The sequence below is a fragment of the Pan troglodytes genome, chromosome 4 (assembly GCF_028858775.2).
Source record: "Pan troglodytes isolate AG18354 chromosome 4, NHGRI_mPanTro3-v2.0_pri, whole genome shotgun sequence".
NCBI lineage: Eukaryota > Metazoa > Chordata > Mammalia > Primates > Hominidae > Pan > Pan troglodytes.
The window spans coordinates 88790919-88935097 of NC_072402.2; the positions used below are offsets into that span (position 1 = coordinate 88790919).

The window sequence follows — 144179 nt, forward strand, 5'->3', positions numbered from 1 at the left end:
GTAATAAAGAAATTTTTAAAAATACAATAGAAATTTATACAAATACAAATATAGTATAACTATTTACATTGAATTTATAATATATTAGGTAATATAAGTAATCTAGAGGTCATTTAAAACATTTAGAAAAGTATGGGTAGGTTATATGCAAACTCCATGCCATTTTATATATGAAGCTTGAACATTTACGATTTTTGTATTTCCGCAGGCTCCTGAAACCCATACTCCACTAATACCAAGGAACAACTATATATATATATATATACGTGTGTGTGTGTGTATACACACATATACACATATATGTATATACACACATATACACATATATACACACACACACACGTATGTATATTTTTTTCCTTTAGCTACCGTGTACACAATTGATTTCTTAAAGGTGAAAGTGGAAGCTGGACAGCCAATTGGAAATCCATTGCAGAAATTCAAGTTAAAATAGATGGCCAGAGATGGTGGATAATATGTATGACTATAATAATCTGAGAAGTGATATTGGTGATGAGCTCTATATGGAAATATATTAAACAGGCTATGATATTATTTTGTATACACAGAATGATAAATACTGAACAGCTGGAATGCCTTCAAAGTGTAATTATTCCAGTAATTTCACTGGAGTTATAGATGAAAAAAATAGGTAATAATTTTTTTTAGTCTAAAAATGTAGATACATAATTAGTCTAAATAAGTAGATACATAATTTCCAAGGGGAGTACCATATATGACAGTCAGGAAATATAACCCCATCTGCACACACACCAAAAGTGGCATGAAGGTATATGTTTTTGCTCACATCCTTGGGAATATTTTATTAGTGTGGGGCAAGAATGGCAAGGGAACAGGGCAGGCTTGGAAAGTTTGCTTCCTCTATGTCTCAGTGTGTTTTGTGTTGCTATGGCAGAATATGATAGAATAATTTATAAAGAAAAAAAACATGTTTGGCTCATAGGTCTAGAGGCTGGGAAGTCCTAGAACATGAAGCCAGCAACTGGTGAGAACCTTCCTGTTCAATCTAAGTCATCCCATGGAATAAGGTGGATGGGCAAGAAACTGTAAGAACAAGAGAGTAAGAGGGGACTGAATTTAATTTTATAACAATCCACTCCTGTGATAACTAACCCACTTCCACAATAACAACATTAATGCATTCATGAGAGCAGAGCCCACATGACCTCTAATTAAGTCATGCCCCTCAATCCTGTTGCATTGGGGATTAGGTTTCCAACACAGGAACTTTGATGGACTCATTTAAAGCTTGGCATTCCACCAAGGCCTACTAGGCATTAAGCGGTTAAACCAGGGCTCTGAGCTTTATAAAGCTATCAATATTGGCAGCACATGTGAGGTGCTGAAACATGGAGTAGACTTTAAAATCAGAGTTAGCAATTAAGGCAGAAAGTCAGCATGTATATAAAAAGTTTGTGAAGTTTGTTGAAACTGAAGAGATGGTTTTTCAGATGGGGTGGTGGGTATATGCAGGCACCTGGAGAAAGACAGATACTCTAAAGTTTGTGGTAGAAAAATGCTCTGGTTAGAAAAACAAAAATTTTCATTTCTTTTTAGGATTATCCACTAACCTTTTGTGATAGGCTGAAAAATGCCTTCCCCTTGCCAACGATAGACATGTCCCTTATCCCTGAAAACTGTATTTTGCCCCATATGGCAAAGGACATTTGTGGGTATAATTAAGGAACACACAATGGGAAGGTTATTCTGGATAATTCAGGTGAGCCATGACAATGTCGAAGTTTACATAAGCCCTCTGATTGTAGAACACAGTGATAGCTTAAAAAAAAAATCTCTCTACACTTCTATTTTCTGGAAAAATGGCTACTGCAAAGAATCCCTCTTCTCTATGTGACTTAGGTAAAACTCACAGATCACTCCCTTGTTTACATATAACAACATCAGACACACACTTTCCTAATTGTCCTTTTTTACCCCATAAATGATTGGTTGAACTGTTTTGCCCACACTGATCAATCAGAAGAAAATCATTCTTAACCAGACCTTAGTTAAAATTATCTCTTTCCCAAGGACCCTGAACGTTGACCACCCTCAGCAAACACAACCCTCCTTAAGGGCCTGTCTCAGGAAATACTCTGGCCTCAGGGTTACACATTCTCTGATCTACCACCTAAGCACACTGCTCTTTTATTCCACTTCCTCACACCCTCTAGCTTTGTTTACTTTTTTCATTAAAAAAAAAATTATTTTGCCTGACTCCTGAGACACTTGTTTTATTCTTAGTGTATTTCTCCCTATTGCAATAATATTTTTAAATAGCATACTGGTTTCCTTTTACCTGACTCCAAACTTGTTTATAGTTGGACAGCCCAATGTAACCACAAGATTGCTTACAGGAGGGAAGCAGTAAAGTTGGAGTGAGAGAGAAGATGTGATGACAGAAACACAGGTTGGAGTGAGGCCAGCACAAGGCGCCATGACCATGAAATGCAGGCAACTTCTGGAGTCTGGAAACGGCCAGGGAATGGGTTCTCCCCTACAGCCTCTAGAAGGAAGCGGGCCAGTAGATGCCTTGACTTCAGCCCTGAGAAACTGATTTTTCAATTTCTGACCTACAGAACCTCTAAGACAATAAATATATGTTGTTTGAAGCCACTGAATTTGTGGTAATTCATTACGGCAACAACGGGAAATTAATTCACTCCTCCTGTAAGTTTGGCCAAAATATTTTGAAATTTCTCTGTGTGTAAAATGACCGCATTTGAATGGGTTAATTTCTACGGATATTTTTAAGTCTAATCTTCTGTGATAGTATTGTGATCAAGACCAAGCAGCACCGTTTTACAAGTTTGAATGTAGACATTGGAAATCATGGATCAAGGCCTGGCATGGTGGCTCACACCTATAATCCCAGCACTTTGGGAGGCTGAGGTGAGTGGATCACTTGAGGTCAGGTGTTCACGACCAGTGTGAGTGACCAACATGGAAAAACCCCATCTCTACTAAAAATACGAAAATTAGCCAGACATGGTGGTGTGCACCTGTAGTCCCAGCTACTTGGCAGGCTGAGGCCTTAGAACTGCTTGAGCCCAGGAGATGGAAATTGCAATGAGCTGAGATCATGCCACTGCACACCAGACTGGGTGATAAGGGAGACTCTATCTCAAAAAGAAATACATATATATATGTGTGTGTATATATATATATATAGTACGTCAACAGGAAGATGGTTTGGTCTAAGTAGAAAGGTGGTATAATAATGCTAAGAAGAATGAGGGCATTTCAAATTTTTGGTGTCATGTGCTTACGATTAAATCAGAAAAAGACTAGGCAGCTATGATAGAATAGAAACATGGGATTATAAGGATTCAGAAACAAAACTCAATTACCAAATAAATTAAAAACTCACATAACCAGACGAAGAGCTCAGCCACCAAGATAGTGGTTGAGAGGTAATGTTAGCAGCAGCAAATCCAACGGGTCTTCAGCAAACTTGATTCTTTCCCTTGCAACCCTTGATTTGGGGTTTTTATACTTTGGCTTGCTTCCGGGGTTTGCATCTCTCCTCTCTTGATTCTTCCTTTGGGGTGGGCTGTCTGCACGCTCAGTGGCCCGGTAGCACTTGGGAGGGGCGCACGTGCAGTGTGTTTACTGAAGTTGTGCATGTCCTCATTTGAGGCATTTTTCCTTGACTAGTCAAGCGTTCCTAGAGGAAGGTCGTAGACCTATTAAACTCCACCATTTTGCCTCTAGTGCTCATGCTTAAGCCCATTCACCTAACTCCTGAGATCTTATCTGGAAGCTACTGATCACGTTTCAGGTGTTTTCTACCTGCTGGAAGAGTGCCTTTCCCTGGCTGGCTGCAACCCATTATTATTTTAGAGAGACAGTTTAACAACTACCTGACCATCATCTGATGGTCACCTGACATTCCCGGTTGGTGGGAGCATGGCGGGAGCGCCTCTTCTGCCCTGCTCATGTCTGCCTAACTACTTACTCTAACAGTAAAAATGGGAGCAACAGCCAGGATGACTTCATGGAGACTCCATTCCCATTCCTCCCAGGTTCAGAATTAGGTAGATCACAGAGTTATCAGTGGGCTATTTCTGAGGTCCAGCCCAAGCCTGGAAATGTAAGCCTCAGAAGTGGAACTCATGTAGTTCAGGAGGAAAAGTAATTTTAGAGCCATGTCAGGAAAACGCAGAGCTGTGACAATGTGTCAGTGTCACAAAAGCATAACCTTTTGTGTGAACTTCAGATAAAGCAGCAGTAATTACCGCAAATTACCATTAAAGTATTTCAAAAAAGTAAGCCAATTAGTGATATTTTAAAGCTTCTCACAAGTTCTAGGACTTGGAAAATTATATATTCTTATGAATAAGATGCCTCTTAGAATATTGATATTTTTAATTATATACAAATTTATGTGTGAGTGTGTGTGTGTGCGTGTATTTTAAAGAGGCATGAGCTTCTTACAAAGTGATAAGGTTGTGTTAGCTGGCTCAGGCCAGCACAACAAAATACAAGAGACTGGATGTGTTAAACAATAGAAGTGTGTTTTCTCTGAGTCCTGGAGATTAGAAGTCCAAGATAAGGGTGCCAGCCCAGTTGGGTTGTGGTGAGGAGTCTCTTCCTGGCTGCAGACTTTTCACCATGTCCTCACCAGTAGAAAGAGAACTCTGGAATCTCTTTCTCTTCTGCAAAGGTAATCAGTTCGATCTTACCAGACATCCATTCTTAAGACTTCATTTAACCTTAATCACGTCTTTAAAGGCTCTATCTCCAATACACTCACATGAGAGGTTAAGGCTTCAATAAGTGAGTTGTGGGAGAACAGGATTCCATCCATACCAAACATAGTGTGAACATATCACACATATTTAATTTAGGATTTTATAGCATTAAATAAATCCTGTTTATTTTGGTAAAAACAAGGTAAAATATGTAATATAAACAAAATTACCTATATTCTTACTCCCCAGGAGCAAATAATGTGGTAGCATGTTTTGTTACTGTTATATTTATATTGATGCTAACTTTACAGAATAAAAAAAATAAAAATTAACATTAGAGTACATATTATTTCTCTATCATGATAAGCTTTACCAAAACATTATTTTAAAGAATTTAAAATATATTAAAGAATATATGGGCAAAAAAAATGGGTGGGTATAAACATACATGCCAGCACCTTTTTCATCTTCCAGGAATCTCTCTTATCACTTGTTTCTTCACAAGAAGAGGAAATAATAATCCAATACATCAGGTTCTCTCCACTAACTACTCTGATATTCTGTCTTTATATCAGATCCTTTTAGTACAACCAGGATCACTGGTTTTCACAAATGGGTTCCAGGTACAGCAAGACACAGATGCCCTCAGTAAGCGTGTGTTCTCCTGGGTGGGCTGTGGGCACTGAGAGCTTCTTGTTCATAACGTCCTATTTACTCCAGAATGTTGTACAGTATTATAATTTTCTATGACTGTGGTGAACATATTTGTGAGCAAACCCTATTCAGTGTTTCATATACTTTATTAAAATAAATTCCCAGAAGTAAATGACTGGATAAGGAGATAAAGGCTTCCAAGCAAATGTTATGTATTACAAGACAGCTTGTTATAAAAGTTGCATCAATTTACACCTACTATAATGGAGTGAATTGTATTCCCACAAATTCCTGTGTTGAAGCTAAAACCCAGGAATTTGGGGACAATAAAATTCCCAAATTTCTGTATTTGGTGATAGGCCCTTTATGTAGGTAATCAGGGTTAAATGAGGTCATAAGAGTGTGGTTTTAGTTCAATAGAACTGATGTCTTTATAAGAAGAACAAACACCCCAGTTCTTTCTGTGCCTCTCTTCCATGAGGAGAGGAAAGAGTTGTGAAAGCATAGCAAAAGGTTGCTGACTGCCCGCCAGGAAGATAGTCTGCATCAGTACCTATATCTTCTAGCATCTTGATCTTGGATTTTCAGTCTCCATAACTAGGAGAAAATAAATGTCTGTTGTTTAAGCCACCCAATCTGTGTTATTAGGGCAGCCCAAGCAGACTAATACAACAACCAACAAAATATGGTTTCCATTATCCCACATATCAACCTAACCTTGATTCAAATATTGAGAAAAAGAGATACACACACACACACACACACACAGAGAGAGAGAGAGAGAGAGAGAGAGAGAGAGAGAGTGATCAACAGAAACAGAGGGAGAAAGAGAAACAAAGTTAAATAAACTTAACTATAATATCTTTGGTACTATATAAATTCATAAAAGATATTTCATAAAAAATGACTTTAAATCAATTCATTTAAATTATCAATTAGCATTAATTTTACCTGTGTGGTATTTAAACTTAGAGAAACTGGAACACTCTGACCTGTTTAATGCATATTGCAATTGCCAAAGAAGGTAGTATTTGAAGGACAAACATACCTTTATAGATTTATTCTGGAGTTAATTATTAAGCGAGTAAAGAGGAAACTTTGAAGAAACAACTTTTGTCAATAAACAGGTTTGTGAACATATTTTAGAAAAAGTGAATTGGTTTTGAGGGAGACAAAAAGCATTCTCAAAAGCTACCAGTAGATGGTGGAACAGGAGTAACCAAAATTGAGAAAACACCCATGTGTATTTTATATTCTCAATAATTACCTTTTGCTTTCTTTGTTCTGATGAGGGTTTTTTTTTCTATTTTAATAAAATGTGACTTTAGGCCACTCCAAGTGCAGTGGTGTTTACAGCTAATTGATCATAATCAGTTACAGATTTATTTGTTCCTTCTCCACTTCCACTGCTTCACTCGACAAACCTATGTGTATATATATATATATATATATGCACACACACATATATATATATGTGTGGTGGGTGTGTTATTTTGATATTAGTCTATGCATGTATAAAGTACACTTTAATGTTCTATACAGTGCTTTTAAGTTGTAAGTTTTTCAAACAGAAAAGCATAAAAGATATCACACTTTATTTTTCCCCTTTTTATCATGTAGTCACACATTTCAGGCAAAGTTTGCTTGTCTGTATGTCTTAATACTTCATATATTATATTTCCATAGTATATGTGTGTCTTTTTATTTTTCAATAGAGAACACCCACTTTTATAAATCTAAGTTATAAAAACAACATAGAAAAACAAAGGAGAATGATTATAATTTAATCCATATTGGCCTATGTTAAAATACTGTCTTTATTGTATAAATGTCTTTTTTTTTTTTTTTTTTTGAAGCAGAGTCTCACACTCTCGCCCAGGCTGGAGTGCAGTGGCACGATCTGGGCTCACTGCAAGCTCCGCCAACCGGGTTCACGCCATTCTCCTGCCTCAGCCTCCTCCGGAGCAGCTGGGACCACAGGCGCCCGCCACCACGCCCGGCTAATTTTTTGTATTTTTAGTAGAGACGGGGTTTCACCGTGTTAGCCAGGATGGTCTTGATCTCCTGACCTTGTGATCTGCCCGCCTCGGCCTCCCAAAGTGCTGGGATTACAGGCGTGAGCCACCGCGCCTGGCCCATATAAACGACTTTCTATGGTTGGATTAATCAATATGTTTGCTTTCCCTGTAGTATTAATAATATATGTTCAAGTATTTATATTGAATATATACACAAAGTAATCAATTGTGATGTTCAACAATTATTTCCAGTTCTCGTCTAGCAGTCTTATGTCGTATCCCCAGTCTCTATTCTTTTCTGATGTAAAGTGTGGCCCAAGACCTGTTTTTGACATATTGTTTTTTTATTGAGTAGTTTTCTGAACCTGTATGAAATTCACCTATTTTTTTCCCTGCAAAATGTCAGCTTCATTGATTAAATACATTAACATTTGTTAAGAAAATAAGACAGTACCTGGTACCTATAAAGTACCTGATAAAAATGTTTTTAATGCTCATTAGTTACCCATGGAGTTGGCCTGACTAAACCTGAATCAGGCTTCTCTTCTCAAAGGCTCCTAAACTTTGGCTTACCCTAATATTAAGCAAGCACTAAGCATTAATATCTTCCTTCACAGCTCATTCCAATCATCTACTGACCACAGAAAGAAGCACTTCTTATTGAAGCACCTTGATTTTCCACTTGATAGCTTTGCTGGCTTATCATGCTCTCCACAAAGTTCCTGCTAGTTCTACTTACCCGGGCTATAGTAAAAAAGCCTTTTCCCTGTTTAGTTTTGAGACACTTGCAATCCTGAGGTTGTCCAGTTATTCCTATTACAACAGCTTTTTAAAATAAAGTCTTTCCTTATCTATGTCTGGATTTGTTTTTATTTGACTATTCTTATGATTGTCTGCTATTGTTATTAGATCTAAAAATTGTTTTATATTATTTCATCTTTTATTACCTGATACATTGTTATGGAAGCTCAGACTGACTAAGACATCTATCATGAATATGTCAGGAGAAATTTGATAATTTTGTTTTTATTGATCTGTAAACATTTCCTACTTCTTCCTTAATCAAATGGTATAGCAATGTAGGAATTTCTTAACTCCTATTCTCTTGAGTAACGTTGTCATTTTATTCATGTTGGTTGTTTAAAACTATGAATTTTATGTCTTTTTTTCTAATGGTTATCACTAAATGTCACAGAAATATGAATATATCATAATGAATATGTGGAACTAATTAATCATAAGACAAGAATCTTAGCATTCTTTTATTTCTTGTGTTCCAAACACCTTCTACAATTCACCATCTGATATCTTATTATCTGGTATTTTACATTCTGGTTACTTAAAAACATCATTAAAAATTTACAATATATTTGAATAAATCATATCCTTTTTTCCTTATTACACATCCTAGATATTTTCTCTTATTTTGAGAAGTTTCAAGTAAAGTTTCAGAGCGAGCTTGTTCATAGCAAATTTTTTTAGTATTCCAAGTCTAAAAAAGTATACTCAAGATATCATATGTAAATTACAATTTAGTCAATAATATTTACATGGTTTCAAAGTTATTTACCTATTGAACTAGCAAAAATGTTACTTAATTATCTTCTTAAATTCAGTGTTGCTCCTTAAAATTGTTACGCCAATCACATTATCTTTCTTTCATTTGTAATAAAAGCTCTTTGAGCTAAGGTCTTTCTGTAAGTAAAATGATGACAGGTAGCAACAACGCACACATTCTAAAGTACGTTTTTAAACCATCTGTGCAGAAGGTATTAAGAGATTATAAGACTGGAATTCCTGATCTCTCCAATCTATCTTATAAAAAGTTTATAGAAACCAACTAGGAGAAGACCTTCCTGGGGCAAAGTATTAGATTCCTTGCAATTAGTGATTAGAAGTAGTATGTTTCCCGGCTGGGTGCGGTGGCTCATGACTGTAATCCCTGAAATCTGGGAGGCTGAGGCAGGGGGATCACCTGAGGTCAGGAGTTCAAGATCCGCCTGACCAACACGGAGAAACCCTGTCTCTACTAAAAGTACAAAATTAGCCAGGCGTGGTGGTGCAGGCCTGTTACCCCAGCTACTCAGAAGGCTGAGGCAGGAGAATCGCTTGAACCTGGGAGGTGGAGGTTGTGATGAGCCAAGTTCGTGCCATTGCACTACAGCCTGGACAACAAAAGTGAAACCATGTCTCAAAAAAAAAAAAAAATTATGTTTCCCTTTCATCAACAAAGTGAAAGAGGCTTCACAGAAACCAACTACTGCTTGAGTCCTGTTTCTGGAGTTTGACTAGTACTCAGAATGATACCAAGCTGTATCTGGATTGATCTGAGATGACAAACCAGAGAGAAAGAAAGAGTGAGTTGTGTTGCTACTATGGACTACAAGATGATAGTGTACATCTTCCATGGGACAGGTGTAGAAGTAACCTGGTTTGGATTCCATCTCAAAAAGGACTTAAGTGAAGAGAAGATGGAATGATCTGACAGAGGGTTTGGTCAATGGAAATTCAGGAACTGGTGATGGTTGTTACTAAAAAGACATAAACACAAAACACTCCTCAAAGGAGTATGTGTCTGTTTAAATGTACATCAAATTCCAGAAGAAAACAACAACGGCAACAACAACAACAAACTCTAACAGCATCAGCCTAATAAAATAGTCTTTTTTTTTGTCATTCCCCTCATGTGAGGCAACATCACTGGAGAGATGAGGAACCACCATATATTACATGGAAGAAGCTGACAAACAAGAAATCAAACAAACAAGAACACCGTGCCACCTCTATTCTACTTTGAAAATTTTATAAGACTGGAGCAATACAACGTTAGAGAGAAGAGATCTAATTATACAGACTTGAGGTTTTTAAAAATTACTTTCTAACCTCACGTATTAATTGCTATTTGTGAGGCTAAATATGACCTATCAGATTGCATTGTGACAAAGTAGGAACTAATCCACAGAGGATGTAAAAAAAAGTGTGGTTGAAGAAAGATAAAAATCACTTTACCAGTGAACAACAGGGTCCCAAATATTCAATACAGTGATACAGTAATTATTAAGACATTATTACTTGGGGAGCTTGTTAAATATCAGTGTTGTTCACAGTATTGATACATATTTTTAGAAATGTTGAAAGTCATAGTATTTACTTAAAACTTTAGAGAGATAAATGAATAATTATTTGAGTTTAATAAATGCCTAAAATCACCTTATAGATTTGCTGCTAATAATTGACTAATAAAAATATATGAGGTCATAACAGAATTGATAACCTCATATATTCAGAAAGTAAGAATCTCTGAAAATTTTTTTCTATATAAAAGCAATAAGAACCCTAACAAAATTTTCAGCACCAACTTTTTCAAACTCTAGAAATAAATCTAAGTCTTGCAGCAATACAGAGAGAACGTATGCAAGAAAACTGGCTGAAACTCAGCAAGAATGGAAAACTATGTGGTGTTTTAACGTCTCCTCCATCCCCATCTCTGCAGTACCAATAAAAACCAGCAGCCTACAATCCCAGTGAAAACCCACAGTGGCAGCCACCAAAGAGAAAAACAGGAGCTCCTTCAAAGAATGTTTCCAGAGCACTGTCATTGACTTGGCTGGTGGTTTCCCAGAAGACACTAATGGTAAGTCTGTCTTTAAACAAACTGACTTGAAGCTCACCAGTATGAAAGACTTTTCCTCTAGGTTATTTGTCAAAAACAATTACAGAAAATTGTTTAGCATTATGGCTGTCTGAAGAAGTGAATAACAATTTGGGCAAACACTAGGCTAAGAGAAAACTGCAAAGCAAAATCTGGAGTATGAATGTTCATAGAGGATTTTATACATTCCTAAGTATTCCTGGGAATCCAGTAGGCCACAGACATGCTGTGTTCATTTCCTATGGCTTAAATTACAAATCACCAAAAACTTGTAAAAGCACAACATAGCTTAAACCAACAGAAATGTATTCTCTCACATTTCTGAAAGCAAAGAATTCAGAATTAATTATACTAAGCTTAAATCAAAGAGTTTGTAGGGCCATGCTTCCTCTAGAAAATGCAGAGGAGAACCCTAGCATCTGGAAACCTAGCTTCTGGAAGCTTCTAGAATTCCTGGGCTGTGGCTACATCATTCCAATCTCTGCATCTGTCTTCACATCACTTTCTTCTAATATGGGTATATAAACTTCCTCTGCCTTTTTCTTATAAGAACACCTCTGATTGGATCTATGGCCCACCCACATAATCCAGAATAATCATCCCATGGTAAACTCCTTAAGTTAATCACATCTGTATACACCTCTTTCCTTATAAGATGACATTTACAGGTTCCAGCAATGTCAGTGGCCACACACAAAATATGGAGACTTCACATAATTAGTTAAGGAGAGTCACTAAGAAATACCATTTGACCCAGCAATCCCATTACTGGGTATATACCCAAAGGAATATAAATAGTTCTATTATAAAGACATGCACATGCATATATTCATTGCAGCACTATTCACAAAAGCAAAGACATGAAATCAACCTAAATGTTCATTGGTGATAGACTGGATAAAGAAAATATGGTATATGTACACCATGTAATACTATGCAGCCATAAAAAGAATGAGATTATGCCCTTTGCCTGAACATGGATGGAGCTGGAGATCATTATTCTTAGCAAACTAATGCAAGAACAGAAAAAGAAATACCACATGTTCTCATTTATACATGGGAGCTAAATGATGAGAACACATGGATACAAAGAGAACAACACACACCTGGCCTATTAAAGGGTGGAGGGTGGGAGGAGGGAGGGATTAGGAAAAATACCTAATTTGATGCTAGGTTTAATACTTGGGTGATGAAATAATCTGTACAACAAACCCCCATGACACAAGTTTTCCATTGAAACAAACCTGCATATGTACCCCTTAACTTAGATGTTAAAAAAAGAAAAAATATTACAAAAAAACCAACACATACAAACAGCAACAAATCCTAGACAGAGGAGAGAATCTGATACTGAGAGTTGCCACATTGTACTATCCTAAATGTCAGGCTTTCAACAAAAGTACATGTGACATACAGAAAAAAACAAAGTATGATGCATACATAGGTAACAATGCAATCAATAGAAATGTTCCAGAGAAAAACCTGAAAAATAATACATCAGATATTTTAAGTGTGTTCAATGAAGGTGTGGTGGCTCATACCTGTAATTCCGGTACTTCCACAAGACTGAGACTGGCAGGTTGCTTGAGCCCAGGAGTTCAAGATCAGCTTGGGCAACATGGTGAAACCACATCTCTCCAAAAATATGCAAAACGTAGCAGGGTGTGGTGGTATGTGTCTGTAGTCCCAGCTACTCAGGAGGCTGAGGTGGGAGGATCACCTGAACCTGGGGAGATCAAGGCTGCAGTGAACCATGATTGTGTCACTGCACTCCAGCCTGACAGTGTAAGACCCTATCTAGGAAAAGGAAAGAAAGAAAGAAGGAAAGAAAGAAAGAAAGAAAGAAAGAAAGAAAGAAAGAAAGAAAGAAAGAAAGAAAGAAAGAAAGAAAGAAAGAATAAAAGAAAAAGAAGAAATACATCACATCTAAAGAACTAAAAGAAAATTTGAAAAGAGTGTCTCAGTGTATTTGTTTGCTAGGGCTACCGTAACACAATACCACAGAGTGAGTGTCTTAAAAAAGAGAAATGTCTTTTCTCATGATTCTGGAGGCTAGAAGCCTAAGACCAATGTGTGGGCAAATTTAAATTTGTCTAAGGCCTCTCTCCTTGGTTCCTTCTCCACCTTCTCACTATATTGTCACACAATCTTTCCTCGACCTGTGTACCTCCTTTGTGTGTGCAAATCCACTCTTTCTTATAAAATCATCAGACAGATTTGATTAGGGACCTAAAAAATCATGTGGGTAGCCAGAAATGACTGAGAAGTACTTTATTCTATCTAGCTTACCAAGAGGTTCTCAGTTCAAGGAGTGGTTGTCATGCCTTGACCCTGATGGCTTCATTTTAACTTATTTACCTCCATTAAAGGCCTTATTTCCAAATATAGTCACATACTGGGGGGTTAGGATTTCAAATTAGAATTTTGGTGGGAAAAAAATCACCTCATAATACTCACTAGATAGAATATATCGAAGTATAGAGACATTGTTTTTTGAAAATCCAAAGAAAAATGTTGGAGTTAAAGTTCCAAATAATAATAATAAATAAAAAATTGACGCAGGGATTGATCAGTAGCAGCAAATGTGATTGGTTGGAGAAACAATCAGTGAACTTGAAGACAGTGCAATTGAGATTATCCAGTCTGAGGAACAGAAAGCAAAAATAATGAAGAAAAACAAACAGAGCCTCAGATACTCGTGGAGCACTATCAAGAGTACCAACATACACATAATGAGTGTCCCAGGAGGAGAGAAGAAACAGAGAGAGGCAGGAAAAAATATGAAGAAATAATAATTTAAAACATCTCAAATTTGAATAAAATACATAAATCTACCCATCTAAAAAGTTCAACAAATTCCAAGTAAAATAAAGTCAAAGAGAATAAAAATGAGACACATCATATTGAAACAATTCCGAGCCACAAAGCAAAAACGGAAACTTAAAATGAGCAAGTGAGAAGTAAATCATTACTAGGAAAGAGCCTCAGTAAAATATCAGCTATTTTTTCATCAGAAACCACAAACACCACGACACAGTAGGTTAACATATTCAAAATCCTGATAGAATAATATTAACTTCAAATTCCATATTTAGCAACACTACCTTTAAAATAATAAAGGAAAAACTAACAAATTCTCAGATAACAAAACTGAGAGAATTTGTCATTAGCACTGGCCTTATTAAGAAATACCAATAAAACAAAAGGATACTTGACAGTTGAATTGTATGAAAGAATGAAGTACGCTGGTAAAGATAACCACACCAGTAAATATAAAAGGGAGATAAATGTATTTTTTTAATTTGTTTTTCCTATCTGATTAAAAATTAAACCAACAAAGCCAAAATTATGAATTAACATTGATAGGCACATAATGTATAAACATGAAATTAATATACCAATAATACCATAAAGGAGGGCAAAAGGAATTAAGATATATAGGAGCAAAAGATTTGTATCCTATTAAAATTAAGTTGCTCTTCATATGGACTCGTTTATTATAGACTGAGATGTTAATTGCATTCCCCAGGGCAACCACAAAAGAAAAAAAAACTTAAAAATATAATAAAAGCAGGGACAAATTGAAATTTTATGTACAAAAATTATATATTTAACCCCAAATAAGGTAATAATAATAAAAAAAGAAACAGAACACAAAACACTAAGAAAACAAGAAGTAAAATGGCAAATATAATCCTGTATGTCTATAATAACATTGAATATGAAAGAATTAAAAACCTAGCCAAAAGGCAGAGATTGTTAGACTAGATCAACAAACATGACCTAATTATTTACTGCCTACAGAATTAAAAAAAAAGAGGATGTAAACCAAAGGAAGTGATAAACGTAAGATCATAAATAAATAAAATTGAGAATAAAAAAATAAAGAAAAATTAATGAAACTAAAAGTTGGTTCTTTGGAGAGAGTAACAAAATTGACAAACTTTTAGTTAAGCAGATTATAAAAAAGAAAGAAGACTCAAATTATTAAAATCAAGAATGAAGGAAGGGGCATAACTGCTAATTACAGACATCAAAAAGGATTATAAGGGAATACTATGAATGATTATATGCTAATACATCAGATAATGGACAAATTCCTAGAAAAACACAAACTACGGAAACTGACTCAAGAAGAAATAGAAAATCTGCATAGAAGTATAATAAAGAGATTAAAGAATTAATGAAAATTTTCTACAAAGTTCAGATCAAAATGGATTCACTGGTGAATACCACTCCACCTTTAAAGAATTAACTGCAACTCCTCGGAAATACTAAACATATATAAGATGAGGGAATACTTACCAGTTTATTTTATGAGGACAAACTCAGGTTTGGATTTTATTTTCCTGCTTTAAATGGTGTTGATTTTTTCCTTGCAAACAAAACTTGTTTAAAGTTTTATTTTATTTTATTTTATTTTTAATTTACAGATAAAATAATTATATATATTTACAGGGTACAGTGTGATGTTTTGATTCATGCCTACATTGTGGAGTGATGAAATTAGGCTAATTAATATATCTATCTCCTCAAATACTAATCATTTTCTTGTCATGAGAATACTTAAATCACCTCTTTTAGCTATTGTGAAATATACAATATATTATTATTAACTATAGTCACTGTGCTGTGCAATAGATCAACAGAACTTGTTCCACCTATCTAACTGAAACTTTGTACCCTTTCACCAATTGACATTTAATTTACTTTGTATATTATTGAATTTTCTTATTATTGTTTTTATGGTTATATAGGTAATCTAGCAGTTTTTTGTGGGTTTTATTTAGCACTACTCCTGAAGTATGTAGTCTTTGGGGGCTCAATACTTAATACTACAGGTGTTCATTAAATTTTGTCCTCTCTGGTTATTCAAAATCTCGGAATTCTATAAAAAGTCCAATTTTATTCTTCCTAAAGCTCCCTATGAGTCATTCTTCCATTGGCATTATGGAACTTTAAACATACTCAGCTTAATATTTAGCCAAATATTCTACAGGATTTGTATGCAGATTTCTGGGATCTTTATCTGTTTAAATCTCTCAGTTCTGTTACTCTGCCCCTCAAATTCCACCTGCCATAGAATTCCAAATATCTGATCTCTACCACCTCAATTCAGTGAGATTTTCTTTTCTGGGACAGTGTCTGGGAAGTGTCTCTGATTGGAAACCTGGGCAAACATAGGGCTTATGTGACTTACTTTTCTTTGACAAATAAAAACAAATCCAGACTTAATAAAAGATAATGAGGCTTTTTTACTGGAAGAATTGGGGTATTGCCAGACAATTACAAAAAAAGTGTCCTTTGACATAAGCCCTTGAAAGATAGGTCTGAGACTTTCAATTCCTTCAGTTCTTGAAAGATACTGGGGTAGCTTAGGGAGGGCTATGTTGGGGGACTATATCTTTTTCAACAATTATGCTTTGCAATACATCCACAGCTCAGAGAGGCTCAGGAAAGTCAGTTAGTATGTCTGAACGTGAGGACGGTTAAGAGTTTTGGGAGCTGGGAGAGGGGTAAGCAATTTGGGTTGATCTATCAAAGTTGTTAGAGAACAACAGTGATTGGGGAGGAGTCCAGGACTTCAAGGGTTAGTCCTTTGGGGTGAACACCAAATATTTACATGCCAATAAGAAAGTTAATATCTGTCTAATAGACTAGTAGACGACAAACACGTTGGGCATTATAGGGTGAAGGAGATACAGAAAGTGGTTGAGAAAGGGGAAAGTTATATGGTAAGTTTTCCCATCCCACCAGTGAGATCGTTGATATATTCTCAGGGATTATGGTGAGATCATATAAGGTCTTAAAGTAGCACAAATGGCTTTAGTGTCTGTCAAAAAGGTGCAGGGGTGCTCATTGACTGAGATTATGATTTCATCCAGTTAGTTTAAGGGTTTTTGAGGGGCACATAGGACCATATCCTTCAGAGATATCACTGAGACTTTTGAGTTTGATAAATTCTCTTTCTTTTTGCATAGGCATTAGCCCCAATGTTTCTTTCCCTTACAATACCTAAGATTGACCCAGTATGTAGGACATTGTAGGGAAGTTAAGGTAATGTGAAGAACTTGGAATGGATTTGAAGGACCTGAGAGGAAAAGAGAGAGAAAAGAGAAAGGCTGGGAATGCCTTTGAGGTTGGAGTAAGTGAGAAATAAATATGAGTAGTAAGTACACATAAGTCTACTTAAGTAATACGCAAGTAGAGATAAGCAGGAGAAACAAATTCAAGAGGCTTATGGTACAGCAGACTATACCGTACTTTTGAAAAATGCAAAAAAGTAGATGTTGAATGCTCTCACCACAAAAATAACTGTGTTAGGTAATGCATTTGTTCATTAGCTAGATTTAACCATTTTACTCTCTATATATACATACACACAAACATATATTTATATATATCTCAGAACATATATATATATCAGAGCATAACATTATATGATAAATACATATAATATTATTTGTGAAATTAGAAAATAACAAAATACATATTTGAGGGAGACAGAATATTATTGAGAGATTAAATAGGCTCAGATTAAGTAGATCAAGATTGCTGAATGTCCTAATTAAACTTACACTGAGAAAGTCACCTTTTGGTTTACACATTCCATAACAAATAAGCAGACTATTGATTAATAAGCAGACCATTGATTATAGAGGAGAGCACAAGAACCTCAAAAAGGCCACTTCAGTTCTACATTATTCTTAGAAATACGTGTCATTGGAGATATTTAACAGAGGTAGTGCAATAATTACAGAGTATATAGTCAGTGGGAGAAGAGAATAAAGGGTACCCGTACAGTGAGCTATGCACAGGATTTGATTATTAAACAGAGATAAGACTTCGAAGAACTAGGAAAGATTCCCTCTCAGTTCATTTCCTTGCACAATCCTATGTCCAATAAGCCAGAGAAACAGTCCCATGAAAATCCAGCCTGGAAATTTGAAGAAAACCAGAAGAGGCTGCACAGAAAGGCCAAAGAGAAGTCTCTTTGCCTAAAGGAGTTAAAGTAAATTCTTACTGTGTTTCAAGAGACAAGACATCTGTAGGCTGGATTGAGTGTTGAACTCACCAAAAATTCACTGTATCAATTAAGATAAAAGGAGTTCAAAGGATTTGCAAGTTTCCATTACCTGGTCAAGAATGACAAGGTTTCATAGTTGAGACTCAATGTTGATCCTAATTGCAGCACCAGGAAATTGTCAACTAAAAACTTACTTGGAATTAATATAAAAATTACTGAAAATATTTTGCAATAAAAATTCTATAAACAAAAGATTTGCAAACTTCTTAAGGAACAAGTGAGAAAAGGCTTTTCTTTTATAGGGAGAATAGAACAAGGCTAAGAGGAATCAATATTAGGGATTAGGACCTAGAAGGTTTCCCTGAGGTCTGTGAATTATTGTTGAGGCAGCTCTGCATTCCTTTTCCGCTCAGCACTGAGGACAGTAGTGGGTTCTGGGCCTTTTGGGTTGTTTTGTATAGAATGTAAGTTAATGTGAGGTAAATATAATGTATGATGGTTAATTAGTGCATTGCAGAGGTATTAAATCAGGCTTTTTCAGAGAAACTGAACCAATGGGCTGTGTGTGTGTGTGTGTGCGTGTATGTATGTGTGTGAGTAGATTTATTTTGAAGAATCAGGTGATTATGGAGGCTGGAAAGTTCTAAATCTGCAGAGTGGGCTGGCAGGCTGGAGACCCAGAAAACTTCATGTTGCAGTTCAAGCCCCAAGATCATCTGTTGGCAGAGTTATGTTCAGATCTTGTATTGTGGGATAATGCTGACTTACAGTCTAAAAAGTGATCTTATTTACTCAAAATACACTAATTTAAATTTAAATTTCAGCCCAAAACATCCTCAAATAAACATCTAGAAAGTATTTGACCACATATCTGGGCACTGTGGTCCAGCTGAGTTGACACACAAAATTAAACATTACAATGAATATGAAGACTTTCTGCCTTTCTTCCCTAATGCAGTGCAACTCAAATAGTAATGTGTGTAGGATCACGTGGGATATTTTGTATATAGTTGGGATCCCAGAAACCTGTAGTTAGTAGTGCAATTCATAAACCTCTTATAATGGACATGAATTAATGATTTTAGCAGTCTCAAGCGGGTAAGAGATTCAGATACAGGTGATCATGCACCTTTCTTTGGGAAGCACTATTAGTGATTTTCTTCTGACATTTAGTGTTTAATTAATGTTTTATGAAATTGTGGAAATTTCAAGCACCTGCAATTGTTCATCATGGTCATGTTTAATGGTCTGAAAATAACATGTCATGTCTATAATATGCTTTGAATCCATTCATTTCTTTTAACTTTTTAAATTACTAATTTACTAGGCTTATTATGTTTGCATTTTTTTACTGCTGTGAGTAATAAGACTTGTAAAAATGTAAACTCTAAATATCATCCCCTGTAGATATTCTTTTAGTTGCTTTATTTATTTGTTTGTTTATTTATTTATTTGAGATGGAGTCTCGCTGTGTCGCCCAGTCTGGAGTGCAGTGGCCCGATCTCGGCTCACTGCAACCTCTGCCTCCTGGTTTCAAGAGATTCTCCTGCCTCAGCCTCCAGCATAGCTGGGATTACAGGCACATGCCACCACGCCCAGTTAATTTTTGTATTTTTAGTAGAGACGGGGTTTCACCATGTTGGTCAGGCTGGTCTCGAACTCTTGACCCCGTGATCCACCCTCCTCGGCCTCCCAAAGTACTGGGATTACAGGCATGAGCCATCACGCCCAGCCACTAGTTGCCTTATTTATTTAATGTTCACTTATTATCAATGAATTAGCTTAATGATGATATCAAAACACTAGCAATCTGCTCCCTGGAATATGTATAGGTTTTACAAAGTGTATAAATTCAATTGTCTACTCAATTTATTTATTTTTCTTTATTTTCAACTTTTAAGTTCAGGTGTACAAGTGCAGGACGTGCGGGTTTGCTACATAGGTAAATGTATGTCACAGTGGTTTACTGCACAGATCATCCCATCACCCAAGTATTAAGCCCAGCACCAATTAGCTATTCTTCCTGATGTTCTCCCTCCCCCAGTCTCCTGCAGTTACCCAGTGTGTTTTTCCCCTCCCCTCATATATCCACGTGTTCTCATCAGTCAGCTCCCACTTATAAGTGTGTCTACTCAATTTCAATTTAAAATTAGAAACAAAAATACAATGCCTACATATGAGATACACATATTAATTTAACAAAATACCTAGCAGTTTGGATTTTCATACAATTAAAGGATAGTAATCTTTACCAACCCATGGATATTAGAAAATAAACTTTGTGACTCTTATCTTCCGGCAAAGGTTAGTTTTAGGATTTAGACCAAATTTGCATTCTCCACACTGTGGGATGTAAAGTGGAATGACAGTGTCACCACCTTCAGCTTAGTAACTTCCTCGCCAACGCTTTCCACAATTCCAAGCAACTTCATGTCCCAAGATCACTGGAAAACAACCCTTAGGATCAGCTCCACTCAGGGTATAGGTGTCGGTGTGGCAAACCACAGTGGCAATGATTGTGATTCGAACTTTATTAGCCTTTGGGGGTGCCACCTCTATCTCCCCTATGGAGAGAGGCTTTCCAGTCTGCCAGGCAACTGCAGGCTTGTACTTGATAACCTGGTTCACCACGTCCACGGATTCTGGTCAATGTGGGGGTCCCAATTCATTTCTAATAGAGCTTATTTGATTTTTCTCTTTTTCTTGGTAAATCTCACTAATAGTCTATAAATTTTGCTTATCTTTTCAAAGAACCAGCTTTTTGTTTCATTTATCTTTTACACTTTTTTGTTTCAATTTAATTTAATTCTGTTCTGATTTTTGTTATTTCTATTCTTCTGCCTGCTTTGGCTTTAGTGTGTTCTTATTTCTTCAGTTCCTTGAGGTGTGAATTTAGGCTGTCTGTTTGCACTCTTTTAGATGTTTTGATGTAGGCATTTAACTCTATGAACTTTCCTCTTACCACCACTTTTGCTGTATCCCAGAGGTTTAATATGTTTTGTCACTATTTTCATTCATTTCAAAAGTTTTTAAAATTTCCATCTTGATTTCATTGTTAACCCAAGAATCATTCAAAAGCAGATTATTTAATTTTCATGTATTTGCATAGTTTTGAGGCTTCCTTTGGGAGTTCATTTTCAATTTTAATTCCACTGTGGTCTTGTTAGCACTAGGGAATGTATCCAAGTCATGCAGTACAAAAGTGTGTTAGCAGTGGCAATTCTGTATGGGTCTACATAACCTTGATTCTTCCCTCCTCAGAAGATAGTATTTGACTGAGGGCTATAAGGCAGAGGGAGAGACAGAAGCAGGTTTTAGAGCAGGAATGAAAGTTTATTAGAAAGCTTTAGATCAGGAACAAAAAGAAATAAAGTACATATGGAAGAGGGCCAAGCAGGCGACTTGAGGGATTCAAGTGCACAGTTTGACCTTTGACTTGGGGTTTTATACATTGTCATGATTCTGGGGTCTAGTATCCTTTCTCTCCTGATTCTTCCCTTAGGTTGGGCTGTTCACATGTGCAGTGGCCTGTTAACACTTTGGGAGGGGCTGCATGCAGAATGTGTTTACTGAAGTTCTATGCATTCTCACTCAAAGTGTTCTTCCCTTACCAGTCAAGGGTTCCTTAAAGAGGTCATATACCAGTTAAACTCCACCAATTTGGCTCTTACTTTGCATGCTTGAGCCCACTCACCCAACTCTGATCTTATTGGGAAGCTGCTGCTCATCAGTTTCAAGTTTTCTGTCTATTGGGAGACTACTTTTTTCTGGCCTTGGCTGCAACCAATTGTTATTTTAGAGAGACAGCTTAACAACCCCATGACCATCACCTGAGGGTCATGTAACATTCCTGTTGGGGATGGGACCCTCTCCTTCCCTGCCCATGCCTGAGTAACTACCAACTGTAACATCACAGTCTGAGAAGATACTTGATATAATTTCAATTTTCTTAAATTTATTCAGATGAGACTCATTGGCTTATTATATGATCCATCTTGGAAAATGTTCCATGTGCTGATGAAAATAATGTTTATTCTGCAGTTGTTCAGAAGAATGTTCTGTAAAAAATTGTTAGGTCTATTTGTTTTAAGGTATAGTTTAAGTCCATTGTTTCTTTGCTGAATTTCTCTCTTAATAATCTGCCTCGTGCTGTCAGTGGAGTATTGAAGTCCCCCCCACTATTGTTGTGTTGCTGTCTATTCAATTTTACACATCTTGTAGCAATTATTTTCTAAATCTGGGAACTCCAATGTTAGGTGCATATAAATTTAGGATTGTAATATCTTCCTGTTGAACTAATCATTTTATCATTGTATAATGTCCTTCTTTGTCTTTTTGTACTGTTGTTGCTTTAAAGTCTGTTTTGTGTGATGTAAGAATAGCTGCTCCTGTTCACTGTTGGTTTCCATTTGCATGGAATATCTTTTTCCACACCTTTACTTCAAGTTTCTATGAATCCTTAATGTGTTAGATGAATCTCTTGATGACAACAGATATTTGACTGTTTTTTTTTTTTTTAATTCACTCTGCCATTCTGCATCTTTTAAGTGGAGCATTTAGGGCATTTACATGACAAAACAGGGCTCTATACCTCCCCCACAAAATCACACTAGATCCACAGCAATAGATCCAAACAAAGATAAAAATCTCTGAAGTGCCATATAAAGAATTAAGAAGGTTGATTATTAACCTACTCAAGAAGATACAAGAGAAAGTTGAAAACCAATTAAAGAAATTCAAAAAACAATCTAGGATTTGAATTAAAAATTTTGTAGAGAGATAGCTACCATAAAGAAAGAACAACCACAACTTCTGGAAATGAAAGATACACCTAGAAAAATACAAAATGCAGTAGAAAGTTTCAACAATAGACTAGAACAAGTAGAAGAAAGCATGTCAGAGCTCAATTTCCCCTACTGGAAATTTATTGCCTTCCCCACTACTGGAGGTTTGTGTGAGGCTCAGCATACCTACTGGAGAGTTCTCACCTTTCCTTTCCTAGAGGCTCAACGCCCCCTGGTGGAGGTTTCTTGCACTCTTCTTCCTTCGCTTCGTTCTTCTCTGGCCATTTCCCTCTCAGGCGTTGGGTCTCTCTTAGCATTGGTTGGTCAGTATAAACCCCTGACCCAGACTCCTTTAGAGGAGCACTGCCATAAGCCATATGAAGGGACCATGGAACCACAGATGCAGACTCAACACTAGCTTTTCACTCAATTGTGCATCTTATTCACATGCTTTCAACCTTCAAGGTATCCCAACCACCAAGGAAGTACTTTGTCACTCTTGCGACGTTTCTTACCTTGGTCTGTGAACAGAGTTACCTGGTCACCGCAGTATGTGAGCTTTCTTTCCCCAACTTGTTGGTCTGTTTCTTTCCTCATTGCTGAGAGTCCAGGTTTATTTGTCACACTGGTGGCTCCCGATTCCTCACCCTAAGGCCACTGCAATGAGGCAGTGCAATAAGTCTCCTCATGAGAGGTTACCGGAGACCCTTTCCCCATAGGATAATGGGAATCCCAGATAAGCCCCCAGATTGCTGAAAATAAGAGCTCAGAGTTGCAAGGAAAACGAGCACTCAAACAACAGATTTCTCAGCAAGGCAAATTTACTTCTGCAGAAGGGTGCCACTCGCACTTCTGGCTGCTATGAGAGCATACCGAACAAAGGAGGGAAGGGGTTTTTATCCATAAAACGGTTAGTCACTGCTTCTATGTCCTGTTCACACTGGCTGGGGCTGGACCACACAATCTAAGCTAATCCCAACTGGATATTTCAAATACAGCAGGGATGTGGGTTACAGTGGCAGGACGAGTGGTTTGGGCAGGAAGAATAGTTTTGGCAGGAAGGGCAGTTGCAGAGTGGGTAACCAAGGGAACAGATGTGCGTTATAGTTTAAGACTGGCAGGAAGGTTGTTTACTGTAACTAGGGGCAAGGAGGTACAAAGAACGAGGAAGTTAGGCTTTGAAAATAGAGAACAAAGAACAAGGAAGCTGAACAAGCTGACTCTTTGAAGAGGAACTTACTGTACCTAACAACTTCCAAAAATACAGCTTAAAGAGTTCCATGTACTTACTCCCCAGTAAAACAATTGTACTAACAAAAAAAAAGTTTTTTAAAAAAACTAACAATTTATATCATCTGAAAATTCTTCTAAGGGCATATAGCAAGTGAAGAAACATTTTTTAAAAGAAACTACCAAATCTTGTAGATCTGAACAAGAACAGTTAAAGTCTGCTTCACTTGAGCCATGATGCACTTCTTTCCACTTCCACCTATCCTCTTTTCTCAAACATATTTGCATGAGAGAAGCTCCACTAAAACAAGTAAAAAAAATTAGGCTCCATCTCCCTTTGGCTCCTAATAAAAGAAAAGAGCATCTCATGAGAATAGGGCAAGTAAGCATCATTTCTCATCCCCCTAGTTCTGAGTTGAAATGTATAATCTGACAACTATTGCTACAAAATTACAGTTTCCTTTTTCCATCGATCCCCCACTTATAGTAAGGAGGCTCTATTCCAAGTGTATCCAAGGACAGTGGAATACTGATTACTCTCACTCCAGCTCACCCATGTGGTGGCAAACAATAACAACTACAATGAAAATAAGGTGGGTGGAAATAGTATATTTGAAGTGGTAGATTTCCCAAAATAGAAGGCAGATCTATGGAGATTATGAATGCTGAAGAATAAGGAAAAATCAATGAAGAAAAATGAGGAGAGTCTTGGAGAAACATAAAAAAGTATTAAACATGCAAACATATGCATATTAGGTGATCCAGGAGAGGAGATAAAAAACACTAGCTGAAAACTTCATATTTAATTAAAAATAAATTAATCTACACACAAGAAGCTCAACAAACTAAAATTTAGAAATGTGCAAAGATAACACCCCCCACACATATTATAAAAATTGTCATAATCATAAAAAGAAAAATTAGGAAACTATAACAGAAACATAATTTATCATGTACAAGGAAATGCTAATAATATTAATAGCTACCTTTATATCATGGACAATGAAAGTCATAGTGGACCTATATATTCAAAATGCTGAAAAATAAATGTAAGCCAAAAATCTTATATTCAGCAAAAGTATTTCTCAAAATTAATAAAATAAAAATGCCTCCAGAGAAATGAATTCTGAGAGAATTCATAACTAGCAGATGTGTCTTACCTGAAGTACTGAAGGTAATTCTTCACGGTTAAAGCAAGTGCCTACGGACTGCAACTGAAAACAAACAAACAGACAAAAATCAAGAGCACCAGTAGAGGTAATTATGACATTCTAAAATACAGCAGGGATGCTTATCTATTCTCCTTTTTCTCATAACTAATGTAAAGAGCATTGTACAAACACCATATATTTATGATTGTATTGTTAGAACAACAGCATATAAAAATGAAATTGACAATAACAACACAAAGTAGGTGGGTAAGAACAAAGCTGTACTGGAATAATGACATGACATAGATAGTAATGAATCTACAAAAACAAATTAAGAGAACAATAATTGGTAAATAAGAAGGTTAACAAATGCTGTAAATATATGTTTGCTTTTATTTCTTCTCTCAGCCTCTTTCAAATAGATATAATTCTGTAAAGTTATAATATTACATTGTTAAATTTTTAACATATGTACATTTAATGTATACAACAATAATACCCCCCTCAAAAAAGTAGGAATAAAGACATATAAGGATAATAACTCTGTTTCAACAGAATTACTTTTATATAAGTACATGTAATAAGATGTATTTAGAAGCCCTGGCAGGAACACTAAGAAAATGACAAAAAATACAATAAAAAATTAAAGATATTAAAGGAGTTAAAATTCATTCAAGAAAATACTCACTTAATGCAAGAACGCAATAAAGGAGGAATGTAGAAAAAAAGAATACGAGCCATATAAAAATAGAAATGGCAGAGGAATTTGCACACTACATGAATAATATTAATTTTGAAAGAATTTACAAATCTAATTAAGAGGAAGAGATTGCCAGAGTTGATTAAAAAGATTTAATTATATACTATCTACAGCTGACACATTTTAGATTTCAGATGCAAAGATACAAATACATTGAAAGTTAAAGAATGGTAAAATTTGTGTCATAAGAATATAAATATTTCTCCATAAGAAATATGGAGTGACTGTGGTAATATTAGGCACTGTACACTATAAGACATAAATGACATAACTAGACATAAAGACAATTTATAATGATAAAAGCCAATCCATCACAAGCATGTAAGAATTATAAAAATATACACAAATACAACAGTGTTCCAAAATGCATGAAACAGAAACTAGAAGAATTGAAGAAAGAAATGGACAATTCAACAACAATATAAAGCCTTAAATACTTCCTTTTTAATAATGGGTATAACAATTAGGCAGGCAATTGACAAGAAAATAAAAGACTTGAACAATACTATAAATCAACCTCACCTAACAAACTTCTATAGAACACACTACTCAATAACAGCAGAATACATAATCTTCTCAAATGCACATGGTACATTCTCCACCCTAGACAAAACACGTATCTAAATGCGTTTAAAACATATCTAACATATCTATCAAAACACATATCTAAATATATTTAAAAGGGTCAAAATCATGTAGAGTATGTTCTTCAATCACAAAATGGAATTACAAATTAACAGAACAAAACTGGTAAAATCACAAATATTTGGAAATTGAAGAATGCACTTCTAAAAACCAATGAATTCAAGGAAAAGTCAAAAGAGAAACTAGAAAGTTTTTTTGAAATAAATCAAACTAGATAAATGTACTTTGAAATAAATGAAAGTAAGGGCACAACATGCCCAAATTTACGGACTACAATAAAAGTAGTGTTTACAGCATTAATTTATAGCTGTAAATATCTACACTAAAAGAGAGAAGCAAACTCAAATCAATAACCTAACTTTCCAACTTATGGCACCATTTGAAGACAAACAGACTGTAGCCAAAGCACATAGAAGCAGGGGAATAACAATGTGAAAATTAATAAAATAGAGAATAGACAAGCAATCAAATATATGAATCAAAAGTTTTCTTCTTTGAAAAAAATCAACAAAATTGGCTAATCTATAGCCATACTGACCCAGAAAAAAGTCAAAATCAAATCATTAAAATCAGAAATGAAATTACTAATAAACTTAAAAAATTGAAAATTATTATAAGGGAATTCTATAAACAATTATATGCTAACAAATTAGATAACATAGATGAAATGGTCATATTCCTAAAATGCATGAACTAACAAGAATGAATTAAAAAGTATGTATATATTTTATATGTAAAATTCGTTGCATTTGCAATTTACAAACTACCCAAAAGAAAAATCCAAGGTTTGGGTGGCTTCGGTGGTGAATTCCACAGAACATTTAAATAACTAATTTCATATATTTACAAACATTTCCAAAGTATAGAAGGAAACGGAAAACTTCCCAATTCACTTAAAGAAGCCAATATTAACCTGATAACAAAATTGGACAAAGTCATTACAAGCAAAGAAAACTACGGACCAATATTTATTAGGAATATTGTTGCTAAAATTGTCAATGCACAATGAGTGGTGAATGATTAGTGACTGCTAATGGAATTTGTGTGTGTGAATAAAAATGTTTTAAAATTTATTGTAGTGATGGTTTCCCAACTCTATGATTGCACTAAAAACTATTGACTATTCACTTTAAACAGCTACATTCTAAAATGTTTGAATTTTTCTCCAATAAATCTGCTTTAAAATTATTTTAAAAATACACAAAGAGGATGTTTTATTGGTATCATAGTAGACAGAGAAGTAGAATAAACCAGTGAGTACACACTTTCACAAAAAAAGATACATGATTTATGACACAGTTGAAACTACAAACTTTTAGGATACTAGACTATTTGATGTCTATAATAAAATAAACTTAAATTTTCTCTTACAGTATAAACAATTCTACAGTATAAACAGTATAATATATATATAGTTACAGACTGAATATTGTGTATCCCCAAAAATTAATATTAAAATCTAATCCTCAATATGATCCTCTTTGGAGCTGTATCCTTTGGGTGGTAATTAGGCCATAAGGGTGGACCCTTAATGAATGCAATTAGTGCCCTTAAAAAAAGAGGCCAGAGCGCTAGCCTGTCATCTTTCTGTGACGTGAGGATTAAAAAAAAAAAAAAAGAAAGAAAGAAAGAAAAAGAAAGAAAGTGAGCTGGCTGCAACCTGACAGAGGGCCCTCGCCAGAACTCAATTATGCTGGGGCACTGATCTTGGACTTTCAGCTTCCAGAACTGTGAAAAATAAATGTTTATTATAAAAGCCACCCAGTCTATGATAATTTGTTATAACACCCTTTACTGTGATAGAAGTAAACATGGAAATTACAATAAGACCTCTACAAGATAGCAGAAGAGAATATATTTAAACTTTGAAATAGGAAAATTTTATTTTATTTTATTATTTATTTATTTTTGAGACAGAGTCTTGCTCTGTTGCCCAGGCTCGAGTGTAGTGGCACTACCTTGGCTCACTGCAAGGTCTGCCTCCCAGGTTCATGCCATTCTCCTGCCTCAGCCTCCCGAGCAGCTGGGACTACAGGCACCCGCCACCACGCCCAACTAATTTTTTTGTATTTTTAGTAGAGACGGGGTTTCACCATGTTAGCCACGATGGTCTCAATCTCCTGACCTCGTTGATCCACCCACCTCAGCCTCCCAAAGTGCTGGGATGACAGGCGTGAGCCACCACGCCTGGCCTGAAACAGGAGAATTTTAAAGGACATAAAGTTAATGGGCAAGAAACAGAGTTGGAAAAGCTACTCTAACAATTATTTCCAATAAAGGATTCACATGTACACAGTAACAGTTACTAGTGGAAACTAACTAAATAATAGAGTATTCACTACAATGATAGTCAAAAACATTGAGGTCTTGTGGACAAAGACTTATGGACAGGTGCAAAACATAAATCCTCTTCTGCAACCCAGAACTTATTGTTCAGTATGAGTTTTGATACATGTAAGAAGGGATATTATGACACCTGAGACAGTTAACTGATGGGAGTATTGACAGCCATAAAGGTTGTTTCCAGGCCAGGCACAGTGGCTCAAGCCTGCAATCCCCACACCAAAGTGGGAGTATTGCTTAAAACCAGGAGTTCAAGCCCAGCCTCGGCAAGATAGTAACAAACACCTCATCTCCACAAAAATTAAAAATTAGCTGGGTATTGGGACATGTGCCTGTAGTTCCAGCTACTCAGGAAGCTGAGGTTGAGGCAAAAGGATTGAGCACAGGAGCTGGAGGCTGCACTAAGCATTGATGGTACCACTGTACTGCAGCCTGGGTAACAAAGACAGACCCTGTCTCTTAATAAAAAAATATTGATTCTAGGACAGTAGAATAGATAGTTAAACAGCATGGAATATGAGGGAAATCCTCAGCAGTATTAATTTTTCATTCCAGTTCCATGTTGACCATACATACGATGGCTTTTTGTTTAAAGGCTTTTATCTTGAGAACATGATGTCTGGAGTTAAAGGGATTGGCATCTTCCACACATCTGTACTATTCTTGAGTGTGATCATTTAGGAATGAATATGATTTGAACTCATACATGTTAAGAGAGGGTGCCAAATTGAGAACCAAGCAGATCCACCACCAACAGTAAAAAGGACCCTAAAGTAAATTGGTTGAAGAAATTAGATCCCAAAGATTCTTGGTGAATTTTGAAGTCTTCATCAGTATATCCATATCAAAAGGAGATGACAGAAACCAAAATAAAAGAATTATGGGCTGAAAAGGACAACTGGATTAAAATAAGCATCATTTCATTAAAAACGGCTAACGTGAAGATAAATCTTTTGACTCCAGCTCTTTAGAGGATCTAAAGTGACCTTAATGGACAGTGGAAGAAATCACAACATGGAATTCCTTGAATAAAAATTTATTGACTTTAAATAGTTTTGTCTAATGTTACATATACACAATTAAAAACAACCTCTTTACACTGAAAAAACAAACAAACAAACAAAACAAAACAAAACATTGAGTTAACAGTTCCCAAATCAGCCAGGCCAAATGTTCACTAAACAAAATCAAACATCACTAATCAAACATCTTATAATTATGAAAACACAAATACAAATTAAGATCATTATAAGATAACAATTCATAAATATCAGAATATCTGAAATAAAACAATACAGATGGCAATACTAATTTTTGTGAAAATATAAAACCACAAAACTACTTTACACTGTATGGAGTGTATACATTGATGCAGCCACTTCAAAAACCTGATTGGCATTCATTAAAGCTAAACATACCAATACCCTATGACTCAGAAATTTCACTTCTGATTTACACCAAATGTATACACAAGATTATTTACATTGCCATATAAAAGTTGAAAATTAGAAACAATACAATTTCTCATCAACAGTAATATACATACATAAATTATATTATAACAATATGCATTAATCTAGCAATCATATTGACTGTAAATTATCCAAACACAAAGTGATACCCACAGTTTGGTTCCATGTGTTTAAAATTTATAAATTATTTGGTGTTTATGTGACGAAGGGCAGAAATATTTAGGAAGGGATGATGGAGAAACGTCAAAATTGCTAGTAATGCTCTATCTCTTGACCTTACTCATTACTAACCATTACTTAGTAATGATTACCTGAATATATTCACTTTTTTTTTTTTTACCATTTGTTAAGCTATAGGTAAGATTTTTGCAGATTTTCTCCATGTGTTATAATTCAATAAATATATCATTTTACCTTTTTGCTAAAAACCCCTCTCAAGAGATGCAAAATTATATGCAAAGACCTTACCTGGGAAAACAAAATCATATACATATTTACAGAGATGGTTGATTCACCATCTCTGTAAAATAATCTCCTCCATACTCACTCTGTTACAGTGACACTGAACTTCTTGTGTTTTTTACACATAGGAAGAACATGTAATTTCTTGTCCAATGAGGGTGACTGCAGTTTTTTGTTAAATGATATCTATTAAATTTATACTGAGACCACAGCAATAAACTAGAACTATTTTGGGAAAACTATAACGAATGGTAAGTCCACATGTACACCCCAAGTGAGTTTTTGCATTAGGAGCAATAATATCAACCTGTCATGCTCTTTTTGCAGACCGTCTCCTGGCTCAGTTCCTGCTGTACTTAAGCTTACTGTTTGTTATGATTTGAATTGTGGCTACCCCCCAAATTTCTAGCCCCTAGTATCTCAGAATATAACCTTATAGGAAATACGGTCATTGTAGGTGTAATTAGTTAAGATGCAGTCATAATGGAGCAGGGTGGGCTCTTGATCGAATATGACTGGTTTCCTTATACAAAGATATTGTGAGGACACAGGAGGGGAATACTATGAGAGCAGATAGAGACACACCCAGAGAACACGATGTGACAACAAAGTAAAAGACTGAAGTGGTGTATCATCTTCCAACCAAGGATTGACATCCCAAACCAGCAAGCTAGGAAGAGGCAAAAGATCATTCCACCCAGAGTTTCAAAGGGAGTACCACTCTGCTGAAACCTCTGTTTTTAATTTCTAGCTTCCAGGACTGGAAGATGATGAATTTCTGTTTATTTAAACAACTTAGTTGTAATTTGTTATGGCAGGGCTTGGGGAATTAATACACTGTTAGTGGGCCAGCTAATCAGAGAGGCATCCCTTAGTCAATCTAACAAACATAGATCCCCCACATCATACCCTGTCTCTTGAAATCCCTTTACACTCTCCAATTTTTCCCACATCTATCTCTAAGTGATCTTCTGTAGATTAGCTATTTCACTCTCTGTCTCTCCATACAGGGTATAAGCTAAAGGGAAGCAACTTTGTAGTCAGAGGGAGTTCGCTCCCTGTTTCATCCCCTTGGACTAAAGTCATATTTGGTATAGAGTGGAGAGTTGATAAGTATTTGATGTATCAGTAAATTCATGAGTAAATGTATGATTTTATTGTGAATTTAAAAGTATTTTGTGATCTAACACATAGTCAATTAGAACAAATTAAATTTTTTATGTGTTCTCAAAATAATTTGTTTTGCTATTTTGTATGCAACATTAAATGTCATTAAGAAAAATGATCCTCTCTAAGACAACTGATGTATTTTTTAAAATTTCCACTCTGCTTTCTGTTGTAGAGTATTGATCTATATGACAGAAACAAATAGGACAAAGATAGATTCTCTCAGCCACTGAGAGAATGTCAGAAGGTAAGAGAGATGGAGCAAAATAGAATTTCACTCTAGCTTTTTCCAGCAAGTCTTTAAGAGGAGCTCTGTTCCTAGGCCAAAAGACATCATTTTATAGATTTATAGATTTAGTTCATTTATAGATTTAATTCTACTCCTATAAAACTACCAGTGGTATTCTTCACATAATTAGAAAAAAAATCTATCTAAAATTCACATGGAGTCCTATTTTAAAAAATATTTCCTTCACACTATCCTACCTTGAGTTTGCAAATGTTTTCTGATAAGTGTTTGATTTATATATTAAGGCAGTGTTTCAATTTCACCAGCTGTTATTTGATGATTTTTAAATTTACTTTCAACTGTAAGATTTCATTTATTATGAGCAAGAATTTATGTATGGGTATATGAAATTATATGAATATTGATCCTGCTTTTTAAAATAACTTTTAAAATTCCAGGTGTTTTTAAGAATATAAGCAAGAAAAACTGACTCATTTACTATAAGAAAAAAATAAATATCTCATATTGTAAATACAGTGAGTCAAATGATAGTAACATTCATTTGGTAAACGTGCAGCAAATTCAATATTTAATATTTGATTCGTTCAACAAAATAATTTTAGTTAAAATGCATAAATATAAATAATTTTAAATCTGACATAATGACTAATATTTTTTTAACATTGAATAAACTGAAAAACTTCAGTATAAGCTGAACAAATTTAAAGCTGTGGCAGCAAAACTTTCACATGGACGAAGAACCTTATAAGTTCTGCTATGGTGTAAAATATCAACTGAGAATGCGATTATAACAGGACAGCTAACTCAAGAAGCATTTAGCAGAATTTGTCTTGACTTATAAACTCCTAAGGCATTTGAAGATTTACTTATCACAAGGTCCAAATGAGAAATGATTGCCTTACAGGTTGTTAAACCTATATATGAGTTCAAAAATTAATCAGGTATTGACAAATTAGGGAAAATAAAGCCAGCAAAAATGAACCCATTGCAGGTATTAAGTCAAGTTTGTGTGTGTGTGTGTGTGTGTGTGTGTGTGTGTGTGTGTGTGTGTGTGTTAGGCTGGGCACAATGGCTCATGCCTGTAATCCCAGCACTTTGGGAGGCCGAGGTCGGTCGATCATTTGAGGTCAGGAGTTCGAGACCAGCCTGGCCCACATGGCAAAACCCCGCCTCTACTATAAATACAAAAATTAGCCAGGCGTGGTGGTGGGGACCTATACTCCCAGCTACTTGGAAGGCTGAGGCAGGAGAATCACTTGAACCCAGAAGGTGGAGGTTGCAATGAGCCAAGATCGCACCTGTGTACTCCATCTTGGGCGATGGATCCCTAATTATTGATTTTACCTAGAATTTAATAAAAATGAAAGCAAACAACAAATACCTTCATATACCTGGCTTCTTCCTCTCAACATAATGTCTGTAAAATTCATCCATATTATCATGGGTATCAGTATTTCTATGTTTCATTTCTTCTTAGTTACATATTATTGGCGGATTATACCAAAATTATTTATTCATTTATATTTGGATGGACTGTAGGACATGAGTCTGTATATGGTGTTTGGTATTATGATTAAAGGGGCTCCAAACATTCATCTATAAGTGATCTTATGAGCATATATATTCATTTTCCTTGGAAAAATACCTAGATGTTTGACTCCTGTGTCATATGATAAGTTTAGGCTTACTTTTTAAAGAGAGGGTCAGCCAGTTTTCCAAAGAGAAAAATAAAAATAAATTTACCTATTGACACTCTCTGGAATGTGTGAGAGCTCTGTGTTCTACATCCTTATGAACTGTTGCAGCTGATACCCTTTTAACTTTAGCATACCAGTTAATATAAGTGATATATTCCAAGGATGTTAGTTTGCAGTGTTTTGGTGACCAATAATGTCATTGTTCTCTTCAGGTAAATATTTTCCAGTTACATATTATTTTTGGGACATGTTTATGCAAGTGCTTTACATTACATAGGATTTTTTAATCTCCTTAATTTGTGGGAGGTTTTTGAATATTGTAGATGGAAGTACTGTGTTATATATTTTCTCCTAGACTATGACTCATCCATTCATTTTTTTTTTATTTTTTATGGTATCTTCTGAAGAGCAAAAAGTTTTATTTTGATAAAGTACAATTTATCAAAATTGCCCTTTTTGGTAATACTTTTTGTATGCTATTTAAGAAACTTTTACCAAGATTGCATAGATTTTTCTCCTATGTTGTCATGTAGGTGTTTAATATTTGTGGTTTTAAAATTTATGTCTACAATTCATTTTCAATTATTTTTGTGTATCACCATAGGTGAAGATTAAAGTTCGTCTTTTCGCACAAATATCTACTTTGTTCCACATTGTTTAAAGGTAGACACTTGTGTGGAAAAATAAACTTCAATCTTCACCTACCTAATTAGGTACATTGCTATCTTTAAGGTATCAAGGTACATTGAATTACTTTGGCACCTCTGTTGAAAGTTAATCAGTGGTGTCTTTGGGATTGTATTTCTGTATTTATTAATTTATGCAATGATTTATTTATGTCTCATGTGAGAATGAGATATTATGATAACTGCTCTAGATTTATGGTAAGTTGTGAACTTCGAAAAGGTGAATCCCTCAATTTTGTATGTTCTTTTTCAAACATGATTTCAGAAATGTTAGGCTTTTTGCATTTCCTAAAATATTTTAGTCCAATTTGTCACTTTTTAGAATAAACCTTTTGAAATTTAATTAGGATTGCCTTAATTTACATATTGATTTTTGGAAATTGGAAATTATAATAATATGAAGTCTTTCATTCTGTGAATGTGATACATCTCTATTTTATTAGTTTGTATTGTAATACATAAAAATTTTTACAGTTTTACTGCCTTAAGGCAATATATGTTTATTATCTCACAGTTTTTATGATTCAGAAACCCTAGTATGACTTATCTGGGTCTTGTGCTCAGAGTCTTAACTAGGCTGAGATCAAAATGTTGGGCAGATGGTGTTCTCATGAGGAGCTTGGGACTTGTTCAGATCATTCCAGTTGTTGGCAAAATTCAGTTCCTGGTTGTGATTGGATTGAGGCCTTTGGTACTGGGAGGCTTCCCAGATCCACGGGTAGTTTACAGCATGGCTCTTTGCTTTTTAAAGACCAGAAGGAGAGCATCTCTTTCTTTAGAAAGTGTCTAATCTCTCTTCTAAATACTTTACACTGTTTAAGTCAGAAAAAACTAGGAAAGCCAATCTTCCTTTCTAATGAGTCAAAGTCACCTGATTTGGGACCTTACGTCTACAAAAGTCCTTCACATTTGCCTGTGATCATATATAATGATCTTCCCACAGGAGTAATAACCCATCATATTCCCAGATCCTGCCCATATTTATGGGATGGGGATTACACAGGGCATATATATCAGTAGGTATGAATCTTGAGGGTCAGCCTAGAATCTAGCTACCACTTCTATTTATTTAGATATTATTTACTTCCCTTAACATACTTTGCAGTTTCCATTTTAGAGGTTTATACATACTTCATTAAATGTGTTCTGAAACATTTTGATTTTAATGTTATTGTAAATGGCAGTTTTAAACTTTATTTTCCAATAATTTGCTGCTACTGTAGAAACATGCAATTGATTCTCTATATTCAGTTTGTAACTTGTGATTTTATTAAACTGCTTAATCATTCTAGCAATTTTCTTGTTTTGGTTATAGAAATGGTTTGGCTCTGTGTCCCCACCCAAATCTGACATTGAATTGTAGCTCCCATGTTCCCCATGTGTCATGGGAGGGACCTGGTAGGAGGTAATTGAAACATGGAGGCAGGCTTTTCCCGTGCTGTTCTCATAATATGAATAAGTCTCATGAGATCAGATGGTTTATAAAAAAAAGTTCCCCCGCATATGCTCTCTTGCCTGCCACCATGTAATATGAGCCTTTGGCTTCCACCATGATTCTGAGGCTTCCCCATTCATGTGGAATGGTGAGTCAATTAAACCTCTTTCCTTTTTAAATTACCCAGTCTTGGATATGTTTTTATTTGCAGCATGAGAACAGACGAATACAGTTATCATTGTTGCTTTTCATTTCTACAAAAACAGCCATGTCATCTGAGATAAAGAAAATTTTACGTTTATATTTTCCAATATGTATAATTTCTTTTTTACTTTAATAGACTACCTAGACCCTTCTCTACAGTATGGTATAGTAAGTAAACCTACTTGCATGATTGGATATCCTTGAAGAGAGAGAGCATTTTTTGCTAGCTTATGATCTTGGGAAAAAGTTATTCACTTTTTCTCTATTAAGGTTGATATTTGCCATATGGTTTTTGAGATAGCCTTTAAAAGTTTGATGGTATTTTCTTCAATACCTACTGTTGTGAGAGTTTTTTATCATGAATGGATATACTCAATTTTGTCAAATGTTTTAATGTATCGTTGAGGAGGAATTATTCTGAGCTTTTTTTTGAAGTTAGTGATATAAAGCTATCTATATTATCCTCAGTTAATATTTTAATATTTCAATGCTCTACAGAGATATTCTCCCTTTAATTTCTAATTTTAGTAACCCTTACATTTCCTTTTGATTTCTCCCATCAGTCTGTATATTTGGTTGTAAATGTTATTCATCTTTTCAAAAGACTATTTTTGGCTTAGTTCGTTTTTTTTTTCATTTTTTTCTTTATTTTTAGCATTTATTTATATCTGCTTATTTACTTGTTTACTTATTCACTAAGTTGCTTTTCTAATTTTTCTGTTGTTAGATGATTTTTACTTTTCTTCTTTTTTTTTTTTTACTACAAATACTTAAAGCTACAAATTTTTCTTTGAATGCTGTTTTAGCCGAATTTCCTACATTTTGATATGAGGTATTTTCATTATTCAGTGTTGATATGGTTTAGCTGTGTCCCCACCCAAATCTCAAATTGAATTGTAATAATCCCCACATGTCAAGGGTGGGGCCAGGCAGAAATAATTGAATCATAGGGGCAGTTTCTCCCATACTATTCTCAGGGTAATAAATAAGTCTCATTATACCTGATCGTTTTATAAATGAGAGTTCCTCTGCACAAGCTCTCTTGCCTTCTGCCATGTAAGATGTGCCTTTCTTTCTCCTTTGACTTCTGCCATAATTGTGAGGCCTCTCTAGCAATGTGAAACTGTGAGTCCATTAAATCTCTTTCCTTTATAAATTACTGAGTTTGGGATATGCCTTTATTAGCAGTGTGAGAACAGACTAATTTTGATTTATTCTTTGAAACCGAGATCACTTAAAAACATTTTGCTTAATATCTAGAGCATATTTTACTTATATGGCACTGTTTTACTCAAAGCAAATTTATTTGCAAAGTCAGCAATGGATATTAAGGAGATCTTATGGCAGGCCAAAATTTTCATGTCCCATACTTTTAGGCACTAGTCTAACCCTATACTGCCCAACATGTAGCGTTTCTGTTTGGTTTCCAACTACAGAGTTGCCATTCTCTGGTATTTCTTGGATAATCTCGCTTTGTGCATGCATGTTCAGTTTGGTCCTAAGCTGCAGAGTTGCAGGGGCCCCTAGATTGCCTCCTGTCCATATCTTTTCACCTTCAACACTGCATTCTGTGCATTCTAGCTGCTTCAGTTGTCACAAGTTTTTTTGTCTCCTTACTTCAGCAGGTCTATCATGCTCTTATTGGAATCAGCTTGCTGCATATGGTTGAGGAAGAGTCCCTAGGCTAAGAGCCAGAGAAAATATGGAGTTGATCTTGTGATTTTTCCCTTCTCACAGAGACCACAGGTAGATAACTGATGTATAATCCCTGAAATATGTTATCAAATATAATTTCTCTAATTTTATAAATTATTTTCCCAAGAGGGTCATTCAGATACCAGTTACTCCATCATAAGTGAGAACATAAAAATAAATTATGCACGTAAAAATATATAAATGGGTTAAAAAACAGCAAAAGTTAGCAAAAGAAAGCAAAAGTTACACTATTAAACATTAACTGAATAAATTGGGAAGAAAATTACATGATTCATGCAATCAATTAAATTCTTTAGAAAAACACAATAATACTAAGGAAAACAAAACAGCATAACTAATAAAAATAAAAATAAGTTAATAAATTAGAAATTAGAATAAGAATCCAAATAATGATTATTAAAAATAGATTTAAAAATTACATATTGAGAAAAATTCATATTGCTAATGTGTAATAATTGATTACAAAACAAAATAAGGAGGAAATTTAAAAGGTTGTGATACATTATTGTTATTATTATTACTATTATTTTGGACAGGGCACCACTATGTTGCCCAGGCTGGACTGCAGTGTCATGACTATGGCTCACTGCATCCTCGACCTCCAGGGCTCAAGCGATCCTCCCACCTCAGCTGGTACTCCAGGCACAGGTCACCATGCCAGCTTATTTTTCTGTAGAAACTGTGTATTGCTATGATGCCAATGTTGGTGTTGAACTCGTGGGCTCAAGAATCCTTCCAAAGTTCTTGGATTGCAGGTATGAGCCACCACACTTGGCCATGACATATTAGTTTGATAATGCTATAGAAATGAAGTAGATCACCTCAATGAAATCTGTTTTCTAAAAGTACATAATTTACCAAATCTTACCTTAAAAGGTAGAAACAAAGTTAAATCAGACACATTCCTATAGAAGTAGATGATCAAAACAAATCCAAACCAGAAGAACTGCTTTTTACAAACAGCACCAATCTAAACTATTTTCATTGAGGATTGTCAATTAAAAAAAAAAAACAAGGAATTTTTATCTTTGCGAAACAGATTGGAGATGATTACTGAAAACGAGTACACTAGTCATAAAATAGTGTAAATAGGCATTATTTTTCATTGCCAGTGAAATGCAAATTTGTATAGCCTCTAAAAATGCAGTGTGCTAATATGTGTCTAATTTAGACTTGCACATAACCCTTGTACCAGAAGTGTTTGTATTTACAATATCTCACCTGTGAGAGATAGTTAAAGAGCATTGTTTTAAAACACCAAAACATGGAAATCAATCTAAATGTCCTTTAAGAAAGAACAATGTTAAAAAATCATATTGTATTTATGTATTGAAATACAAAAAATTATAAAGAATTAGTCACTTTCATATACAATTATTTGAAATATTGCAAAATATATTGTTAAGTTGTTAAAAAGTACTGTTCAGAATACAACTATAATATCCAACACTTTATTATTAAAAGTGAATATACATGTATTTTTGCAAATACCTAAAATATCTATGAAAGGATGAAGAAAAATGTAAAAGTAATTTCCAGTGAGTAAGTTATCTTCATGTTGAGAAAAGAATTTGGCAAAGTTTTTTTTTTGTATTTTTGTAAAAGATAAAATAATCTATGTATTGTGGGTCACATATACCCTAGCCACACATTTCTTGTTTTTTATAAAACTTTTAAAATATAAAAAATATTATTAGTTCAAAGGCCAGGGATTCTAAAACTTTATTCTTTCATACATTATCTATGTATGTTTATACTTTATTTTATATCATAGACTCATTAATATTGAACTAAACATCCCTCCCGAACTACCATTATGGCATGAGAATATGAACATACGTATGAAGTTATATTTGTTTTTATATTCTACCTCATTTCATATTAAAGATTTTCTTTGGTTGAGGTAAATGCTACCCTAAATTTTGGTTCAGTCTTTTTATTTTTTTATTTTATTTTAAGTTCAGAGATACAAGTGCAGGATGTGCAGGTTTGTTACATAGGTAGGCATGTGCCATGGTGGTTTGCTGCACCTATCACCCCATCACCTAGGTATTAAGCCCAGCACGCATTAGCTATTTTTCCTGATGCTCACCCACCTCCCAGTCTCCCATGACAGGCCCCAGTGTGTGTTGTTATCCTCCATGTGTCCATGTGTTCTCATTGTTCAGCTCCCACTTGTAAGTGAGAACTCTTGGTGTTTGGTTTTTTGTTCCTGAGTTAGTTTACTGAGGATAATGGCTTCTGGATCCATCCATATCCCTGTAAAGGACATGCTCTCATTTATTTATATGGCTGCATAGTATTCCATGGTGTATATGTACCACATTTTCTTTATCCGATCTATCATTGATGGGCATTTGGGTTGATTCCATGTCTTTACTATTGTGAATAGTGTTGCAGTGAACATATGCATGTATGTATCTTTATAATAAAATGATATATTTCTTTGGGTATATGCTCAGTAATGGGATTGCTAGGTCAAATGGTATTTCTGGTTCTAGGTCTCTGAGGAATCAACACACTGTCTTCCACAATGGTTAAACTAATTTGCATTCCCACCAAGAGTGTAAAAATGTTGCTATTTCTCCACAGCTTCACCAGCATCTATTCTTTCTTGACTATTTAAAAATCACATTCTGTCTGGCATGAGATGGTATCTCATTGTTGTTTGATTTGCATTTCTTTAATGTGTTATTTTTTCATATGTTTGCTGGTCTCATGCAAGTTTTCTGTTGAGAAGTGTTTGCTCATGTCCTTTGCCCACTTTTTAATGGAGTTATTCATTTTATTCCTTGTAAATTTGTTTAAGTATCTTGTAGATTCTGGATATTAGATCTTTGTCAGATGGATACATGGCAAAATTTTTCTCCCATTCTATAGGTTGTCTGTTTGTTTTGATGATAGTTTCTTTGGCTGTGCAGAAGCTCTTTAGTTTAATTATATTCTATATGTCAACTTTTGCTTTTGCCACAATTGCTTTTAATGTTTTCATCATGAAATTTTGCACATGCCTATGTCCATAATGGTATTGCCTAGATTTTTCTTCTAGGGTTTTTATAGTTTGGGGTTTTATATTTAAGTCTTTAATTCATCTTGAGTTAATTTTTGTATAAAGTGTAAGGAAGGGGTCCAGTTTCAATTTTCTGCATATGGCTAGACAGTTCTCCCAGCACCATTTATTAAATAGGTAATCCTTTCCCCATTGATTGTGATATGGTTTGGCTGTGTCCCCTCCCCACCAATCTCATCTTGAATTGTAGTTCCCATATTTACATGTTGTGGGAGGTACCGGTGGAAGATAATTGAATAATGGAGGTGGTATGCCCTATAATGTTCTTGTGGTAGTGAATAAATCTGACGAGATCTGATGGTTTCATAAGGGAAAAACCCTTTCACTTGGTTCTCTTTGATTTCTCTTGTCTGCTGCCATGCAAGACTTGCCTTTCATCTTCCACCATGATCATGAGGGCTCCCCAGCCACGTGGAACTGTGAGTCCATTAAACCTCTTTTTCTTTAGGAATTACCTAGTCTCATATATGTCTTTATCAGCAGTGTTAAAATGGACTAATACAGCTTGTTTTTGTCAGGTTTGTCAAAGATCAGATGGTTGTAGATGTGCAGTCTTATTTCTCAGTTCTGTATTGTTCCTTTGGTCTATATGTCTGTTTTTGTACCAGTATCATGTTCTTATGGATACTGTAACCTCGTAGTATAGTTTGATTTCAGGTAGCATGATGCCTCCAGCTTTGTGCTTTTTGCTTAAGATTGTCTTGGCTACACAGGCTGTTTTTTTATTCCATATTAATTTTAAAGCAGTTGTTTTTTTCTAATTCTCTGAAGAACATCACTGGTAGTTTAATGGTAATAGCATTGAATTTATAAATTACTTTGGGCAATATGGCCATTTTCATGATATTGATTCTTTCTATCCATGAATATGAAATGTTTTTCCATTTGTTTGTGCCTGCTTTGATTTTCTTGAGCAATGGTTTGTGGTTCTCCTTGAAGAGGTCCTTCACTTTTCTTGTTAGCTGTATTCCTAGGTATTTTATTCTCTTTGTAGTAATTGTTATTGGAAGTTCATTTATGATTTGGCTCTCCACTTGTCTGTTGTTGATGTATAAGAATGCTTGTGATTTCTGGCATTGATTTTGTATTCTGAGACTGCTGAATTTGCTTATCAGCTTAAGCTTTTGGGCTGAGATGAAGGGATTTTCTAGATACAGGATAGTGTCATCTGCAAACAGAGACAGTTTGTCTTCCTATATTCCTATCTGAATACATTTTATTTCTCTTACCTGATTGGCCTGGCCAGAACTTCCAATACTATGTTGAAAAGGAGTGGTGAGAGAGGGCATTCTTGTCTAGTGATGGTCTTCAAGAGGAATTCTTCCAGCTTTTGCTCATTCAGTATGATACTGGCTGTGGCTTTGTCATAAATGGCTCTTATTTTTTTTGAAGTATCTTCTATCAATACCTAGTTTATTGAGACTTTTAAACTTGAAGGTTGTTGAATGTTATCAAAGGCCTTTTGTGAACCTATTGAGATAATAATGTGGTTTCTGTTTATGTGATAGATTATGTTTATTGATTTGCCTATGTTGAACCAGTCTTGCATCCTGGGGATGAAGCCAACTTGATCATGGTGGATAAGCTTTTTGATGTGCTGCTGCATTCAGTTTGCCAGTATTTTATTGAGGCTTTTCACATCGATGTTCGTCAAAGATATTGGCCTAAATTTGTTGTTGTTGTTGTACCTCTGCTGTGTTTTGGTATCAGAATGATGCTGGCCTCATAAAATGAGTTAGGGAGGAATCTCTGCTTATCAATTGTTTGAAATAGTTTCAGAAGAAATGGTACCAACTCCTCTTTGTACGTCTGGTAGAATTCAGCTATAAATCCCTCTGGTTGTGGGCTTTTTTTTTTTTTTTTTGGTTGGTAGGTGTTTATTACTGCCTCAGTTGTTTAGGAACTTGTTATTGATCTATGCAGGGATTCATTTTGTTCCTGGTTCAGTCTTGGGAGGGTGTATGTGTCCAGGAATTTGTCTATATAATTTTTATGTATTTGTTTATAGGGTATATGTATATATATTATATTTTATGTTATATTTATATGAGTTTACATGCTGATTTTATTTCCAGTGGGTTAATATTATATTTAATGTTATGTACATAAATATTTATTTATATTAGAGTACTTGCTTTGTAATTCTTTCACTTGGATAAATGTAGCAAATCACATTATTTGAGTGTAACAATCTCCTCTTGATGGCCTCTATGTTTCTTAATTTCTGCTACTATGGATAGCTGATAAGAATATACTTGTATAAATCTCTGAGTTAATGCGTGAAAGAATTGTTCTTGTATAAAGAAGTGGAAGCAGTATTTTAAGGTATAGAGCATGTAATTCCTCATCTTTATAAAATCATACAGTAATAAACTCTTTGCCAGTGTGGTTGTATCAATGGATACTTGTACATTCATCAGTATTTACTTCAACATCTGATGTTTTCAAATGTTTTAATTTTCTCCAAATGGTCATAAAATTTTATCTTATGACCTTTATTTTAATGTCTTCATTATCAATGATGCTTGCCTCTATGTGACTCCTCTCTACAGAAAGTAAATTCCTGACTTTTCCCACTTTCTATTGGTTTTAATTGCACTTTCTTATTGTCTTTATGTATTCGTAATAGGGATACTATTGTCATATCAGCAAGATATAAGAAATTTATTTATCTATTTATTGGTTTGAGGTAGAGTCTTGCTCTGTCACCCAAACTGGAGTGCAGTGGGAGGTGCTGCAACCTCCACCTCTTGAGTTCAAGTGATTATCCTGCCTCAGCCTCCCCAGCAGCTGGAGTGACAGGTGCATTCCACCACCCCCAGCTAATTTTTGTATCTTTTAGTACAGATTGGGTTTCTGCATTTTGGCTAGGCTGGTCTCAAACTCCTGACGTTAAGTGATCTACCCACCTGAACCTCCTAAAGTGCTGGAATTACAGGTGTCAGCAAATATTCCCAGCCAATAAATTTAATACACTTCTATTCCACTGAACTATTATCTTGTCTGTTCTTGTACCGATAGTATTTCCTATCAGTTTTCTAAGAATTACCTACAGCTTCACATCTCAATAAGTATTAGGGCAAATCCCACATTTAGTTTTTTCTGCAGCAGTATTTTGCCTGTTCTTGGATGTAAAATCTACTATTTTCTCTTTCTAATTTTGTAATTAGATAGATATTTGGGCATAAAATCTACCAAATGCATTTCAAATCCTCTTAATAGATATTTTAAAAATTCTGTAGAAATCTTATTGAAATCAATGGCATTGACTGTACAAATAAACTTGAGGAAAATTGATACCTTTATATTATATTTTCTAATATAAATAGATGAATTCCTCCACATTTTTAACAATTGTGTTTTGTGTCTTCTAAGAAATGAACAATTTAATTTTATTTGTCAATTATGTATAGAAAGACACCAGCAATTTATATTAATTTTATGTTCAGATACCTTATTAAACTTTCCAAACAACTTAAAAAACATATTTCAGGATATTATCCATAAAAACTTCCTCAGTCTCACTAGACAGGCCAACAGGCAAATTCAGCAATTACAGAGAACCCCTGCAAGATTCTACAACAAGAAGATTATCTCCAAGACACATAATTGTCAGATTTTCCAAGGACGAAATGAAAGAATATTAAAGGCAGCCAGAGACAAAAGGCAGGTAACCTACAAATGGAACCCTATTAGACTAACAGTGAACCTCTCAGCAGAAACTCTACAAGCTTCTTAAAAAAAGAAGTCTTCAACCAAGAATTTCATACCAGCCAAAGCAAGACTCCAAAGGGAAGGAGAAATAAGATCTTTTTCAGATAAACCAATGCTGAGAGAGTTTGTTACCATCAGACCCACCTTATAAGAGATCTTGAAACAAGCACTAAATATGAAAAAGAAAGACCATTACCAGCCAATAAAAAAACACACTTAAGTACATAGACAAGTGACATTGTAAAGCAACCACATAAACAAGTTGGCATAATAACCAGCTGATAACACAATGACAGGATCAAATCCACACATATCAATACTAACTGTGAATGTAAATAGGCTAAATGTCTCATTTAAAAAGCACAGAGTGACAAGCTGGATACAAAAGCAAGATTTGTTGATATGTGGTCTTCAAGAGACCAGCCTTACACGCAATGACACCCATAGGCTCAAAATAAAGACAAGGAGGAAAATCTACTGAGCAAATGGAATTCAGTAAAAAAAAAGCAGGGGTTGCAATCCTAATTTCAGACAAAACAAACTTTAAAGCAACAAATATTAAAAAAAAAAAAGAAAAAGAAGGGCATTACATAATGGTAAAGGATTCAATTTGAAAAGAAGACCTAACTACCCTAAATACATATGCAACTACCACAGGAACACCCAGATTCATAAAGCAAGTTCTTAGACACCTACAAAGAGAATTAGGCTCCCACACAATAATAGCGGGAAACTTCAACACTCCACTGATACTTAGATCATCGAGGCAGAAGATACTCAGGACATGACCTCAAAATTGGACAAAATAGATTTCATAGACCTCTGAAGAACTCCCCACCAAAAACAACAGAATATACATTCTTCTCATCACCACAAGGCACATATTTTACAATCAATCATATAGTCATAAAACAATCCTCAGCAAATGTGAAAGAACTAAAATTACACCAAACACACTCTTGGACCACAAACAATAAAAATAGAAATAAATAATTAAAAAATTACCCAAATATATGCAAACACATGGAAAGTAAGTAACCTGCTCCTGGATGGCTTTAGATAAATAATGAAATTAAGGATAAAACAGAAATTCTTTGAAACTAATGAGAACAAATACACAAGTTACCAGAATCTCTGGGATTTAAGGCAGTGTTGAGAGAAATTTATAGCACTAAATGTCCACATCAAAAAATCAGAAAGATCTCAAATTAACAACCTAACATCACAGCTAAAGGAACTGGAGAAACAAGAGCAAACCAAATCTAAAGCTAGAAGACAGACATTAAAAAATCAGCTAAACTGAATAAGATCGAGATACAAAAAAAATTCAAAAGATCAACAAATCAAGGAGTTGACTTTTTGAAAAAAATAGTAAAGTAGATAGGTGGCTGGGCAGATTAATAAAGAAGAAAAGAGAGAAAATCTAAAGAAACAAATTTAGAAATGACAAATGGGATGTTGTCACTGACCCCACAGAAATACAAATAATAATCAGAGACTACTAGGAACACCTCTATGCACACAAACTAGAAAACTTAGAAGAGATGGATACATTTCCGGATTCATACACCCTCCCAAGACTGAACCAGGAAGACACTGATTCCCTGAAAAGACAAATAACAGGTTCCAAAATTGAACCAGTAACAAATAGACTACCAACTAACAAAAGCCCAAGACCAGATGGAGTCACTGCCAAATTCTGTCAGATGTACAGAAAAGAGCTAGTACCATTTCTGCTGAAACTATTCCCAAATAAATGAGGAGGAAGGACTTCTCCCCAACTCATTCTATTAAGTCAGCATCATTCTGGTACCAAAACCTAGCAGAGACACAGCGAAAAAAAAAAAAAAAGAAAGAAAGAAAACTTCAGGCCAATATCTTGGATTAACATTGATGTAAAAATTCTCAACAAAATAGTAGCAAACTGAATTCAGAAGCACATCAGACAGCTAGCTAATCCACAATGATCAAGTAGACTTTATTCCCTGGGTGCAAGTTTGGTTTAACATCTGCAAATCAATAAATGTAATTCATCACATAAACAGAACCAAAGGCAAAAACTACATAACTATCTTAATAGATGCAGGAAACACTTTTGATAAAATTCAACATCCCTTCATGTTAAAAACTTTCAATAGCCTAGGCATTGAAGGAACACACCTCCAAAAAAGAAAAAAAAAAAAAGGGCCATCAATGACAAACCCACAGGCAACATCATGCTGAATGTGCAAAATCAAGAAGCATTTCCCTTGAAAACCAGCACAAGACAAGCGTGCCCTTCCTCAACATTCCTCTTCCTATTGGAAGTTCTGGCCAGGGCAATCAGGCAAGAGAAAGAAATAAACGGCATTCAAATAGGAAGAGAGGAAGTCAAACTATCCCTGTTTGCAGACGGCATGTTTCTGTATTTAGAAAACCCCATAGTCTCAGGCCAAAAGTTCCAGCTGATAAACAATTTTGGCAACATCTCAGGATACAAAATCAACATAAGAAACTACTGGCGGCCGGGCGCGGTGGCTCACGCCTGTAAACCCAGCACTTTGGGAGGCCGAGGTGGGCAGATCACGAGGTCAGGAGATCGAGACCACCCTGGCTAACACGGTGAAACCCCATCTCTACTAAAAATACAAAAAATTAGCCGGGCAAGGTGGCGGGCGCCTGTAGTCCCAGCTACTTGGGAGGCTGAGGCAGAAGAATGGCATGAACCCCGGGGGGCGGAGCCTGCAGTGAGCCGAGATCGCGCCACTGCACTCCAGCCTGGGCGAAAGAGCGAGACTCTGTCTCAAAAAAAAAAAAAAAAAGAAAAAAAAAAGAAATTACTGGCATTCCTATATATCAACAACAGCCAAGCTGAAAATCAAGTCAGGAATGCCATCTAATTTATAACGGATACAAAAAAATAAAACACCTAGGAATCAGCTAACCAGGGATGCGGAAGATCTCTACAATGAGAATTACAAAGCACTGCTCAAAAAATCAGAGATGACATAAACAAGTGGAAAAACATGCTATGCTTGAGAATAGAGAGAATCAATATAATTAAAATGGCCTTACTGTCCAAAGAAATTTACAGATTTGCTATTTCTGTCAAACTACCAATGTCATTCTTCACAGAACTAGAAAAGAAAACTCTTTTAAAATTCATTAGAAACAAATAAACAAAGCCTAAGGCAATCCTAGGCAAAAAGGACAAAGATAGAGGCATATCTAACCAACTTGAAACTGCACTATAGTGCTACAGAAATCAAAACAGTGTGGTACTGGTATAAAAACAGACACGTAGACCAATGGAACACAATACAGACCCCAGAAATAAGTCTGCACACCTACAACCATCTCATCCTTGATAAAAATGACAAAAATAAGTAATAGGGAAAGGACTTCCTATTCAATAAATGGGTAACTGGCTAGACATATGCAAAAAATGGAAACTGGACCCCTCTCTTTCATTATATATATATACATACATACATATATATTTAAATCAACTCAAGATAGATTGAAGACTTAAATGCAAAACTCAAAACTATAAAAACCCTGGAAGACAACAAGGCAATACCATTATAGACATAGAAACTGACAAGTATTTCATAATAAAGACACCAAAAACAACAGCAACAAAAGTAAAAATTGATTAATGAGATCTAATTATACTAAAGAGCTTCTGCACAGCAAAAGAAACTATCAACAGAGTAAACTGACAACCTACAGAATGGGAGAAAATATTTGCAAACAATGTATCTGACAAAGATCTAATATCCAGCATCTATAAGGAACTTAAACAAATTTACAGGGGAAAAACAACCCCATTAAAAAGTGAGCAATAGCCATGAACAATCACTTTTCAAAAGAAAACATATACGTGGTCAAAAAACCTGTATCAAGCTCAGTATCACAGATCATTACAGAAATGAAAATCAAAACCACAATGAGATACTATTGTGTCCAGAATTGGTGGGTTCTTGGTCTCACTGACTTCAAGAATGAAGCCTCGGACCCTCGCGGTGAGTGTTACAGCTCTTAAGGTGGCGCGCGTCTGGAGTTTGTTCCTTCTGATGTTCGGATGTGTTCAGAGTTTCTTCCTTCTGGTGGGTTCGTGGTCTCGCTAGCTCAGGAGTGAAGCTGCAGACCTTCGCGGTGAGTGTTACAGCTCATAAAAGCAGTGTGGACCCAAAGAGTGAGCAGTAGCAAGATTTACTGCAAAGAGCGAAAGAACAAAGCCTCCACAGTGTGGAAGGGGTCCCAAGCGGGTTGCCACTGCTGGTTCAGGCAGCCTGCTTTTATTCTCTTATCTGGCCCCACCCACATCCTGCTGATTGGTAGAGCCCAGTGGTCTGTTTTGACAGGGCGCTGACTGGTGCGTTTACAATCCCTGAGCTAGACACAAAGGTTCTCCACGTCCCCACTAGATTAGCTAGATACAGAGTGTCCATTGGTGCATTCACAAACTCTGAGCTAGACACAGGGTGCAGACTGGTGTGTTTACACACCTTGAGCTAGATACAGAGTGCCAATTGGTATATTTACAATCCCTGAGCTAGACATAAAGGTTCTCCAAGGCCCCACCAGAGTAGCTAGATACAGAGTGTCAATTGGTGCATTCACAAACCCTGAGCTAGATACAGGGTGCTGACTGGTGTATTTACAAACCTTGAACTGGACATAAAGGTTCTCCATGTCCTCACCAGACTCAGGAGCCCAGCTGGCTTCACCCAGTGGATCCCTCACCGGGGCTGCAGGTGGAGCTGCCTGCCAGTCCCGCGCCGCGCGCCCGCACTCCTCAGCCCTTGGGTGGTCGATGGGACTGGGCGCCCTGGAGCAGGGGGCGGCGCTCATCGGGGAGGCTCGGGCCGCACAGGAGCCAACGGAGGGGGTGGGAGGCTCAGGCATGGCGGGCTGCAGGTCCCGAGCCCTGCCCCGAGGGAAGGCAGCTAAGGCCCAGCGAGAAATCCAACGCAGCGCCGGTGGGCTGTCACTGCTGGGGTACCCAGTACACCCTCCGCAGCCGCTGGCCCGGAGGGTGTACTCCTCATTGCTCGGCCGCGGCGGGGCCAGCAGGCTGCTCCGAGTGCACGGCCCGCCAAGCCCACGCCCACCCGGAACTCCAGCTGGCCCTCAAGCGCCGCGCGCAGCGCCGGAAGCGCCGCGCGCAGCCCCGGTTCCCGCTGTCGCCTCTCCCTCCACACCTCCCTGCAAGCTGAGGGAGCCGGCTCCGGCCTTGGCCAGCCCAGAAAGGGGCTGCCACAGTGCAGCGGTGGGCTGAACGGCTCCTCAAGTGCCGCCAAAGTGAGAGCCCAGGCAGAGGAGGCGCCGAGAGCGAGCGAGGGCTGTGAGGACTGCCAGCACGTTGTCACCTCTCAATATCTTTGATGAGTTCCAAAATTTTAAAATATTAAATATTCATAATACTTTAAGATTTATTTGAAAATGTTAATGAAACAAAGTGTAGAATCTGGATGCAATTCAAAAATGCCTCAAATATTTTATCTCACACCACATATGACATTAGTAAAATTATATTCATGACCTATACATCTCAAAAAACATTGAAACTTGCTTAGTTATCGTTTAGCAAAAAAAAATTTTTTTTTAAACCTGTGAGATGGGCATTTAGCAAAAAAAAAAAAAACTTGCTTAATTAATTTTGACCCCTTCTAAAAGTTCTTCTCACTCGTTTATCACTTATAATTTATATCTAAATAGTTAAATAATATATTTCATTTATAAATTGTTTGGAGAGAGAATTATCTTAGCAAATTTCCTTAATTACACAATTGTATTTATCTTCAGTCATTGAGAGTTATGTAAGACTTAACTTCATATATTAGAGAAAAAAAGGAGTATTTACATCTTAAATTGTACAATATAACTTCTTTTTTTACCCATGTGATGTAGTTACGTTGATTAATAAATTTGGTTGTAATTCCACATATTGTAAGTAACGTTACATTTTTAGTAAGCCATTTCTTGCTGTATAATCAACACTAATTCACTCTGGCTTCTAACGCTTATGCCCATATTTCCATGTTTGAAGGGTGACTATTGCTCTACTAGACTCATATATGATTGTCTTGACTTAATGTTAAGCTGCAGATTACATGCAAATCTCCTCCATATATTTCCTAACTCTCTTTAAATCATTGGTTACTATTCAGCTCCTCAAATCACTGTCTTTTGATGGCAGATCCAAAACAGCAAAAAGACAGGCCAACTTCCTGAATCGTATGTATAGCCTTTGCTTATATCTCACTTTACTCTCTTTTGACCACAGTAAGCCGGAGAGCAAATCCCAAATTTATGGAGCCAGAAAGGAGTGAATGTTTGTTGAGAAGTATCTCATTTTGTATCATACATATTATCTTCGCTGGGTCTGTTTCTTAGTATTAATGTGTACATGCATGTACACACACAACTATTATTACACTTAAAATTTACATAAACAGTTAAATTTTGGATTGATACTCATAATTAAAATACTATTTGTATACTTAATGACAACTCTTGGATTTAGGATTAGTATCAATCAATAAACCATCTGGTAACAAAATTTCCAAAAAAAAAAAAAAAACAAATCTAAAGTTATGTCTTTTTTGTCAAAGTTTTTAAAAAAATTTAAAAAGAGAAATTAAAAAACTATAGTGAGAGTCTTCCAGTTACAGCTTTGATGTGTAGAAAACTTGGAAGTCTTTACTCCTGCCTTTCTTTTTGTTTTGTTTTGTTTTTGAGATGTAGTCTCATTCATTTCACTCACTCTGTTGCCCAGGCTAGAGTGTGCTGGCACCATCTTGGCTCACTGCAATCTCTGCCTCCGGAATTCAAGTGATTCTCCTGCCTCAGCCTCCTGAGTAGCTGGGATTGCATGTGTGCCACCGTGCTTGGCTGATTTTGTATTTTTAGTAGAGATGGGCTTTCACCATGTTGACCAGGCTGGTCTGTAACTCCTGACCTCAGGTGATCCACCCGCCTCAGCCTCCCAAAGTGCTGGGATTACAGGTATGAGCCACTGCTTCCGGCCCCTATCAAGAAGAAGAAGAAGGAGGAGGAGGAGTGGGAGGGGAAGGGGGAGGAAGGGAAGGAGGAAAGAAGAAGAAGAGGAAGAGAAAGAAGGGGAAGGGGAAGGAGAGGAGGAGGAAGAGGAGGAAGAAAAGACACTAAAGAGTAGTGATCATCTTTAGATCAAGTAAAGAACTGAGGTCCAAGTTATCTCTGATTGCTGAGCTGAGAGAAAGATATTTTTTCCACTCCAGGCTCCATTGGCTTTTCTGTCTCACCTAAGAGGGAAAAGCATATAGTTTGCAGGGTCAGGGCTTAAAGGAAATATATTGGGAATGCTGTAGCCAGGGAAAATAGTAGATTATAAAGGTTGAAAAAAGAACAATACTACTGTATAAACATTTGTGAAGGTAACAGCCTGAGACATAGGCACACAAAATATTGAGATTTAATTAAAAGATTAAAGAGAGCTCATCATTCTTCACACTTTGTTGTACAACAGCCAAACTCAGTATAACAGTGTATTAAATTTGAAGGAGCTAAACTTCACAGACTATCTCTGAGCAGGAGTATGTAGAAAAACCAAAGTCAAGAATAGAGAAAAATATCAAAAAACTGGGAAGAAATGGAGCCTCTGGCACTTAGAGCAAAAATTTTTTAAAGCTTAATTTTTAGTCATATTAATGAAATACTCACACATGGTTCTATGTACCTTATTTCTCATTACTTGATGGAAGGTGTACAACTTTCAACATCAAATGATAAGGCACACCAAATGCAATTGAAAACTCAATCATCAGAATAAAACTAAAAAATAGCAGAAATGTTGGAATTATCAGATAGGGAATGTAGAAATAGCAATAATTACTATGTTAAAGGCTCTATTTAAAACATTACAAAATGCAGTAACATACAGTCATTGTAAGCACAGAAATAGAATTTTAAGTAACAGCCAAAATTAAATTTTATAAATTAAATATGAAAAGATTATAAATAAATAAATTTTCTTATGAAATATTGGGATGTCTTGACAAGGATAAAAAAGGAATTGGTGAGCTTAAAATATAGGTCAAGATAGGTCAGCTTCCCAAATTAAAGAGCAAAAAGAAAAAGAATGAAAAAACTAAGTAAATTTAAAACAAGCAGAATATCCAAGAACTGTGAGACAATTTGAAAACATGTTGCATACAGTTAATTAAAAAACAAGAAATGAATGACAGCAATATTATAAGAGATAAAAGGGGGGAATTAGGTATACATGGTTATGTTACTTGTATTACATGTGAAGGGCTACGGTGTTATTTTATAATGGACTTACATTACTTTTAATGGATATTAAAAGTTTTAGAGCAATCATGGAAACATAAAAGGAATTAGTATGTTAAAAGAAGAAATCAAATGAATCATATAAAATGCTCAAAGGAAAAGAGGAAAGAATGAAGGAAAAAATGCACCAAATAAGAAACAATTACAGATATGGTAATATTAATTCATAATCACTTTAAGGGTAAATTTATAAATTCACTAATTGAAATACAGATATTATCAAAGTAGATTAAAATATAAAATAAAACAAAAAATACAAATTTTATTTAAGTAACTCACTATAATATAAAGACTCATGTAAATTAAAAGTAAAGAGATAGAGAAACATATATTATACAAACAGACACACACAAAAATCCTGGAATAGATATATGAACTTCAGACAAAAAAATTTACAAGAAAGATTATTCATAATAAAAGGAGCAATACATAATTATAAAGATGTTAATTCTTCAAGAAGTAATACCAGTACTATAAATGTATCCACCTAACAAAATAATATCAAAATATGAGACAAAAAGGTAATGAGACCGAAATAAATGTAAACAAATACACTATTTTAGTTCAAAAACTTATTACCCCTGTATTACTTACTGACAGATAAATATAGAAGTAAATCTATAAGGATACTAGTGGCCCGATCAGCACTATCAATCAATTTAATGCAATCAAAATTTATAGAATGCTCCATCCAACAACAACAGCACACGTATTCTTCTCAAGTTCACATGGAACATATAATGATAGACAACATTGTGGGCCCTCCCATACATTAACACATTTCAAAAAACAGAAATAATATAAAGTGTATTTTCATACTACAATAAAAATAAAAATATATAAGGGCTATACTCAAATATTTGGAAATTTAATGATGCACAGTTAAAGTATAGAAAGAAGAAAAAGTGATGGAAGTTACTGAGGAGATATCAAAAAGGTCAAAGGAAAATGGAATTAAAAGGTACAAATAAAAAATATAAACTGTATTTCTAAACCTAAGTTTCATTAAGTTCAATGTAATCTGTAAGCAATGATACCAGACCAATTTAGTCCATACCAAAAGAACTGAGGATCCTGGGAATTTAATCATGTCAATTCAGGCTTTTATACATTATTAACTTAAAAAAAAAACATTGCATGCCCGTGAAACATTTTTTTTACAATTAGAAAACAGAAGTAAGTCAGAAGGAGCCAAATCAGGACCTTAAGGTAGATTTCTTATGATTTTTCTTCAAAATGCTCACAAAATTGCCCTTGTTTGAGGAGAATCAACAGAAGCATTGTTGTGGTGGAGAAAGACTGGTGAAGCTTTCCCAGGAAGTTTTCTGATAAACTTTGGTTAACTTTCTCAAAACACTTTTATAATAAGCAGATGTTGTTGTTCTTTGGGCCTCAAGAAAGTAAACAAGCAGAATTCCTTGACCATCCCAAGAAACTTTTGCCATGATACTTCCTCTTAACCAGTCCACATTTGCTTTGACTGGACTACTTCCACCTCTTGGTAACCATTGCTTTGATTGTGCTTTGTCTTCAGGATTGTTCTGGGAAAGCCATGTTTCATCTCCTGTGGAAATTCTGCAAAGAAAAATTTCAGGACCATGATCCTATTTGTTTAAAATTCCATTGAAAGCTACATTCTGGTCTGCAGCCAATTTGGGCACAATGGTTTTAGCACCCTTTGAGTGGAAAGTTTGTTCAACTTTAATTTTTTCATCAGAATAGTGTAAGCTTAAACAATTGAAATGTCTGTGGTGTTGGCTATTGTTACTGCTTTTAATTATTGATTGTCAATTAGTGCAAGAAAAATATTTTTGTCATAAATTCATTTGAATGGTCTACACTGCAGGCTTTCTCTTTAACATTGTCTTGTCCCTTCTTGAAATGAGTTAACTGTTGATTTATTTGGGACACTCCCCATCAACTTTTTGTAAAGCATCAATGATTTTACCATTTTTCTATCCAAGCTTAATCATAAATTTGATGTTCTTGTTTCAATGTTAGCAGAATTAGTGTTGCTCTGATAGTACTTCATTTAAAACTGGTGTCTTATAGTGCCTCAAATTGGATTCTGTTCAAACGTGTTATAACAAGTTAGAACCAGATTATGTTGGTGCAAAAGAAATTTAAAGCCATGAATAGTTTTTTTTATAATACATATTTTTCATAAATGTTTGAAGACCCCCTCATATTTTACAGTACTTTTTATATGTTAAGATATAAAAAACACAAAAATCATTGTGTTACAATTAACTAAAGTATTTAGTGCAGTAGCATTTTATACACATAGGTATCATAGGAAAAATAGGATATATCATATAACTTCTACAGACAAGAGCAGAGACTCCATCTAGGTTTGCATAGGCACTTCTCTGATATTTGCATAGTGACAAGATTGTTTAATGATGTATTTCTCAGAAAGTAGCTTCCTTGGTAAATGATGAGTGACTGTACTTTAGACTTAAATTCCTATTCTTACTCTCATTACTTAAGGTAGTAGAAGCTTAGTTAATTTATTTTATATCTCTCTTTTATAATGCATGCATTTAATACAATAACATTTACTAAGCATAATTTATCTGTATTCCACAAATTTTGCTAAGTTGTATTTTCCTTTAACTCAAATATGCATACGGTATAAAAGATAAAAAGTGGTACACCTGAATAAGGCATTTATCATGGATGAAGCTCATAGTTCTGGAAGTTACCCTTGGGAAGTCAGTGAGTGAGTGAATGGTGAGTGAATGTGAATCACTCCACTATATTAATAGAATAAGATCATATGGTAGTTCATATAACAGTAACAATTGCTGCAGAAAAGTATTTGAAAAAATTCCAACTCTTATAATTAAAACAAAAAAATAACATTTTATAAACTAGCAATAAAGGTGGAATTCCCATAAATTGATAATGAACATCTACAAAAAACATACATCTAACACAATTTCTAATGGACAAAGACTAGACCTTTTCTCCTACTGGAAAATATGCGAATATGTCATGTCTCATTACTCTGTGTCATTATTGTACTCAGATACCTAGATAGTGAAGTAAAATAATTTAATAATGCAAATTAGAAAAGGAGAAGTAAAACTAAATTTATTTGCAGATGACAATTATCTATGGATAAAATTTCAAAATAATATACCAAAAATGTCTGGTACTGTTATAATAAGCAGGTATAGCAATGTCACAAGATGTACTACTGTTTACATCATGGTAATGAATAATATAATTGGAAATAAAAGTACCACCACCAATAAAAGAATACAGTAGTACACATAAATCTAATAAAATATTTAAAGAGCATCTGTGCAGAAAACTACAAATGACTCATGAAATAAAGAAAAAATAGACTTAAATAAAGATATATTTCAAGTTCTTGAATAAGAAGACTCAATATTGCTTAGATGTCAGTTCTTCCTAACTTGATATATAAGTTCAAGACAGTACAAATTATATTCACAACAGGCCTATTTTGTACATGTGGACAAGTGGATTCTAAGGTTTACATGGAAAAGGAAAAGTCTCCGATTAATTAAAAAAAAAAGAAACTCAAAATTGGAAGGCTCATATTACCAGCTTTAAGAAATTATAAAGCTAGAGTAATCAAGACTATTTTTAACTAATAGTGCTGGTGCAATTGAATGCTAATATGCAAAAGGAAACAAAACAAACAGACACAGATCTAAAGACCTTGCATATTACATAAAACTAAACTAAAAATACACAATCATTTATATGTAAAATGCAAGATTAAAATACTCTAGAAGAAAACATTTTAAAATTATTTGTGATCTTGGGTTTGATGATGAGTACTGATATGGTTTAACAGTATCCCCATCCAAATCTTAACTTGAATTTTATGTCCCAGAATTCCCAAGTGTTGTAGGAGAGACACAGTGGGAGGTAATTGAATCATGGGAGCCAGCCTTTCCCATGCTATTGTCATGATAGTGAATAAGTCTCACAATATCTGATAAGTTTATCAGGGGTTTCTGTTTTTGCCTCCTCCTCATTTTTTCTCTTGCAGCTGCCATATAAGAAGTGCCTTTCACCTTCCACCATGTTTCTGAGGCCTGCCCAGCCGTGTGGAACTGTAAGTCTAATTAAACCTTTTTTTGTTTCCAGTTTTGAGTATGTCTTTATCAGCAGCATGAAAATGAACTAATACAGTAAATTGGTACCAGGAGTGGGATGTTGCTGTAAAAATACCCAAAAATGTGGAAGCAACTTTGGAACTGGATAACAGGCAGAGGTTGGAACAGTTTGGAGGGCTCAGAAGAAAAGAAAGTGTGGTAAAATTTGGAACTTCCCAGAGACTTATTGAATAGCTTTGCCCAAAAGGCTTATAGCAATATGGACAATAAAATTCAGGCTGAGGTGGTCTCAGATGGATATGAGGAAATTGTTGGGATCTGGAGCAAAGGTGACCCTTATTATGTTTTAGCAAAGAGGCTGGCAGCAGTTTGCCCCTGCCCTAGAGGTTTGTGGAACTTTGAACTTGAGAGCAATGATTTAGGATACCTGATGGAAGAAATTCCTAAGCAGTAAAGCATTCAAGAGATGACTTGGGTGCTGTTAAAAGCGTTCCATTTTAAAAGGGAAACAGAGCATAAAAGTTCAGAAAATTTGCGGCCTGACAATGCACTAGAAAAGAAAAACCAACTTTTTTTTTTTAAGAGAAACTCAAGCCAGCTGCTGAAATTTGCATAAGTAGCAAGGAGCCTAATGTTAATCCCCAAGGCCATGTGGAAAATGTTTCCAGGCCGTGTCAGAGACTTTCATAGCAGCTGCTCCCATCCCAGGCCCCAAATTCCAGGAGGAGAAAGTGGTTTCATGTGCTGGGCCCAGGGTCCCCATGCTGTGTGTAGCTTAGGGACTTGGTGCCCTGTGTCCCAGCCACTCCAGCCATGGCTGAAAGGGGCCAATGTACAGCTCAGGCTGTGGCTTCAGAGGGTGGCAGCCCCTAACCTTGGCAGCTTCCACTTGGTTTTGAGCCCAGGGGTGCACAGAAGTCAAGAATTGAGGTTTGGGAACCTCTGCCTAGATTTCAGAAAGATGTATGGAAACTACTGAATGCCCAGCAAACATTTGCTGTAGGGACAGGGCCCTCATGGAGACCCTCTGCTAGGGCAATGTGGAAGGGAAATGTGGGGTTGGAGCCCCCACACAGAGTCCCTACTGGGGCACTGCTTGGTGGAGCTGTGAAAAGAGGGCCACCATCCTGCAGACCCCAGAGTGATAGCTCCACTGACAGTTTGCACCATGCACCTGGAAAAGCTGCAGACACTCAATGCCAGCCCATGAAAGCAGCCAGGAGGGAGGCCGTACCCTGCAAAGCCACAGGGCGGAGCTGTCCAAGACCATGGGAACCCACCTCTTGCATCAGTGTGACCTGGATGCCTGACCTGCTGTCAAAAGAAAATAATTTTGGAGCCTTAAATTTTGACTGCCCTGCTGGATTTCTGACTTGCATGGGCCCTGTAACCTCCTTGCTTTGGTCAATTTCTCCCATTTTGTATGGCTGTATTTACCCAATATGTGTACTCTCGTTGTATCTAGGAAGTAACTAGTTTGCTTTTGATTTTACAAGCTCATAGGTAGAAGGAACTTGCTTTGTCTCAGGTGAGACTTTCAACTGTGGACTTTGGGTTAATGCTGAAATGAGTTAAGACTTTGGCGGACTGTTGGGAAGGCATGATTGGTTTTGAAATGAGAAGACGTAAGATTTGGTGAAGCCTGGCGGAATGATATGGTTTGGCTGTGTCCCGGTCCAAATTTCAACTTGAATTGTATCTCCCAGAATTCTTACGTGTTGTAGGAGGGACCCAGAGGGAGGTTATTGAATCATGGGGGCTGGTCTTTCTGATGTTATTCTCCTCATAGTGAATAAGTCTCACGAGATCTAGCGAGTTTATCAGGGATTTCCGCTTTTGCTTCTTCCTCAGTTTTCTCTTGCTGCTGCCATGTAAGAAATGCCTTTCATGTCCCACCATGATTCTGAGGCCGCCCCAGCCAAGTGGAACTGTAAGTTCAATTAAACCTCTTTTATTCCCAGTTTCGGGTATGTGTTTATTAGCAGAGTGAAAATGAACTAGTACAAGAGTTTGGCTACAATACTAAAGGCACAATTCATTAAAGAAAACTGGGGAATTACGCTTTATTAAAAAGATGTTTTGTCAAGATGATATTACAAAAAGAAAACACACAGAATATATTTCAAAACACAAATTTGATTAAAAAACTATACAACATATAAAGTTAAAACTAAATAGTAATAATAATAATAAACTACCCAATTAAAAATTTGCAACAAAGATGTATTAATTACATTTAAGCATATGAAAAGCAATAGTTTTAATTAGAAAAAAGCAAATTAAAATTATAATGAGATACCACTACATATGTTAATTTTTAAAAAATAATATTTAATGCTGGTAAGAATACAGAGCAAGAGAAACTGACATTAATTTTAATGAAAATACAAAATGATACATCACTCTGGAAAATAATTTGGCAGTCATTTTTACAAACCCTATCATAGACATACCACATAATCTAGTCATCACACTTTTAGTTATTTATTCATATGATTTGAAAACTTATAACTAAGCAAAATCTGCACATGAATGTTTATAATTGCTTTATTTATAATTGCCCCAAGTTAGAAGCAAACAGTATATCCTTGCATAGGTGAAGGGCAAACAAATGATGGTACATCCATTCAGTGGAACATTATCAACAAAAAGGAATGCTCTACCAAGCCTGTCAAAGGTATGCCAACTACATGCTGCCTATAAGAAATTCACTTCTCCTATAAGACACAAACAGATTTAAAATAAAGACAAATAAAAAGATATTCAATGCAAATGGAAATGAAGAAGGAGTAGCTATAATTATATCAGACAAAATAGATTTCAAGACAAAAGCTGTAATGAAACAAAGAAGGTTATTATATAATGATAAGGGAGTTGATTCAGCAAGAGGATTTAACAATTATAAATTATGCACTCAACACTGGAGCACCCAGATATATAAAACAAATCTTATCAGAGCTAGAAAAAGAGACAGGCTTTAATAGGATAATAAGGGAGGATTTCAATACCTCACTTTCAGCACAGGACAGATCATTCACACAGAAAATCAATAAAGAAACATGGACTTAATCTGCAATATAGACCAAATGGACCTAGCAGACGTTTACAGAACATTACATCCAACAGCTGCAGAATAAGCATTCTTCTCCTCAGTACATGAAACATTTTCAAGGACAGAAAATATTGTAGGCCACAAAACGAGTCTCAAATATTTTTAAATAAATTATATTATGTATTTTTAACACAGAAAAACTAGAAATTAACAACACAAGAAACATTGGGATCTACAGAAAAACATAAATATTAAACAATATGCTCCTGACCAACCATTAGACGAATCCAGGATTTGCTATCAACTTATTTTTGACAAATGGGGACAAGAACATACACTGGGGAAAGGACAGTCTCTTCAATAGATAGTGACAGGAAAACTGGATATCCATAAGCGGAAGATTGAAACTAAACACTTATTTTTTTGCCATGTACAAAAATCAAATCGAAAGGGATTAAAGACTTAAATCTAAGAGCTCAAACTATAAAACTACCAGTAGAAAACATTGGGAAGCACTCCAGGACATTAGTAGGGGCAAATAATTCTTGAGTAAGCCTCATAAGCAAAGGCAATCAAAGTAAAAATGGACAAATGTGATCACATTAAATTAAGAAGCTTCTGTACAGCAAAGGAAACAATTAACAAAGTGAACAGACAATCCAGAGGATAAAAGACAATATTTACAAACATCATGGCTGTTGAAGGATTAATAACCAGAATATGTAAGGAGCACAAACAACTCAATAGGAAAAACATCTGATTGAAAAATGGGCAAAATATCTAAATAAACGTTTCTCAGAAGACATACAAATGGCCAACAGGTTTATGAAAAAAAAATACTCAGCATCACTAATTATCAGGAAAATGCAAATCAAAAATAAAATGAGATATCTTTTCACCCCAGTGAATATGGATTCTATCCGGAAGATAGTCATTAATTAAAGCTGGTAAGAATATGGAGAAGGGGGATCCCTTGTACACTATTGTGGGAATGCAAATTAATAATGCTGCTGTGGAGAACAGTATAAACCTTCTTTAGAAAACTAGGTATGGAACTAATGTATGATCCAGCAATCCCACTGCGGGCTATATCCCAAAAAAGGAGAAAAATAGTATATTAAAGGGGTATTTGTATTATCATGTTTAATGCAGCACTATTCACCACAGCCAAGCTGCAGAAGCAACCTAACTGCCCATCGGTGGATGAATGGATACAAAAAATGGGATCGATATACACAATGAAATATGAAATCTTGTCATTTGCAACAACATGGATGAAACTGGAGGACATTACGTTGAATGATATAGAGACAAACGTCCTATGTCTCACTTATACATGTGGGAGCTAAAAAATATATAAACATATAAAATTGAGAGTGGATTAATTATTGACAGATAATGGGGAGGGTAAAGGAGAGGTGGAGATAGATTGGCAATGTTTCATGAGTATAAAATACAGTTAGATAAATAAGATCTAGTAATGGTAGTACATTAGGGTGACTACAGTTAACTACAACTTATCATACATTTTAAAATAACAAATATAGTGAATTTGGAATGTTTTTAATATAAAGAAATAATAAAGCCTTGACATTATTTCTACTCCAGTACTCTTATTGGATCATTACACGTTGTATGACTGTATCAAAACATCACATGTGCCCATAAATATATACAGCTATTATGTACTCATAAAAATTAAATATAAACATTTAAATATAAAAAAGTTATGGATGACTTTTGAATGCATATTAATAGGTAAAATAACCAGTTGGAAAAACGTGATATACTATATGATTCCACTTATGTGATATTCTGGAAGGGGTAAAATTATAGAGACAATAAAATGATGAGCAGTTGGCATGGTATCAGCAGAGAGAGTTGGTTAAATAGGTGAAACACAAGGGTTTTTTTTTTGAGGTCATAAAACTATTTTCTCTTAGAGCAGAGACAAGCAAAATAGGAAAAACAGAAGAAAGAATAAGTAATACCAAAACATGTATCTTTGAAAAGATCAACAAAATTAACAAACATAGGTATCAAAAAAAGAGAAGATCTAATGTACTAAAATCAGAAATGAAAGTGAGAATATGCTACCTAAATTATTTAAAAGGATAAGAGAATACTGAAATATTAAAGATCAATAAATTATGTAATTATGTAATTTTGATAAAATGGAAAAGTTCCTAGAAATACAAAAAAAAAACCCAGCAAAACTGCACCAAAAGTAAAAATCTTAATGCAGCTAAACAAACTTAAATCATTAATCGATACATTCTAACAAATAAAAGCCCAGGGTGAGCTGGTTTCAATGGTGAATTCTACTAACAATTTAAAGACTTTACAACAATAATTTCTAAACTTTTCCAAAAAGTAGAAAAAGAAACACTTTCTAACTTATTATTTAAAGATAGAGGTACTCTGACACCACAGCGAGATAAACACCAACTGAAAGAAAAAAGATTATAGAAAAACATACCTTATGAATATAGATGCAAAAATAACTGCCCCCAAAACAGTAAACTAAATAAAGGAGCATATTTACAGGATCATACATTATGGCTAAATGGGATGTATCTCAGGAATTCAAGAATCTTTCAGCATATAAAAATCAATTTATTAATAGATTGAAGGAATAACATGAATGATTATTTTAATCATTCATTGATTCAGAAAAAGCATTTCACAAAATTTAACATCATTTCATAATAAAAACACTCAACTATCAAGAAATAGAGGTCCTAAAGTATCCACAGAGACTATTCAAGCTAATAAACAAATTCAGCAAGGGGTCAGGATACAAGATCAACACTCAAAAATCAGGTGTATTGCTATACAATAGCGATAAAAATCTGAACTTGAAATTATGAAAACAATTTCATTTACAGTAGCATAAAATGTTAAATGCTTAGGAATGAATTTAATCAATTAGGTTCAAGCCTTGTACAATAAACAAACTCCTGTTAAAATTAAGACTATCTATTAAATGGAAAGGCATTCTTTGTTAAAGAATTTTAAGACTCAGTGTTAAAATGGCAATATTACCCAAATACCTAAAGATTCAATGAAATGATATCAAATCCAAACTGCTGTATTTGCAGAAATAGAAAAGCTGATAATCTAATATTAATATGAAATTGTAAGGAAGCAGGAACTGTCAAAAAGTTTAAAAAAGAACATATTGAAGGTCTCAAACTTTGTAATTTCGAAACTTACTACAAAATAAGAAAACTATGGTGCTGTTAGGTTTGCGCAAACATTATTGTGTTTTTTGCTATTACTTTTAATGACAAAAATTGCAATTGCTTTTTAACCAAACTAATAATGTAATAAGAATGGTTAATAATAATAAACCAAACAAAGAATAAACATATAGATGAATTAAATAAGATGTAGGGTCCAGAAATAAACTCATAAATCTATTATCAATTTATTTTTGACAATGATACAAACAAAATTGAATGGGAAAAAATACTATCTCAATAAATATTTCTGAAGTAACTGGATATCTATGTAAGAAGAATTAAGTTAAACCTCTACCTCATATTATGTATAAAAATTAACCAAAAATGTATCAACAACATACAGGTAACAGTTAAAGCTATAAAATATCAGAAGTAAACATAGGGGTGATTTTTCATAACTTCCAATTTAGTGATGAATTCTTCAATATGACACCAACAGCAAAACCATCAGAAGACAAATATAAATTTTTTCAAAATATATTTTGTTTAAGGTACATTATCAAGAAACTGAAAAGACAATCTACAGAATAAGAAAATATTTGCAAATTATATATCTTATAAGTCTATTATCATATATTTATGATCATTGCTGAATGGTCAAACAACCCCATAAAATAGTGGGCAAAATATTTAAATATGTGTTTTTGTGTAGCAAATACACAAATGTTCAAAATCACAAGAAAAGATCCTCAACATCGTTAATTATTTAAAACATGCAAAACCACAATAGAGTACCACTTTATATCCCCTAAGATGGCTTATTGAATATTGAAAATTGCACTTGGTGAGAAATTGGAATCCTCTTACATTGCTGGTGGAAATGTAAAATGGTATAGCTGCTGTAAACTACAGCTTAGCGATTCCTAATGAAACTAACCATCGAGTTAACATATGAAACAGGAATTGCACTTCTATGTACAGATGCTTCACGATTTATAATGGGGTTACATCCTGATAAATCCATCTCAGGTCAAAAATATTTTAAGTGAAAAATGTGGTTAATGCTCTGATAAACTGCATCGTAAATTTGTAAATTTATAAGTCAGACCATTATAAATCAGGGATTGTCTGTACATAGATCTAATAATTTAAAATAGTTACTCAAAATAAAAATTTGCCCAAATATTCATAGCAGCACTAGTGTAACAATAACAAAATGGTGGAAACAACTCGAACGCCCATCGGTGAATGAATGGATAAACAAATTGCAGTGTATCCATACAATGGTGATGGTTGTACAACTTTGAGAATGTCCTAGATACTGTTAAGTGATATAATTAATTTTATGTTAACTGTATTTTACCTCACTTATTGGGGAAAATTATATATATTACTTTTTTATAAACTAGTACATAAAATAAAAATAATATGAAAATTAAACGGTGGCCTTCTTGGCGTTCCTGTCTCCTCTGTGTGAGTAAGTCTCTAGGTGTGTAATACCTTTTTCCTATAAGGACATCAGTTGTCAAATTTAACTTCCATTCAAATACAGTAGGAATTCAATTTAAATGCATCTGGAAAGTCTCTGTTTCCAACCTCAAACTCCCTGGTTCAAGTAATTCTCCTGCCTCAGCCTCCTGAGTAGCTGGGATTACAGGCACCTGCCACCACGCGCAGCTAATTTTTGTATTTTTAGTAGAGACAGGGTTTCACCATGTTGGCCAGGATGGTCTCATCTCCTGACCTCATGATCTGCCTGCCTTGGCAATACAATATTTTCATAGCTAGGGTCGCCATATTTCTGTCTTTGGTGAACTTTCAGTGAGTTCCCTTTGCATCTTTGTCGTGTGAGTGTTTAGCTTTCCTCCTCCTTCTTCTTCTTTTTCTTTTCTTCGTCAGCTTTTTTCTTTTTCTTTCTTATACTGGAAGTGCCAATACATATTTTCTATAATATACTGATATTTTTCTATACAAAATAAATCTTTTGTATAAATTTTGAGTGCTAAATTTTATCACCTCATATATCAAAAATATTTTCAATTAAACTTTGACATGTTGTGCATTTTAAGCTGCATTCTGATTTTGAATATGTTTAAATATTTTTAAAACTTTAGCAATTTTATATACATATATTAATTTTTATTTTAAGTTCAGGGGTATAAGTGCAGGTTTGTTACACAGGTAAACTTGCATCATGGGGGGTTTGTTGTACATGGGCATCACCCAGGTGGGTATTAAGCCTGGTATGCATTAGTTATTTTTCCTGATCCTCTCCCTCCTCCCACCCTCCACTCTCCGAAAGACCCCACCGTGTGTTGTTCTCCTCTATGTGTCCATGTGTTCTCAACATTTAGCTCCCATTTATACATGTAGTATTTGGTTTTCTGTTCCTTTGCTAGTTTACTAAGGATAATGGCCTCCAGCTCCACCCATGTCTCTGCAAAGGACATTATCTCATTCTTTTTAAATATGTCTTTATCCTACATTATTTACTGCATTTATTCTCTTGAATTTATCACTTTTTACTTCACTTGGATTAAAGTTTTTACTTTTTTTTAACTTCACATAAAAAAATTTAAATATTCAGTGCTACACAATAAAATTTAGTTTCCTGATCTTCCTTATTTCCACTGGATTAATACATTTTTAAATAAATCATCTTATATTGTCCTATTTGAAAATGTTCTTTATATAAGGAAGCATTTCACACTTAACATAATTAGAATAAACACCTTTTGGAAATGGGGTCTTGTGTTGTCACTCAGGGTAGAGTACAGGGGTGTGGTCATGGCTCCCTGCAGACTTGATCTGCTGGGCTCAAGCGATACGCCCACCTCAGCCACCTGAGTAGCTGGAATAATAGCTGGAACTACAGCTACACAACACCAGATATCCTGGTTAAATTGTTTTTCAACATTTTTTGTAGAGACCAGTGTTTCATTATGTTGCCAAGGCTGGTGTTGAACTCCTAAGCTCAAGTGATGCCTCCCAAAGTCCATGTGAGGTACTGTGCCCAGCCTAAAATGTGCTTTTAAGAGACAAGGAGAATCACCTAAAACTGAGGTAGCACTTTAAGGGTCGAGTTGGTGCTTCTGAAAACAAACTAACAAAAACAAAAACAAAACAAAACAACAACAACAAAAAAAGAGACACATCACAGTCTACCTATCTCATCTGTGTAAAAGTTTTTTTTCCACAGAAACCCATAAAGATCACAGTTTTCTGTTATTTTAAGGTGCTTATCTTTGAAGATCTTTAAAGATTTCTTCTAATGCTCATTTAATAATAAGAATAAAGAAAAATAATATTGTATGGAGTAAAAAAATGGCATTTATTTTTAAGCGAAAATTAAAGTTCAAAAATTTGAAAACACTACTTATATAATGGCTATGACTAAAACAAGAGAAGCTGAAGAAAGTTGATGCCACTTAAAAGTTCAGAGGGTTATGTCACCAATAACATCATCACTAAGGAACTGATACCACACAAACTGTATCAGCAGATATTACAAGCTTGCATCAATTAACAACAACAAAAAAAACTTTGCCTTTCCAATAATTTTATAAAATAAAATTTATTGCATTTTATGTTATTGTTTCTTAGCCCTCAGGTCCTTTCTAACAATTATTTCACTCACAAGGAAAATTATTATGAAATTCTTCAAATGCGTAATTGCCTTAATGTTAAATCAATACACAGAAAAATGAGTAAAAACATTGTAAATAGTAAAACAACAATAACAGTAATATTTCAAATAATGTTACACACAACTCTGGTTATTATAAACTTACTCTAACCCTGATCAAACCAAGAAGGCTCTTTGCCAGCTCATGTAATACTATCAGTTTAATAAAGTATATTGGCCCTTATATCTTAATGAACATCCTTCTAGAACGTTAAATCCACTTATTTTCTCATTGTTTCTTTCCAAATTTATGTCCAAAAAATATTTTGTCTTTATCCTTGAATGTATCAATTTTTATCAGAATAGAAAAAAAACCATAAGAAGGGAATCATATAATCATATGATGATAAAATTTACACACAGACACACAGAGAAAGCAGAGCAAGCCCGAGAGAGAGAGAGAGAGAGAGAGAGAGAGAGAGAGAGAGGAATGCCTTGGAGTTAAAAAATAGCCTTTTTAGAATGTGTTTAGGATGACAAAATTCCTTGCTTTAGAAAAACTTAACTTCATTGTTTGAGATTGTCTTAAAATATAGACTTTGAGGAGAAATTGCTTTATCCTCCAATAGGATATAAGCTTGTTAGATTAATTTGTTCTCAGAATGCAGAAAATGGCAACCTTAGTGTGTAGACAAACTGCAACCCAATTATGTCCATAAAAGGCAAATACATCAACACATTATCCCCAAATAAGGTAAATGCTGAGCTGTAGCCAATGAAGCCGTTTCTGTAATGCCTGCCCGTGTTGCTGGGTGGATCTCTCTGAAACTCTCCTGGTGAATACGATGTTGGTGCATTGCGTAAGTTTTAAGTCATGTATTAAAAAATGTGAAAACAAACATATCATAAAATGGTAATTATGATCAGCAAAGGGGAGTGGTATTTTAATTCTCTTTACAGAAGTATCAGCAGCATTAGCAACGGCTGTGTACCTCTTAGAAATGAAGAAACCCAAACCCATCTCAAACTTATTAAATCGAAGTTTCATTAGCAAATTTTTCAGCTTATTTCTCTGCATATAAGGGATTGAGAAGCATTGGTTTAAAGTAGTTTTCATGTCAATTTAGGGAGAATGTCTTAACTCTTTTGTTTATTTATTCATTTATTTATTTATTGTAGAGACAGTGATATGTTTTGGATCTGTGTCCCTGCCCAAATTTCATGTCTAATTTTAGTACCCCATGTTAGAGGTATAACCTGGTGGGAGGTGATTGGATACTGGGGGCAGTTTCTCATGGTTTAACACCATCCTGCTCCAGACATGTGAAGATGCCTACTTCCACTTTGCTTTCCACCATGAGTAAAATCTCCCTGAGGTCTCCCCAGAAACCGATGCTGCCATGCCTCCTGCACAGCCTGAAGAACCATGAGCCAATAAAACCATTCTCCCTTATAAATTACCTAATCTCAGGTATTTCTTTATAGCAGTGCAAGAATGAACTAATACAGGCAAGACCTCACTATGTTTCCCAGACTGGTTTGGAATTCCTGCGCTTCAAGCCATCCTCCTGCCTCAGCCTCTCAAAGTGCTGCTGGGATTACAGCAGTGAATCACAGTGCCTGATCCTAATGGTCTGAGTTTAAGGTGAGAACATTTGATAAATTTGTATCCTGGTCAAGTGTTTGCTCAACAATGTAGAGTAGGTAAGTTAGAGTTTACCAGATTTGGGATTTTCTGTGTAGACTGCCATGCAAGTGTGGAAGTCAGTGACTTAGAGAATTTGATTTAGAAATATTTCTGAAATTTTAAAGTGTTTTGAGTGGCATAATATTGGGGAACAGGAGCTTATATTACCTTTGTCAGTGGGATAGGAGATAGTAGACACACCTCATAGATAGGTGGCTGTTGAGACTTCAGGTGTGGTATAGAAATTGGTGATAAAATGTTTGTTGGCTGAAAGTGGTTAAGAAAAGAAAATTTGAAAGGAATGTTCAGGAGAATTAAACCTTAGTAGGAAGATCAAATGGATGTGGTAGTCACCAAATATGGTAATAGAAAAGGGGAAGAAAAGAAAACAAGTTAGGTGCTAAAATTATCAAACTATGAAGGGCATTTCTGGGATATCAATGTATAGTTTTTTTTTTTAATTTTTGAGCAGGACCCTAATTGTTTTATATTAAAAGGTATTTGTGCAATGAAGAACCTAATGTGTTAATACCACAACTAAAGATTTGGGGGCCTGTCTGAGCTTTTTCTTTCCTTTTTATAACACCCTCTCATTTTATTGTAATTTTAAATGGCCTAGGGAATATAGTTGATTTTCTTAAAGCACAATTAAAACATGTTTCTCTCTCTCTCTCTCTCTCTCTCTCTCTATCATCAACCTGTGATCTGCCTTTGTATCTATCTAGGGTTTTTTGGTTATTTGCTTTTACAAAATTAAAATTGTAATATACATCTTTCTTCCCAATTAACAACATCTTAAATATTCCGCTAGGTCAATAAGTGTAGATTGATATAATGAGTCAGTAGATTAATATCTTTCAATTATATATATATATATATACATATATATACAATATTATTGAAACATCCTTTTGATGGACATTTAAATTGTTTTCTGCCTGTACATATTTTTCATTTTTATGGTTATTATTGGTACAAAAAGTAAGGATATTGGAAAATACATTCTTATATCTGGGTGATATTTTTCCTATAGCATATATGTCTTTATTTGAGATTTAAATATATTTTATCAGTGGCTGTAGCTATATTACCTTCCCCATAGAAACCAGAAACTGATAGTTTCAACAGCATTCACCTCATAAAAGTACCAATGTGCTCAATTCCTTGGCAAGAGTGAATAACTTTTAAAATTTTAATTTAAAAAAATTGTCAATTTTATGGGTAAAAAGTATATCTACTTGTTATGTTACTTCATATTATTATAACTATTACAATTATAACAATTACACTTCCCATTGGTTTCGCTTTTCCATTAATTGCTCTTTGGAACTACACTTGCTTTTTCTAAGTGGTTTGCCTTTTTCTTACCAATTAGTATTATTTTTTATATTGGGGTTATTAACTGTCTGTCATTTATGATGCAAAGATTTTTCACATTTTAATCCTTATGCTTTCTTCTAATTGCTTTTTTATTGCTTTAACTATAGATTGAAATAACTTAGCAGATGTGGTTATCATTTTCATTTTATTACAGGTTTAAAGTCAGCTACATTTATAATTAATTTTAATCACACATTTATATTACAAAAAATATCCTACTACTATTTTGTTTTGCTTGTATTTTAAAAATATTTAGTTTTTTTCAAATTTTGATTATATTTTAGTTAAGGACCCAAGGGTTTTTTGTAATTTCACATTAGCAATTAAGTTTTCCAAATTGCTTACATTTGCCTTTTATGATATATATTATCTATAGGAACACGGCATTTTGAAACATCTCATCTATTTCATTGATTATGCTTTTGTTCTTTGTATTTCATTTTTGTGTTTACAGATTTTTTAAAAATATCATCTTTCTCTATTGTTATTTTATCATCCTTTTGGCTCTCTATGTTTTCAAAATAAATTTTGACCATTTGCCTTATTTTATTCTACATTTAGCAATTGTACTTTCCCTTCTCAAATTACAGCATTTTCTTTTTTAGCCAGAATCATTTCATGTAACAGCCTTTAGCTACAAGCACATTCTCAGACTTTACATTCAAGATAAGTAAAATAAAGGAAGTTAGTTATGCGTATTGGGTCAGCCAGTGATAACAGTGGAATTCTTAGTAATCCAAGTTCCTATTTATTATTTGTTTTATCACCCATCTACCCATGTATCTATCTACCTGTTTATTGTCTATCAATTCTGAAAATATCATTGCGATTTTATCACTGAGTTGATTACATTGTTAATTTGAAAAGCTGGGGAAGAGAAAGAAGAGGATGATCGAGGAAAAAAATTGAATTTATTATCACTGAACTGTACACTTAAAAATGGTTCAACCATTGTGGAAGACAGTGGGGCGATTCCTCAAGGATCTAAAACCAGAAATACCATTTGACTCAGCAATCCCATTACTGGGTATATACCCAAAGGATTATAAATCATTCTGCTATAAAGACACATGCATACATATGTTTATTGCAGCACTGTTCACAATAGCTAAGACTTGGAACTAACCCAAATGCCCATCAGTGATAGACCGGATAAAGAAAATGTGGCACATATACACCAAGGAATACTATGCAGCCATAGAAAAGGATGAATTCATGTCCTTTGCAGGGACATGGATGAAGAGGGAATGCATCATTCTCACCAAACTAACACAAGAACAGAAACCAAACACCACATGTTCTCACTCATAAGTGGGAGTTGAACAACGAGAACATGTGGACACAGGGAGGGGAACATCACACACCGGGGCCTGTCAGGGGGTTGGGGGCTAGGGGAGAGATAGCAATGGGAGAAATACTTAATGTAGATGATGGGTTGATGGGTGCAGCAAACCGCTATGGCACATGTATATCTATGTAACAAACCTGCACATTCTGCACATGTATCCCAGAACTTAAAGTTTAATAAAATTAAAAAATGAAATAAATAAATAAATAAATAAAATGAAATGAAATTTAAAGAGTCAAAAAAAAAAGTAGTCAAGCTTGGTGGCGGGCACCTATAGTCCCAGTTACTCTGGAGGTTGAGGCATGAGAATCACTTGAACCTAGGAGGTGGAAGTTGCAGTGAGCTGAGATAGCACCACTGCACTCCAGCCTGGGCAACAGAGTAAGACTCTGTCCCAAAAATAAATTTTTAAAAAATGATAAAGAGGGCCAGGTTCCATGGCTCACTCCTTTAATCCCAGCATTTTGGGAGGCCGAGGCAGGTAGATCACTTGAGGTCAGGAGCTTGAGACAAGCCTGGCCAACATGGTGAGACCCTGTCTCTACTACAAATACAAAAATTAGCCAGTCATGGTGGCATGAACCTGTAATCCCAGCTACTTGGGAGACTGAGGCAGGAAAATTGCTTGAACTTGAGAGGCGGAGGTTGTGATGAGCCAAGATCACACCACTGAACTCCAGCCTGGTCAACACAGTGAGCCTCTGTCTAAGAAAAAAGTAAAGATGATAATGTGGTTGGCTGTGTTCCCACCCTAATCTCAACTTTAATAGTATCTCCCAGAATTTCCATGTGTTGTGGAAGGGACCAAGAGGGAGATAACTGAATCATGGGGGCTGGTCATCCTGTGCTATTCTCATGATAGTGAATAAGTCTCACAAGATCTGATAGGTTTATCAGGGGTTTCTGCTTTTGCTTCCTCCTCATTTTTTCTCTTGCAGCTGCCATGTAAGAAGTGCTTTTCATCTCCCGCCATGATTCTGAGGCCTCCCCAGCCATGTGGAATTGTAAGTCCAATTAAACTTCCTTTTCTTCCCAGTCTCGGGTATGTCTTTGTCAGCAGTGTGAAAATGGAGTAATACAGTAAATTGGTACCAGTAGAGTGGGGCATAGCTGAAAAGATACCCGAAAATGTGGAAGCAACTTTAGAACTTGGTAACAGGCAAAGGTTGGAACAGTTTGAAGAAGACAGGAAAATGTGGGAAAGTTTGGAATCTCCTGAAGACTTGCTGAATGGCTTTGACAAAAATGCTGATAGTGATGTAAACAATAAGGTCCAGGCTGAGGTGGCCTCAGATGGTGATGAGAAACTTGTTGGGAACTGGAGAAAAGGTGACTCCTGTTATATTTTGGCAAAGAAACTGAGGGCATTTTTCCCCTGCACTAGAGATTTATGGAACTTTGAACTTGGGAGAGATGATTTAGGATATCTAGTGAAAGAAATTTCTAAGCAGCAAAGCATTCAAAAGGTGACTTGGGTGCTGTTAAAAGCATCCTAGAGCATAAAAGTTCAGAAAATTTGCAGCCTGATGATGTACTAGGAATGAAAAACCCAGATTTTGAGGAGAAATTCAAGTTGGCTGCAGAAATTTGCATAAATAACAAGGAGCCTAATGTTAATGCCCAAGACCATGGGAAAAATGTCTCCAGGCTATGTCAGAGATCTTCATGGCAGCCCCTCCCATCACAAACCCAGAGGCCCCGAAGGAAAAAGTGGTTTCATGGGCCAGACCCAAGGTCCCCATGCTGTGTGCAGCCTAGGGACTTGGTGCCCTGTGTCCCAGCTGTTCCAGCCTTGGCTAAAAGGGGCCAATGTACAGCATGGGCTGTGGCTTCAGAGGGTGGAAGCCCCAAGCCTTGGCAGTTTCCACATGGTATTGAGCCTGTGGGTGCACAGAAGTCAAGAATCGAGGTTTGGAAGCTTCCACCTAGGTATCAGAAGATGTATGGAAACACCTGGATGCCCAGGCAAAAGTTTTCTGCAGGCATGCAGCCCTCATGCTTGGGCATGAGGGAAGGGAAATGTGGGGTCAGAGCCCCCACACAACATCCCTACTGGAGCACTGCACCATGTGCCTGGAATAGCCGCAGACACTCAATGCCAGCCCTTGAAAGCAGCAGGGAAGGAGGCTGTTCCCTGCAAAGCTACAGAGGCAGGGCTGCCCATGACCATGAGAACCCACCTCTTGCATCAGAGTGACCTGGGTTTGAGACCTAGAGTCAAAGGAGATCATTTTGGACCTTTAAAATTTGACTGCCCCACTGGATTTTGGACTTTCGTGGGCCCTGTAACCCCTTTGTTTTGGCCAATTTCTCTGATTTGGAATGGCTGTATTTACCGAATACTTGTCCCCCCTTGTATCTAGGAAGTCACTAGCTTGTGTTTGATTTTACAGGCTCATAGGCAGTAGGGACTTGTCTTGTCTCAGATGAGACTTTGGACTGTGGACTTTTGGGTTAATACTGAAATGAGTTAAGCATTTGGGGGACTGCTGGGAGGGCATGATTGGTTTTGAAATGTGAGGACAAGAGATTTGGAGGGACCAGGGGTGGAATGATAAGGTTTGGCTGTGTTCTTACCCGAATCTCAGCTTGAATAGTATCTCCCAGAATTCCTATATGTTGCGGGAGGGACAGAGAGGGAGGTAATTGAATTATGGGGCCCGTCTTTCCCATGCTATTCTCATGATAGTGAATAAATCTTATGAGATCTGATGGGTTTATCAGGGATTTCCGCTTTTGTTTCTTCCTCATTTTTCTCTTGCCGCCACCATGTAAGAAGTGGCTTTCACCTCCTGCCATGATTCTGAGGCCTCCCCAGCCATGCGGAACTGTAAGTCCAATTAAACCTCCTTTTCTTCCCAGTCTCAGTTATGTCTTTATCAGCAGCATTAAAATGAACTAATACAGATGGTATTTTTTTCTTTTTAATGGAGTACCTGTGTTAAAACAAACAAGCAAACAAGAAAACCAAAAAAGGAAAAACACTTGACAAATAGAGCTTAGATAGGCCATTAAGGGAAGGGTTCTCAGGCATAAATACCTGATATCGTAAACCATAACAAAAGACTTGCAAATACCACAACCTTGCAAAAAAGGCCATGACAACTATACACAAAAAATGGTTCTTCAAGAACACCTGTCCAGAAACTACCTGTCCAAACTCAGACTTAAACTACCCTTGTTATTGATCCTTGTACCCAAGGACAATTATCTCAAAAGAAGTATGTAATTCTCCTCATTTTTCCTTTAAAAATCTGTCTTCCTTGACTCTCATGAATACACACATAGTTTACCATGACACACATATTCCCATTGCAATGCTCTATTTTCAAATAAATATCTTTTCTTTTAGAAAAGAAAAAAATAGTAATAATTTGGAAAGTATTGCTACCTCTACAATAAGTCATTTCACATCAGAAAAAGATACACATTTATTTTTAATTTTCTTTTATGTCCCTGAATAGGTTTCTTTTTTTTCATTTGTACTCTAAAAATATTCTAATTAAATTTATTCCCATATGGCTTATATCAATATTCACATGTCATTTTTATGAGGTTTTTTTCTATATATACTAACTGGTTATCGTAAGAAAATAAATTACTGAAAATTTGTTTTATAACCACATGCAAATGAAAATCAGTATCACTTCACCTTTTAGCAGTTGACATATTTGGTAATTTTTACCTTTTGAAAATAATTTTGACTAAATTTTAACTAACTGACCAGTCCTGCTGATTCTCATATATTGATTTTTCATGATGTCTCTGAATTTTATTCCAATTGTTCTGCATGTTTAAAGACTCAATATTTTATATTGCCCTTTTATTTCTCTTTATTTGTCCTAATTACAATAATATTAGATACTTTTTTTAGTGGTCTACTGTCACCTTTTCTAGATTCTGATACCATAATTTCCATTACTGCATGATCATATTTTTCTATATCCTTGCTGTCTGCCAAGTTTAGAGCCTGAAATATAGCAATTTCTCTGTGAATGTGGCCTAAATCATTGACTAAACTTAAATAACTTTTTTGTTTTTTCCCATACTCTCTATTGACTCTAATTCTTTTATGTTAGCTTTCTATTAAAATTATAATTTTATGATTATTTTGTTATTATTTATACACCTATTACTATATTTACTAATTCTTACAGAGTTGTTATCGATATAAACAATTTTGTTAATAATCTTTGAGTTTAGTGTTCAAACAATATGTACAATTGTTTAGGTATATACATTTCAATCAATCTAAAATTTTGGTTTGATTTTGTTTTATTGCAATTCTTCTCAATAAATATACAATAAGCTTGAGAAATTTTTTAAAAAATGAATTAGCTACAAAAAGCAATATGGACTTTAAACAATGAATACATATCATTATATTTGTTTTTTAGATATAACTAGAACGTTGAGGAGTAAGTCTGACAAGAATATGGTGAAAGAAAACCTATAGGAATCTCTTTCAATAAAATAAGTGTATAATAGTTAAATAAAACATAATGATGAATAAAAATTAAAAACTAACAATAAATATGAACATATATGTGTATATACATGCTTTTAATAATTTATAAACAAAAATATCAATTAATCAGAAATATCAAACATCTGAGGTTGTTGATGTTCAAATCATGAAGACTAAATTTTTAAATCGTGAATTGATAAAACAAAATAATCCAACTAAGTATCTTATTTATTACCAAATTTACAACATGTTTTATACTTAGGTCAATGAATTTGAAAACGGAGTCCAGAAAGAGATCCATATACACGTGGTCAATTAAAATTTTATTAAAGATGTCAATTTAATGCAATGAAGACAGAATGCTTATTTCAACTAATAATGCTGAAGCAACTGGATATTCTTGTAAAAATTTAAACTCTTATTTATATTTCACTTTCAGTGAGTGTTCAGTGAGAATTGCTTTCAGCAAATATTAACTTTATAAATGTCCCAAGTGTAAAAACTAACTGTAAACAATTTCTAGTAGAAATAATATAATTTTTGTAACAATTGATATGCAAATATTTATCAGACAGCACACAAAGTTCATATGTTAATAGATAAATATCATCAAAATTAGAAATTTTACTTTTCAAAAGACATGATTAATAAAATGCAAAGGCTAGCCACATGCAGGAAGAAATGAGAGTTAAAATAAATTTTAAACTAAATAAATAGACAAGAACAAAAACCAAAACTTGGAAGTCACATTATAAAAGATACAGAGAGCAAAAAAAAAAAAAACACAAGAATGTATTCTCGACATTTTTACTCATTAGAAAAATGCAAATAAGACTACAAGAATATGCTATTGCAAGACTAAAATGAAATGTAAACAAAACAACCCAGCAAAAACAACTAGAGCAACAATAATGAATCCCCACTGCCAATAATAAGTGTTGATGAACATTCAGAGTAGAGTGACTGAACTCGCATCCATCGCTGGTGGGAATATACCATCCCTCTGAAAAACAATTGGCAGTATTATTAGCATCAGTTTAACTTATGACTCAGTGATACATTGCTAGGTATTTACTGAAAAGAAACAAAATCACATGTCTGTGTAAAGATATGTATATAAATATTTATAGTGGTTTTATTCATAATAGCCACAAACTGGAAACAACCCATATGCCCATCAATTGAAAAATGAATAAAAATATGTGATTGATAGGTAAATTCCACAGGATGAAAAGCTACTTGGCAATAAAAGAATGTTCTACATAAATACATAGCATTAGGTTGAATGAAATAAGACAGAAACAAAAAAATACATATTGTACAATTGTATAATTAATTTTCTATATGACATTCTAGACAAAGCAACAAAGCAAAGCTTTTAAATCTATAATGAGGCTGGGTGCAGTGGCTCATGCCTGTAATCCCGGCACTTTGGGAGGCTGAGGTGGGAGGATCACCTGAGGTCAGGAGTTTGAGACCAGCCTGGCCAACATGGTGAAACCCCATCTCTACTAAAACTACGAAAATTAGCCTGGTGTGGTGGCACACGCCTGTAATCTCAGCTACTCAGGAGGTTGAGGCAAGAGAATTGCTTGAACCCGGGAGGTGGAGGTTGCAGTGAGTCAAGATCATGCTACTGTACTCTAGCACGGGCGACAAGAGCGAAACTCTGTCTCAAAAAATAAATAAATAAATAAATAAAAGAAAAATCTATAATGATAGAAAGCAGGTGTGATTACACAAGGTCAAGGTAAGGAATGATTGCTAAGAATATTTTAGGGGTGGTTAATGGCAATTTTCTATATTTTGGTTGTGGTGCTAGTTATGCTAGTGTATATTTTTATCAAAATTTATCAAATTAAGCATTAAGTGGTGCATCTTTATATTTAATTTTTACATCTCTAAAGTTTATTTAAAATGTGCTACAATTACTCAATTACTTTTAGGCTATTTTCGGAGAATGAAAACATTTTAATTTTTAAATCCTACTTTATTGTTCAAATCATTTAAGCACTCACTGACATCTGGCATTAGTAGAAAGAAATGAGACTTATTTATAAGGGAAAGATACAGAAACAAATAAAAATTTTTGACATCACTGTCATTCTTCTACTCTGGGGCTTAACTTAATTGGAATGGACCTGGTTCATAGTCGGTTTTGTCTTTGACTGCTTATATATGCCATGAATCATTATACCATTTTAAAAATAAGTCTTAATTTTATTAGCTACATCTTCAATATAAATAGGGTGATCATATATGCTTTTGTGAGTGAAACAGAGATGGTTTAAATAAGTAACCCTGGCACACATTTTTGATGAGCATGTATGCATATTCCATAAACATACTGGAAATTGATAAAGCAGAACATCATGAATCTGCCCAATGAGCATACTTTTGAAAATTTTAATGCTATAACTTTACAAAGCTAACTTCTCAATACATCTTCTTCTTTGAACATATTATATCTGAGGTTGTATGGTTTTGGATCTACAGAAAAGGTATATAAATACATTTTCTTAATACTAACAGAGTCACACACATGCATCACCTCACACCTGTTAGAAAATATCATCAAAGAGCCAAATGATAAAAAGTGTTGGCATGGATGTGGAAGAAACAGAATCCTTGTACACTGTTAGGGTTATTGTAATTCTGGCACAGCCATTATGGAAAACAGTATGTTCCTCAGGCTTTAGGAGTATTTTTCTCCATCTTCATTTTAGATTCAGGGAATACATGAGCAGTTTTGATATATGCATATATTGCATCTTTCTGGGATTTGATGTACAAATTATTTCATCACCCAGAGAGTGAGCAGAGTACTTGATAAGTAGTTTTTCAACCTTACCCTCCTTCAATTTTCCACCCTTAAGTAAGCCCGAGTGTCTACTGTTCCCCTCTTTAGGTCTGTGTGTACTCAATATTTAGCTCCCATTTATATTTGAGAAAATGTGTTTTTGATTTTCTGTGTTGATTTCATTAGGATAATCGCCTTCAATTACATCCATGTTGCTGCAAAGAACATGACCTCATTCTTTTTATGACTGTACTGTGTTCCATGATGTATATGTATCACATTTTTTTAATCCAGTCCACCATTAATGGGCATGGTATTAGTCTGTTTTCATACTGCTATAAAAAGCTGCCAGAGACTGGGTAATTTATAACGGAAATAATTTAACTGACTCACAGTTCATCATGGCGGGGGAGGCCTGAGAAAACTTACAATCATAGCAGAAGGCAAAGGGGAAGCAAGGCACCTTCATCACAAGGTGGCAGGAAGGAGAAATGCCGAGCAAATGGGGAGGAGCCCTTCATACAACCATCAGATCTTGTGAGAACTTACTCACTATCATGAAAACAGCATAGGGGAACCAACCCCATTATTCAATTACCTCGACCTGGTCTCCACCTTGATACATGGGGATTATGCGGATTACAATTCAAGATGAAATTTGGGTGAGAACACAAAACCTAACCGTATCAGGCATCTAGGTTGATTCCATGTCTTTACTATTGTGAATAGTACTGTGATGAACATACTTGTGTGTGCGTCTCTATGGCAGAATAATTTATATTCCTTTGGGTATATACCAAGTAATAGGATTGCTGGGTCAAATTATAGTTCTGTTTTATGTTCTTTGAGTATTCTCCAAACTGCTTTCCACAGTGGCTGAAATAATTCACATTCCCACCAGCACTGGATATACATTCACTTTTCTCTGCAACCTCACCAACATCTATTACATTTTGTCTTCTTAATAATAGCCCTTATGACCGGTGTGATAGTAATCCATTGTGGTTTTGATTTGAATTTCTCTAATAATTAGTGATCTTGAACATTTTTTATATGCTTGTTGGCAACATGTATGTCCTCATTAAGAAGTGTCTGTTAATTTCCTCTGCCCATTTTTAATGAAGTTGGATTTTGATTGTTGATTTAATTTCATTCCTTATAGATCTGCATATTAGACCTTTGTCAGAGGCAGAGTTTGCAAATATTTATTTTATCATTCTGTAGATTGTCTGTTTACTCTGTTGATAGTTTCTTTTGCCGGGCAGAAGCTCTTTAGTTTTATTAGATCTCACTTGTCAATTTTTGTTTTTGTTGCAATTGATTTTGGAGTCTTCATCCTGAAATCTTTGCCAAGGCCTATGTCCAGAATGCTATGTCCTAGGCTTTCTTCTAGGGCTTTTATAGTTTTAGGTTTTAAATTTAAGTCTTTAATCCATCTTGAGTTGAGTTTTGTACATGATGAAAGAAAGTGGTTCAGTTTCCATTTTCTGCATATGGCTAGCCACTTCTCCAAGCATCATTTATTTTTTAATTTTTATTGTTATTATTATTATACTTTAAGTTTTAGGGTACATGTGCACAATGTGCAGGTTTGTTACATATGTATACATGTGCCATGCTGCTGTGCTGCACCCATTAACTTGTCATTTAGCATTAGGTATATCTCCTAATGCTATCCCTCCCTCCCCCGACCCCACAACAGTCCCTGATGTGTGATGTTCCCCTTCCTGTGTCCATGTGTTCTCATTGTTCAATTTCTACCTATGAGTGAGAACATGCGGTGTTTGGTTTTTTGTCCTTGCGATAGTTTGCTGAGAATGATGGTTTCCAGCTTCATCCATGTCCCTACAAAGGACATGAACTCAATATTTTTTATGGCTGCATAGTATTCCATGGTGTATATGTGCCACATTTTCTTAATCCAGTCTATCATTGTTGGACATTTGGGTTGGTTCCAAATCTTTGCTATGCTGGGTCAACATACGAAAATCAATAAATGTAATCCAGCATATAAACAGAACCAAAGAAAAAAACCACATGATTATCTCAATAGATGCAGAAAAGGCCTTTGACAAAATTCAACAACCCTTCATGCTAAAAACTCTCAATAAATTAGGTGTTGATGGGACGTATCTCAAAATAATAAGAGCTATCTATGAAAAACCCACAGCCAATGTCATACTGAATGGACAAAAACTGAAAGCACTCCCTTTGAAAACTGGCACAAGACAGGGATGCCCTCTCTCACCACTCCTATTCAACATAGTGTTGGGAGTTCTGGCCAGGGCAATCAGGCAGGGGAAGGAAATAAAGGGCATTCAATTAGGAAAAGAGGAAGTCAAATTGTCCCTGTTTGCAGATGACATGATTGTCTGTCTAGAAAACCCCATCGTCTCAGCCCAAAATCTCCTTAAGCTGATAAGCAACTTCGGCAAAGTCTCAGGATACAAAATCAATGTACAAAAATCACAAGCATTCTTATACACCAATAACAGACAAACAGAGAGCCAAATCATGAGTGAACTCCCATTCACAATTGCTTCAAAGAGAATAAAATACCTAGGAATCCAACTTACAAGGGATGTGAAGGACCTCTTCAAGGAGAACTACAAACCACTGCTCAAGGAAATAAAAGAGGATACAAACAAATGGAAGAACATTCCATGCTCATGGGTAGGAAGAATCAATATCATGAAAATGGCCATACCGCCCAATGTAATTTATAGATTCAATGCCATCCCCATCAAGCTACCAGTGACTTTCTTCACAGAATTGGAAAAAAACTACTTTAAAGTTCGTATGGAACCAAAAAAGAGCCCGCATTGCCAAGTCAATCCTAAGCCAAAAAAACAAAGCTGGAGGCATCATGCTACCTGACTTCAAACTATACTACAAGACTACAGTAACCAAAACAGTATGGTACTGCTACCAAAACAGAGATATAGACCAATGAAACAGAACAGAGCCCTCAGAAATAATGCCGCATATCTAAAACTATCTCGTCTTTGACAAACCTGATAAAAACAAGAAATGGGGAAAGGATTCCCTATTTAATAAATGGTGCTGGGAAAACTGGCTAGCCATATATAGAAAGCTGAAACTGGATCCCTACCTTGCACCTTATACAAAAATCAATTCAAGATGGATTAAAGACTTAAATGTTAGACCTAAAAATCGTAAAAACCCTAGAAGAAAACCTAGGCAATACCATTCAGGACATAGGCATGGGCAAGGACTTCATGTCTAAAACACCAAAAGCAATGGCAACAAAAGCCAAAATTGACAAATGGGATCTAATTAAATTAAAGAGCTTCTGCACAGCAAAAGAAACCACCATCAGAGTGAACAGGCAACCTACAGAATGGGAGAAAATTTTTGCAACCTACTCATCTGACAAAGGGCTAATATCCAGAATCTACAATGAGCTCAAACAAATTTACAAGAAAAAAACAAACAACCCCATCAAAAAGTGGGCGAAGGATATGAACAGACACTTCTCAAAAGAAGACATTTATGCAGCCAAAAAACACATGAAAAAATGCTCATCATCACTGGCCATCAGAGAAATGCAAATCAAAACCACAATGAGATACCATCTCACGCCAGTTAGAATGGCGATCATTAAAAAGTCAGGAAACAACAGGTGCTGGAGAGGATGTGGAGAAATAGGAACACTTTTACACTGTTGGTGGGACTGTAAACTAGTTCAACCATTGTGGAAGTCAGTGTGGCGATTCCTCAGGGATCTAGAACTAGAAATACCATTTGACCCAGCCATCCCATTACTGGGTATATACCCAAAAGATTATAAATCATGCTGCTCTAAAGACACATGCACACGTATGTTTATTGCAGCATCATTTATTAAATAGGAGTTCTTTTTCTATTGCTTGTCATTGTCAACTTTGTTGAAGAACAGATGGTTGTATCTGTGCAGAGTTATTTCTGTGTTCTCTAACCTGGTCATTTGGCCCACCTGTCTGTTTTTGTACTAATACCATGCTCTTTGGTTATTGCAGCCTTGTAGTATAAAGTTGGGTAATGTGATGCCTCCAGTTGTGTTCCTATTGCTTAGGATTGATTTGGCCATTCGGGATCCTTTTTGGTTCTATTTGAATTTCAGAATAGTTTTTTTTTCTAATCTGTGAAAAATGATGTTGACAGTTTGATAGGGATAACATTGAATATGTAAATTGCTTTGGGCGATATGGCCATTTTAGTAATAATGATTCTTCCTATCCATGAGCATGGAAAGTTTTAGCCATTTGTTTGTGCAGTCTCTGAATTCCTTCAGTAATGTTTTGTAATTCTTGCCACGGGAATCTTTCATGTCCTTGGTTTGCTTTGTGCCTAGCTATTTTATTATTTTTGTGGCTGTTGTGAGTGATATTGCATTCTTAATTTGTTTCTCAGCTTGGACATTATCAGTGTATAGAAATGCCATGGACTTTAGTACATTGATTTTGTATCCTGAAACTTCACTAAAGTTGTATATCAGTTCTAAGAGCTTTTGGGCAGAGACTGTATGTTTCTAGGTATAGAATAATATTGCCTGAAAAAGGAGATAGTTTAACATTCTCTCCTCCCATTTTGGATGCCTTTTATTTCTTTCTCTTTCCTGATTTTTCTTGCTAGGATTTCTAGTACTATGCTGAATAGGAATGGGGAGAGTGAACATCCTTATCTTGTTCTGGTTCTCAGGGGGAATGCTAGACATAATTTTTATTTAGCACCATGTATACAAATTGCAAAAGAAAATTACACATTATGCCACATTCTTATACTAAAACTATGTCTCATATATTTAAAAAGTCCAATTTCCTTGCATAATTCTAGCAATCACAGGCAAATCAATGTTGGGAAAAAAATTCTGATGATGAATTAGTGTGAATTAAATAAGTAACATTAGAATATGTAGCTCAGACAAAAAATAATTGATCAAATATTGATCCCCTTGAAATGTGTATTTTCTAAAAGTATGTGAATACACAGTGACGTAAACTATCATCCCTAGAATTCATGTTTTATGTTTTAAAATTTTGCAGTAATTTTCACAAATATGGATAGACCATGATCAATAGAATAAAACAATGTGGTTGTATCAGTACTTAATAATATATCATTGAAATAAGGAAGTGAAAATGCACATAACATATAGGCACTAAAACAACCTTATAATGCTTAATCTTTTTTGTTAATGTTCAGGAGAACTAGCATACACCTTGGGTTGTTGGAGAGAGGAAAGCTGCCAGAGTTAGACCTAAGGCTTTCAGACACAGTTGGTATGATAAAAGCCATACAAATCTATACGAGAAAATAGGATGGAGAAGAAACCTCATCTAGAAGAAGTGTTTCTTTTTACTGAGATAACAATATAAAAAAATAGTGTACCCATTCATTTTTTGTTGGACAATCACCAGTTATAGTCAAGAATCTTGCCATGATTATCATCTACACTCAGCTATCTGTTGGATTGTGCATAATTTGAGAGTTATGCTGAAGTCTTTCTTTACTTATTGGTTGCTCCTGTAGTCTACATCAAGTTTGCCCAAGACAAGCATCCCAAGGCTGAGAACAACGATGGGGCCAGTCATATTTCTTACGTCTTTACTTATTATATATTTCATGTAGCTCAGTTAACATAAGTCCTTAGAAGATGTTATCTTCAGAGATAATTTATGTTTACTGCTGGCAAATAGCAAAGTCTTTAAAATGCCAGATCAACTAACAACAATCAGAGATTCAGAGGGTGCAAAACTAGCCTTTACTTTGTACAAATATATGTATTTTTAGTTAAGCTGTATGAGATATAACTCAAAGTCTGAGGATACTGATGCTTCTATTATCAGATCATTTAACTCTAATTTTTGTCCTTATACCTTTGAGTTTCTCCAATATTGTGCTTAGATTTTCAGCGACTTCATTGAGAACATAAAATTGTATTGGGTAAAACAGCTTTAAATTCCAGGTTTAGTCTTCTAGCCACTTTTTACAGCAAATCTTGGCTCTTTTTAAAAATGTGTGGCCTACATGGCATAGCGATTAATATTATGTGTGTTCAATTGTCAATTACTTGAAGAAGATATACTTCTTAGTTTAGCCATATTCAAAATGACCTTATGAGTCTATATAAAAATGCAAAATCTGTCATTTTTGTTTGCCTTTATTGAGGAGGAGGTTAGAAGTCAAATTTATGCATGACATACTTTGCTACTGATATGGTTTGGCTGTGTCCCCACCCAAATCTCACCTTGAATTGCAATAACCATCCTCCTTCATGTCAAGGATGGGTCCAAGTGGAGAGAATTGAATCACAGGGACAGTTTCCTCCATGCTTTTCTCATGATAGAGAATAATTCTCAGGAGATCTGATAGTTTCATAAATGGGAGTTCCCTTGCACAAACTCTCTTGCCTGCAGCCATGTAAAATGTGCTTTTGCTCCTCCTTTGCCTTCCACCATGATTGAGAATCCTCCCCGGCCATGTGGAACTATGAGTCCATTAAACCTGCTTCCTTTGTAAATTACTTGGGTATATCCTTATTAGCAGTGTGAAAACAGACTAATGTGGCTAGATTATGATGCTAAGGGATGTTGTTAACGTATATATTTGGGGAGAAAGGTTGGTGTTATGTATTTTAACCAGGCAGCATATTAGATAAACATTGATTGCAAAATGCCTTCTAATAGAATTTGCCCTCAACAATATCATGGCCAACAGTCACAAATGGACACCTGATTTAAAATCATATAACTTCATTTTCCTCAATTTTTTTGACTGACATTCGAATAGAGTTAATCCCTCATTTAAAAAACATGAACTCCAAGTTTCCATAGACTCAAGATGGAGAGATTACTAGTAAATAATGAATAAATATGTATGAACAGATAAGGCAACAATTTGAGAGAGAGGTAGAGAGGATCAAAATGGAATTATAAAAATCATGAGAAGAATGTAAAAGGAAAGAGTAACTTCCTGTCACTTCTGTATTTCTGAGACATGTCTGCACTTCCTGCAATTGTGTATGGTATGCTTACCTTGTAGAACTTAATAAATCCTTTTTTACGTATGCATATTAGGGTTTTATTTTAAGAATACAAGCCTATATAACTCATTGTTCATACTGTTTAAGTAGTAAGTTTGTTTGACTTTCCTTTAAATGTTATTATTAAAAAAACAATAGGTATATATAAAAATATTTTCCGTTGATATCTATATATCCAAGTAAACATAAATTTTGATAAGATTTCTCACTGAAGAATGCACAGCTCAATACTTACAAATACTGCTAAAATATGTAGGATACCGTCCAAGTGCGTGTAGTAGAAATGACAGATGAATTACATTGATAGTGATAATCCCAATACCTTTATCTTAAGCTTAGTGAATCTTCTCTTCACGTATTTGTCTTGAGGAGATGACCATAGTTTGGACTAGATGAGCGCTTTTGAAACTCTTTGACCAAAGTCTCTTCAGGTATGATTCTAGAAGATAAACTATCCCTTTTTTTTTTTTTTTTTTTTTTTTTTGAGACAGAGTCTCGCTCTGTCGCCCCGGCTGGAGTGCAGTGGCGCGATCGGCTGACTGCAAGCTCCGCCTTCCAGGTTCACGCCATTCTCCTGCCTCAGCCTCCCGAGTAGCTGGGACTACAGGTGCCCGCCACCACGCCCGGCTAATTTTTTGTATTTTTAGTAGAGATAGGGTTTCACTATGTTAGCCAGGATGCCAGGATGGTCTCGATCTCCTGACCTCGAGATCCACCCACATAAACTATCAAGCCAGAGTCTTGATTCCTAGATGTTTTTAAACCTAAACATTTATGAATTTATCCATGACAAGATCACTGTTTGTAGTAAGGTTTCTTTTGAAAGAGTTTTGAGTACTTAGACATACCTCAGAGATATTCTGCGTACTGTTGCAGACTATAACAGTAAAGCAAATATTTTGGTTTTCCAGTGTATATAATATTTATATTTATAGTTTACTGCATTCTATTAAGTGTGGTATAGCATTGTGCTAAAAAATGTACTTGTCTTAATTAAAAATACTCTATTGCTACAAAATTCTAAAAAAGTGTATATATGCTGTTGGAAAAATGGCACCCACAGACTTATTTCATACTGGGTTGCCACAAACCTTCAATTTGTAAAAATCATAGTATCTGTGAAGTACAGTAAAGGAAAGCACAATACAATTAGAACAGCTTATTTTTTTAAATGTTTATTTTGTATTATACTTTAAGTTCTCAGATACATGTATAAATGTGCAGAACGTGCAGGTTTGTTACATAGGTATACATGTGCCGTGGTAGTTTGCTGCATCCAGCAACCCGTCATCTACATTAGGTATTTGTCCTAATGCTATCCCTCCCGTAGCCCCCCACCTCCCAATAAGCACCGGTATTTGATGTTCCCTTCCCTGTGTCCATATGTTCTCATCATTCAATTCTCACTTATGAGTGAGAACATACAGTATTTAGTTTTCTATTCCTGTGTTAGTTTGCTGAGAATGATGGTATCCAGCTTCATCCATGTCCCTGCAAAGGACATGAACGCATCCATATCCCTGCAAAGAACATGAACTCATCCTTTTTTATGACTGCATAGTATTCCATGGTGTATATGTGCCACATTTTCTTTATCCAGTCTATCATTAATGGGCATTTGGTTTGGTTCCAAGTCTTTGCTATTGTAAATAGTACTTCAATAAACATACGTGTGCATGTGGCTTTATAGAATAATTTATAATCCTTTGGGTATATACCCAGTACTTAAATTACATAATTGTATCCATATGAAATATCTAGAGTTTATTGTGAATCTCTAAATTTTACATAATTTTTTGCAGCAGACTTATGTTTCAACTTGTTTTTTTTTACATTCAACATTAGGTTTTAGAGATTTTGTTATATTTATTCCTATAACTCAAATTATTATTTTAGTTATAGTGTACTGTTGTACGGGAACCCTGATTTTGTATAAGTTTCATATTTTCCTCTTGGTGGACACGATAATGTTTCCAAACTTTATGTCATTGTTAAATATATGTTGCATGAAACCTTTATTTATATTCCTTGTGCACATTTGACATTTTTGTGTTGCGTTTACGGTATAGTTAGAGGTTTATAATTTTTATAACACTCATCTAAAATTATATATATATATACAAAGACTTTCCAAAGCAGTTAACAACTTAGTTTCCTGAGTGTATGATATAGAATGCTATTTCCTTGTTTTTCTTCTTTGACATTTATATAATTAACATTATTATTAAACAAATTCAACAGTCATTTTCCCATCAGTGAATTTCCTGTACAAAATATATTTTTTTACTTTACTGTACAAAACATATTTTTTACTTATTGCTGTTTAATGTTTCTAAAAAAAGGTTTCATATAAATTGTTTGTAAATTTGAGTTTTATTGCAATTTTATCAGTCTGCCTATATTTCTTTTTAATTTTTATTACTCATAGCCTAGTATATTTGAGATATAGAAATTCTCCTCCTTAACAATTTGGTCAAATCACTTCTAAAACTACAATTTATATATTAATCAGCAAAATTTTCTTTATAATATTCCATTCTTGTGTTAGTTTGCTGAGAATGATTTTTTAAATAGAGGACTAGCAAAGGAGATAGAGTATAAGTTACTTTCACTGTGATTCATGACACTGAAACACTGAATCACATTTTCTATTATATTTTTAATGTTTTAGTTATGCTTAAGTCTATTATTTTATAATACATTAAAAGTTGTCTAATGCTTATAAAACATGACAATCAAAGCAATCTTAAAAATAAATCCTTCAATGAAGTGTGATTTTGTTACTATTTCAGCGGCCCAGCATTTATACCATCTCCGTATATTGGAGCAAAACCACTAGTAGACTTTGGTAGCAGGTAGTAACTAGCTTTCTGTACAGACACCTAAAATGAGATGTATATTCTTCCTGTGCCCCCTCTTCTTTTTGAGAATATGTGGACGTGGTCTATGCACTGAGTTTAAGATGCTTTGTGCTGAGACTTTACATTTGAAAGATTCACACAAATTTGCAGGATTGATCAAAGATTACTTCCAGAAGTGCCATGGTGGCCATGTCCACATGTACAGATCGGGGGGATCTGCAGCCTATTTTGAACAGTGACATTCCCAAGGACAATGTCAGAGTATTTGTGATGACAATTAGCTACAAGCTAAGTTCATTATTCTTATGCCTGGATTTCAATTATGCCAACAATACTTTGATTCTTACCAAAGTCTAATTCTCCACCCATCACATAAATTCTAGATGCTACCAATTAGCCTGCCAAGAAAAATATCTTATTTCCTAAATACATTGGAATTAGCTTCTAATGTTTGATTATGATAAGTGATTCAGCATGTTCTCCATATATTCTTATTAAAACTCTATTCATTATTTTCTGATAATGTTTGACCAAAAAAAATGCTCTTTGATACTGCTCCTTTCCTTTATGTTGAGGCTATAATAATTATATTATTATTTTCAAAATCGCTTATTTAACTCCTTAAAGACATTAAATAAGAAAATAAACAAAAAACTGTAACAGCTATGAACCATGATTAGGGGTCCTTTATAATAAGTGTCACACAGCTAGCCAGGGAAGAGGTTTTATAACAGAAGTAGCAAATGCGTTCATATCTCCACTTTTCAATAAGTCGTTTTTCTTGATGTTACTGAGAAGGTCCCTGAGAATATTTTTCTAAAACAAATATGTACTAAGTTTGAGGACATGAGTGGCTAGTGTGAGTGTGACAGTATTCATAGTATCCTCTGTGATCAGATATTCCCTATTTGTGCTTTATTCCTGTGAAAATGTTAGCAGAAGAACTAAGGATATGTTTTGGGGAAAATCAAAATCACTGAGGCTTACAAAATAAAACAAACTAAAAGCTAGTCATTGAATTCATGTACAAAGTGTACGTGTCCTAAATTTTTAAACCCATATGTCAAGTAAGTTGACAAGAAGTTAATAAAATATTTAAATAAAATATAAACAGAAATAAAAACTTCATTACTAATTTTTTTTTAGTGGCTCTCATAAATGCTGTCATTATATAAGCCATTTTCATTGCCAAGGTATATATTTACTTAAATTTTTTATATTTTTATTTTTATAATCCTTCAATGATAATATAAAAATATATGTTTTTTAAAATAGTGTTTTTTAAATTTTGGTGAATGTTTTGCTATAACTATTTTAATGAAGAGCTCTCTTGTGAATATCAAAATTTCAGACTATTTAAATAAACAAACTAATTTGAATATATTTTCAGTTAAACACAGGAAGCATTAAAATTGAATTTAAACTAAAATGTTGTAGATCAACAAAAATATTTTTTACGATAATTGAAGTGTGTGGTTCATCTACCCATACTATTTATTGGAAGTAAATAGAAATCAAAATTCAGAGATATAAATGGTTTAGAAAATCAAATGAGAAAGAAGTCAGCCTAACCCAGGAGCACATTTATATCCTTGGATACCACTTACTAATAGTGATACTATGTTTACAGTGTTCCATTTCATAATTATGAATACAAGATAGTCTTATTATATTGTCAGAATTAATGAGAAAAATTGAATAAACCATATTTTAATTACTTTTTTTTGTTCTAAATTTAATCTTAACTAATGGGTGAACTATATGACTTTTTTTATTTTTTGAGAAGGAGTTTCACTCTTGTTGCCCAGGCTAGAGTGCAATGGCACAATCTTGGTTCACAGCAACCTTCAACCTCTCGGGTTCAAGCAATTCTCCTGCCTCACCCTCCCGACTAACTGAGATTACAGGCGCCCACCACCACGCCTGGCTAATTTTTGTATTTTTAGTAGAGATGAGGTTTCACATACTGACTTTTAATAATGTCTCAGTTTCAGTGTGAAGAAACTGATGATATTCGAATAAAACTTCATTTATTTAATTTTCACAATAGTCCTTTAAATGTGCATATTTAAATACCAGTATATTCAACAAGTAGTATACACATTCAGCTTTGCAGTGTATATTCTCTTTTTTAACTGGAGAAGTTTAACATAATTACATTAATTAATCAGTTTGATGCAACAGTATGTGCCAGAAAAAGGTAAAATGTAAAATGTATTCATAGAATCGTATTTTCTTTTAAAATTTATTTTCTCACAAAAATTTCTGCAACAAAATTACCAATGACAAATTATATGTGTGTGTAAATGCGCAATCACAAATACTCATTTGGACAGAGTATCCATCTGTGAGTATTCTGACTTGGTAATATTTAAGGCATAATAAAATTATTTATTTGAGTCTTCTTGAGATAAGGTATCCAAATGACATATTAAGTTACAGAAGTGTGTACTTCACATTTTAAATATTATGTAATAACAATGAACAATCATTCACAATGTTTCATGTATTTATTAAGTTATTTGAAAAACAACACTGTGTTTTGTTATAAATCTATTCATACATCATCCAGAGTACAATTTGATTTTGACGCTGCTTATTTATCTTTTGATTCTTTCACTCTTTTTATTTCTCTCCCAAGACCCAAGTGTTCTCATCTAATATCATGATTGCTTTATTCATTTTCTTTAATAGTGTCATTTTTTTCTCCAGGTCTAAAATAAGTTTATTTTCAATATACAAAATGTAGTCAAATATGAATTGAGATAAAATAATTTACAGGCTATTAGTGAAGCTATTAATATGTCTACCTAAATACTTTCACATTTTTTGTGCATTTCCTTTGGTTAATACGAGTTTAGATTTTAACTGTAGAGCATATATCTGAATTTTAATGAAATTTTGTTGGCATCATCAAAGGCCCCACAGTAGAGTGGTAAACCTGAGAGAACTTGCAAATTGTAATTACACATGAACTGTAGATGACCAATTCTAAACAAAACTTCTATTTAGACACATTCATGCACATTCTTCGTATTACATGTCAGCACTGCTCTATTTATACATAACTAATCAAAACTTTTTAGTAGTATAATTTTCTAGTGTGTTGAGAGTTAAGAGTTGGTTACAAGACTTATTTCATTACTTTGGGCAGGTTGCTGTATTTCTTTATGCTGAATTTTCTGATTGATTGAAAGGGGAAAATATTTTTTCACCTTTGTATGTTATTGTGAGGTTATTCAACTTATTGAATATTATTTTAAGACATTTCTTAATTTAAAACTTTTGTTCTATTCTTTAAGATCATTTTATTCAATAACTTGCTTCAAATATTGTGATAAGTAATGAGAACATTTTTGTTATCTCTAACCCTTATTTAAAAAGTGTATTAAATAGTGAGTAGACAACTCTGTGAGTAGAATGTAAGAGGTGAGACATATTTGTTATGTAACAATAAAATTAGTTTAGAATGACTGTCTTCTGCAGACATTACCTTAATTTACATGACATTTTATTAAGATCATATTAACATCCATCATTTAAATGTTTGTAATTATCTATTATCTGTCTTTGAAATTTAACATTTGTTAAACTGCTCTTATGAAATGGCACTTTGAAAAAAGGCAAGCAATAAATGCAACTCTGAAAATAGCAGGTTTATAAATGGGTAATGACAGGATTTATTAATCCCTGCAATGAAATTAACAGTGCATAGTTAAGAAGAAATAATTCAGTTCCTGGGCTTGAAGAATATCAAAGAGACCTTTAAATGTGATCTAATATAAATCTAGTTTTAATCTTTAAACATAATTATGAGGTTCAGTAAATTCTACCTTAAGCTAAAAATGTATTTAAAATATGGGGGGTTATTTTTTCCTAGAAAATCCAAGTAATGAATCTGAAAAACTTCAGAATGAGCAGCTCAAAAACAACTATGTTTATTACAGACAAAAAAAGTGAAACTATGAGATTGAAGTATACACAGAGATATCCAATTATGATTCAGAATGGGTAGAGATGGTTATTCTACTCATGTTTTAAAAATAAATCATCTAAGACAGAAGCTTAATTGCATAAAAAGTAGAAACTATAAATTTTATTTAAATAGGATACCATAATAAGTTTAATATTCAGGAGCTAGTAGCACAAATGTGATTATTGCTGATTCTCTTTTTCTAAAAATACATTTTGTTATGTATATTGAAAATTGAAAATATACAACATGATGCCATGAAATAGAGGTAGATAGTACCAAAGATTACCATAGAGAAGCAAATCAACAATCCATCATGTCGCATAGTTATACAATTTGTTTTGTTTGGCTTTTGTGGCAGAACAAGGTAAAATCTACTGGGTTAGCATGAATCCAAAATACAGCACAATTTTATTATTTATATTTATCATGTTGAACGTTAAATTTCTAGATTTTAGTGGGCTTCAATGGGCTCAGAACTGTTCCTTTGCAGATTCTACAGAAACAGTGTTTCCAACCTGGTGAATAGAAACACAGGTTCCATTCTGTGAGATGAATCCACACATCATAAAGCAATTTCACTGATAGATTGTTTCTAGTTTTTATGGCAGAATATTCAGTTTTGCACTGTAGGCTTCAATGGGCTCAGGAATGTCATTTCTTAGATTCTACAGAAAGAGTGTTTTCAATCTGGTGAATCAAAACACAGGTTCCATTTAGTGAGTTATATCAACACATCACAAAGCATTTTCACAGATAGTTTGTTTCTAGTTTTTATCATGGGATATTCAATTTTTCACTAGAGGCCTCAGTAGGCTCAGAAATGTTCCTTTGTAGATTCTACCAAAAAAAAAAAAATGTTTCCAACCGGGGGAATCAAAACACAAGTTTCATTCTGTAAGATGAATCCACACATCACAAAGCATTTTCAAAGATAGCTTGTTTCTACTTTTTCTCATGGGATATTTGGATTTTGGCTTTAGGCCTCATTGGGCTCAGAAATGTCCCTTCCTAGATTCCACAAAAAAGATCGTTTCCAACCTGGTGAATGAAAACACAGGTTCCATTCTCTGATATGAATCCACACATCACAAAGCATTTTCACAGATAGCTTGTTTCAGGTTTTTACCGGGGGATATTTGGTTTTCAATATAGGCTTCAATGGGCTCAGAAATGTCCCTTCATAAATTCTACAAAAGGAGTGTTGCCAACCTGGTGAATCAAAACCAGTTTCCATTCTATTAGATGAATCCACCTGTCACAAAGCATTTTCACAGATAGTTTTTTTTTCTAGTTTTTAGCGTGGGATATTCAGTTTTTCACTATAGGCCATAATGGGCTCAGAAATGTCCCTCTGTAGATTCTACAAAAAGATTGTTTCCAACTTGGTGAATCAAAACACAGTTTCCATTCTGTGAGATGAATCCACACAGTGCAAAGTATTTTCACCTATAGCTTGTTTCTAGTTTTTATCATGGTATATTATGTTTTTCACTATAGGACTCAATGGGCTTAGAAATGCCCCTTTGTAGATCTTAAAAGAAAAGCTTTTCTAATCTGGTAAATCACAACACAGGTTTGATCATGGAGATGAATCCACACATCACAAAGCATTTTCACAGATAGTTTGTTTCCAGTTTTTATCGCAGGATATTGGATTTATAACTGTAGGCTTCAGTGGGCTCTGAAATGTCCCTTCATAGATTCTACAAAAAAGATAGTTTCCTACCTGATGAATCAAAACACTGGTTCCATTGTGAGATGAATCCACACAGAACAAAGCATTTTGACAGATTGATTGTTTCTAGTTTTTATCGCAGCATAATCGGTTTTACATTATAGGCTTCAACGGGAACAGGAATGTTTCTTCGTATATACTACAAACAGAATGTTTCCAACCTTGTGAGTGAAAACAAAGGTTTCATTCTGTGAGATAAATTCACACATCACAAAGTATTTTCACAGATAGCTTGTTTCTAGTTTTTATCGCAGGTAATTGGTTTTTCACTATGGGCTTCAATGGACTCAGAAATGTCCCTTCGTATATAGTACAGAAGGAGTGTTTCCAACCAGGTGAATCAAAACACAGGTTCTATTCTGTGAGATGAATTCACACATCACAAATCAGTTTTACACATAGCTTGTTTCTGTTTAAATCGCAGGATATTTGGTTTTATAATATAGGTTTCACTGGGAACAGGAATGTCCCTTTGTATATACTACAAAAAGAATGTTTCCAACCTGATGAATAAAAACACAGTTTCCATTCTGTGAGAAGAATTCACATGTCACAAAGCATTTTTTTAGATAGCTTGTTTTAGTTTTTATCGTGGGATATTCAGTTTTTCACTATGGACTTCAATGAGCTCAGAAATGTCCATTTGTAGATTCTATATAAAAAAAAAAAAAGTGTTTCTAACCTGGTAAATGAAAACATAGGTTTAGCCCTGTGAGGTGAATCCACACAGCAGAGAGCATTTTTCACAGATAGCTTGTTTCTAGTTTGTATCGCGGGATATTCGGTTTTCACTATAGGCCTCAATGGGCTATGAAATGTCCCTTAGTAGATTCCGCAAGAACAGTGTTTCCTACCTGGTAAATCAAAACACAGATTCCATTCTGTGAGATGAATCCACCCATCACAAAACATTTTCACAGGTAGTTGGTTTCTAGTTTCATCAAGGGATATATAGTTTCTCACTGTAGGCTTCAATGAGCTCAGGAATGTCATTTTGTAGATTCTACAGAAAGAGTGTTTCTAACCTGGTGAATTAAAACACAGGTTCCCTTCAGTGAATTGAATCCACACATCACATAGCATTTTCACAGATAGTTTGTTTTGAGGTTTCATCACGTGATATTTGGTTCTTCACTATAGGCTTCAATAGGCTTAGAAATGTCCCTATTTAGAGTCTACAAAAAAAATGTTTTTTACCTGGTGAATCAAAACACAAGTTTCATTCTGTAAGATGAATTAACGTATGACAAAGCATTTTCAAAGATAGCTTGCTTCCACTTTTTATCGTGGGATATTTGGTTTCTTACTATAGGCCACATTGGGCTCAGAAATGTCCCTTCCTAGATTCACAAAAAGAGTGTTTCCAATCTAGTGAATCAAAACACAGGTTTCATTCTGTGAGATGAATCCACACATCACAAAGCATTTTCACAGATAGCTTGTTTCTAGTTGTTATTGTGGGATATTCGGTTTTCAATATAGGATTCAATGGGCTCAGAAATGTGCCTCTGTAGATTGTATAAAAAGTGTGTTTCCGACCCATTGCATCAAAACACAGGTTCCATTCTGTGAGATGATTCCACTTACGACAAAGAATTTTTAAAGATAGCTTGCTTGGGGATATTTGGGTTTTCACTATCGGTCTCATGGGGCTCAAAAATGTCCCTTGGTAGATTCTACATAAACAGTCTTTCAAACCTGGTGAATCAAAACACACACTCCATTCTGTGAGATAAATCCACACATCACAAAGCATATTCACAGATAGATTGATCCTAGTTTTTATCATGGGATATTCGGTTTTTCACTATAGGCTTCAATGGGCACAGAAATGTTCCTTCATATATAGTACAAAAAAAAATGTGTGTCCCACTTGCTGAATCAAAACACCATTTCCATTCTGTGAGATGAATCCACACAGCACAAAACATTTTCACAGATAGATTGTTTCTAGATTTGCGCAGGATATTCAGTTTTTTACTACATGCCTCAATGGGCTCAGAAATGTCACTTCATAGATTCTACCAAAAGAGTGACACAGTTTCCATTCTGTGAGATGAATCCACACAGCACAAAGCATTTTTATGAAGAGCTTGTTTCTAGTTGTTATCATGGGATATTTGGGTTTTTATTGTATACTTAATGAGCTCAGAAATGTCCATTCATATATTCCACAAAAAGAGTGTTTCCAACCTTGTGAATCAAAACACAGGTTCCATTCTGTGAGATGAAAACACACATCACAAAGCATTTTCACAGATCATTTGCTTGTACTTTTTATCATGGGATATTTGTTTTTTCACTATAGGCTTCAAAGGGGACAGAAATGTCCCCGTATATACTACATAAAGAGTGTTTCATACCTGGTGAATGAAAACGCAGCTTTCATTTTGTGACAAGAATACACACATCACAAAGCATTTTGGCAGATAGCTTGTTTCTAGGTTTATTGCAGGATATTCTGTTTTTCACTATAGGCTTCTATGGGCTCAGAGATGTAACTTCGCATATACTACATAAAGAGTGTTTCCAACCAGGTGAATCAAAACACAGGTCCAATTTTGTGAGATGAATCCACAAATCACAAAGCTTTTTGAGAGATAGCTTGTTTCTAGTTTTTATCGCAAGTATTCGTTTTTTTACTATAGGCTTCAACTGAAACAGAAATATATACTCCGTATATATTTCCGTATAGTATATACGTATATACTATATATCCGTATATATAGTATATTTCCGTATATACCTCCGTATATACTACAAAAAGATTGTTTCCAGTGTAGTGAATCAAAACACCGTTTTCATTTCATGAGATGAATCCACACATCATGAAGCATTTTCACAGATAGCTTATTTCTGGTATTTATTGTGGGATATTTGGTTTTTCACTATAGACTTAATAGAGCACTGAAATGTCCCTTTGTAGATTCTACAAAAAGAATGATTCTAACCTGGTAAATCACAATACGGGATTGGTTCTGTGAGATGAATTATTACATCACAAAAAATTTCACTTATACCTTGTTTATAGTTTTAATCACAGGATATTTATTTTTTCAATATAGTATTCAATGGGTTCAGAAATGTGTCCTCGTGTATACTACATGCAGAGTGTTTCCAACCTGTTGAATAAAAATACAGGTTCCATTCTGTGAGAAGTATCCACACATCACAAAGCATTTTCACATATAGCTTGTTTCTAGTTTTTATTGCGGTGTATTCAGTTTTTCACTAAAGACTTCAATGAGCTCAGAAATGTATGTTGGTAGATTCTACAAAAAGAGGGTCTCTAACCTGTTAAATGAAAACCCAGTATTAGCTTTCTAAGATGAATCCACACATCACAAAGCATTTTTCAGAGATAGCCTGTTTCTAGTTTTTATCGTGTGATATTTGATTTTATACTATAGACTACAAAGGGCTCAGAAATTTTACGTTGTATATACTACATAAAGAGTATTTCCAAGCTGGTGAATTAAAATTCTGTTCTCATGCTGTGAGATGAATTCACACATCACAGAGAATTTTGAGAGAGAGCATGTTTCTCATTTTTAGGGTGGGATATTCGGTTTTTCATTATAGGCTTCAATGGAAAAATAAATGTCTCTTCGTATCTAATAAAAACAGAGTGTTCCAACATGGTGAATGAAAACACAGGTTTAGCTCTCTGAGATGAATCCGTACATCACAAAACATTTTCACAGAGAGCTTGTTCTAGTTTTTATTGTGGGGTACTCAGTTTTTCACTATAGGCTTCAAAGGTCTCAGAAATTTTTCTTCATATATACTACATAAAGAGAATTTCCAACATGGTGAATCAAACACAGTTTCCATTCTGTGAGTTGAATACACACATCACAAAGCATTTTCACAGATAGCTTGTTTCTAGTTTTTATTGCGGGATACTTGGTTTCACATTATAGGCTTCAAAGGGAACAGACATGTCCCTTCGTATATACTATAAAAAGATTCTTTCCAACTTGGTGAATGAAAACACCAGTTCCATTTTGTAAGAAGTATTCACACACCACCAAGCATTTCCACAGGTAGCTTGTTTCTAGTATTTATCGCAGGATATATGTTTTTTTCATGGTAGGCCTCAATGGGCTCAGAAATGTCCCTTCATAGATTCTACCAAAAGAGTCTTACCAATGTGGTGAATCAAAACACAGTTTCTGTTACGTGAGCTGAAATAACACAGAGCAAAGCATTTTCACAGATAGCTTGTTGCTAGATTTTATCACAGGATATTCGATTTTCACTATAGGCCTCAATGGGCTCGGAAATGACCCTTTGCATATACTAAAGAGTGTTTCCAACAAGGAGAATCAAAAGACAGATTCCATTCCGTGAGGTTAATGCACACATCACAAAGGATTTCACAGATAGTTTGTTTCTAGTGTTTATCACAGGATGTTTGGTTTTTCACTATAGGCTTTAATGGGCTCAGAAACGTCCTAGGTAGATTCTACAAATAGAGAGGTTCCAACCTAACAAATTTGAACACAGGTTTAACTCAGTGAGATGAAGCCACATATCACAAAGCATTTTCACAGATAGCTTGTTTCTAGTTTTTATCACAGGATATTTGGTTTTTCACTTCAGGCTTCAATGGAAACAGAAACGTCCCTTCATATATACTACAAAAAATGTGTTTCGAACCTGTTGAACCAAAACAGGTTTCATTCTGTGAGAAGAATCTGCACATCAGAAAGCATTTTCATAGATAGCTTGTTTTGTTGTTTTTATTTCAGAATATTGAGTTTTTCACTATAAGCTTCAACGGACTTAGTCATGTCTCTTCATATATGCAATAAAAAGAGTGTTTCCAACGTGCTGAATCTAAAAACAGATTCTGTTCTGTGAGATGAATCCATACATCACAAAGCATTGTTTCTGGTTTTTAATTGCAGTTTTTTTGGTTTTTCACTAAAGACTTCAATGAGCTCAGAAATGTATGTTGGTAGATTCTACAAAAAGAGGGTTTCTAACCTGGTAAATGAAAACCTAGTTTGAGCTTTCTGAGGTGAATCCACACTTAACAAAGCATTTTCACAGATAGTTTGATTCTAGTTTTTATCACGTGATATTCAATTTTTTAGTATAGACTTCAAAAGTCTCAGAAATTTTTCAACATATATACTACATAAAGAGTATTTCCAAGCTGGTGAATCAAAATACTGTTTCCATGCTGTGCGACGAATTCACACATCACACAGAATTTTGAGAGACAGCATGTTTCTCGTTTTTAGGGCGGCATATTCGGTTTTTCACTATAGGCTTCAATGGAAACAGAACTGTCTTCGTATCTACTACAAACAGTGTTTCCAAACTGGTGAATCAAAACACAGATTTAGCTCTTTAAGATGAATCCACACATCACAAAACATTTTCACAGATTGTTTGTTTCTAGTTTTTATCACAGGATATTCTGATTTTCCTATAGTCTTCAAATGGCTCAGAAATGTTTCTTCGTATACTCTACTTAAAGAGAAATTCCAGCATGGTGAATCAAACAGAGTTTCCATTCTGTGGGTTGAATCCATACATCACAAAGCGTTTTCAAGGATAGCTTGTTTCCTGTTTTTATCGTGGCATATTAGGTTACTCACTATGAAAGCTAAGAAACGTCTTTTGTTAAGATTCTACCAAAAGAGTGTTTCTAACCTGGTAAATAAAAACACAAATTTAGCTTTGTGAGATAAATCCACACATCACAAAGTATTTTCACAGATAGCTTGTTTTTAGATTTTTTTCATGGCATATTTGCTTTCACATTATAGGCTTCAAAGGGAATAGAATTGTCACTTCATACATACTACCAAAAGCGTGTTTCTAACCTGGTGAATAAAAACACAGGTTTCCTTCTGTGGGAAGCATCCACATATCACAATGCATTTTTATAGGTAGCTTAGCTAGTTTTTAGTTTTTATCACAGGATATATGGTTTTTAACTATAGTTCTCAATGGGCTCAGAAATGTCCCTTCATTTTTTTTTCCAAAAGAGTATTTCCAACGTGGTGAATCAAAGGACAGTTTTCATTCTGTGAGATAAAACCACACAGCACAAAGCATTTTTACATAGAGCTTGTTTCTAGTTTTTGTTGCACAATATTCTGTATTTCACTATAGACTTCAGTGAGCTCAGGAATGTCCTCTCACAGATTATACAAAAGGAGTGTTTCTAACCTGATAAATCAAAACACAGGTTTAGCTCTGAGATGAATCCATACATTACGAAACATTTTTGAAGATAGGTTGTTTATAGTTTTTAATCTCAGGATATTCGATTTTTCACTATAGGCTTCATAGGGCTCAGAAGTGACCCTTTGTACATACCACATAACGGGTGTTTCCAACATTGTGAATCTAGACTCAGTTTCCATTCTGTGAGATGAATCTACACATTCCAAAGCATTTTGACAGATAGCTTGTTTCCAGTTTTTATCATGGGATATTCAGTTTTTCACAATAGGCTTCAATGGAAACAGAAATATCTCCTCGTATATGCGAGAAACAGTGTTTCCAACCTGGTGAATCAAAACACAGGTTTAGCTCAGTGAGATGAATCCATACATCACAAAACATTTTCACAGATAGCTTGTTTCCAGTTTTTATCGCAGCATATTCGGTTTTTCACTACAGGCTTCAAAAGGCTCAGCAATTTTTCTTCTTATATACTACATAAAGAGTATTTCCAACATGGTGAATCAAACACAGTTTCCATTCTGTGAGTTGAATCCACACATCGCAAAGCATTTTCACAGACAGCTTGTTTCTAGTTTTTACCATGGGATATTCAGTTTCACATTATAGGATTCAAAGGGAACAGTAATGTCCTTTCATATATGCCACAAAATGATTCTTTCCAACTTGGTGGATGAAAACACTGGTTCCATTCTGTGAGTAGAATTCACACTCCACCAAGCATTTTCACAGGTAGCTTGTTTCTAGTTTTTATTGAGGAATATACAGTTTTTCACTGCAGGACTCAATGGGCTCAGAAATGTCCCTTCATAGATTTTATGAAAAGAGTCTTTCCAACGTTGTGAATCAAAAGAGTTTCCATTCTGTGAGATGAAACCACAGAGCACAAAACATTTTTACAGAGAGCTTTTTTCTAGTGTTTGTCATGGGATATTCTATCTTTCACTCTAGACTTCAATGAGCCAGAAATGTCCCTCTGTAGATTCTACAAAAAGTGTTTTTAACCTTTTGAATCAAAACACAGGTTTAGCTCTGTGAGATAAATTCATACATCACAAAACATTTTCACAGATAGTTTGTTTCTAGTTTATATCATGGGATATTTGGGTTTTCACTATAGGCTCCAAAGGGCTCAGAAATATCCCTTTGTATATACTACATAAAGCATAATTCCAACCTGTGTAATCAAAACACAAGTTCCATTCAGATTTTCATTACAGGCTTCAATGTGCTAGAAAATGTCCCTTCGTATATACTACATAAAGAGTATTTCCAACGTGGAGAATCAAAACACAGGTTTCATTCTATTAGATGAGTCCACACATCACAAAACATATTGACAGATAGCTTGTTTCTAGTTTGCATGGTGTGATATTTGATTTTACCTTATAGGCTTCAATGGGAAGAGGAATGTCCCTTTGTATGTACTAAAAAAGAGTATTTCTAACGTGTTGAATCAAAACAAAGGATTAACTCTGTGAGATGAATCCATTTATCACAAAACATTTTCACAGATAGCTTGTTTCTAGTTTTTGGTGTGGGATATTTAGTTTTTCACTATAGGCCCCAGTGGTCTCAGAAATGTCCCTTTGTAGATTCTACAAAAAAAGTGTTTCCAACCTGGTGAATCAAACACGGTTTCCATTCTGTGAGATGAATCCACACATCACAAAACATTTTCACAGATCCCCTTTTTTGTTTGTTTTTATTGTGGGATATTCAGTTTTCCACTACAGGCCACAATGGGCTCAGAAATGTTACTCCAGAGATACTACAAAAAGATTGTTTCCAAACGAGTGAATTGAAACACAGTTTTCATTCTGTGAGATGAATTAACACCACACAAAGTATTTTCACAGACAGCTTGTAACTACTTTTTATCACTAGATATTCAGTTTATCACTATAGACTTCAATGACCTCAGAAATTTTTTGGAAAATTCTACAAAAAGAGTTTTTCTAACTTGGTAAAACAAAACACAAGTTTAGCTCTGTAAGATGAATCCATACATCACAAAGTATTTTCAAAGATGGCTTGTTTCTAGTTTTTATCGCTGGATGTTTGGTTTCTCACTGTAGGCTTCCACGGGCTCAGAAATGTCTTTTCGTATACACTACCTAAAGAGTGTTTCCAACCTCGTGAATCAAGGCACAGGCTCCATTCTGTGAGATGAACCCACACATTACAAAACATTTTGACAGATAGCTTGTTTCTAGTTTTTATCGTGGGATATTGGTTTTTTCACTATAGGTTTCAATGGAACAGAAATGTCTTTTTGTATATACTACAAAAAAAAAAAAAAACTGTTTCCAACCTGGTGATTCAAAACATAGGATCCATTCTGTAGGAAGAATCCACACATCATTGTTTCCAACCTGGTGAATCAAAACACAAGTTTAATTCTGTGAAATGGATTCACATATTACAAAGCATTTTCACAAATAGCTTGTTTCTAGTTCTTTGCACGTGATATACGGTTTTTCATTATTGGCCTCAATAAGCTCAGAATTATCCCTTCGTAGTTTGACCAAAAGAGTGTTTCCAACCTGGTGAATCAAAACGGTTTCCAGTCTGTGAGATGAATCCACAAAGCACAGAGCATTTTCATTGATAGCTTGTTTCTACTTTTCATTGCAGGATATTCAGTTTTTCACTGTAGGCTTCAATGGGCTCAGAAATGTCCCTTCATACATGCTACAAAATAAGTCCTTTCAAGCTGGTAAATGAAACACAGGTTTAACTCTGTGAGGTGAATCCATACATCACAAAGCATTTTCACAGATAGTTTGTTTCCATTTTTTATCGCGGGATATTCAGTTTTGCAGTATAGGCTTCAATGCAAGTGGAATTCCAAAAAGTGATCTTAATGCACCATTTATATTTATGTGTGCAACTTATGCTACTTTTCTGAAAATAGAGTTCTATGCTTGGTATTCTCTTTCAATTCTACAAATTGTTAAAACTTTGAATTGGGGCAGGGCGGGTGGCTCATAGCTGTAATCCCAGCACTTTGGGAGGCCTAAGTGGGTGGATCACCTGAGGTCAGGAGTTTGAGACCAGCCTGGCCAACGTGGCAAAACCTGGTCTCTACTAAAAATACAAAAATTAGCTGGGCCTGGTGGCGTGTGCCTGTAATCCCAGCTACTGGGGAGGCTGAGGCTGGGGAATCACTTGAACCTGAGAGGTGGAGGTTGAGGTGAGTCGAGATTGAGCCACTGCACTCCAGCCTGGGGGACAGAGAGGGTGAGACCCCATCTCAAAGAAAAGAAAAAAAAAAAAACCTTTGGGTAGGAGTACACTATTTTATATTGATTTTCATTGTTTCCAAAATGTCAAAATTAAATCGTTCTAGAAGATTGTTTAACTTTTGAAAAATTTTAGATTTAGGGGGTGCATGTGCATGTTTGTTATATGAGTATATTGCATAATGGTGGAGATTGGGCTGCTGGTGTATCCATCAAGCAAATATTGAACATTGTACCCAATAGGTATTTATTCAACCCTCACCTCCCTCCTACCTTTCCCCCTTAGGAGTGTCCAGTGTCTATCATTTATATCTTTATGTTTATGTATACCCATTGTTATACATTGATTAGCTCCCTCATGAAAGTGACAACATATGAGATTTGATTTCTGTTTCTGAGTTAGATCACTTAAGATAATGGCATTAAGTTATATCCATATTGGTGAAAATGGCATGGTTTTATTCTTTTTATTCCTGCATAGTATTCCATGATATATATATGCCACATTCCTTTAACCAGTCAATCATAGATGGACACATAGATTGGTTCCATGATTTTGCTATTCTGTATATTGCTGTGATGAACATACAACTGCAGATGTTTGTTTACATAATTACTTATTTTCTTTCGGATACATACCCAGTGATAGGATTTCTGGGTTGAATGGTGGCTCTGTTTTCATTTCTCTGACATATCCTCATACTGTTTTCTGTAGAGGCTGAGCTAATTTACATTCCCACCAAGAGTGCATAAGCATTCCCTTTTCTCTGCATCCACATCAACATCTGTTGTTTTGGGACTTTTTAATAATAGGCATTCTGACTGATATGAGATGCTATCTCAGTTTTAATTTGCATTTCTCTAAAGATTAGTGATGTTAAGCATTTCTTCACATTTTTGGCCTCTTGTATTTTAGTAATTTTATGCATGCCTTTTAAACCTCTTCTCTCCAAGTATTTCTGTAATTTTTTAAATTATCTAATACAAAATAGAAAATAAAATTGTTTTGAGTAGGCATCAATAACAGCGGGCAGTTTTAACTTCACAGGCATTATTTACTCATGTACTTTTCCTTGTTGCTGCAAACACACATATGAAAGTCAACATTCATGTTTATATATAAAAATCTCAGATTTAATTTATTTATATGTTATTTTATTTGTATTTTATTTTTTATTCTCATATGAGACAAGGCAAGTACCTTCCACCTATGAGTCTATAACACAGAAAACAAGTTAGTTACTTCCAAGATACAATGAAGATATAGGCATTGGGTAAATACTCCCATTCCAAAAGGGAGAAATTGGCCAAAGAAAGAGGCTACAGGAACCGTGCAAGTTTGAAACCAAGCAGGGCAGCCATTAAACATTGAAGCTACAAATTAATCTTTGACCCCATTTCCCACATCCAGGGCACTCTGGTTTGAGGGGCGGGCTCCAAAAACCTTAGGCAGCTCCACCCTTGTGGCTTTGGAGGGGCCAGACCCCATGGCTGCTCCCATGGGTCTGCATTGAGTGCCTATGGCTTTTCCAGTCACAGGGTGCAAGCTGTCCGTGGCTCTGCCATTCTGCGATCTGGAAGATGATGGCCCCCTTCTCATGGCTCCCAGTAGGCAGTGCCCCAGTGAAGACTCTGTAGGGGGGCTCCAACCCCACATTTCATCTCCACACACACATGCACACACACACACATACACAGAGACATACCCACACACACACTTCTGATTTTATCATAATTTCTATTTGTCTTCTTTTTATAAAATCTATTTTTGTCTCTGTGTTGTATTCTGTAGTCTTCTCAAATATATTTTCAACCACAATTCCAATCATATATACTTAAGTACCTCTTTGACTACCCACTGATTTTTATTTTTAACTATTTTGTTATTTTTATTTCATTGGTTTACTCGTTCATATCAAAGTAATTCTGTTTACCCATTTTAAATTAAATTTATAAAATGAATGTAAAATTTTAAATCTTATGTTTTGTACTGTCTTGGAGTATATTGGAAGTATTTTCTTTTGTCTGTATTTTGTGTGGGTGTGGAATTACTACTTTATAGTAAACTACTTTATGTTTTTATTTTTGATAACATTTTCATACACAAATAACCCTAGATTTAAAGAGATTTAAGAGAATATTTAGAAATATATTTTTCTATTCTCTTACATTTTGTAAGTATTTTAAAAAACTATTTTTCTGTTATTCTATATTTATTTAGTTCTTTTTTTTTTTTTTGCTATGTGTCATTGGGGTTTTACCAGTCTAGAATTCTAGAATTGGTTTGTAAAATAGCTACTTAGTTTGGAAATTCTTTATAGATAATATACATTTGGACTATTTGCTAATAGGTAATATATTTTGCTAATAATTGACATATAGTATATATACTGGTTCATTTCTAACCAGTATGAGTGTGTTTGTATATATTTATATATAGCTATATCTCCCTCTGTTGCATGCAATCATAAATTTATTTTGGCTTTTCAGAATCTATGTTATTTGATTTATTTATTCACTTATTAATCTTTAATTTCTTTGGCAACTAATTCAAAATTTCCAGAGCCTTTTCTTTATTCTGTAGTCTTAATTGCAAATGCTGACCTTGTTTATCACAATGCTTCTGACCTTATACCCACCTTAAGTTTCAGGCATTGGTCATAAATATAGAATCTAAACTCCCCCGTTACACCACATTGGTTCATAGTCTGCAGTCTTTTGACTAATTGTCCTCTCTACCTAACTAGTTCTGCGAAGCGTTTATGATTTTATAAGAACATCTCCTTTTTACTAGGCTCTGCACTTCCAGAACTGGCAACCAGTGCTATATTTATTTTTTAGCTGTGTAAATAGTATTTTTTTTAGTCTAAAACAATTTTGAATTAAAAATTGCAATATTGTCAGTAGACAATTGTCATATATGTTATTTCTTTTTAACCTATTTTTCTTTTATAACCAGTAAGTGATTTAAAATTTGCTTTTTTGTTAAAAGTTTTCTACCACTTTTTACACAGGCTGGTTGATGTGTTTATCAATCTTCACTTTTAATCAAGTCTATATTGAGAATTTCAGTATTATGTTTAAATGACAAAATCAATGATTACTCAATTACCACTGAAAACACAAAGAGTTTAGTCAGACCTTCAAAAATTTATCATATGTAAATGCTGCATTCAATCTGTGTATATATATATAGTCTTTGCTTAAAAAATTTAGGTAGATATAGGACTATTAAAGATAATATCCATAGAAAATTGACATATATTTTTACATTTTCAGTTCTTCAGAACTATTTTTCAAATTATAGAAAACTCAGGGGGAAAATGTTTATTTTGGAAGCTCTGGAGATCTTAACAGTGGTTGAATTATTAAAATGCAAATTTAAGACAATGCTATCTTCATTGATATACTTCCTATCAATCTAGAAAAATAGCTTGTAAAAATTATCATGTGAAACTTACAATTCTCAAAGGACTATCTTAATAGCTGAGCTTTTGCAGACTATACTGTTTTTTTTTAATTTTTTGTTTTTGCATAAATGACACTGGAGTCATTTTATTCTTTTCAACAGTATTACTCCATTTCTACTCGTAGCACAACACATTAGCTTGTCAGGAAAAATCATCACCTAGCAGATCCAAGTATGTTTATAACATTTTTATGGGCTCCTTCTAATGGATGCATGTCATCAGAAAAATCATTTGGATATAATTTTTATGCTGCACAATGATGTTGCATAGTCTATATGAGATTTTCCATTTATAAGGATTATAAAAATTAACATATAAAGTGGGATAGTCCAAAAAGTGCCACATCATTAAGTTAAAGCATTGCACACCATACCCATTAGTTTAAGATTCTGTTGCATTTCTTTAGTTAAGCAATTTCTGTATGCTATTATACTTGCACGGAAAAGCACAGAAAAACAAAGAGCCATAAAACTTATTATTTGAGATACACTGTTTTGTTAAAGGTATTGTTTTGTTTTCGCTAATGTACCCAGCGCTCTTATTGTAGAGCCCTAAATGTTTCTCTGCTCTAAATAGTTTCACACCTTGTCAGTAATGAGGCCAGCACCTTGTTGGACCATATGCCAGTCTGAAAAAGATATGTCCTCCTTAAAATAGTCATTACCTTGAATCTTCGCTATTGAAGTTTGTGATCTTTTACTTCATCAGGATATAAAGTTGTTCTTCGTATGAGAATTGACTTTGAGAGTACATTGGATTCAGTACTTTTATTGCTTTAGTACACTAATAAACCTGGATAATAGGGTATCCACTTGTCCTCTCTCTTTACTCTCCAAATAGTCTCATCTTGAATTGAACAGTTAGAATAATTTTATTTGAACATGTTTTTCATGTCACTAACTCTTTAAGAGACCATATGGAGTCTAAAAGAAATATGTATGGTATTTATATTAAATAATGTTAAAACCAAGATTCTCAACTTTGTCTCAGAAGAGTGCAATTCTCTGTTCCTGAGATCAACCTGATAATCTTTATTCTTCATTATCTCTCTGAGTGGTCAAATTACTGGAAAAAATGTGATTCTCTGTGCATATGTCTCTCAGTTTTCTTCACTAACTTAAACCAAGAAACTATAATAATACCATAATTATTATGTACAGTCAGCTTCTCAGTGTAAAATTCTTGTGAATAAGTAAGTTAGATGAGAAGGATGGTGTCAGAACCACTTAAACACTCAGGAGTCCTAAGTAATTTATTTACTCTACTAACTGTATCTGTTTGTAATGCATGTATTAATATGTAATGGGAATCTCAATTAAGAATGCCTTATGTCCCCAAAACATCCGTTTATCTTTTCAAATGTTATGTTATGAATATTTATCTTTCTGCCTCAATATCCTTTGCATTTTTCTCTTCCCACATGATTTCAGATGGATACTGTAGCTTCAGACATGGGCTCTCTAGAAAATATTCAATGATTATCACTGTTGGCAATTGGACTGATCCCTTAACAGAGCATATGGATCATAGCAAGAACACAATAAATACTATATAAATCAATAAAACACAAATTTAATTATTACTGCCATGTCAAATGATCTTATTGTACATCTTCAGTCTGACTATTCACTCAAAATACATGAGAAATTTGTCATAAAATTACTCTTCATTCTTTTTTGTTTAAATCACACATTTATTTTTTTAAAAAATTCATACTGCCAAGTAAGAGGTTAACAATTGAAAGAAAACCAGTGAAGGTTTACTCAATGTGTAAATACATTAAAAATGAATGGATAAAAGAATGAGTGGGTGGATAGTGAAATTGTTTGATCCACTTAAATTGATGCAACTTTTATTTACATCAAATCAAGTAAAAATATGAGGCCTTCCATATTGCAATGGAAACCAGTAAAAGGCAACATACTAAGTGATTTTTGCATTTGGAAAAACAGAACAATTTCCCACTAGGCTTCCAGGACCCTATTCCATGAGAATGGAAAAACTAATTATATGAACTCTGTATAATTTTTCCCAGTTTCCTCGTTTGAGCAATATGTATTCAAGTCTAATTACTTTGTCATCCTACTGATATTGAATCATTACATTTGACATATTTTACTCTGTGTGTATATGCAGAGCGCTGTCATTCTTATTTCAATCTTTCCTCTTTCTATTGTGATTCCTTTTTACACTTGAGAAAATTTAGGAACAGAAAGGGTAAGTGACTTCTCCAAAGTATGTAGCCAGAAAGTTGCCTAACTGGGATTCAACCCAATCTATCTAGCTCTACTGCTCGCTTCTTTTTCTTTTTACATCTCTTTTTTTTTTTTTTTTTTTTGAGATGGAGTCTTGCTCTGTAGCCCAGGCTGGAGTGCAGTGGTATGATCTCTGCTCACTACAACTTCTGCCTCTTGGGTTTAAGTGATTCTCCTATCTCAGTCTTCTGAGTCGCTGGGACTGTATACAGGTGCCTATCACCATGCCAGCTAATCTTGGTATGTTTAGTAGGGATGGGATTTCACCATGTTGGCCAGGCTGGTCTTGAATGCATGGCCTCAAATGATCCACCTGTCTTGGCCTCCCAAAGTACTGGGATTACAAATACGAGCCACAGCACCTGGTCTCTTCCTTTGTTGACTCCTCTTTTCAACTATATACTGTGAAATTACAGAGATGTCTGTAAGACAAATATTTCTCCCTTCATTTTTATTTTAATTATTTTTAAGACAGGGTCTTGCTCTGTCACCTAGTTTGGAGAGCAGTGACATGCTCATAGCTCACTGCAGCCTCAATCTCTGGGCTCAAGGGGTGTTCCTGCCTCAGTCTCCCAAGTAGGTAAGACTCCAGGTATGCTCTACCATGCCTGGATACTTTTATTTTTTAGTTTTCTTAGAGAGGGGGTCTTGCTATGTTTCCCAGGCTGGTCTCATACTCCTGGTATTAAGCAATTCTCTCACCTTAGCCTCCCAAAGTGCTGAGATTATAGGCATGAGCCACCACACCCACCCAGACAAATATTTCTAATAGGTGGTAGAAATGTATATTTTCATCCAAGAGGAATAGTAGAAGTTGAAGGAACATAATCAGAAGCCGTGAGCATGAAAGTGGGTTTGCTATGTCCGCAGTAGATTTTCCTCCTCTTGCTCTTTCTCTAACATTCTTTTTACCCTTTTGCCATAAGATGTGTCTGCCACATTATGACATAGCAGGAAGGTCCTTGCAAGATAACAGCACCTTGATCTTAGACTTTGTATTCTCCAGAACTTGGAGGCAATATATCTCTTTGTGTTATACATTACTCACGTTTTTTGTTATAGCAGCACAAAACTAGGACATACACTTACCTAGATACTGAAATATTATTTATAATTGTCTCAAAAACCAAAACCTTAGAAACAATATTACTTACTGGTAATATAGGTTAAATTAAATAATTTCTGTATTTTAAGGCAGCCATAAAATAAAGAACCATAAAGTATGCAATGTAGATCTATACATACTCTGATGCTAAAAGATAGAGATATATTTTAAATAACAAAGAGCCATGTTTTATAAAAATATTCAAGTACAGTCTTGCATATAAAAAATACATTTGTGCCATTGTGTATATAGGGCTATGTAACTATGAGTAACTAATATATGCAAATGGAAAGATACATAAGTTACCTCTGAGTAGTTGGACTGAGAGACTGCTTGAAAGTGGTAAAAAGTGAATTTTTTTCTCCTCATCCCCTTTAAACCTTTGTATAATTTTGGTTTATTTAATTTTCTTTGTGTGTGTGTGTGTGTGTCTGTGTATGTGTTTCTAAGATCATTTTACTTTCATGCAAAAATATGACAGAATTAGCTTTTAAAAGATCACCCAAAAAACAACACACACACACACACACACACACACACACACACACACATTAGATTAAAAGGCATTTTATAACATCTGACTTACCAGTATTAGTATGACTTAGGATTTTAATGAAGTGGATTAAGCATCAATATTTTGAATAGAGTGCTACACTACACATATGTCACTATTTTATACAGTATTATCAAATTAGGGCTTGGGTTTGCCAGAAAATTCCAGATGGCACTGATGTAGAAATTTCTCAAATTTACTACTGTATCTAATTTCAAGCTTTGGATAAGGTTGAAATATGGTATAAAATATCATTAATGCCCAAGGGCACATTGTTAAAAGACATGACATTGGACAACATAAAATTGTAGACATCTTGACAATCCACATCACTGGATTTTTAAAATTAATTATTTTTTAATTGATATATAATTATTGTACATATTTATGAAGTACATTGTGATGTTTTAATGCATATATACAATGTATAATGCTCAAATCAAGGTAATGATATCTATTATATCCATCACTCTGAACATTTATAATTTTTGGTTGTTATTCAAAATCTCATCAAAATGCATCACTTATTGAATAGAGCATCTTTCTTCCATTGCTTGTCTTTGTCAGCTTTGTCAAAGATCAGATGGTCATAGATGTACAACCTTATTTCTGGGCTCTCTATTCTGTTCCATTGGTTTATGTGCCTGTTTTTGCACCAGTACCATACTGTTTTTGTTACTATGGCCTTGTAGTATAGTTTGAAGTCAGGTAACATGATTCCTCTATCTTTGTTCTTTTTGCTTTGGATTGTTTTGGGTATTGGGGACATATTTTGGTTCCATATGAATTTTAAAACAGTTTTTTTTTTCTATTTCTATGAAGAATGTTGTTGGTAGTTTGACAGGAATAGCACTAATTTGTAAATTGCTTCAGACAGTATAGCTATTATAATGATATTGATTCTCCCTATCCATGAGCACATTTTTTTCCCATTCCATAGGTTGTGTGTTTACTTCATGAGTTTTTTTTTGTTTTTTTTTGTTTTTTTTTGTTTTTTTTTGCTGTGCAGAAGCTCTTAAGTTTCATTAGATCCCACTTGTCATTTTGGCTTTAGTTGGGATTACTTTTGGTGTTTTTGTCATGAAATCTTTGCCCATTCCTATCTCCAGTATGGTATTGCACCTAGGTTGTGTCCAGTTTATTTTGTTTTGTAGTTTTCAGTTTTATATTTAAATATTTATTGCATCTTGAGTTGATTTTTGTGTATGGAGTGAGGAAAGGGTTAAGCTTCAATCTTCTGCATAGGGCTAGCCAGTTATTCTGGCACCATTTATTAAATACGGAGTCTTTTTCCCATTGCTTGTTTTCGACAGCTCTCAGGAAAACTTTTGGAGGCGATGCATATAAGTCTATTACCTTGGTACTGGAATTAAAAATACTATCACAGGTGTATGTATATGTTCAAACTCATCAAAATGTATACATTAAACATGAGCAACATTTGTATATAAATTCTACTTTAATAAAGCTTAAAGGAATACAAATAGGATTTTATAAATTGACCTTGAGATTTGAGTGAAAATGCAAAGTTCATGAAACTTTTCTAAAGAAAAGTGACAATTACTATGAATCTGTCATATTGAAAATGGCATTTGTAAAATCGATTTTTTATTTGAATTATTTTAATTATGGATGAATTTAACCTAATGACATAGATTTCAGTACAAATTTTATATCTGACCATGTAAATACAGTAACAAATAATCAGGATACATCAATAAAATATGTTCAGTACCCACTATGCATAAACATCAGGCTATGTCATCAAAGCATCAAAAAAAAAAAAGCAAAAGTGAAGAAGAGCTTATGGTCAAATGTATGGATAATTTTATCCTTATGTAGTAAGAGTCAAATAAAGCCACTATCAGATTACCGTGGAATTACAAAAGTGATACATTTTACCACTATTGTGGAAGTGTTTGAAGGCTTCTCAGAGCAAATAAAGGCTGAGTTCATTCTGAACAGAACCATCATAGAACAATTATAGATTTTATATATAGAGATACAAACACACATATATACACACACATGGTTAGATATATATAAATGTATCTATATGTATACACACATTTTATATAGATTTGTGATATGATATAAACATAAATATATATGTTATATACACACATATATACACATGTATATGTGTGTGTGTGTGTGTGTGTGTGTATATATATATATATTCTGAAATTTGACATTCCCAGGGAGGGGAGAGTTTAAAAGTCTGAGTTCTGTCAAAGAAACAAAATTTTCCATTGAGGCTATCAGGTATTCTGATATGCTTTAAGACAGCAGATTTTTCTGAAACAAAGTCAAAATGTGTCTTCAGATAGAATAAACATCCTATTCTCTTCATTACACTTTTTAAAACCACTTTATGTTCCATATTTATGTTATGTAGTTTATTTGCTCTGAATAAAAAGGAAAGAACTTCTTTTCAGGCACAGAAAGATTTACTACTTATATTTTCTCAAGCTTTGATAAAGAACTGGTATCATCATGCTCAGTCATGTATCATTTACAAACAGGGAAAATAAATAACAGTTGTTTGTCACAAATTTTATATCTGTTTTTTCTTCAACAATGTGAATCCCATTGTAACCTAGAATAAAGGCATTGCCCAAATAGCATGGACATGGTTTTCTGTTAAAATAATAGCAAGCACACAGAAATCATTTTGGCTTTCTTTCTTAGATGGCCTTTGCAAATAATTCCACCATTATTACTTATATGTGAGAATGTTTCTTTTTAGATTGATATTGGTTTTTACAATTTAATTTACAATAAATTAAACTGGATTTCATTTTTGATGTTTACCATATTTTGAAAAGAATTCCAAATGCTATTAGAATTGATAACTTCAGCAAATTTTCATGATACAAAATCCATGTACAAAAAATAATAACATTTCTATACACCAATAACATCCAAGGAGAGAGATGAATCAGGAATGAAATCCCATTCACAAGAGTCACAAAAAAATAGAAAAAAAAAAGCCAAATAAACAGGGAAGAGAAGGATCTCCACAACAAGAATTACAAAACACTGCTAAAGAAATCAGAAATGACACAAGTGGAAAAACATTCCATGCTCATGGATAGGAAGAATCAATATTGTTAAAATAGGCACACTGCCCAAGTAATTAACAGATTCAATGCTGTATTAGTCAGTTCTAACGTTGCTAATAAAGACACACCTGAGACTGGGTAATTTATCAAGGAAAGAGGTTTAATTGACTCACAGTTCTGCATGGCTGCGGAGGCCTCAGAAAATAGAATCATGGAAGAAGTTACCTCTTCAAAGGGAAGCAGGAGAGAGAATGACTGCAAGCAGGGGAAATGTGGCATGCTTATAAAACCGTCAGATTTCATAAGACTAGCGCATTACAACAAGAACAGCATGGGCGAAATTGCCCCCATGATCCACTTACCTCCACCTGGTCTCGCCCTTGATACATGAGGATTATTACAATTTAAGATGAGGTTTGAGTGGGGATACAGAGCCAAACCATATCAAATACTGTTCCTATAAAACCCCTAACACAATTCTTCATAAAATTAGAAAAAAACTATTCTAAAATTCACATGGAACCCAAAAGGAGTCCAAATAACCAAAGCAATCCTAAGCAAAATGAACAAAGCTAGAGACATCATACTACCTGACTTCAAACTATAACACAAGGCTACAGTAAACAATACAGCGTGTACTGGCATGTACTGGGGTACGAAAACAGACACAAGGCTAATGGAGCAAAGTAGAGAACACAGAAATAAAGCCACACATGTACAACAATCTGATTTTTGACAAAGTCGGCAATAACAAGCAATGGGGAAAGGACTCCCCGTTCAATAAATGGTGCTGGGATAACGGACTAGCTACATACAGAATATTAAAACTGGACCCTGCCTTTCAATGTATACAAAACAATCAATTTAAGATTAATTAAATTCTTAAACATAAAACCTCAAAGTATACAAATCCTAGAGGAAAACCTAGGAAATGCCCTCTTAACATTGGCCTTGGAAAATAATTTTTAGCTAAATCTTCAAAAGCAATTGCAACAAAAGAAAAATTGACAAGTGTAACATAATTAAACTAAAAAGCTCTGTACAGAAAAAGTGACTATCAAGAGAGTAAACAGACAAACTACAAAATGGGAGAATATACTTGCAAATTATGCATCTGAAAAAGGTCTAACTTCCAGAATCTACAAGATACTTAAGCAAATCATCAAGCAAATATTAAACAACTCAATTCAAAAACAAAGCACATAAGCAGACACTTCTCAAAAGAAGACACACAAGCAGCCAACAAGCATGTGAAAAAATACTCCACATCACTTGTTAGATAAATGCAAATCAAAACCACAGTGAGATACCATCTAACATCAGTCAGAATGGCTAAGTAAAAAAATAACAGATATTGGTGAGGCTGCAGAGAAAAGGGAATGCTAATACCCTGCTGGGAATGTAAATTCATTCAGCCACTGTAGAAAGTGGTTTTGAGAATTCTCAAAGAACTTATAACTTCTATTTGACCCAGCAATCTAATTACTGGGTATATACCTAAATAAATGCAATTTGTTTTAATGTAAAGGAACATGCATGTGTGTGACCCAGGCCAGACTTGAACTCCTGGCCTCAAGTGGTCTTCTGACTCAGCCTCCCAAAGTTCAGAATTGCAGATTTGAGCCACCACAGCCAGCAAAAATTTTTAAATTTTATTGTCAGTGATCATCATTACTCCATTAAAGTAATGGACTTCTACTAAAGCTTGTTCTAGTATATATTACATTTATTTCTTCTTTAGGATTTATCATTTAAAAATCAAATATTTTGCTGCAACTTTTTTGTGTTTTCCTTCAGTAATTACTTTTTATATATGCATATGTCTAAAATGATTATTATATTATTGTTTTTGTTCTAATCAGCAAATAAGCCAAACCAAATAAATTAAAACAAATTAAAAATTTTAACAAACTGTGCAAGAAGGAGCAAAAAATATTTTTAATGTGAAACTTATTTATAAAAAGTAAAATTGTGGTTAATTTTTAGAAGCAGCCCTATTTACCTTTGCAGATCATAGATTTGACATTTAAGTGTTTAATTATATATTAATTTTAACCTTTAATATAAAATTGATAAGTGTAATAAATTATTTCATGGGTAGATTTTTCTCTTAACATTGCTGGGGAAGATAGAAAGGGAATGAAAGAAGGAGGGGAGAAGTTGAGACAGGGTGGAGGGAGGAGGAAAGAAAGTAAAGAAAGGAAAAGAGGGGCCGGGCACGGTGGCTCACGCCTGTAATCCCAGCACGTTGGGAGGCCGAGGCAGGTGGATCATGAGGTCAGGAGATCGAGACCATCCTGGCTGGCACAGTGAAACCCCTTCTCTACTAAAAATACAAAAAATTAGCCGGGCGCGGTGGCAGGCGCCTGTAGTCCCAACTACTCGGGAGGCCGAGGCAGGAGAATGGCGTGAACCCGGGAGGTGGAGCTTGCAGTGAGCCGAGATTGCGCCACTGCACTCCAGCCTGGGCTACAGAGCAAGACTCCATCTCAAAAAAAAGACAAAGGATAAGAGGAAGATGAAAAGGAGAGAGGGAGGGAAAATAGGAAGGGAAAAAGGAAAAAGAAATAAAAGAATGGGAAAAATAAGAGGAAGTTGAAAAAGGAGAAATAAAAACCTTATTTGGATGAATACGATACATCACTAAACATCAGGAAATATGTGAAAAATTTGGTATCAGTTACATGTGGAAAGATGGCAAAATTTGGTATTGAAAATGTTTGATTAGATTGAAAACATGCCATTTATTTCTTTCATTTTTCTTTTATTTTGATTTATTTTATCACATATTAAAAATCTACTCAACTTTTGTTTACTTCTCCTTAATCAGATAGTCTTTATTTCCTTCAAGTTAACCTGCATTAGGTATATATTCAGTAGCCTGGAAAATATGTATTTTCTATACACAGACACACAAACTCAAAAGAGTACTTCCAACAGTTTATGGGAAGATGGAATTAAAATATAAAAATGAAAACATAAACCCTAATTTTTAATGTTAGCTCCCAAAGTTCTGGGATTACAGAGGTGAGTCGCATGCCCAGCCGAAAGTGACATTCTTTACTGACCACAGGTCAGGAACCCTGTACAGGGACTGAATAGACAAAGAGTATGAGGCCAGTTTCCCCACTGGACTTTTATTGGCTCTGCAAGTCGAGCTTGACTCCTTAAATGGAAGCATACCATTCCAGTTAAAGCTTTTGGTAAAATTTTTCCAATTGGATCCTGTTGCAAAAGAAAAATGGATTTTTATTGCACTGATGCAAACAACTATATTGCCATAAGTTAAGAATGCTCACATATAGTCTCCAAATTCTACAGGAACCAGGCAGAGAGAAACAAACATGCTCCAAATTTGTTTATAGGAATATAACTTACTCAATTATTAAAGGCTGTAAATAGTTCAAAATAAGTTTCCTTGACTCTGCAAAATAAAACAAAGATCAGCAATATTCCAAGCAAAGGTTAAATAGATTGCTTCAGTTTCTGAACTTAGTCCATTTAGTAAACTCTTATTTTGCTTGATATTCGTGGACATTTCAGCTATTTATGAGTCCTGTGCATTTTCCTTTATTCCAATGTCACAAACTCCAAAGATATCAGAAGCCTGTATTTGAGAGCACCTGTTAAAGTTCTATAGTTTATTATAAACCATCTTTTGAAAAGGATTAAAACAAGACAACAGTTGTCTGTGAAGAGCAAAATGTCCAGGATAGTTACAGTTTGAAACGCCATTGACAAAGAACTTTGGTTATCTCTGTGGCTTACAATAACTTGACAACCTTACTTATGATTGATAGCATATACTTAGACATTAAAATTTTAGAAATCCCACACAATTTTGGAACATATATTAATTAGCATTATTCATCAAAATATAACCTAAAGAAGACTGAACATGATTTTGGCAATCCCATGTACCTAAATATGTCAAATAACCCTCTTTACCTCCCTTTTCTGGATGCCTCAGGAGCCCTCTGAAGTATCTCAAAAGCCAGGTGTCAGAAAATTCAATTTTGAAACTGAAATGTGATTTTGGGATGCCTGTTAGATATGTTTAAAGCACTGATTTTAAGAAATAGAATTCCAGATTGCCATAAATGATTTATTTTGCCAAAATGATGACTCAGAAAATTTAAAGAAACAAAAACCTTTTGTAACCATTTATAAATTTTGATAAAGAGCAGATTAGTGCCTTAAGAATACCTTGTTATGCTTTATTTCAATGCTCAATTTACAAAGAAATCATATAATATCTTTTTTGAATTTAGTCAGTATGTTCACACAGAGAACCTCATCTGCAAGATTAATTTCCATAATCTTTCCACCATTTGTTTGAACTTTCAGCTTTATCTTATTGAATTCAAAACAATTTTTTACCCTAGGCAAAAATTTAAATTTTCATGCCTTCTTATAACCTTTTACCAAAAAAAAAAATAAATAAATAAGATTTTACTGTTCTTACACACCTTGCATGTAAATCTATTTTCAGTAGTTTCAATTACATGTTTTAATGTTAACTCCTAGTAATTTTAACTTTAATGTGAAACCTGGTAAGTTGTTTAAATCATGTTATACGTGCATAATTAAGGGCATAGTTAGTTCCATATGCCCCCAGGCCTTACCAGTTGTGAAGCAGGCAGGTCAAATAGTTTTCAAAACCCAAAAAGCAGTTTGTCACCTTAAGACACTTAGCAAATCTTCACTTTGACCTGCATAATGTATTCCACCTATTTACATTTTGAAGACATCTGCTTTTTACTAATAATCTTTAAGGTTGTTTTTATTTCTCAAAAGTTAAAGTCACATGAACTGAAAGGTACCACAGCTTTTATCTTCCCTTAAAAAAATTGTAGATCCAAGGGATTGTTTTTCTTTAGGCCAAATTAATTAGAGCTCTTTCTCCAGACATTATGTACAACAGACAGACAGAAGAAAACCCAGTCCCCACAAGATCCTTTTTTTAAAACTGTAGCAGGACTAGCTTCAGACAATACCCCTCAGACACCAGGTTAAAGAAGGAATAGGCTTTATTCGGCTGGGAGCGTCCGCCAACTTGTGTCTCAAGAACTGAGCTCCCTGAAGAAAGAGTTCCTGGCCCTTTTAAGGGCTTACAACTCAAAGGGGTCCACGTGAAAGGGTCATGATAGACTGAGCAAGCATGGGGTATGTGACTAGGTGGGGGTGGTGAGCAAGGCAAGTATTTCTCTATACCATTGTCTGTGATCTATAGATAGCACAAGCTGTTAGGTGGGGGTTAATCTTTAACCTACAGGCCTGGCCAGTGGGCCAATCAGTCTGTTATTTTTCAGTTTTTACTTCCTCCTTTTCTTTGGAGACAGGGGACAGTAGGAAAAATGGCCTCTCTCCTCACAACCAAAACTTTACAGAGAATATAAACAGTGATAGTTGGTAAAATGTCTTCCAACAGTAAAAAAGAATAACTTGCTTAAAAGTTAACTACTGACAGGGTGGGTAAGAGGAAAGAAAAAGTTTAAAAATGCGTGAGGAAGAACCTCTTATTTTATGCAAATGGCCCTTCCACCAGGAAGACAAGTTTAATTGTTGTCGGTCAAAGCTGGCCTCTCTGGCCAGGGGAGGGAAAGACTCCATGGGCACATGGCAGAAAATGCCAGTCAGCCAGGCAGGGTGCCTCAGGCCATGAGTCCCAGCCCCAGCAGGGAGGGAAGCCCAGTGAGGGGAAGAGGAAGCCATCACTCACCGGTCCATCCAGAGAAAGGGAGGACAATGCCATGAAGAGTGAGGCTGACATTTCAAACCCCCGGGAGTGGCAGCGTGGGGGCAAAGTTTCCCCTGCCCTCAGAAGTTCAAGGATGAAAAGGCTTAGAAAGGACAGTGAGAGGTTTTGAGTCCCCATTTAACTCACTGCTTCTCAAGTCCCTACCTTGCACACCAAAGATGTTGCAAGACATTTTCCCTTAGTTCTGCTAAAGATGGGGTTCCTTATCACAGAGCCATGAAAATTTAGGCTCACAGATGAGTTGAAGAGTGAGAAAAATGGGATTTATTTGGCAAGAAGGAAAAGAAAGGGAAACAGAGGCTCTTAGTGAAGCGAAAAAGTGTGTTTCCTGCCTGTGGGTTTCCTGCCTTGCAGTTTGAATCCCAGCTTTCACCCAGGAAAAGGAGGGGCCCGGCTCTTCCCTGCTGCAAATGGTGCAAACTTGTGTGGCTCCAGCCAGGTATGTGTTTCTCCCAGTGGGCGGTCTGTCAGGGGCTCTCCCAGTCAGAGGCTCTGTCAGGGGGCCCTTCTCACCTGGTTATCTCAATTTGATGTTTGTTCATACTTCAATTTGTCTAGAATTCATGTTGCTCTTATAGGGGCTATTTTCAAACTCATGCTTTATCCTCAAACTAGATCCTGTTCAGACATGTTACAACAAATATTGGGCAGCCGAGGTGGGAGGATCACGAGGTCAGGAGATCCAGACCATCCTGGCTAACACGGTGAAACCCTGTCTCTACTAAAAATAGAAAAAATTACCGGGGTGTGGTGGTGGGCGCCTGTAGTCCCAGCTACTCAGGAGGCTGAGGCAGGAGAATGGCGTGAACCTGGGAGGCAGAGCTTCCAGTGAGCCGAGATTGTGCCACTGCACTCCAGCCTGGGCAACAGAGCGAGACTCTGTCTCAAAAAAAAAAAAAACTAAAAAAACAAAAAAACAAAAACAAGTAAATGTATTTTGGTCCCAAAAAAAGTTTTGAAATCTATTTATAGTTATTTGTGTTTTTTGTTTGTTTGTTTGTTTTGAGACAGAGTCTTGCTCTGTCATCAAGCTGGAGTGCCATCTGGGCTCACTGCAACTTCCACCTCCTGGGTTCAAGCAATTCTCTTCCCTCAGCTTCCTGAGTAGCTGGGATTACAGGCACGTGCCACCACACCCATCTACTTTTTTTTTGTATTTTTAGTGGAAACGGGGTTTCACCATGTTGGCCAGGTTGGTCTCCATCTCCTGACCTTGTGATCCGCCCGCCTCAGCCTCCCAAAGTGCTGGGATTACAGGCGTGAGCCACCGCTCCCAGCCACATTGTTATTTCTGAATACATGTTTTCCATGAAACTTTTGAAGACCCCTTAGTGTGTGTGTGTATGTGTGTGTAAATGTGTGTATGTGTGTGTAAATGTGTGTGTGTGTATATGTGTGTGTGAAATTTGTAACCAACAAAGTTACATATTTCTGAGCCATATGTATACATATTATGTATGTATAAATAAACATATTATCTAACTTTTGTAATGATTATTAACTTTTAATCATATTTCTACTTATTTGTCATAGATAAATAATATTAAGGTTGTTTGCTGGTACAATTATATTTCTGTGTGTTTTCTTATACTTTTGTAATAATCGCATTATATGTTTTGGTGTTAGGTTATCTGATGCATACATAATCTGAATGTATATGCTCCTGTAATTTTATTTTACTCATTTCAATTTACTTAAAATCCCCCTTTTATAATATCTAATAGTTATAGTCTTAACTTTTATTTTATATTATATCAAATGTTTATTAAGTTTCTTTATTTTTTTGAGACAGGGTCTCACTCTGTCACTGAGGCTAGAGTTCAGTGGTGTGATCACTGCTTACTACAGCCTCAGCCTCCTGAGCTCAGGTTATCCTCCTGCCTCAGCCTCCCAAGTAACTGGGACTACAGATATGTGCCAACATGCCCAGCAGATTTATTTTGTATTTTTTGTAGAGACAGGCTTTTGTCATGTTGTTCATGCCAGTCTAGAACTCCTAGGCCCAAGTGATCCTCCCACCTCAGCCTCTCATACTGCTGTGATTACAGGTGTGAGCTACCATCCTTGGGCTTGAGATCCTTCATTTGCTTATTTTTCTGATTCCTGCTTGCTTCTCCTTCCTTGTAGTACAGATTTGGATTCAGAGTCATTTTATAACTTTGATATTTCTTAAAAGACATATGAGTAAAATTTCTTAAAATTGTATTTCCTCATATATAAAGCACCTTCATGATTAGACATACTCTTATTTCATCTACTACTAAGAAAGCAAAAGCACTTCCAGTGCAATTATAAGAATTTTTTTTACTATATTTTTATCATATAACATTGTCTTCTGTAATATCAAAGTTGTCTGTGATTCATCATTTCTTAAAAGAATGCTCTAGTACTGCCCCAAACATTTTGTCTCAATCATGACTCCCCTTACCCAAGTGTTCATGTTAGTGGTAATATAACGAAATGAAAATTAAACAGAAATTTATTTAAAATGAAACATAATTATTGATGCACATATTTCAAAGAAAGTGAAAAAATAAGAATAGTTACATGCTATTTCACATCTGCCCAGGCAAATAGAAGAATGGCTGTAGTCTGCCCAGCAAAAAATATTTTAATTTTTCTTAATTTGAAAACTAATTCAATGTGAAAAAAATGATAACTTAAAATTGACGAAATACAGAACATGAAACATGTCACTAAGTAGGTAAGCTCTATGCACATTAACCATAGATGTAAGATTTAGTGCTTTTAAATTGTCTTTGACCAATCAGGATATATCCTGACTGGCTATATTTGGCATTTTGAATCACCTTTATGCACATTGCTTCCAAATCATAAACAAGGCAATCTGAAAGGATTATTTGGTATTCTGATCCATAAAATAAATCAATAAATGAAACAAAATTAAATAAAAATTAATGTTCCAGCAGATGTCATGATATTATTTCTACACACCTCCAAAAGACTGAGAACTTCATTTTTCTAGCTTCTTGGAATGTTGACAGAGAAAATTCAACCTCAATTCCTCTCAAGTCCCTCTCTGGGATTTGCTGTCAGCTGAGCAGAGCTGCGTTGTCCAAGGTGATACCCCCTCACCAGGGCAGCCTGCATGCCATATCTGGTGGAACACTCGTTTGCTTTATACAAATTATAAAGCATTGCTTATCTTCTCCCATAAACATCGAACTAATTTTAAAACTGACAATAACAAAGAACAAAATAATTATTGACATGGTGGAGGTAGAATTCATATAAGATATGCAAGCCAAACATGGATTCAATTATACTCCTGAAGAGGTTATAAACATACCCATTTTGGAAATAGCGTATACAGAAAAACAGATGTTTTGATAATAATTGTCAAACAGATTTCCTGTTTATAATACACAAAAGTAATAGCTGTTACAGAATCAAAAATGTAATAATAAAAAGACAAAATATGATGCTTCACTTGAAAAAAAGTAAATACAGATACATTTTTCTGCATGCTTCATGCTGCCTGCTCTAACGGATCACAAATAACTGAAATCTAGAACTTTTTGGCTAAACTATTTAATACTTTTACCCCCACATGAAAGAATTATGAGATTCTGAAAAGCTTAATTACAACACTTTTTATTGAATATCTGAGATAATATATAATTTAATATCAATTTATTATATTTAATAGACAGTGTTCTGTTTCTAAGGAAAATATAAAGAATGGTACTTTAGTAACATGTTATAATTCACATAGTTTACTCTCTCACTCCCATAATTGGTTGCCAATAGCATTACTTTTCCAGAAAGGATTGATAAGTATGTATCTATTTCCAAAGTAAAATTAAAATCTTATCTAAAATTTTTTAAAAGGACACATAGTGTCCCACATCACTTTAAATAATTTTAGCCTATTTACCTTCTATTCTTCATGATGTGAAACTACTGTTTGTTGGTTTTCTTTTCCACTTAGCTCATTTATTTAACAGAATTTAACAGTTTTATATATATATTTTTCACAACACAGGTTTGCATATCAGCTTTTAGAAAATTAATATGAAAATATATGTAAACTATATTATTAATGAAGTAAGTGATCAACCTCGGGGCTAACATTGAATTCTTAAGGAATGCTTCAGATTTGCCTGCACTTTTAATGAAGCATAATAAAATTACTTAAGTTAATTATTATTGTGTAAACCACCCAATGCTCTGTGGCTTGTAACAATACTCGTTTATTACTACAAAAGCATCTGCTTAATCTGTGGAGATTTGCTCTTCTAGACAGGTCATGGCTAGGTCAAATCGACTCTGGTAGCTCTGCTGTCAAAGAGTTTTCTCGTCCTCTTAGGTCTATGATCTTTTCCTGGTGATATCAAAGTGGAAGCAAGCTAATGAAAACACTTGAGGCTTTTTCAGGGCCCGGCTTGGAATTGGCTTACATTAAACTCAACAGCTCTTATATACCCTTGTCTTTGGCAAGTCATGTGGCCAGGTTCAAAGTCATGGAACTCCACCCACAATGAGGCCATAACATGGGTATAGATGCAGAAAGATGAGAAGAATCACAGTCAATAATTCAACCTATCACATACCCACACACAAAGAACAACAAAACAAATTACCCTTACCCCAGTATTATGTTTGTGTGTGTATTTGTTTGCTTTAATGCTATAGTGTATAGCGAAGGCTTTTAACGTACCAGTGTTAGTTAAACATTTTAGAAACTTAAGAGTCCAGAGCTCTTTATAAACTAGTTTCTTCTCCCTAAGAATATAAAGTTCATAAAACCCAGATAATAGACATTTATAGTATTTTTTATGAACAAAGGAAAAGCTTTTATGATATTGAAATGTATTGGAGTTCATTTTTATTTAATAAATTAACAGTTTTTGGAATCCCCTGTGTGATCAACATTTCCTGGAATGTGTGATTGCAATGGCCTATGTAGTAGATTTTATTGCTCCCCCACTTAGTTCTGTTTAGGAAGCTTCATGGGGCATAAAGCATAAGCTGTATGGAGAGTGCAAATACAGAGAAGGATGACTATGTTTTACTTTGAGTATGATATAGTTAGAAAGGTTTACATGTACCAAATTCAGTCTTAAGGGAGTTCCAAACAGGCAATGAAAGAACAATAGCTGCTACCACAAAATTGCACTTAAGTACATAGCCCACAAATTGTAACTGTAACACAACTATACAATTGAAAATACAAAATAACCAGCTAACAACTTCATGATAGAATCAAAATCTCACATATGAGTATTAACTTTAAATGTAAATGGTTTTACTTCCCAAATGCAAAGGTGCAGATCAACAAGATAGATTTAAAAAAACACAACAACAACAACAAAAACAAAAAAAATCCAAGACCCATCCCTCTTCCATATGTAAGGGACTCATCTCAAATGTAATGACACCCTTATCCTCAAAGTAAAGGTTTGGAGAAAAGACCTATCATCTAAATGGAAAACAAAAGACAGCAGAGGTCACTATTCTTATATTAGACAAAGATAAAACTTACTTTTTTTTTTTTTGAGATGGAGTCTCACTCTGTTATGCAGGCTATAGTGCGGTGGTGCAATCTTGGCTCACTGCAACATCCGCCTCCTGGGTTTAAGCGATTCTCATGCCACAGCCTCCTGAGTAGCTGAGATTACAGGCATGTGCCACCATGAACAGGTAATTTTTGTATTTTTAGCAGAGATGGGGGTTCACCATGTTGGGCAGGCTGGTCTTGAACTCCTAACCTCAAGTGATTCACCTGCCTCAGTGCTGGGATTACAGGCATGAGCCATTGCACCTGGCCAATACTTTAAACCAACAACAGTAAAGAAACACTAAGAAGGGTGTGGCACAATGATAAAAGGTTCAATGCAGCAAGATGACTTAAACTATCATAAATATATATGCACCCAACATTGGAACACTGAGATTCATAAAACAAGTTCTTATAGACTTACATAGCCACACAATAATATTGGAGGACTTCAATACTGCAATGACAGTGTTAGATTATCAAGACAGAAAATGATTAACAAAGAAGATTTAAATTTGACACATGATCAATTAGACCTAATAATCATCTAATAAACAAGACCTGATAAACAACAAAAGACTCCATCTGTCAACCACAGAATATACCTTCTCCTCATCTGCACATGGAGCATGCTCTAAGAATGATGACATGCTTGCATATAAAGCAAATCTCAACAAATTCAGAAAAATCAAAATCATACCAAGCATACTTTCAGACAACAGTGGAATAAAAATACAAATCAACACCAATAAAACTTTTCAAAAACACACAATTATATGAAAATTAAACAACTTCCTCCTGAATGACTTCTGGGTAAACAACACAATTAATGCAGGAGTCAAAAACTTATTTGAAATAAATGAAAAAAAAGAGACAATATACCCAAATCTTTGGGTAGCAGCAAAAGCAGTATTAAGAGGAAAGTTTATAATGCTAAATGCCTACATCTAGAAATCAGATAGATCTCAAATTAACAATCTGACATGGCACCTAGAGGAATTAGACAAAGAAGTAAAAACTAACCCGAGAGCTAGTAGAATAAAAGAAAGAACTAAAATTAGAGCAGAATTGAATGAAATTAAGATTTAAAAATCCATACAAAGGGTAAATGAAGCCAAAAGCTGATTCTTTGAGAGGATCAACAAGACTAATCAACCACTAGCTAGATTAATGATGAAAATAAAGAGAGAAGATCCCAATAAGCACAATCAGAAACAACAAAGGTGATGTAACAACCGGTACCAAAGAAACACAAAAGATCCTCAGAGGCTATTGTGAATACCTCTGTACACAAACTAGAAAGTCTAGAGAAAATGGGTAAGTCTTAGAAACTCCCAAGACTGAATCAGGGAGAAATAAAAATGCTGAGCAGGCCAACAGTGAGTTCAAAAATTGAATCAGTAATAAAGAACCTACCAGCCCTGAATATACTTGTTAATTTTCTGTCCCATTGGTCTGTCTAATATTGACAGTGGGGTGTTAAAGTCTCTCACTATTATTGTGTAGGAGTCTAAGTCTCTTTGTAGGTCTCTAAGAACTTGCATTATGAATCTGGGTGCTCCTGTATTGGGTGCATATATATTTAGGATAGTTAGATCTTTTTGTTGCATTGATCCCTTTACCATTATGTAATGACATTTTTTGTCTCTTTTGATTTTTGTTGGTTTAAAGTCTGTTTTATCAGAGACTAGGATTGCAACCCCTGTCTTTTTGTTTTTTTTTCTTTTTTTGCTTTCCATTTGCTTGGTAAATATTCCTCCTTCCCTTTATTTTGAGCCTATGTGTGTCTTTGCACGTGAAATGGGTCTCCTGAACACAGCACACCGATGGATCCCAACTCTTTATCCAATTTACCAGTCTGTGTCTTTTAATTGGGGCATTTAGCCTATTTCCACTTAAGGTTAATATTGTTATGTGTAAATTTGATCCTGTCATTATGATGCTAGCCAGTTGTTTTGCCTGTTAGTTGACGCAGTTTATTCATAGTGTTGATGGTCTTTAGGGCTCGAACTCAGCTCTGGACCAAGGGGACCTAAGAGACCTCTGCAGAACCCTCCACCCCAAATCACCAGAATATACATTCTTCTCAGGACCACATAACACTTATTCTAAAATTTACCACATAATTGGAAGTAAAACACTCTTCAGCAAATGCAAAATAACAGAAATCATAAGAAACAGTCTCTCAGACCACAGTGCCATCAAATTAGAACTCAGGATTAAGAAACACACTCAAAACCACACAACTACTTGGAAACTGAACAATGTGCTCCTGAATGACTACTGGGTAAATAACAAAATTAAGGCAGAAATAAAGAAGTTATTTGAAATCAATGAGAATGAAGACACAATGCACCGGAATCTCTGGGACACATTTATAGCAGTGTTTAGAGGGAAGTTTATAGCAGTAAATGCCCATGAGAGAAAGCAGGAAAGATCTAAAACCAACGCCCTATCATCACAATTAAAAGAACTAGAGCAGCAAGAGCAAACAATTTCAAAAGCTAGCAGAAGACAAGAAACAACTAAGATCAGAGCAGAACTGAAGGAGATAGAGACACAAAAAACGCTTCAAAAAAATCAGTGAATCCAGTATCTGGTTATTTGTAAAGATCAACAAAATGTATAAACTTCTAGCCAGACTAACAAAGAAGAAAAGAGAGAAGAATCAAATAGATGCAATAAAAAATGATATAGGGGATATCACCACTGATTCCACAGAAATACAAACTACCATTAGAGAATACTATAAACACCTCTACACAGATAAACTAGAAAATCTAGAAGAAAAGGATAAATTCCTGGACACGAATATCCTCCCCAGTCTAAGCCAGGAAGAAGTGGAATCAGTGAATAGACCAATAACAAGCTCTGAAATTCAGGCAGTAATTAATAGCCTACCAAGCAAAAAAAGTCCAGGACCAGATGAATTCACAGCCGAATTCTACCAGAGGTACAAAGAGGAGCTTGTACCATTCCTTCTGAAACTATTCGAAACAATAGAAAAAGAGGGAATCCTCCCTAACTCATTTTATTAGGACAAAACCTGGCAGAGACACAACAACAAAAAAAGAAAATATCAGGCCAATATCCCTGATGAACATCGATGTGAAAATCCTCAATAAAATACAGGCAAACCGAATCCAGCAGCACATCAAAAAGTGTATCCACCACAATCAAGATGGCTTCATCCCTGGGATGCAAGACTGGTTTAACATTCACAAATCAATAAATGTAATCCATCACATAAACACAACCAACAACAAAAACCACATGACTATCTCAATAGATGCAGAAAAGGCCTTCGACAAAATTCAACAGTTCTTCATGATAAAAACTCTCAATAAACTAGGTATCAATGGAACATATCTCAAAATAATAAGAGCTATTTATGACAAACCCACAGCAAATATCATACTGAATGGGCAAAAACTGGAAGCATTCCCTTTGAAAACTGGCACAAAACAAGCATGCCCTTTCTCACAACTCCTATTCAACACAGTATTGGAAGTTCTGACTGGGGCAATCAGGCGAGAGAAAGCAATAAAGTGTAATCAAATAGGAAGAGAGGAAGTCCAATTGTCTCTGTTTGCAGATGTCATGATTCTATATTTAGAAAAACCCATTGTCTCAGCCCAAAACCTTCTTAAGCTGATAAGCAACTTCAGCAAACTTGCAGGACACAAAATCAATGTTCAAAAACCACAGGCAATCCTATACAACAATAACAGACAAACAGAGAGCCAAATCATAAGTGAACTCCCATTCACAATTGCTGCTAAGAGAATAAAATACCTAGGAATACAACTTACAAGGGATGTGAAGGACCTCTTCAAGGAGAACTAGAAACAACTGCTCAAGGAAATAAGAGAGGGCACAAAAAACTGGAAAAACATTCCACGGTCATGGATAGGAAGAATCAATATCGTGAAAATGGCTATACTACCCAAAGTAATTTATAGATTCAATGCTGTGCCCATCAAGCTACCACTGACTTTCTTCACATAATTGGATAAACTACTTTAAACTTCATATGGAACAATAAAAGAGCCTGCATTGCCAAGACAATCCTGGGCAAGAAGAACAAAGCTGGAGGCATCATGCTACCTGACTTCAAGCTATACTACAAGGTTACAGTAACCAAAACAGCATGGTACTAGTACCAAAACAGATATACAGACAAATGGAACAGAACAGAGGCCTCAGAAATAACACCACACAGCTACAACCATCTGATGTTTGACAAACCTGACACACACAAGCAATGGGGAAAAGATTCCCTATTTAATAAATGGTGTTGGGAAAACTGGCTAGCCATATGCAGAAAACTGAAACTGGACCCCTTACTTACATCTTTTACAGAAACCGACTCAAGATGGATCAAAGACTTAAATGTAAGTCCTATAACCATAAAAATCCTAGAAGAAAACCTGGGAAATACCATTCAGGACATAGGCCTGGGAAAAGACTTCATTTCTAAAACACCAAAAGCAATGGCAACAAAAGCCAAAATTGATAAATGGGATCTAATTAAACTAAAGAGCTTCTGCACAGCAAAAGAAACTATCATCAGAGTGAACAGGCAACCTACAGATTTGGAGAAAATGTTTGCAATCTATCCATCTGACAAAGGGCTAATATCCAGAATCTACAAAAAACTTAAACAAATTTACCAGAAAAAAAAAAAACAACCCCATCAAAAAATGGACAAACGATATGAACAGACACTTCTCAAAAGAAGATATTTATGTGGCCAACAAACATAGGAAAAAATGCTCATCATCACTGGTCACTAGAGAAATGCAAATCAAAACCACAATGAGATACTATCTCATGCCAGTTAGAATGGCAATCAATAAAATGTCAGGAAACAACAGATGCTAGAGAGGATGTGGAGAAATAGGAATGCTGTTGTTGTAGGTTACACTGTAGGTGGGAGTGTAAATTAGTTCAACCATTGTGGAAGACAGTGTGGTAATTCCTCAAGGATCTAGAGCTGGAAATACCATTTGACCCACAAGCCCATTACTGGGCATATACCCAAAGGATTATAAATATTTCTACAATAAAGACACATGCATACTTATGTTTATTGTGGCACTATTCACAATAGCAAAGACTTGGAACCAACCCAAATGTCCATCAATGATAGACTGGATTAAGAAAATGTGGCACATATACACCATGGAATGCTATGAAGCCATAAAAAATGATGAGTTAATGTCCTTTGCAGGGACATGGATGAAGCTGGAAACCATCATTCTCAGCAAACTACCACAAGATCAGAAAACCTAACACTGCATGTTCTCACTCATAAGTGGGAGTTGAACAATGAGAACACATGGACACAAGGAGGGGAACATCACATGCCAGGGCCTGTTGGGGGATGGGGGGCTAAAGGAGGGATAGCATTAGGAGAAATACCTAATGTAGGTGACGGGTTGATGGGTGCAGCAAACCACCAGGGCATGTGTATACCTATGTAACAAAACTGCATGTTCTGCACATGTGCCCCAGAACTTAAAGTATAATTAAAAAAAAAAGTTCATTCACCATCATCAAGTTGGTCTTATTCTTGGTATGCAGGATTGGTTCAATGTGCACAAATGAATAATGTGATTGACCACATAAAAAGAATTAAAAACAAAAGACATATGATTGTCTCAATAGACACAGAGAAAGCTTTTGATAAAATCTAACATCCCTTCACAGTAATAACCCTCAGTAAGCTAAGCATCAAAAGAACATACCTCAAAATAGGTGCGTGGAACTTTGTCAAGCCCCCAGCCAACATCATAGTGAGTGTGCCAAATCTTGAAGCATTCCCGTTAACAACTGGAACAAACAAGGATGGCCACTCTCATCATTCCTATAAACAGCATGGTACCAGTACTAAAACAGAAACATAGACCAATGGAACAGAATAGAGAACCCAGAAGTAAAGCCACACACCTACAATCTTCTGATTTTTAACAATTACAATAAGACAAGCAATGGAGAAAGACCTTTGTATTCAATGAATAGTGCTGGGATAAATCACTATGAATACAAAGAAGAATTAAACTGGACCACTAACTTTCAGCATATACAAGAATTAACTTAAGATGGATTAAAAACTTAAATGTTCTGCCTAAAACTATAAAATACTATACTAAAACATAAGAAATACCAGTCTAGACATCAGCCTTGGCAAAAAAAAAAAAAAAGTATGATTATGTCCCCAAAATCAATTGCAACAAAAAACAAATTTAACACATGGGATCCAATTAAACTAAAGAGTTTCTGTACAGTAAAATAAACTATCAACGGAGTAAATAGACAAATTACAGAATGGAAGAACATATTTGCAATCTTTGTATTCATCAAAGATCTAAAATCCAGAAATCATAAGAAACTTAAAGTATTCAACAAGAAAATAACAAATAACCACATTAAAATATGGTCAAAAGTCATGAATAAACACTTTTTTAAAAAAAGGCATACATACCGCCACGAACATATAAAAAATGCTCAACATCACATTAATCATTAGAGAAATGCAAATAAAAGCCACATTGAGATGACATCTCACAGCAGTCCAAATGGCTACTATTAAAAAGTCAAAAAAATAACAGATGTTGGCAAGGTTGTGGAGAAAACGGAACATTTATATAGTCCTGGTGCGAATGTAAATTAATTCTGCCACTGTGAAATGCAGTTTGGAGAACTCTCAAAGAACTTACAACAGATCTACCATTCAATCCAGCAATCCCATTACTAGGTATATATCCAAAGCAAAATAAATCATTCTACCAAAAAGGCACATGCTCTTGTATGTTCATTGCAGCACTATTCACAATAGTAAAGACAAGGAATCAACCTAGATGTCCATCAACAGTATGGACTGGCTAAAGAATATGATTTTATATACCATGGAATACAATAAGAATAAAATCATGTCATTTGCAGCAACATGGTTGCAGCTGGATGTCATAATTCTAAGTGAATTATTCCAGGAAGAGAAAATCAAATACTATGTGTTGTCACTTGTAAGTGGGAGCTAAATGTTGAATATATATGGACATAAAGGTGGAAACAGCAGACACTAACATCTACTAGAGGTAGGAGGGAGAAAAAGGTTGAAAACATACCTATTGGTTACTGTATTCATTACCTGGGTTATGGGATCATTCACATCCCAAATCTCAGCATCACACAATATACCCATGTAACAAAATTGCATATGTACCCTCAAACCTAAAATAAATTTGAAAAAAAATAGACTTTGATATAAAATAAAAATAAAAAAGTCAAATATTTATTTTATTTCGATATTATAGTTACTTTTTCTAAGATGTCTAATATTCTGGTGCAAATGTAATGGAAAATAGACAATATCAATGATTACAAAAATTCAGATGGGAGTTCACAATAGTATTTTTTTGAGCAGCAGCATGGCAGAAAGACAAATGTGAAGTCTGAGTGTCATAAGAGAGGCAGAATCAACATGGCTTTGAGACCGACTAGGAAAGGGAGTGGAGGAGTGAAAGTCAAGTATGATGCTCTGGTTTAAACTCAAATAACTAAAAAGAGAATGCCAGTAGAAGAGCAGGTTTGGGAGAGGTTGGCAAGGTTAAAATTAGATGATTATCTCATAATTTCCCATAGATACTCAAATAAGTGTTTTCATGAGCCATCAGACATATTAATCTAGAGCTTATGAGAGCAATTAGAACTGAGGATATAGATTTTTGGACATGTGAATAAAGGTGGTAGAAACAACAAAATGTTAGATGAGATGCAAGAAGCATGGAACAATTGAGATGAGAAAATGAGACACAGAAAAGTCTGAGGACCGTCAACTTTAAAGACTCAGATATAGGATGAGGCTTTTACAACAAATATGGGAGAAATATGGAGGATAAAGTGATTAATTTTATTATTTTTGAGTTTATCTATATGTTTTATTATCCTGCATTCAGTTAAGATTAATGGAAAAAAATGACCTCCATTTGCTGAAAAATCAATTAGATAAATTTTCTAATATATATTTTAAGTCTTTTCAACTCCAAAAATATTCTTTATTTTGCTAGATATTTTTTAGGATAGAGTCCTAAAAACTTTGGGGGTAATTTTATGGTTTCATTTGGTTAGTGTTAAAACCACAAGCCATTGCTACATCTGCACTGCAAACCTGTTTTGTGCACACAGGATGGGGTAGTACCTCATTCCTGCTTGACCAAGAGGATTCCACCTTTTGTTCATGGTAAATTGCAAGCTTTGAAAGGCATTGGCTTTCCACAGTATGTTTGAGACCAGGCAAATGAAAAATAATTACTGTAGAACTCAAATATCTCAAAATTCCTGGTTTTTACCACTCCTATTTGTCATCTGGTTATATTTAGGGTGGTGTGTTAATTCCAGATAAATGTCATAAAATATTTCACTCATATAAATGATGAGATTTTTTTGAAGCATAAGCATCTACTTCATTCTGACCACATCATGTAGTAATATTCTATTAAGGAGCCCATTTGGCTTCATGCCAAACTCCAATACTGAGAGTGCAACCATGTTTATGGACAAGTCCTTCTTTACAGAGGAAATATATGCTAAAAGCCTGCAGATCAATTTAGCCACTTTGAAACAAATCAGCTTTGATTTTGTAAAAACATAATAAAATAACTGTATTATTTCCAAATGATGTGAATTTTCTTTAGATCCTAGTAAAATGGTTTTCCAGAAGCATGCCTCACAGCTTTTGAGTATTTACAGCTGCCCCTGATTTCTCTTCCCTGTGCTGCTACAGGGTTTAACTGCTACCAGAATCTCATTGTGAAGCCTAGAAAACAAATTGTCAAATATCACTCTCTTCTAGTCCCAAATTCAAGTTACCCTACAGATATCTCACACTGTTCATCCCTGGAAGTTTTTCCTGGTTCTTGATGTTAGGGCATTTTGATACCCAATTCTCCACATCCTGAACACCCTCATCTGAAGAAATAGGGTCCTTCTTATTGAAGTATTTCAAGTAGTAGCATTTTAAAATTTTATTTATTTCCATCATTTTTTTTCTACCAATGTGTTTGGGCTTCAGCTTTTTTCTTTCATGTTTTATACATTTTATTTTCTTTAACTATTATGACTGTTGCATTAAGTTGATATTAGAAGAGTTTTTTCAAAGCTCCTTCCAACTCTCTACATAACGGAGGAAATTGTATCTTTGTGTCCTACTCACAGACCTAGCAGAAAGAAAAACGTATCTGCTCTGCGCAGACTTTAACCATTACCTGAATTTTTTAACAATTAGCAATATTTAGTGGGAGCTTTCTATTTTCCAGGCACTGTTCTTATTGTTTTACAGGAACTATCTAATTAAATGCACTGTATATGTGAATTTACTCCTATGGCTCTATGTATTTCACACTCTTTAAAGAAATACCTGAGGCACACAAAAATTGCTTGCTAATCATCAGTACAGTCAGAATTTGCAAGAGATTTCCTAAGATATTATATAAGATATTATTTTATTAAATATTACGTAATGGTGCCTCTTCTTACATTTAAAAGAAAATATTTGGAGTATCCATTACTTCAAGATCGAAAACATATATATACACTTCTCAGATCATGAGCCCGAGTTCCCACTTTATCACTTTGAATTAGATCATTATGCAGATTTAATTCATATAATATATATCTTTTTGTTTTTGAAATTTTACAAAATAATTGAGATGTTTTTGATATTTTTGAATGTATTAATCTGATTTCTTCTTAAAACATCTTACAAATTAAGGTTTTCCAAACCTTAATGAAAAACCTAATTGATCCTTTGATCAATTCACTGTCATTCCATGTACACATACTACCTCCACTTATACAAATGTTAAAAGAGTGCTACACAAGGATCACTTGTTGGTATCCTCAATTGAATTCTGTTGCTTTGTCTTCATCCTTGCTGTTAATGAGAAGCCTGAAAAAAATTCAAAGATGGGTTTGGGTTTCCAAAGAGTCATAGAGAGCTTCTAAAGCATCACATAGAGCTATTGTAGAAGCTATTCAATGAGAAGGAAAGTAGAAATGCCAGAAAGGTTATTTTTTCATTGCAAGAAAATGTTTTACTGAATTTATCAAATATGCACTGAATTCTTACTCTATCATCTGTCTGTCACTGTGCATCAGAGGTCAACTGGATAGTAATGACATTATTGCAGGGTGATAAACAAGGTGCTGTCGCTCTTTGTTCCTATGGGAAGAGAAAATTTACCAATTACATTTTCAAATGTTTTTTATAATACTGCACTGAGCTGAATTTATGCTTAATTGATGAAAAAGTCAAAAGGAACAGAAAGAGTTTTGAAAGTAAATATGTTTTTTAATAAACTATGCTATATTTTCTTCTCACATCTTTTACCTTCAAGGGTTTGCAATGTAATTACATAATTATTTCTCCAAATTATATATTCCCTATTATCATTTTACAACGTTTCCAAGGAAATGTGACCTGTTTTGTTAAACAAACAGGAAAACAATAAATAATTAGTTAATTATGTAAGCATGGAAAATGAAGTGTCATTTATTTAACATGGGTACAGGAAACAGGGAGAAGAAAATGGGAGAAGTGAGAGTAAAGAGGAAACAAGTAACACATGCTCAAACCTTTCTAAAATAAAACAGGCATGATTATTATGATCTTGTTTATGTAAGATTATACACATGCACACACACGCACACACACGCACACACACATCATCTCTGTCTATGTATAAACATTTGAACATTTTGAAGATTCAAATATATGCAGAATTATGAATGCTCATCTTCTGGTTACATTTCCAAAATAGTTTCAGAGAAATGTAAGGATTACATGTTAGTTAAAAAGAAAAAAAAAAAGAAAAAACAAAGCAGGGAAGATATTTTAAGGAATATGGATAAATAAAATGTATAAATGCAAAGTGTAGGCATACCTGACATATCACGAGTTGCATTCCAGACACTGCAATAAAGTTAATATACAAATAAAGTGAGGCAGACAAACTTTTGGCTTCCCAATGTATATAAAAGTTATGTTTACACTATATTGTGGTGTACTGCATGTGCACTACCATTATGTCTAAAACATATACATACCTTAATTTTAAAAATATTTACTGCTGGGCTTGGTGGCTCACTCCTGTAATTGCAGCACTTTGGGAGGCTGAGGCGGGCAGATCGCTTGAGCTCAGGAGTTGGAGACCAGTCTGGGAAGCATGGATAAACCCGCTCTCTACAGAAAAAAAAAAAAAAAAAAAAAAAAAAATTAGCGGGGTGTGGTGGTGTATGGCTGCAATCCCAGCTAATCGAGAGGCTGAGGTGGGAAAATCACCTAAGCCTGGAAATTCGACATTGCAGTGAGCCAAGATCGTGCCACTGCACTCTAGCTTAGGTGACAGAGTGAGACCCTGTCAAAAAACCCCAAAAAACAAACAACAAACAAACAAAAACTCAAAAAACGTTATTGCTAAATAATGCTAACAATCACCTCAGCCTTCAGCGAGTCTGAATATTTTTCCTGGTGGAGAAATCTGCTCATCATTGATGATTGCTGACTGATCAGGATGGTGGTTGCAAAAACCATTGCTTTACCAAGTAAGTTTATGAAATAATGTAAACAATATGTTGGTCATTTCACCATTGTTTACAGAATCTTCACCAGGAGTAGATTTAATCTCAAGAAACCACTTGCTTTGCTCACCTGTAATTTTTATTTTGCAACTGCTCATCCGTTCATTTCATGATGAGATACCAGCAATTCAGTCTCATCTTCAGACTCCATTTTTAATTCTAGTTATCTTGCTATTTCTAACACATTTGCAGTTACTCGCTCCACTGAAGTCAAATTCCTCAAAATCATCTATAACAGTTGGAATCTACTTCTTCCAAACTCCTGTTCATGTTAATATTTTGACCTCCTTCCATGAATCATAAATATTGTCCATTGCATCTAGAATGCTCAATTCTCTCCAGGAGACTTTTCACTCCTTCATGCCAAATCCATCAGAATAATCACTATCTCTGGCAGCTATAGCATTATAAAATGTATTTATTTTATAATATGAATGAAAGTCAAAATTACTCCTTGATGTATGGGCTACAGAATAAATGTTTTGTTAACTGGCATGAAGATAACATTAATCTTCGTATATATCTTCATTTGAGTTCTTGGGTAAATAGGTAACTTGTCAATAAGCAGTAATATTTTGAAAGAAATCTTTTTTTTCCTGAGCAGTAGTTTTAAACAATGGGTTTTAAATATTCAGTAAACTGTGCTATAAACAGATATGCTTTATTGTTCCATTTATAGAGCATACGCAGACTAAAGTTAGCATAATTCTTAACAGCCCTAGGATTTTCAGATAGTAAATGAACATTGGCTTCAACTTAAAGTCGCCAGCTGTAATGCCTTCTAATAAGAAAGCCAGTCTGTCTTTTGAAGCTTTGAAGCCAGACATTGGCTTATCGATAGCTATGGAAGTCCTAGATGGCATCTTCCATTAGAAGTCCATTTTGTTTATATTGAAAATCTGTTGTTTAGTGTATCTATCGTCATCATTCATCTTACCTAGAACTACTGGATAACTTGCTGTAGCTTCTACATGAGCACCTGCTGCTTCACCTTGCATTGGTGTGTTAGAGAGATGGCGTTATCTCTTCAACTTTGTAAACCAACCTCTGCTAGCTTTAAACTTTTCTTCTACAGCTTCCTTACCTCTCTTAGCTATCACAGAATTGAAGAGAGTTAGGGCCTTGCTCTAGATTAGAATTTGGTTTAAGGGAATGTTGTAGCCACTTTGATCTTCTATCCAGACCATTAAAACTTTCTTCATATCAGAAAGAAGGCTTTTTCATTTTCTTATCGTTCATGTCTTCTTTGGAGAAACACTTTAAATTTCTTTCAAGAGCCTTTTGTTTGTTTATAAATTTATTATTTAATTTTTTAAAGCCCCAAGTAAACCTTATGGGAAAAATCAGAAGAGTTGGACTTCCTTACATCTATGTTACGGATTTTTTCTTTTTTCAATTGATGCGTATTTCTACATATTTATGGAGCACCTGTGATATTTTGTTACATGCATGGAATGTGGAATGATCCACTCAGGGTACTTAGTGTATCTATCACCTCAAGTATTCATCATTTCTATGTGTTAGGAACATTTCAAGTCCTCTCTTCTAGTTATTTTGAAATATGTAATATATTGTTATGAACTATAGTCACCCCACTGTGCTATAGAACACAGAACTTATTGGTTCTATCTGACTGTATATTTGTACCCATTAACCAACCTCTCTTAATCCTCCTCCCCACCTTCCCAGCCTCTGGTATTTGTCATTACTCTCTCTACCTCCATGAGATCAGCATTTTTAACTCCCATATATAAGTGACAGCATGCAATATTTATCTTTCTGTGCATGGCTTATTTCACTTAATATAATGACCTCCAGTTCCATCCATATTGCTGCAAATGACATGATATTATTCTTTTTTGGGGAATAGCATGCCATTTTTGTATTTATATCACATTTTTAATCTATTCATCCATTGGTGGACACTTAGGTTGATTCCGTATCTTTGCTACTGTGAATAATGCTGTAGTAAACTGAGAGTGCAGGTATGCCTGTGATATATTGTATTTCTTTCCTTGGATAAATACCCCATAGTCCAATTGCTGGGTCACATGGTAGTTCTCCTTTTAGTTTTTTGAGAACTCTTCATACTGTTTTCCATGATGTCTTTACTAATTTATATTATCACTAACAGATTGCTAGCATCTGTTATTATTTTTGTGTAGCTTTTTTTTCTTTTTAACTTGGAATTCTATTTAGTTTAGTGGATCTATTTATAGACCCACTGATCTGGGACATCTTAAACTTTGGTGGGAGAGAAGTGGTAGAATTACTTCAATTGGAATGTTGGGAATGAGCAATGAAGGACATAATAATAAATTAAAATTAGGATGATTGCTAATTACACCAAATATATATTTTAATAATGTTTTACAAATCTATCTGGGTATTTGTTCATTTTAATGTCTGTCTTTCCACTATGATTAGAAACAAAAATACTTGGACATTCTGGATTAATTAAAGTCCCTTGTGAAAAATCTGCTTTAGTAACCATGATCATTCATTTCCAACATGATGAGAGGCAGACGAGGAACACTGGATTTGTAAATTGGTTCTAGTTCTATTTTAATCTAACTTTTGAGCTATTATTTCTTTTTTTTTTCTGAACTTGGAGTTCAAATCTGTAAGTAGTGAAACACTACGTCCATTCAACACTGAGCACCATGACAGGAACGCGGCTGGGCTCAATTAGTATTTATTGAACGAATACATAGTCTTCATTTGTTCAGTCATTGTATTATCAAAATGAAAAAAAAAGAGACAACTGTGAACTTTGTGGCTGAATTTTGGCCGTTTTTCCCTTGTACATTACCACTTGCTTGTTTATTGCTAATTGTTTTCCCAACCAGAGAATTAGAAAGGGAAAACGTGAATAGATATTAAACAAATAGCAGTCAAATTTAGTCCTAATTAGTGGTTACTTTAAATGCTTTCATTGGAGAAATAAGATAAAAAGTAAGTACACAGTGAGGTTTGGGGATTAACCAGTTATCTGTTAATCATATTTATTTTAGGCAAAAAATTATCATAAATAATAAAGACTTGTTGCCCATGTTGACAACTGGGGAAAATGTAATATAGAAAAGTTTCAAGTGGGTTGTTCAAGTGATTGTTAGTCCTTTATTTCCTCCTCATTTTCCTCTGCACGGTTTAGAAATTTTAGTACTGCACGGTTAGAAATGTTATAATAATGAACGTATGTTCCTTATTCTTTCTTTTGTATCCCTTCTTTACCATAACTTTCCACATTTTAGTTGTATTTTAGTGGATTTGAGTTCCATCTTCATGAAAAAGTCTTAATTTTTTTCTGGGAAGTAAATTCTGTCATCTGTAATTCCTGACAGTAAAAAAAGCCATCTCATGTGTATTGTATTTATTATTTCTGCTGTTTATAAATGATTAGGTCTTTATTTTCATCCCCAGATCTTCTGTGGTTCCTATCACACATATAACTATGGTTTTACATCCTAATCTTCTGGTCTTAAACAGTCATCCATATTTTCTGATGTTTCACCTCTCTGTGTTATATTCAGTGTAATTCTCATTGAAGGTGGGTTGTGTTTTCATAGGGATTTAATAACACCTTTAAATTTTAACAGGTTTATTAAGGTATAGTTAATATTCAACAAAAAAGCAAATTATACAAGTTTAATCTACCTGTATGTAATTTGATCAGTTTTGACATATGCATACAGCTGTGATACCATCAAGAATCAAGATATTAAACATACACATATCTGTCATCGCCCCAAATTTTCTGTCTCTTTCCTTAATACAGTAAAAATACTTAACCTGAGATTTAACTTCAATGCATTTTGAAGTGCATAACACCACATTGTTAATTATAGGTACTATGTTACACAGATTATCTCAGAACTTACTCATCTCAAATGACTAAAATTTTATACCCATTTCCCAACAATTTTCTCTTTCCCTCTACCCTTAGTCTCTGGTAACTACCCCGTTTTTCTCTGTTTCTATGAGTTTGACTATTGCAGATGCCTCATATACGTGGAATCATCTTTGAGACAGGCTTATTTTACTTTGCATAGTGTTCACTAGGCTCATACATGTTGTTGCAATTGGTAGTATTTTTTCTTCTTTAAGGTAAAATAATATTCCATTGTATGTATATACCATGCTTTCTTTATCCATTGATCTGTCAATGGATATTTGGGTTGTTTCCATATCTTAGCTATTATGAATAATGCTGTAATGAATATGACAGTACAAAGTATCTCTGATCCTGATTTCGTACATGCCAAGAAATAAGATTACTGGATCATATGGTAGTTATATTTTAATTTTTAAGAAATTTCCTTACTATATTCTCTATGGTGGCTGCACCATTTTACATTTCCATCAACATTGTACAAGTATTCCAAATTCTTCATATTTTTGTTCCTATTTATTTATATTTGATAATAGCCATCCTAACAGATGTGAGATGCTATCTCAGTGGTGTTTTGATATGGATTTCCTTGGTGATCAGTGATGTTGAGTACCTTTTTACCTACCTGGTGGTCATATTGTATGTCTTCATTGGAGAAAAGTCTACTCAAGTCCTTTGTCCATTTTTAAATTGGATTATTCATTCTTTTGTGTTTGGTTTTCTTTTTCTTTTTACTTTTGAGTTATAGCAGTTTTGATATATTTTGGAATTAATCACATATTATATAAATGCTTTGCACATGTTTTCTTTCATTCCACAAAAATGGCCTATGCCTTTTCACTCTGTTATTTTCTTGGTAATGCAGAAGCTTTTTAGTTTGACGTTGATTCTTGTATCAATTTTTGCTTTTGTCGACAGTGTTTTTGAGACCTTTAATTTTTGCTAATGTTTGGTAGGCTTAGTTTTCAGTGACAGTCCCTTGTAGAATGAGACTGGTGAATCACGAACCTTCACAGCAACCTGAATGCAATTGGAGACCATTATTCTAAGGGAAGTAACTCAGGAATGGAAAACCAAACATCGGATGTTTTTATTCATAAGTGGGAGCTAAACTATGAGGATGCAAAGATGTAAGAATAATACAAAGAACTTTGGGGGCTTGAGGGAAAGTGTGGGAGGGGGTGAGGGATAAAAGACTACACATTGGGTGCAGAAATCACCACTAACGAACTTATTAATGTAACCAAGCACCACCTGTGTCCCCAAACCTCAGGAAAATCTCAAAAATCACCACTAAAGGACTTACTCATGTAATCAAACACAGCCTGCTCCCCAAACTTCCCCTATTTAAATATTTTTAAAAGCAAAAAAAGAAAATCCACTTTACAAATAGAAAACAAAAATCAATCTGAACAAGAGGACCAGATGTTCTCACACGATGTAAACAATGTAAATTAAAATCCCCAAATACTATGAATAAAGACCAATGTTTTTGGATGGTCTGGGGCCTCAGAGCCTAGGTAAAGATGATAGATGTCATATTCATATCTTATCCTTATAATAGTATAGAATTTTTTCTCTAGTCCAGCATTTTATTAGAGATATAATTTGAGAGCCAATATTTAATTGCAATTCATTGCCGTATAAAGATTTAAGAATTTCTCAGCTTTAATAGTGTTTTCTATTTTATTATTTATAGTTTTTAAATAAATGTTTCTTAGTTTACCAGAACTGAAGAATAACCTGGTCAATTTTTCATATAATTATTGTCAAATTCATGTTAATACATCCCTTAGATAAAAAAAATTAGAACTTTATCTTACCCTGTATACATTTATACCAATATAAAACTATAATTCTAATTTTTTTAGATGTTGAAAATATTATAAAATTAATTGATATAATTAGTTCACAGAATTTTTTGTTAATTATAATATTTATGGACTGTTAATACCTTATAGAATTATATACTTATTGTTTTTGAAACAATGATTTTTTTTCAAAAATGCTATGGATCATATTTTATAGAAAAATAAAATTTTATTAATTAAACCAGGTTATAAAGATTTCTACGTACATTACTGCACTGTATGAATGTTCTAGAGAATTAACAGCGTGTAATTCCCTGTTCAGTCTAAACACTAAATAATTACTTGCCCAATTAATACATTCAGAAATTACTATGTATTAGAAACCATGTATTGCACTGAAGATACAGTTGGGCAAATCACGATTCCAGCCCCTGAACTCATGGAACTTTAGACTTTTGGAGTTTTATATTAATGGTATTATGAACATCATTAATTTTTTGGTGAAAATACTATTATTTCTCAATTAATATGTGTAGCCCCATCAGAGTTCTGGCTCAAGTTCTGATGTATTAGTCACAATGAGATTGTGCCCAAGTGATAAATTCCCTCTGGTCAATGAGATAAGAATGCTACTTAAAATAGTGTCACTCGAAATGCAAACAGAATTAAAATTTTACATTTGCCTCTCTGAACTCTCTTTATAACACTGATTCAAGGAAGGTAGGAAGGAAAGAACAGAAGGAATGAAGTGTAAGAAGTAAGGAAGAAAATAAAGATAGATGGAAGGAAATGAGGAAAGAAATACAGAAGAAAGGAAAATAAGGTACCTATTAGTTAATGGATTAGGCAGTATACTCAAAATAGAGTAACTCAGCTATTTAATTAAATACAGCTAATTAATAAAGACCCTAGGTGACTGGAAGAAGAACATGTAATACAGTTATAAACTAGCAAGGAATCTGTGAAGATGTTAATAAATCTTGGTTTCTGCCTGACACTTTATGTATATACAAAGCCTTGTTTGTGCAAATTGCAGTCCTAAAGGAAAAAAAAAGAGTTAGTTAGTACAGCATATTAATTTTTGAAAATATCATTTAAACTATAGTAATACAACCTATGTAAACTACAACTAGTTTGTATTTTTGAAACATGAAGGAAATAGCTATAAGCAGATTACTCACTGAACTGTTCCCAGTGAATTTGAAGGAACTGTATTATCTT

At 34.7% G+C, this 144179-nt stretch overlaps 1 protein-coding gene, 1 long non-coding RNA gene and 1 pseudogene across 2 annotated transcripts; 2 read left to right on the top strand and 1 right to left on the bottom strand.

The window, feature by feature from the left end:
- Positions 1 to 20879: 20879 nt before the first annotated feature.
- LOC129143989 (putative uncharacterized protein C5orf17) lies at positions 20880 to 49944 on the bottom strand. Its single transcript, XM_054684439.2, has 3 exons — positions 49503 to 49944; positions 25241 to 25294; positions 20880 to 23507 (listed from the first exon to the last, which is right to left on the bottom strand). The coding sequence occupies exons 1-3, from the start codon at positions 49740 to 49742 to the stop codon at positions 23499 to 23501; spliced, it is 303 nt and encodes a 100-aa protein (XP_054540414.1). The 5' UTR covers positions 49743 to 49944; the 3' UTR covers positions 20880 to 23498.
- On the top strand, positions 28999 to 29105 carry LOC112209352 (small nucleolar RNA SNORA40; annotated as a pseudogene).
- Positions 49945 to 56245: 6301 nt separating the features above from the next.
- Positions 56246 to 76782, top strand: LOC134810019 (uncharacterized). The gene is made up of 5 exons (XR_010157084.1): positions 56246 to 57267; positions 59120 to 59198; positions 68616 to 68775; positions 72484 to 72549; positions 74322 to 76782. It is a non-coding gene; the product is annotated as an uncharacterized LOC134810019 (long non-coding RNA).
- The last annotated feature ends 67397 nt before the right edge of the window (positions 76783 to 144179 follow it).

Coding starts and splice junctions, on each gene's coding strand:
- LOC129143989 (XM_054684439.2), bottom strand. CDS start 49,742: ATGCCTGAGCCTCCCACCCCCTCCGTTGGCTCCTGTGCGGCCCGAGCC. Junction 25,295..49,502: donor ACCTTTATGTCCAGTTCAAG/GTTTGTAAATAC, acceptor GTTTGTTTTCAG/TTGCAGTCCGTAGGCACTTG.